General features: G+C 35.2%; 1 protein-coding gene across 1 annotated transcript; it reads right to left on the minus strand.

Annotated features, from left to right (window-relative positions):
• Positions 1 to 23,516: 23,516 nt before the first annotated feature.
• On the minus strand, positions 23,517 to 99,268 carry LOC126977199 (octopamine receptor beta-3R-like; the record flags this gene model as incomplete). The annotated part of the gene is made up of 4 exons (XM_050825912.1): positions 23,517 to 27,283; positions 28,512 to 28,623; positions 44,557 to 45,648; positions 99,127 to 99,268. Coding segments are annotated over 4 exons (1,563 nt in total), but the record flags the coding sequence as incomplete, so codon positions are not given.
• Positions 99,269 to 144,179: the final 44,911 nt, after the last annotated feature.

The following is a 144,179-nucleotide window of genomic DNA, read 5'->3' on the forward strand; positions in this document are numbered from 1 at the left end:
GGCAATACTGAACTGGATATCCCCAACGACTTGTTCTCGACGCAATAAACAGATTAACTGAAACACAAAATAAGAATACTTACTGATTTTATTTTTCGATTGTTGCTAAGAATATTGTATATGAATATTAATTATAACATTGTCATAAAAGAAGCTTAACAAAGAGAGGTTGGATCAAACAAAACTTTATACAATTATTATAATTAAAAACAAGCATGATTTACATATTATTCTAAATTAGCACGCGCTATTTATATTTGCTTAAAAACTGAGTCGATCGATCAAATCTTAAAGCTATTATGTATCTTATGAAGCCTACTAGAATAAGTTACCAGCAATCCCTTATTTCTAGTATTATAATAATGAAAATCCATCCCAGCGGAAACTCCATAGGGAGTGCCGCTTGCGCCTCTCTCTCCCCATGAGAAGGTCGCCTTCGATGAAGGCTTAGAGGGCACCTGCCCAAAGCCAACTGCAGGTGGTGTTTAGTGGGTAGGCACCTAGGTTTCACGTGAGTCCCACATAACCAACGCAGACTTAGGCTGCGTTGGTATGCATGAGCATTCACCACCTCCCTCCCGTCGTTATCCCGGAGGGTAGCCCATTCCCTTGCTTGGGCGCAAAAAAAAAAAAAAAAAAAACTCATTTGATTCAGTCTCGTGCCAGATTTTGGCGAGACAACACGTCCTGAGGATGCCTCGTGTAGAGGCGAAACACGTGTCGAATTGTTTTAAAGACAAATATTGGCGGAATTAACACTAAAGAAAACTTAAATAATTTGTATACCTTTTAAGAATGCTGAGCGCCATCGTAGTGGGCAGGGCAATTTTACTTATCATTAGGTGATCGTCTTGTTACCTCATCATCTCTTATAAAAAATTATAACTTGTACTTATATAGAGGCCATTGGTTACTCCATTCTCAGCTTCATCATCTCCACCGCTGATGCAGGCTGATAAAGACGTCAATGGTTAGATGACGTGGGAATGTAGCGAACTAGGTAAGCCTATATATGTATACCAGCGGGAGACTCCTTTGCAAAGGAAGCCGGCTAGTTTATGGGTACCACAACGGCGCCTATTTCTGCAGTGAAGCAGTAATGTGTACCCTTCTGACCGAAACACAGTAACTTTACTGTGCTTCGGTCTGAAGGGCGCCGTAGTTAGTGAAATTATTGGGCAAATGAGTCTTAACATCTTATGTCTCAAGGTGACGAGCGCAATTGTAGTGCCATTCAGAATTTTTGGTTTTTTCAAGAATCCTGAGCGGCACGGCATTGTAATGGGTAGGGCATATCAATTACCATCAGCTGAACATCCTACTCGTCTCGTCCCTTATTTTATACAAAAAATGTATATTATAAATGTGACTTTCTTCTGAATTTCTTGCGCCCGTTCTTCTCAAGTCTGAGGCTTAAATTTTCGAATGGGTTAGTATATTTTGACATACATAAGTGATCCCTATCCTATTCTTAGTACAAATATTAGAATTAGAATTTCAACCTCTGTAAGGCTGAGATCGAATTAAAATACATAGCCCCGATATTTGCGAAACTGAAGTGGCAGTGGGCAGGGCACATAGTTCGACGGACAGATGGCCGTTGGGGAAGTAAAGTCCTCGAATGGCGACCACGTACCGGAAGACGCGGTGTTGGTAAGGCCCCCACAATATGGACCGAAGATCTGGCCAAGATCGCCGGAATACGTTGGCCTTTGTCCAGTAGCGGTTGTCTTCCAGCTGATGATGATGAAGGCTGAGATCTATACAGCATACTAAGACTTTGCTCAGACTTTAGTCACGTAAGACATAGGTCAGTGTAAGCTTCGCATAAACTTTTGTTTCGTTTTAATAGTCATTTGACAGCTGAAATTATACTGAGCTTAAGCTAAGATATCCGAATACAAAAAACAAATGTGCGTTTCACCAAAATCAGCTAAGTTTTACGTAAGTAAAATCTGAGCAAAGTTTAAACGTCCGAGTTGTATAAACAATTTTTTGTATAAAGAATTTGTGCAAAAAAACAAGCCGTTTTTAGCACAAATTCCCGTTTTTTTTTATTTTTGCACGTTCCTGGCAATTTTAAAGCCCCGACTAAATCGCCTGGCTTATTTTTTGTTATCTTATATCTATAAACGAGCAATTCTTGTATATAAATAATCTGAATCTCGGAAACGGCTCCAACGATTTTAATGAAATTTAGTATACAGGTATTTTCTTGGGCGAGAAATCGATCTAGCTAGGTTTCAATTTTGAAAAATGTAGTCTTATCCGCGTTTTAATGAAAAACAGCTACAATAACATCAGTGTATTCTGATGTTAAGGTAAATTTCGCCGCTATACACACACATACCTATACAGGATTACAATAGCTCAGATGGGACATTGGGTGATCCGGAAAGCAGAAGACCCCGGTTCGAATTCCCCGATAACACCAGGTGTCCCATTAGTTTTTTTTTTGTTCAAGTTTTGTACATCCTTAAATAACCCAGCAAGGCTCGGTCGTCCAGATATTATTCTTTAAACATAGAACTACAACATATAAGAAGAAAAATAAAAATGATATTTTTAAAACTTTAGGAGTTCATTTAACCCCGCTACTCACCTGCCAGGTCTGCAGCTCCGAGTTGGGTATAATACGAGAGGTATGGAACAAGTTTTTAGCTTGCTTCAAATACCTACCCAAAAACTGGTTCCAGCTCTCCTACTATTGCCTGTGTATTCTCATTTCTCTATCTGTTATTACTCTATGTAAAATGACTTGCTATAAACATCTTGGTTTTACTTTTCACAATGAGCGATTTCCTTTTTGTCAGAGTTATTTTGGGTGTTTATATTCTTTCCGGTGGCCTGAATGGTATCGAGTCACATCATTAAAACTTTGTAAGTTCAAGTGCGAGATTTATTCTTAAGCGGTTATATCTAGTTTTTGGTGACGCGACAATCTGTTTGTTTTGTTTATTGTCTGATTTAGATATTGAAAAGGAACTTTTGTGTATTGAATTGAATTCACTGAGTGGTTTTTCCAATAAAGGGTTGAAACAGACAACAAAAATAAGGGTATCACGCTGGGAGTGCCGGCAGAAGTGAAAACTTGAACATTAACGTTGTGTATTTTTGAATATTATTGAATGGTTAGGGAATAATTTCGCAGGAATTGCTTTATTTATCAGTATAAAAGTACTAGCATTATTTATGTGGCTAAATACAATATTCATTGATTGCTCCATGGTAATCAAAAATGATAATCTATATTACATTCAAAAATTTAACTCTCAGAAAAATTGACTTTCATCCAAAACGAACTATGATAATATTTCACCGGAGGCCATTCCCCCCCGTCCTTTCCCCCCCCCCCCCAACAAAATATGAGAGCGGTCCTAAAAAAGAAATTACCCCAGGAGGGTACCGGCTCGTGTAGAGCCGGAGAATCCCTCCCCGAGCATTCGCGCTCGGGCTGCCCCTCGTATTCTGGGGAGGGCACAGTACCGCGTATGTCACAGGACAAACAGGACAGCAACACCACGGCACCCCGCTCCACGCTTAATGTGGACTTTTGTAACATCCGGGGACTTTTGTAATTCACTCCAACTTAAACGCCGTCCACCACCACCTTGAGACGGCGCAGCCGGCCTTGTGTTTCCTTACTGAGACGCAGATATCTCGACCTAGCGATACGTCATATTTAACGTACCCCGGGTACAAAATTGAGCATAATTTCATGCCTCATGCCGGGGTATGTGTGTACGTTAGGGAGGATATCTGCGTCTGTTATGTTCATTTAAATTTATATATTTTTTGTTATAAAAATACATAATATTGCACTTGAATTTATACACTTCTCTACATAAATGACGTGGAATTAAAATGCAGTTATCCGACAAAAAAAAAGGGTGTGCGTGTAATCTTTACGCGCGATTGAAGTAAAACCTAATTATAATTAACTTTAGGAATAATTAACATTAATATATTACATTAAATGAAGCCGTATTACCAACTAAGCACTCACGATTTACTGAAGAGCTAGAAGCATTGTTAGATTTTTTTGTTTTTTTTTTCTCGGAAAAGCTGACGATATAACTTCATCTTTTGAGCAAAGTTGGTATTTTCTCTACCTAAAATAAAAAAATGCCTTTATTAAAATATAATATAATTCATATTATTTTATCAAGTGAGATTTTATATATGAGTAGCTGACCAGACAGACGTTGTTCTGTACATAATAAATAAAATACCGTTTTTGATGAATTTGTCAATAATTTTTCATTGTAACATAATAATATGCTCCTTGTTGTTATAATGAAATTGTTTCACAGCAGAACTGTCAAACCGCGCGTCAAAAATACTCGCACAGAAAATATGTCCAAAATAAAAATAATTATGGGTCCCAAATCGAAATAAAAACTATCCTATCTCTTAAGTTGGACTAAACTGCACTCCATGAAGTAATCCCCATTGAAATCCGTTCATTAGTTTAGGAGTCCATTGAGGACAAACATTGTGACACGAGATTTATATATATTAAGATGAATGATATAATGCTATATTTTGATATTATTATTCATCAGAATATAAACACTTACACTTTTTACAGGTCAGGTCATTATCAGGTTCTTGATTTTCTCTTTTTTTCTTATTTATTGATGAAGGAGTAAAATGTTCCTGGGATTCCGCCATTTTATTCGACTGATTATTATTTTCATTATATATTCTATTTATAATTCAGTTCATTGTCCATACGCACATTTTAAAATTTTCACTGACTAATAAAATAATTGATAGTGAGAAATTGAAGGTTATATTTTTATTAGCACATATAAATATGATGTCGTTATTAAGGAATATGGCTGTATGGGCTCGAGCTCTTGGCCTATCCTAATAATGGAAACGAAAAAAAAACCAAGAACAAATTAACGAATGTCAGAAAATTTCTGAAAACGTATATATTATTTATTGCAATAGAAGTAATAAAGAAACAATAATAACACCTGGAGATCTTAAAAAAATATTACTGAGCACTTTAAAATATTTTTTAAAACCATTTAATTATAACGGCTTAAAAATTATTTCAATTGACTTTTGTACTGATCGTTACTTCCATCAGAAAACAAGAGTTACCCCCAAGTCGTGCCTAAAGAAGAGTTTTACTTCAAAAAGATCAAGATAATTCTTACGCCGAAGTAATTTTTACTCCTGTAGATGAAAATCTTGGCGACTACGTAACGCATAAGATTATTTAGTTTAAAATTTATTGAGAGCGAGCCTTCCCCTTATAAGATATTACTCATAATTTAAATTCGCTTTCGCGCGGAACATTTACGAGCTTACTTATAATGGACTCCTGAGGCTTGGCTGTACAGTTTTCTACAACCTTTTATTTATTATTACTACACTCATTTTCATGATCAATATATTCTCATTCTCACACGTCTCGTGTTTTCTTTTTTTGTAAGTGTTCTGCGGCAATTTTTAAACCGAGCAATCTCTTCCCAGATAACCTCATATACTAGAAAAATAATACCTACTAATTTATCTTAAATCTAAGTAATACAAAATTCAATCTATCATTCTTTACTTAATATCTCTCTTTTTTCTTTTTCTTTTCTTGACTTGCGTTGACACTCTGGCTCCTTCTCATATCCAAGTTACATAAGTTGGTGCTGGGGTTGCTGCTTCGACTGCCGAAGACAGCAAACGTCGCAAATGTGTCGGTCTCAGTGAATCTTACATCTTTGTGTCTGATGATAATTGATACGCCCTGCCCATAACAATACAGCGCCGCTCAAGATTATTGTATAACCCAAAAATTTTGAGCGGCACTACAATTGCGCTCGTCACCTTGAGACATAAGATGTTAAGTCTTATTTGCCCAGTAATTTCACTAGCTACGGCGCAAATCAGTTCGAAACACAGTAATGTTTACACAATTAATTAAACTAATTCTAGTTAGAGTTATTGTTAGTTTTGGAATCGGTGTCCTCCCGCCGCGGCCCCGCTCTCGCCTCCTCACGTTGCGTGTACGACTCAAGCACATCTCACCTAACTATGTAGGTAGTTACAAATTTACATTGGCTGACACCGACTCCAAAAATAGCAATAGCCGTAACTAGAATTAGATTATTTAATTAGATTGTATAAAAATACGCAATTTTTTTATACTTTTTAGTGCATATTACATCTATTGTTTTGGAATAGTGTTATCGGTTGTTTTTATGTTATTTTTTTTTATTTTTTGATTTGAAGGACACTTACTAACAATTTGTCTAAATATGTGTAGATATACTAAATTTTACAATGCAGTAGTTAACGTGAGCGTTTTGCAATTTGATTAAAGACAGTTGGGAATTCTGCCACAGATTGTTCCCTTACTGTAATCCCATTATCAGAAACTAATCAAAATCTCACCAAACTACCTTTGAAGTATATTCTTGACAGTAAAAAAATAATCATTTAAATCAGTTAGCGCGATTTTGAGTTATTCGAAAATTTGTCGCTAAATTTCGCTCGTTAAATTTGCTATACGTATGTATAGCAAATTTAAGACTTTTATGATATTCTCATGGATGACATTGTCAGATCTTGTCCACACGGCAAGTACCAGCTTTCAAATAAAAAAAGAATTATCAAAATCGGTTCACACAGTCGAAAGTTTTGAGGTAACAAACATAAAAAAAACATACCGATGAATTGAGAACCTTCTCCTTTTCTGAAGTCGGTTAAAAAGGAGGACAAACGAGCGTACGGTTAAGTGATCACAGCCGCCCATTCGCTTGCAACACCAGAGGAATCACAGGAGTGTTGCCGGCCTGTAAGGAGGGTGTATGCGCTTTTTTTGAATATAAATTATTTATCCATCCCCGGGTAACATGATTGATTCTAATCTTCGTTAATTCTATCGTTTTTAATAGAATTCTTTATCTTTAATTTTTATTTATTTTATTTTATTTTCTGGGCAAATGAGACTAAGCATCTAATGTCTCAAGGTGACGAGCGCAATTGTACCGCCGCTCAAAATTTTTGGATTATTCAATAATCTTGAGCGGCACTGCGTTGTAATGGGCATGGTGTATTAATTACCATCAGCTGAACGTCCTGCTCGTCTTGTTCCTTATTTTCATGAAAAAAAAAGCAAGAAGGACCCTAACCACTTCATTGTCATCATTAAAAGGGTCCACAACAGAGTATATAAATATGTAATCAAAGTATAAAAGCGAACTATTTGGAAACCTTTCAAAACCTTTTTCGGAATGTTTTTATTTAGGTCAATTTCATCAAAACAAACAATGTAATATCTCAATTATCTTTACGCGAGTCATAAAATACAAGCTCTGAAAACTTTACGTGGGCTTTCCACACGTACGCTCGCGTCTCCGCTATTCTGACAGTAATAATTTGACATAACTTCTATGCGTCCTGAACGTATAATGTTTAGGGCTTAAAAATCATTACTTTTAAAAGGTCTTCCATGTAAAGATAGTGTAATGATGTGATAGGTAGTGGGAGAACTATTAAGTTGTTACCGAGAATTACAAATTAAATTAAGAAGATTAGTAAGTTTTTTTTTAATGAAAATAAGGGACGAGACAAGCAGGACGTCCAGCTGATGGTAATTGATACGCCCTGCTTATTACAATGCAGTACCGCTCAGGATTCTTGAAAAACCCAATAATTCTGAGCGGCACTACAATAGCGCTTGTCACCTTGAGACATAAAATGTTAAGTCTCATTTGCCCAGTAATTTCACTAGCTTATAGGCAAGACAAATAAACCTTATTCAAAGGCTTTAACTTAGCATTTTTGAATTGTCATTATAAATATTAAATTAAAATAACTGAATGAAACATTTGTTCGGAAAAAGTAGAGCTCGAGAGAAGAACATGCAAAAAACTCATCAAGAATATGTCTAATCAAAGACTTTGTATCTACTTATAGTACAAGAAGAAAAGTACCTCTTTTGTTTGATAAAACTAATTTTAAAGGAACCTTTAGGCAGTATGTATTAGTGATTAGCTGCCTATAAAAAAAACGCAAGTACCTGTATTTTCTTATGGAAAATGAAGACGAACGAGTGTACGGGTCACCTGGTGTTAAGTGATCACCGCCGCCCACATTCTCTTGCAACACCAGAGGAATCACAGGAGCGTTGCCGGCCTTTAAGGAACACGCGCTTTTTTTAAAGGTATTTTTTAGAACAGTCCCCGTGATAAGTGCGGTAGAAGACACACAATGAAGCGACATCTCTACGCAACGCCAAGTGATCCAGCCGTTCGCAGAGTACTGGGTCTCCGACAATTCGAGCTGCTCTACGTTGCATGCGGTCAAATAGATGAATCGAGCTGATATTGGGGTGCGCCAGACCAGAGATGACAGCAATACTCCATATGTGACTATTTATAACGCCCCGTAATTAACCCCGACGATTCTTGCTGGATTGTGCTAACATCGTAAGACGGCAGCGTGACTCTCCTACTTCTAAGAAGCCCTTAGTTGCCTCTTACCTCCCTTGGGCCCGGGAATCCCTATTCTTTTTACACCCCGGGGAAGCACAGGGCAAATTGATTTTTGTATATTTAATATTTTGATGTAATTTGCACCTATATGTTTTTTTTTATAAACTGTACTTCATTTTAATGGAAATTATGTGAATAATTGAAAAAAATATGGTTACCAGCTCTCAGTTAGTCGCAACATAAGGGTAGTCGGGTGTAAACAGGTACATTTTTGTTGATAATTTTACAGTCATCTGTTTTTGTTTATTTGAATACAAAATTGAAGTTTTATATTTATTATTTACGATAAGACATGCTTGGGTAAAAAAAATGCAACACGGGAAGCACCGGCTTTCAAATAAAAAAAGAATCATTAAAATCGGTTCACCAAAAACTGTATTTTTGATAACCTCCCATTTTATTTATGAAGTCGGTTAAAAATAGTAAGATATCCTTAAATATGCTTCGCGTATCATACTTTGAATATCACAATAATAATTCAAATGAAATGTGAGTCATACTGGATTTATATTAATGAAACAGATTTACGTGAAATTGTGTTGTGAAAGGTCTTACATGTCATTATCAAATCTGCGGAGTGCTTGTTGCTTTTAGGTTAATTATTATAATGAGCTCATACTTTTGTACTGCTGTTTATTCTTTGTAGTATTTCAACGGAACTTTACGAGAATTAAATTAGATATTTTGTCTAAACAATACTTATCTATATTTCTTTTTTTAAAGCACAATTGAGCTTACGGGTCGCCTTGCAACGGGTTGCAACACCAGAGGAATTAATACATTCTTAGTGTCACATTATCAAAATTGTAAATGTTTTTATTGAAGTGAAACCTTCTTTAACATCGTTAGATTTGAAAGTCGATGCAAAGAAAAAGCGTGACAGTAAAAATAGACAGACACATAAAGTCATAAAATTTGACGTGGGAGAATATGAGATAGAAATCATTATACAGTGTTTTGGTACCAGGCGATCATAGTTGAAGATGACATTTTTGCGAATATACCTTTAATGTATTCAGTCGTCATGCAATCGATGTATTACTACATAGACACCAGGAGAACATAAATATCGTAGCGGTGATACTAATGTCTTTCATAGCGGTTGAAATCATGTGTCATCCTAGCAACATGTACCAGGACTTCATATGCAGTTTAGAGGTTCATGCGCAATGCAGGTTTCACTTCTGATATGTGTACTTTGTACGCACGCAATTTTATTTTTTATTTTCAGTAGCCAGGACCAATAACTTTAGCATGTCTTACTTGTATTTCGAATTGTCAAATTGGTTGTGATGAATTTTCACTTATATAATAAATACACGCAGTTTTTTAATTTAGTTTTCTTTGTGACATGATGTTATAAAACGAGAAATTAACCGATGTCGACAAGTTTTGTCTCTCGCGTCGCGACATATGTCGCGTTGCGCATCTTAGCCCGGCTGATACCAACAATTTCAAGCTTATTAAGTAACAGATCGTGGGAGACTATGTCGAAGGGGTTTGAGATTTTAAAAATAGTCGAGTAGTTAGATTGCTATTCTTGATACTTGTAACTATAGCCTTTTCAAGAGTGAATACCGCTAATGAATTGGACTTATTTTTTTGAAAGCCAAACTGTTCGTTGCTATTTATATGAAATTTTTAGCAATAGTCGGTTAATCTTCTATACATGCACTTTTCATATATCTTAGACAATATGGGTATCAAATTTATTGGACGATAATTATTGATATTACATTTTTCACGATTTTTAAAGAATGGCTTGACTATTGAATATTTCAGGGCGTCAGGAAAAGTGCCCGTATCAAATGTTATATTTATTAAATGTGTTAAGATTGCAGTTAATTGCTTAGCACACTCTTTAATAGTTTTGGTGTTGATTTCATGATAACCTACAGAATTGGAGTTAGTTAAAGACACTAAGAAAACATCATTGACATGGTGTGACATCACATTTCTTTGCAATGGACAAATTTACTTACCATTGGATTCTTTTTCTTCCTTCAAGCAGTTGGTGCAATCATTATTGTATTTTAGCTTGATAGAGCCTCTTGCTGCTAACAACGATGAAAACAGGCCAGGCTACTTTAGTGTGCGTGACAAGCTACGTCTCGCGATTTGTATGTCACTTTATATACCTAAAAGGATCCACTGCATAGGATGACGACAAGATTATGGGTACCACAACGGCGCCTATTTCTGCTGTGAAGCAGTAATGTATAAGAATTACTGTATTTCGGTCTGAAGGGCGCCGTAGCTAGTGAAATTACTGGGCAAATGAGACTTGACATCTTGTCTCAGGGTGAGGAGCGCAGTTGTAGTGCCGCTCAGAATTTTTGGGTATTTCAAGAATCCTGAGCGGCGCTGCATTGTATTGGGCAGGGCGTATCAATTACTATTAGCTGACCCTTATTTTCATAAATAAATAGAGGTTAACTGTCAACCTCAATAATTTTCGATGTTTTCACTACTGTTACTGTCTATGTAGATGTATAAGGGTACGGTGGCTAGTAAAATTACTGTGCTAATGAAATTTAACATCTTATGTTTGAAAAGCGCAATTTTTTTTATGAAAATAAGGGACGAGACGAGCAGGACTTTCAGCTGATGATAATTGATATACCCTGCCCATTACAATGCAGTGCCGCTCCGAATTCTTGATAAACCCAAAAATTCTGAGCGACACTACAATTGCGCTCGCCACCTTGAGACATAAGATGTTTAGTCTCATTTGCCCAGTAATTACACTAGCTACGGCAATTGCAACGTCGATTAGAATGTTTCAAGAATGAAAAATCAAACATTCTTGTTTCCTGATTGTAATTCCAATTCCTGTCTCATAACTTTTTCACATAAAAACAAAACAATGTTATATTTCCAATACCTGGACGATCACACCCCGATCAATCCCGGAGTCACAGGAAATTTACGAGCCAACTTAATAATGGAGTCCGTGAAACGAGTTCGAGCAGTTCTTGACAAATTTTCATTTATTATTACAATATTCCACAAACATTTTCGGAATAAAACTTAAATCCGTCCGATCGGCCTACTAAGTTCCCTTAACTTTGTACAAGCTGTTACCGTAAATTATACCCCATTAATCATACTATATTGGAACACATAATATTATCTTAATTTATTTTAAATTAGAATTTATTGTACGATATAATAAACTCAATTAATAAGCGATGGTTTGGTTATGAAGTTCAAACTCTAACTAATACTTGAATCTCGTACTCCAACAAATTGAATTATCATAATAAAGAGAATAGAAAGTATCTCAAAGAAAAATTTAAAGAAATTAATATTATGACTGTTCGTTGTCAGTACAATTATGAAAATTTAATATATGTTCACAAAAATCGTCACCTTTTTGCTCTAAATAGTGATTTTCATTATTATAACACTAGAAATAACGGATTGCTTTTAACTTATTCTAGTAGGCTTCATAAGATACATAATAGCTTTAATGGTAAATGTATACACTTTTACACTAAAGTCCTAGCCACTGTTCAGGCATTTCTATAAATAAATTTAAATGTTTTTATAAAAAAAAAAATTGTCGTAGATCCTACTACTCCACAGCTGAATATCTAAGTGATCGGACAGCCGGGGACTAGACTATGATTATTTTATAGCAATAGCAATGACAGTACAATATTGTATATTTTTATTAAAAAGAGCGCACAAAATTAATACTGGGAGAGTTTCTTGCGCCCTTTCTTTTCTCTCAAAGCGTCATTTGTTTCCGAAGCGGTAGTAGTATCTAGTATATCTATATATTTTGAGAAAATGCCTTTTATAAATGAATATAAATTTATTGATATGTATTAGATGGATATATATAAGGATTGTGTCATATATATTATAAATCGTATAATCAATAACTTAATTCAAAAATAAATACATTATTATAAAAACATCAATCAAAGGTACAACGAACGACAAGAACTTTAATATTCTGTTACTTGCTGCTACCGAACCTCTCCGAGTTTTTGATCTTAATATTTATAATCAATATTTTTGAGTGACAACCTTATAGCCCAGTGGACTAGTCGGCTTAGGCTAGAAGGCTTATATTCGGCTAGGATTTGACAATTCTGATCACAATAATGTCGTTCCCACACATTTACTGTGTACTAAAGCGCTAACGGCTGTAAAAAGTAAAGTTGGCTAAGTCTGCAGACCTCTGAGCTAAGGGTTTTGGGTTGGAATCCCGGTTCGTGTGATAATTTAATCTGCACCCATGCTTTAAATCCTCTATTAAAGATTCTACAACAGTGAGCTTATTGCCAACATTAAAACACCCAATGTCCTAATAACCATTACATCATCCAAACGAGTGTTGTAATGAAGTTCAGTACAACATCACAACACTCGTTTGGATGATGTTACTAGGACTGACTTTCTTATGTTAGCAGTAAGCTAACTGCTTCAAAATCTTTTATAGACGAATTCATATTAAGGGTGTAGATAAAGTCTTGTATGCAACTGTTGATAATTAGGTATTAAAACACTCATGTGATACTATTATCACCCACATTCGTGTTTTAATACCCCTTAATACACAACATTTGCATAAATAACTATTGTGTGATGAATCTATTCTAGAAAACCAATCTATGTTTCTTTTTGTTTTGAGCTGTTTTCATAAAAAAGGGGCAAATTGGAAAAATCACAAAATCAAAAAAACCCACATGGAAATTCGCGATACCAAAGTTCAAGCGGTACGATTCCAGCCTTGATGATTCTTCGGTGTACACTTACAAACAGGAGACGTGCAATTCCATTCCTACATCTATATTTAACTATATACAAATTAAAACATAAAAATATTTTTAATAATTCTCTCCTTATATATTTTGTATTTTTCGATAAAAATACTATTCGAATTTTATCGCCAGATCCAAGTGTTTTTGTACCAGAAAAGCATTCTAGGGCAATACTGAACTGGATATCCCCAACGACTTGTTTTCGACGCAATAAACAGATTTACTGAAACACAAAATAAGAATACTTACTGATTTTATTTTTCGATTGTTGCTGAGAATATTGTATATGAATATTAATTATAACATTGTCATAAAAGAAGCTTAACAAAGAGAGGTTGGATCAAACAAAACTTTATACAATTATTATAATTAAAAACAAGCATGATTTACATATTATTCTAAATTAGCACGCGCTATTTATATTTGCTTAAAAACTGAGTCGATCGATCAAATCTTAAAGCAAGCATATTATGTATCTTATGAAGCCTACTAGAATTAGTTACCAGCAATCCCTTATTTCTAGTGTTATAATAATGAAAATCACTATTAAGAGCAAAAAGGTGACGATTTTCGTGAACATATATTATATTTTCATAAATGTACTGACAATGAACAGTCATAATATTTATTTCTTTAAATTTTTCTTTGAGAGACTCTCTATAACCAAGCTGATATATAGCACGAACAGCTCTCTTTTGCAGTGCAAACACTATATCAATGTCAGCAGCATGACCCCATAGTAATATACCGTACGTCATGATGCTGTGAAAATAACTAAAGTACACTAATCTAGCGGTCGCAACATTCGTGTACTCTCTAATCTTTCTAACTGCATATGCCGCAGAGCTGAGTATATCTGCTAGATGGGTAATATATGGACCCCACGGCCAAGCAGTTACCGTGAATGGGGCTCTCTATTGCGAGAAGATGACGGACTTCTTGTGGCTAAATTTAGGATATGGACTTGAATTATATGGTTTTAAAAGGATGGTGCCAATTGCCATGCAGCCAAATAAACAATAGCTCTTTTGCGATAGAAATTCAGTAACCATTTTATCTCATGTCGTGGCGATGTTAATTGTCCGCCACGATCATGTTATTTGACATCGTTGGATTCTTTTCTTTGGGGATATTTGAAAGAAAACGTGTCAGAAATAGGTTTCATGATTTCTGGCTTAACGAAGGAGCGACCAGCATGGCATTCTTTTCATGGGAATCTATTGCAATATTATTGTAACTATCTCTTAATCAATGAGTTTGGAAAAAAATAAGATAGCAAGCAAGCTTAAAAGAAGGTGAGTCTTAATATTAATTTATTAAAGAAACTAACATAATTAAAAATATTAAGATAATTCTCTGAAAACTTTTTGTTACTGTTAACATTGTGCGTTTTGGTTGGACCACCCTGTATATTTGTCTATCTTTAAAAATTTCGAGTGTCTCATGAGTCTCAAGACTTTTTCGGTGGCGTTTTGTGAATTAAATATAAAAAATAAACGGTAAACTTTTTTTTCAGTTCAGAGAAAACCTTACCAGGGAGGCTCCTTTGCACAGGAAGCCGGCTAGATTATGGGTACCACAACGGCGCCTATTTCTGCCGTGATACAGTAATGTGTAAGCATTACTGTGTTTCGGTCTGAAGGGCGCCGTAGCTAGTGAAATTACTGGGCAAATGAGACTTAACATCTTATGTCTCAAGGTGACGAGCGCAATTGTAGTGCCGCTCAGAATTTTTGGGTTTTTCAAGAATCCTGAGCGGCACTGCATTGTACTGGGTAGGGCGTATCAATTACCATCAGCTGAACGTCCTGCTCGTCTCGTACCTTAATTTCATAGAAAAAAAATCCTGCTTCGTTCCTGCAAATTTCGAAATAAAATCAGAAAACGGAAGAGTTGTAGTAGAGTAGAGGACGACTATATTACTGCGGTAATATCATAATTACATCACATAAACCGTGTTCAAATTCAATATCCATCTGAGATCGTAATCTGAAACACGTTATTTTTAAAACTCTGGACAATTTGTTTTAAAATTATTACATATTTTTATTGGAATTTAATCTTCAACTATAGATTTTTGAAGTTATACTTCTTTAGGTTGGTTGTTGCAGTGAGGCGCGTGCATCACTGCAACACAAAAGTAACAGGTTGAAGTTGGTTCCTAAAATTTTTTGGCGTTTACGTCATTCGTTTTTTTTTTTTTGCTTTTTCGTCCATTATTAGGACAGGCAAAGGCTTCAAGCTCAGACAGCCGTATTCATTATTTAATACTAAATTGTCAAAGCCATCGTTCCAAGATTTTTACAAAATTGTTATTTCTAAAAACATAGAATAGCACGTGGGATAAATCAATTTAATGATTCTTGCTTCGTTAGGCCGAAGAAGTATCACTTCTTGCTTGCATACATAAGTAGACACACACACTTTTTTAAGTTATTTGTCAGTTCGCGTATAGCGTATAATATTATATTCATATACATAGAAAAACAAGATGGCAGCCGCTTAAAATTATTATTTTACTGAATCATTTAATCTTTATAAAACATTGTACATTGATTCATAATCGCAAGAGCAAAAGACATGCCATTGAGCTCCAACAGCTACTCAACTGTAGTTGTGCCGATTTTACAAAAAGCCTCTTCTGCGCTGGGCCTCGTTTATATAATCACTTACTTTTGGTTATTATAGAAACGGAGGAGATCCCGAATTTAAAAAAAAAGTTAAAATGTTTCTAATAGATAAGACATTGTATACAATCAGTTTATTACGGAAAATTTTTAACTATTATAAATATTGTTTTTGACATCTATTTAGTTTTTTGACATTTAGATTTTCGACATATAATAATTATATTAATGAACATTAGACATTTTAGATGATAAAATATTAAGAACATTATGTAATAGTATAGTAATATGTTTCTTTTAATGTTGCATGCTGTAATTAAGCAGAGTTTGACTGCTCATATATTTTCGTTTATATTCAACACCTGTATATCACCCAAATTCGCAAATAAAGAAAATTGAATTGAATATATATATGTGTTACTATTGGTGTTGCAATAGGCTCGAAATAGGAGATGAAAATTCTTGAAACTCGATCGCATCGAGAGCACACAGTAGCGGCAACAGAGAGTATTATATGCAGTGTGTCCATTGTCACGAGATATATTATGTTTAACAGTCATTTGCGCCTGTTCTTGCTGCCACCTTACAGCGCTTGAAGCGCTGCGATATTGGGGAACTTATTTTGCACGTGTAACTTCATTTAGGTCAAATTTTGCAGGCACTAACTTTGTTAAGTAGAAAGTGCTTGCAGCACCACTTTGCTATAGGGTACATTTAGTTAATTAGTCAAATCAAATCAAAATCACTTTATTCATGTAGGTCACGGAAATGACACTTATGAATGTCAAAAAATTTCTTATTCAATCTACTGCTACTTCGTAAAGGGTTCAGCTAATGAGAAGAGGTCGAAAGAAACTCATTGCCACTCTTTTAAACAGAGATTTACATTTTCATCGTTTTGCAAATCATTTAAATTACAATTTAATATGTAAAGTGATGCAACAAACATACTCAAACGTCAAATAGTCAAGTCAAATGGCAAAAAATGTCTGTATGTCTGTCCGGGTAAGTTATAGCCACTTTTTTCCAAAACTATATGGACTATACAGTTGAAACTTGGTATGTAGATGTATTTTGTGAATCGCATTAAGATTTATACACAAAAATAGAAAAAACACAAAAAATTTTGGGTCTTCCCCATACTTAGTTAACTTATGGGTTTGATGAAAAAAAAGTTTTTGGTTTTAAGTTCAAAGTATGGGGAACCTACTACTTACCAAGTTTCAACAGTACAATTCTTATAGTTTCGGAAAAAAGTGGCTGTAACATATGGACGGACAGACAGACATGACGAATCCATAAGGGTTCCGTTTTTTTGCTATTTGGCTACGGAACCCTAAAAAACTGCTGGATGGATTTTAATAACAGTCTTCTATGTTTTATTCCTTATAGACTTGGCCATTATTAAAAAAAAATCAATTCAGCTCTATAATAATAGATATTAACAACATGTATGCAATTCATGCGTGCTAGAAGTGAAACAAGATGTTCAGCAGTTGTATAATAATTTTAAGATGCTAACTGCATATGAAGCCCTGGTACATGTTTTTGGTTGATGATGATGATTTCAACCGCTATGAAAGACATTACTATCACCGCTACCATATTCATGTTCTGGTGTCTGGTGTACCTGGTGTATATAAAGATTTTTTTTTATATGAGAGGGGGAAACGGGCAAGAGGCTCACGGGATGGGGAGAGGTGAGGCAACCGCCCATGGACATCCGCAACAACAGGTGTGCAAGAAATGCGTTGCCGGCCTTAAAGGTAGGAGTATGCTTTTTTCTTGAAGGTCCCTAAGTCGTATCTGTTCGGGAAGACCGCTGCCGGTAGTTGATTCCACAAAGTGGCTGTGCGAGGCAAGAAATGTCAAACAAAACGCGCTGTTGTGGAATGCCAGACGTCTACGTGATGCGGATGGTACTTTGCACGTAATGTCCGATGGTGGAATTCGGCCGCTGGAATCAACCCGAACAGCTCCTCTGAGCACTCCCCGTGATAAATGCGGTAGAAGATGCAGAGAGAACCATGCATGCGCATCACATCGTCGTGCGCAAGTCGTACGTAAGTACCAGGCGATCATAGCTGAAGAAGAGAATCTTATAAATTTATGTGCCTGTATCTTTTTCTGTATCTTTTTCGTTTCATCGACTTTCAAATCACAACAGCGATGCTAATGAAGTTTTCACAATAATAATATCGTAAGTAATGTAAATTATATCCAAGATCCACAATTATAAATAGAAAACTAGCTGACCCAGCAAACGTTGTATTGCCATATCAAGTAATTAATAAAATTTTAGGGATGCAACCGATTCTTAGACCTACCAAATATAACGTACTACAATTATTATATTCGATTGCCATCTTGCAACCCTATTGCGGATCTGTGGATGAAACAGAATATTATAAAAATCGCGATACGAAAGTAGGTTTTGATCGTAGAGGGTTGAAAACTTAGGGTTGTATGTATTTTTTTATGCTGTATCATAAAAAAATAAAAACAAAAAATTTTGTACATAAAAATAAAATTAAAATTTAGGGGTTTGAAAAATAGATGTTGTCCGATTCTCCACCCTAGCCGATATGCACGCTAAGATTCACGAAAATCGGTCGAGCCGTTTCGGAGGAGTTTAATTACGTACACCGTGACACGAGAATTTTATATGTAAGACTAGCTGACCCAGCAACCGTTGTATTGCCGATATTAAAATCGCGATACAAAAGTAACTGTTGATTGTAGATAGGTGAAAATTTGAAGTTGTATCTATTTTTTAATGTTGACTCATAATTAAACAAATTTAAAAAAATGGCAAAAAAATTAAAAAAAAAATTCGTGTGGACCACCCTTAACATTTAGGGGGATGAAAAATAGATGTTGTCCGATTCTCAGACCTACCCAATATGCACTCAAAATTTAATGAGAATCGGTCTAGCCGTTTCGGAGGAGTTCAAAGTTTAACACCATGACACGAGAATTTTATGTATAAGATATAAATTATATTGCTGCAATAAGAATTGGTTACTAACTGATTGCTATAAATATTATAATAAATAGTACAAAGCATTTTCATACAGATTATCACTAAGCTTTTAGTGACAGACTCTCAGTACTGAACAACAGTAATAAAATTGAAAAACAAAGACCATAGATTTTCCATTCCATTTTACTAAAGAATTTTTCATTCAAATCCCACAACCAGTAATTTATTGTACACCTTTGTACACGCAAAGCTGTCGTTACTTCACCACTAATAGATGACGCAATTTCTCTCCAGGGTACGCCGTTTATAAAAACATCGTTCACCTTATTGCAAAAATCTGTAGGGGTTTAGCCAATCAATTTGATTAATGGCACATTATTTTGTAAGTCGACGAATTGATGAAACTTTTTGTGTTCGTATAATATGTAATAAAAAATAATATTATAATAAGTATAAATGGATGGTAGATTTTTCAATAAGTGATATCATTCCCAATTTGGATGTAATTATGGATTCTGCTGGATAAATGCCTCCGACTAAGATCTCCAGGACGATCGGTCCTGCGCTGCCTTCACGCAACGTATTCCCGCGACCTTGACCAGATCGTCGGTCCATTTTGTGGGGGCCACTACGTCTTCCGGTACGTGGTCGCCATTCAAAGACTTTTCTACCCTACTGGCTACTGCCACTTCAGTTTGACAATCATTTGGGCTACGTCGGTTATTTTGGTTCTCCTACGGATATCTTCATTTCTGATTCGATTTCGCAGGGTAACTCCGAGCATAGCCCTCTGAGCTTTCTCATCAGGCCCATAGTTAGACACCACGTCTGTGTACCGTAAGTCATCACTGGCAACATACACTTGTTGAAAACCTTTGTCTTCAGATATACATATATAGATATAATATATACAACTTTATAATCACGTAAACTGATGTTATGAAAATAACAATTAAAAACTTTCTTCGGGGCATCTTATGTTGAGATAAACTAACTGATTAATAACGTGCAACTGATTGCGTGTACATGACACGTTTAAATACGGCTACCGATTCGCAATTGAATAAAACGATACGAACGCAGACGTTGCGGGTAAGGGGGATATGCTACTCTTTTTCATTACGTCACTTTTTTATCTGTTTAGTGGAAGAATTGAGTCACTATTTGTTTTAATTAAATTTCTTATAATAGCGTTCTGAGGACCAAAAAGAATTGGGTGCAAATAGCATTACAATAACTCCGCTATATATTTTTTTTAATGAAAATAAGGGACGAGACGAGCAGGACGTTCAGTCTGATGGTAATTGATGCCGTACTCATTACAATGCAGGGCCGCTTAGATTTCTTGAAAGATCCAAAAATTCTGAGTGGCACTACAACTACGCTCGTCACCTTGAGACATAAGATGTTAAATCTCATTTCTCCAGTAATTTCTCTAGCTACGGCGCCCTTCAAATCAAAACTAATGCTTCCACATGACAGCTTCACGGCAGTAAAAGGCGCCGTTGTGGTACCCCCAATCTAGCCGGCATCCTTCATGCAAAGGAGCCTCCCACTGCAAATAGTTACAATAATTCCGCTATATTATTTCTTATAGTATTTGTATGCAGTTGTGGCATGATTCAAACCTTTTCATAAATGATTATATTTTAAATGGATTGCTCTTTAATGATGAGCTTTTGCCCACAACCATTCAGCCTTCTTGAGATAAGCATGGACAACATATAGGAATTATTAAAATTAATTTTTTTGGCATCAATAACATAAATGCAACATGTACAAATAGTTTTATTTCAGTGGAAGAGAAACTTAATGTAATCTTTTATTTGTTGCAGGATTTCAAACCATTTCAGAAACGAAGAATTAAAGTTAAGCAATTAATGTAAATTCGCTTATTACCAAATCCAAAACTTATTGAATTGTTATCTCAAGACAGCAGACCCTAAACCCAAAGTTTGCAAGTCCAATATATCTCTGTCAGAGATTTAAAGTTATTTTGATTATGACAAGGTTTAATACGGTTGTTATAAATGAGTTCATATAAAAACTTTTATCCCTGGTTTTAATACACTTTCTGCTTTACAATTTTGATATTTTGATAGGTTGTTTGATACAAAGAATAGAACAGTTTACCTGTTTCGTGGTATATACACATACTCAGAGCAAATTATTCTACATGAAAATAAAAAATTAAACGATAGACCTCAATGCCGATGTGGCGTGCAAAAGGGATTGAATCATGCCTCTTGGGCGTCACGGGCTATCCTGCCGTAAAATTAATGAGATTGTCCGCAGGATATGGACAGGCATTGCTTGCGTCGGCATCGTGTGCCGCTCGGTCTCCTTCCCTCAAATATATTCTAAAAAAGGAACGATGGTTGGTCTATGCGTCAACTTCTGAATGGGTGCTGCTTGTGGTGCCAGGTCGACCTGTTATAGTTAGTAAGTAAGCTAATACGTTAATAATAATGTCATTTTTGTTGGATGCAATTACTAATTATGACAGTAATCACGATCATCATGTTCACGAAGCATCCTTACACAAACAATGAGTTTAGGCTCTAAAGGTTGATGCATCCAATATTCGATAATTTATATTTATACATTTAATTCTTTATTACTTTTCATGAAATAATTTATATTATTTAAACACGACTCACATATTGGATGCAGCACAACTGGTTACGAACATATGGTAAATTCGGTAATTTAAAAGAAATATTTATAGTGACCATTCAGAAGCGCTTAAATTAAGCCTATTTGAATAAAGTTTATTTGACTTTGACTTTGACATATGCTGGTCTTAACACAGCAGCCATTTTGGAGCCAAATGGTATTCCCCGTTGCGATGGCAAGCGTCCTGATGGACTGACCCTAGTAGCTTCGGGACGGGAAAACGCGCTGCTGTGGGATGCGGCTTGCGTCGACACTCTGGCTCCACCTCATGTCCAAATTACATCAGTTGGTGCTGGGACTGCTGCTTTTACGAAGACAGCAAACGTTTCAAATATGTCGGTCTCAGTGAGTCTTTGTGCCGTTTGGTGTCGAGACTCTTGGCCCGTGGGGCCCACACGTGCGGAGAATGTACAAAGTACCATAGAATAATAACGCTTAGAAGGTGAGTAGGCCCAAGCGAAATGAAGCAGTTTCAATGTGGTCGTTTATGACCACATACGCTTAACTCCGCGTCAGTGTCATTCTGTCAACTTACAGGACAATGAGTCGAAATTTGTGCGAAATTTAATTGAAAAATTACTAACCTTGCAGTGAAGAAAATCACATTTCACACCTAAATACTATTTCACAACTTTTAATTTAAGTTAATACATTCGTCAAAACAGCAAAATAATTTAAATAAACAAAACAGACGCCATTTAAAAAAAATATGTTGCCAGCTATGAAAGTACTATAGACCCCGAGTTCCTCCGCTGGGATAGTTTTTTATGTCTACAAACATATGTATAATGTACGTCGCCACATGATGTTATTAGTATTCAAAGTCAAAGTCAAATAATCTTAATTCAATTAGGCTTAAACTAAGCGCTTTGAATGGTCACTATAAATATTTCTTTTAAATTACTGAATTTACCATATGTTTGGAAAAAGTTGTGCTCGTGAGAACATAAACGGCCACTCTTTTTAGCCGACTTCAAAAAAAGAGGAGGTTCTCAATACGTCGGTATGTTTTTGAAGTAAAACTTCTTTATTTACGTATGAGAGAAATTTCATAGCATATCGTCACGATTTTTGGTTACGTGCCATTTTGTTTTTTTTTAAATCCAAGATGGCCGCCGTGCAAATTTATGATTTCAACAATATTGATATCGAATCCGAGGTTCTCGAGGGTGCAGAGAACGCATTTGGCATCATTTTTTAAATCCAAGGTGTCCGCCGCGCTATTTTATGATTTCAACAATATGGATATCTTATCCGAGGTTCTTGATAGTGCACAGAATGAATTTGGGACCATTTTTAACCGACTTCAAAAAGGAAGAGGTTATCAATTCAATCGGTAATTTTTTATGTATGTACACCGATTACTCTGAGATTTACGATCCGATTTACATAATTCTTCATGCAAAATAGATGCCATTTGGTCCCATAAAAATTTTACAAAGTTTGGCCCAGTAGTTTTGATTTTATGAACATTTATTTGAAAATTATCGTCTAATTTTCGACTAGACTTAAAAATATATTGATTTGAAGTGGTCAGTACTGCAGAACGGCTATTTCATAAGTAAAGACCTATTATTAGTCATATTATTATTTTATATACTTATATGGGACCGGTAAAATTTAATCCAAATTAACCTTAAGAAAACAAAAATATGTGAGGTCACCGAAACTCTCTCATTGTCGTATCCCCTCGATTCGCGATCACTCCTATAACTGGCACAGCTGTATTGGCCTACTCGGCGTCCTGGAGATCTTTAGGGAGGCCTTGGTCCATCAGTGGGTGCCTTCCGGCTGATATGATGAGGATGATGATGATGAAGTGTCTTACTCTGATCTTAATAGTTTATCATATTCAAGTAAATTTGATACTGGGATTATCGAAGTCATAAAAACAATTTTATATCTTTTTAAATTTTATTGAAACATTCGTATGTACTACAACGTCTACACAATAACAAGATAAAATAACAACTACCTTACAACTAGAAGCTTTAAGTACACAATTATTGCTTTTATTTTTTTGTAAGGCTTTTTACATTATATACAATATTATAAAATAACTCAACTCTAAGGGTGCTTTCAATTTAAACCCTAAATTGAAAGCGTGTCTGACTGCCGTGCGTATGTATACCAGTTTTTTTAATTATTTAGCTCTGAATTCTATAATTACATCGCACTATTCAACCCCAAAATGAACACGTGTCACGTCGTGCATGCGATGTTGCCGTCTTGTTGTCGAGCGCGTGCATTACCAGCGAAGCGCTGTTGCCGCACCGCTCGATTTGATTGAAAAAAACGATCATCGCATAAATTGAAAGCGCCCTAAATCTGGATTTTGTTTCCTTTCATTATAACCTCATATCGAAATGGAAAATTGATAATAAAGTTTTTTAATTTGTTAGTTTTAAGTTTTTCCTCACTTATTGAATTAAATTGGTAAAATTTGATGCTTACTTTAGCGATGTAAACTGTCGATCTAAATTTTTTTTTTAAATATATGCATGTCTACCTTTTTTGTAAAAATGTGATGCCTTTGATGCCATTAAAAAGTGTCAATAAATATCTCGAAATAATAAGCAAGCCAAAGAAAATACAGCTCCCGTCTTCAAACTTATTTTATTAAGTATTGTTAACATTATTGCGTGCCTATTTATTTTTCTTATAACTGCCTACAAACATATGATCTAAAATCTAACCAGTTGAGATCCACTCAGAAACGGGATATACTGAGTAATAATTTAATTCCCTTTTCCTACCCTTAAATTCTGTAGGTACTATTTTTCCAAGACTTCTTCGATAATCTATTAAGATTTACCTTGAGGTAAATCACTCTCAGAAAAAAAGGGAAATTCACATGCATTGAGGACCTTATCGAGTTTTTAAAACATTAGTGTCTTATTTGTTTATTCAAACATTAAGCATTTCTGTTTGTCGGATAAAAATAGCAAATTGCTACATAAAAAATATATCCACACAGTACAATTTATTGTAATTAACGGTAATTTTCGTATGTACAGCGATGGCTATTACTGAATGATACAAGCGGACAAACTGGCGGTTATTTTAAATTCGATCCATTATTCCAAATTGAAAGCATCTCCATAAATGCACCACAACGTGAACTTTATAATATTTTCTCGACTAATTAATAGTGAAATTATTATTACTTATATCTTTGCATTAAATATATTAATAAATAATTATTATAAACCTTATCATTTCAGTACAATTCTTACGTATGCGTTTTCCCCTTTTTGAATTAATACTTTACAATTTCTTAACTTATGATATTTTTAATCATATAGACGTAAAACTAACTTATTTAAAAAAAATCTAACTTATTGAATTATTTATCCGACATTTCACTGCATGGTTAATTGCCATTTTAGAAACTCCTAAAATTAAATTTTATTCGTGAATTATTATTAACCAATAATTCTTATTGCCAATTTAATTTATTGGATATCTGTGAGGAAAGTAATTGAAAATTAATGTTAAGTATAAAATTGGGTTCTTTTTTATGAAAAAAGGGACGAGACGAGCAGGACGTTCAGCTAATGGTAATTAATACTACCTGCCCATTACAATGCAGTGCCGCTCAGGATTCTTGAAAAACCCAAATATTCTGAGCGGCACTACACCTGCGCTCGTCATCTTGAGACATAAGATGTTAAGTCTCATTTGTCGAGTAATTCAATTTCATTTGCACAGTAATGTTTACACACATTACGTCTTCACGGCAGAAATAGGCGCCGTTGTGGTACCCATAATCTAACCAGCATCCTGTGCAAAGAACCTCCCACTTGTACTATCAAAAACAATAAATATGTACTCTCATTAAATGTTCTTTTCATAGATAACTCATTCGACCATGTTTCACATGGAAGAAAAGAAAAATTGAAACCCTTATACGATATTTTATTAATGATAAAGACATAAAAGTCTATTCAAGAGAATGGGAACATAAAATTTCTGACAGTTTTATCGGTTCCGTCCAGGATAATGGGAGAATAAACAACAGTGGATAATAATGTTGTGAGGCATTAAACACATCTTTATTCAATTTAATGAGTAATATTTTTATTCTAGATGAAATTTTAAGTTAATAAGAGTAAAGAATTTAACCATATCAGAAATTATATTAATTGAAATGAAATTTTATTTAAAAAATACTAAAAATATCAATAACGGCAAATTCTCTGTGGTGAGTGCTTTCAATAAGCTCTCGAAACTTTGGTTTACTTAGTTAAATGGTCATAGCGATTATTACATTGTCTTAAAAAAATAAATATGTGCTGAAATACCCAACCTATTTTGATTCAATTAAAAAAAGCAACTGTGTGATTTTATGAAAGCACGATGTAAGTGAATACTTTTTTTTTTTCACAAATTAACCATAGTATCAGCAAAGAAAAAAGAACAAATTTATATATTATCCTTTACATATTCATAACATAAAAACAAACAAAATAGCGTGGACCACTGGCACAAATGAGTAATTAAAATAAAAAGTTTACACACTACACGGTCAGCTGCTGCGAACTATAGGCGACGCCCGACCATCACGCGACATGCAACACACAGACGAAAAAGTTTGAGACGATGTAATATAAGTTTCACTTTAAAATGAACACACATATAAATTAATGGCCTCCCTTGGATGAACAATATATCAGGCGGAACCCACGCGGTTGATGTATGTTATATAATGGCTAATAAAAAATATAGTTTATCATATATTTATCATAAGATCTAGGATACTCTGAAAATAATGAATAATTTCTTATTCCTTATGATGTCGAATCAAAAGTCCCATCATAAGGCACACAAAACATCATAAATAAACAAGATATGTCAAATAATTGTTTAAATGGTTTTACATAATGATTCTCACCAATATTTAATTCTAAAAAGCTTATAACATCTACGGCACTATTATATTAATACAATTCCTTTTGATTGCTTAGCGATTTGACACTTAAAAGTAATCACAGATAAAAATATCTTAATAGTAAATTTACGTTCACAATGAACACGACTTTATAATTAAGCTATTCGCACATAAAATATCATATTACATTATTTTCATTATCATTAGAAAAGAAATACGTAAATTTGGATATACTAAAAATATACTTTTTTTATTTCAAATAATAAGGGTAAGATCCATCCATCCACTTTAGCTTTTTGTGATATTATATAAACAACAATTTTATAGCTAAATGATTTAAATATACTGAAGGCTAACATCATAAACTTTTGTATTGCTACGACTACTCTCTACCCTTTAAAATAAAAATTAAGAAAAGTTTCCGAGAATCTTAAATCATTATTTTTTCAACTATGTATATAGAATACAAATAAATATCACTGTTATACAAAATCTTCTGCTTATTTTCGAAATATTTTTTATAATATTAAGCGTTTAAATTCCCAGAAATATAAAATACTGTATTATATTATATGCGTGCCTAAGTACGGTGATCAACGCTTTTCCATCACACATAATGCGCACTACTCGTGTCCTTCCAACAATGGAAGCAACAAGGCAGGGCACACATGAGCGTGTTTTTAAACGCGTCTCGGAAATCGCGATTAAAATACGCGTATATGAGTGGATTGAGGGCTGAGTTCAGGTATCCAATCCAAAACAATACGCCGACCACAACATCTGGAGTATCGCATGGCTCACCGCATACATTTGTTGTGACGTACCTGTTAGCAGACAATAATATATTAGTATAACTGCGCAAAATTAATGTATATACTTAAATTAATAACGGGTTGCAATCCGGGAATGGCCGCAGAAGTGTAAACATAAACGTTAACGTTCTGCATTTTTGAAGTTTTTGGAATGGTTAGGGAAAAATTTTGCACGGATTGCTCTATAAAAGTACAAGCATTCATGTGGTTATATGAATATTGTATTCATTTATTGTGCTATCGTACACAAAAATGACAATTTATTGAGCGGAGCGACTCCAGTTGATTTCTGTGTTAAATTGTTTCTCAGTTATTTCTGGAACGATTTAGAAAAAAATGAACTTATAGAAAGCTTTCGATATTTTCTAGGTTATTGTTGAGATAGAATTTTGAATTTCAACTTAATTCAATTATTATATTTTATTAAAGATCTCTCATGTGCAATGCTAGATGCAAAATGTCTCGCATTTGCACGATTTTCTTATAATGTTGATATTGCTCAAAATTTAAAGTATGGCCAGATGTATTTTCAGGCAAAAATCTAGAGTGAATTGACTGCCAGGTTCTCAGTTATTGAATTTGAAAATCAACACAAGTTTCTGCTGTGACCAAATAAGGCGCTAATACATCACGTTTATATATGGTGCCAAATTGCAAAAGATTCTTTTTATTGTTTTTGTTTGTACACAGACTTAGTTTACCTAGCTTTGCTCAAATATACGCCGCAGCGAAGAGGTACGACGAACTGTGGCATCCTAGTATTACATATAAATGTAACATTTCAGAACTAATATAATTATTTAACTTTAAAAACTCAGAATCAGCTTTTATTCATATTTTCAATGATATTCTCACGAATTTGCGGTCAGGCCACGTGATCTAACGCAATTTTAACATTTTGTACCCATCCCAAGAACAGTATACAACGCCGCTAAAGAATTTTTTACTTCAAAAATATTTGACAGTCATGAATATATAGTAGCAATCCTAATCCTTACTATTATTAATTTAAAACGAAAGCGACGATGTAAATTCGTTCCACCATCATTATGAATGTCATATGGTTCTCCCCTCCGGTAAAAACTGCTCGAAAAAAAATATTTCGCGAGATCATCTGGCATAATTATCATGTAAGCCTTAATTCCTAATTGAGCACGTCTTATTTACGAATAAAATTTACTGTATTAGCTTAAATGAGAAACACACTCGTAATATAAATAAAATACAATAATAAACAAACCAAAGAAAAAATGGCAGCCAGCACAACAAAAACGCTCCGACAATAATGCCCAGTGTGCGTGCAGCCTTATGCTCCGCTCTCCACGACTTGCCGGCAGCACGAAGTGATGCACCTATTAACATGATTTATATTTTAAAATGTTGGTACTTAATACAATAACATCTTGTTGACTGTGTATAATTATCAATATATTTTATTATACATACAAGAGTGAGGAAATAATTCTGGTAGGTTCGATATATAAAGAGTATTTTGGGAGTAAGGGTCTGTTTCATAACATACAAGGAAGGCTCTTGCGACGTATTTATCCGACTAATAAGTCGACATAGTAGTCATCAAAGGATTGAAATATATAGGAAGGAGACATTGACATTAGATTACTCAGAATTCAGTATAGGAATTGGGTTACAAAATAAGCCGTGTATAAAGTATAATATTATCTGTTGATGAATAAAAATGATCATAATGTTTATATTACATCATTTTTATTATCCAGTACATAGATACATACTGCAAAATTAATAGTGTAATATTTTTTATCTTGTTTATTCACAAGATAATATCATTTTCTTGGATAAGAACCCTAATTCTTCTCGTTAAAGCTCAACCTATTCCGAATTTGTGGTAATTGATATAACACAAAAAGGTTTCACATTAATAAGTGGCATTTCCTTGAACTAGAAGAATAAAGTGATTTTGATTTGATTTGATTTACTGGGTGTAGGTATCCGCCAGTTTAATACAGTTTTCGCGGACCTTCGCTTGTTAACACTTGCACTGTTTTTCATTACATTGTTTCATGGGTCGTTCTAGTCGTTTTTCTCATTTGGTCCTCGTGGTAAAAAAATAAAATTCGTGGTAATGCGCCTTATAATTATTATTTGTCGGCTCTGTTAGAGGCTGCATGCCAAATATAATATGATCTGTATCGAAAAATAGCCTAACATAATATTGATACAACCTTGATTTCAATATAATAGGCTTGTCACCCCCACTGTTAGAAATGGAAAGTTGCATATTGCGCCTGTAATAATAATGGCCCCACACTCTTTGCCGTATAAATAGATGTTGTTCTTACCACTGTGATAATTATGTGTAATATTTGTTTAAATAGTGACTCAATTCGCCAATAGACAGAGCAACGTTGTATGTATTAATGAAAGACAGCGGCGTCCTCTCCTTGCGTCGTCTGCAAATGTACCAATTGCGAACCTGTCCTCCTAATAAGGCGGGTCACATACGCTGTATCATTTGCTTGCATTTAGGGCCAAAACAAGATTTTGTTACATATTTATTTACTGAAATTTATTATCATAGTAGTACATTAAATATTTGAACTTAATACACAAGTATCCATCCCTACTCTGTCATTATACTTACCAACTGTGCTGTAAAAAGCAATTTTTTGTAACAACTGTTTAATATTTTTTGCGGGTAGACGTCGATATGTGTCATGAATTACGATACGCAGACGTGACCGTTAACTATGGGCCTTATGAGAACGCCCAAGGTCGCTCAGAGGGCAATGGAGAGGGCTATGCTCGGAGTTTCTCTGCGAGATCTAATAAGAAATGAGGAGATCCGTAGGAGAACCAAAGAGCACCGCCATAGCCCAAATGATTGCGAAACTTAAGTGGCAGAGGCCAGGGCACATAGTCCAACGGACAGATGGCCATTGCGGCCGTAAAGTCCTCGAATGACGACCACATACCGGAAGATGCAGTGTTGGTAAGTCCCCCATGGACCGATGACAGGTCAAGATCGCTGGAATAAGTTGGATGAGGGTAGGACAGCTATTTTTACATACATAGTTATACTAGCGGGAGGACACCCACTCCAAAAATAACAATAATTGTAACTACATTATATTGTCGTAATAATTTCATTGACTTCTAGGTAGTCTAATATTTCCAAAAATAAGTTGATTATAAAGTTGTAGAAGCATACTTTATTATTTTTTTACTTTTGTGGCAAACTCGCAACTTGGTGGCCCGTGCCACATTGGGAATTTAGACCTACAGGATCTAACGATGACGATGTGAACACTTTGAAATAGGCAATGACAATACAATGCACGTACGTACCTTGAACTGCTACTAACACTCGATGATTCTCCACCAGCTACAGGGATTCTCACGTGGTCGATAGGATCTTGGAGATGATGCGCGCGCGCGACGGTTTCGTTTCTTACCGTCTTCGTTGACGGCTGTGTCTCCACACGCGGTACCACGTCGGAGTGCGTTCGCTCTGACATACGTCAAGAACGTCGTGCATGACAGCTAGTGTTAGCTGCAGGTTGTCATTGCACTAAATTCAAGTGCCAACTATCATCAGTATCACAAGTGCTAACGGAACAACTTTTTAGTGCATATTGTAATGTTTTGGTATAGTTCTGTGAAGTTGGTTGATTTTTTGTTATTTTGATTTGATTAAACATAACAAATAGTAAGCTAGCTCTGTCGTCTAGTCTCTTACTGTTAGGTATCGCATGACAACTCGCCCACGTTTATAACGTTAGTAGCCGAAAATAGAGGTTAACAGTTCGCCGATATTTTTTCGGCGTTTAAACTGCTGTCCCATGCAACAACAGTGAAATTACAGTAGCGTTAACAAGAGCTTATTAGTTAGCGTTTAGGCTATTAGTTTTGGTTGGCCATGTTAATACGATCACGTATATTTTTGTCATTTATTACCTAGGCAAGCCCCTAGATGTCGCCCTAACGAAATAAATTCTTTTTTACATCGCGGTATTTAACTTTATTGGCAATATATTAGGTTTTTAAATGAATTTAATTTAACTGGTTTTTGACAATGGTCAACAGGTTGAAAAAACTGTTAAAACGTCAACACATTATGAAAAATCGGTTAATGCATATATTAATAAATTACGCTTTTATTCAGTTCATATTTGCTGAATTTAATTTTCATACGTAGTAGCTATTTCTTCAATATAATATCAAGTCAACGTTTTCGTTCGCAAATTCGTCAACTGTTTTGAATTAACCTGTTTTAGCGAGGCATTCAATAATCAATTTACTTGCGTTGTTGTGGCTGAAGTGCAACTGAGAAAAGGATAGGTGCAAAAAGGTCGGAATTATGCTTCATTTATTGCAATTTACGGGCGAAGACGTTAATTGAATTTATTAGCTTATTATGTTCAACAGGTTTTTTCGTTGAAGAAAAACAGTTAATTCGTTAACAAAACTGTTAATAAAAACAGATTATTGATTTAACGACCATCTCTAATGGAGATACGTGGTTGATAAAAAAGGAAAATACTCAGTTTTCGGCACATATAGCTTATTAATTACTTTGGATTCTGTTTAGGGACCTTTCGCCGCGCTGAACATGCCAATAGATACAGATCCCTGAAAACATAAACTTCCACTTTACGTATGTGAATAACTCAACTAGAAACTGCAATTTCAAATATAAAAACTTACTCTGGATCCATTATGGCCACAGATGGAAAAGCCATGTTGCACTTTTCTGTTTTAGTTCGTGAATTCCCAATTGCTCCGATTCTAAATAAATTTCAAACGCTGATGAAACTTCGAGTGGAGTTATTTTTTACTTCCTTGTTATTTAATTTTCTTATCCGTATAAATAGAATATAGTATATATAGAAGAGTAATATAAGGAGACTTATGGCCTTGATTATTGATCCTTTAATTTAAACTTTTATCTCCCTTTTTTTATGGAATAGGAGGACAAACGAGCGTACGGGTCACCTGTTGTTAAGTAATACCCGCCGCCCACAATCTCTTGCAACACCAGAGGAATCACAGGAGCGTTGCCGGCCTTTAAGGAAGGCGTACGCGGTTTTTTTGAAGGTATCCATGTCGTATCGTCCCGGAAACACCGCACAAGGAAGCTCATTCCACAGCTTTGTAGTACGTGGAAGAAAGCTCCTTGAAAACCGCACTGTGGAGGACCGCCACACATTCAGATGGTGGGGATGATATCCTAACTTGTGGCGTGTCGTGCGAAGGTGGAATTCGACGGCAGGAATCAGGTTAAACAGCTCTTCGGAACGCTCCCCGTCATAAAAGCGGTAGAAGACACACAATGAAGCGACGTTATTATATTCCCTTATGAATAAAATATGTCCCTGCAACAGTTCGAATTTACACTGGGACTAGTTACTTTCAATTTATCCAAGAAATAATAAAAAATTAAATTAATAAGTATTGAGTAAGGTCAACTTAACAAAATATAATTCCTTGCGCTCGGTTTATTTATTTCATGACAATAAGGGACTAGACGAGCGGGACGTTCAGCTGATGGTCATTGATATTACAATGAATTGCCACTCAGGACTCTTGTAAAATCAAAAATTCTGTGTTTTTTTTATGAAAATAAGGGACGAGGCGAGCAGGACGGTCAGCTGATGGTAATTGATGCGCCCAACCCATTTCAATGCAGTGCGGTTTAGGATTCTTGAAAAACCCAAAAATTTTGAGTGGCACTACAATTGCGCTCATCACCTTGAGACATAAGATGTCAAGTCTCATTTGCCCAGTAATTTCAATAGCTACGGCGTCCGTCAGACCGTAACACAGTAACGTTTACATATTACTCCTTCACGGCAGATATAGACGCCGTTGTGGAACCCATATTTTAGCCGGATCTTTATTTTCTGATTTACGCTCGTCAACTTGAGACATAAGACGTTATGTTTCATTTGCTCAGTAATTTATCTAGCTACGACACCCTTCAGAACGAAACAAAATAATCCTTACATACAACTACTTCACGACAGAAAAAGGGGCCGTTGTTTTATCCATAATCTAGCCAGCATGCTATGCAATGAAGCCTACTGGTGCCTACTGTAAATGCCCTTAGTCGCCTAATACGACAACCTTGGATCTGGGACTTCCCTATTTTTTTGATCTCCCGGGGAAGCTACCATTAAGTACCATTAGCTGAACATCCCGCTCATCTCGTCCCTTTTTGTCATAAAAAAAATCTCGTATTATTACATATCTATCGCTCAATAAATGAATCAACAAATCAGAGAAAAATATAATGTATAAGTAAGTTGCATGCACCTGTGACTATTTACTACGAGAGTGGAATCGAAGTAGCGAAATCACTTAGGACTATAAGTTTACTTATATTGAATTTGGTTATAACTGACTTGGTGTAACTTAGATACTCAAGTTCTGGTCAAAGTTGATAAGGCTGTAAGAGTTCATAACTTGAATGTTTAATTGTGCTCATTCATGCTTCATTTCAAAAGTATTTTGCCATTAATGAGGGTCAATTTGATATTTGAATCATGAAAATATAGTCCAAAATGTTAGCCGGTTATACTATGACTGTACACGTAATTCTTTTACACAAGCAGTAGATACAATAGATAGTGGAGTCATACAATAAACTACATGTATAATACAAAATTAAAAAAAGAAAATATTTTTCAAATTATTTTTATACTTGCTTTTACCCGCGACTTAGTGCGCAAGCAATAGTTGCTTTTACAGCATTTTTTATTTATAATGTACTCACTTTACAAATAAAGAATAATGTTTTTAAAATTATTAGTGAATATGTTAATAGCGAGCAAACAAGTGTAGAGTTTTTATATTCAGATATAACAAAACATTCATAGATGTCAAAGTGACGCAAGGAAGCGAGGGAAAGGGGAGACTGAGGATAGACTCAAGCGAGATAACACACTAGTGATTAATAATAAAATAATTTTTAATTAAAATTCTTTTTGACCCCACCCGAAACGTTCGGTACTGTTATATTTTTGGATAATTTATATTATTTTACAACAAATTAATGGCCATATTTTGTTAATTGGAGTTTACTCCTTAAGAATTGATTTTCATATAAGGCGCCCGGTATGAGAAAAATATGGAGAGTAAAACCTATTCATCAAACTATTAGGGTGTGCCAAAATATAACTTCATTGATGGACCTTTTAAAATTGGAATTTTAAGTTCCGTTTTAGACAGGAATTGTGTTTGGGCATTTCTTGACATATTTTGAGCGTAAAGGATTTATATGATTTTTATAGCATTTTTGAACAGGAATTTTTTCGGCCAAATTTAAATTCCAGTAAAAATGCCTAAAGAAATCGTTTTTGAGGAATAAACTCCAGTCGTGCGTCGGAGCTGACACACACACTTTTTTTTTTTTTTTAGTACAATGTTACTTTATCGATCAAATCTTATAACTACATACAATACTATGATGGAACAATAAACCTCAAACGAAAAACCTTGAAAAATATAATAAAATAACTAAAATATCATATTATTAATGGAGTCCCTTTAGGCAATATTCAGAAGATACTGGCAGCGTTCCCCCTTTGAATAGCTAGACTAATTCATTGTCCGAGGTAGCTGCCAGCTCTTCGGTCTCCAGTGACCTCGACTTACCTTTTTGCTATTTCCTTAAAAAGCCTTATCGCGCTGAGAACTCACGGTCCAAGGGTCTCGACATCGAATGGGACAAAATCATATTCGGAGCCTAAACGCCTGTGGCAAGAGACCGGCGTATGATGTCGGTAAGTGCGGTAAGTCTCGAGAAGCGACCTACACTTTTTTGGCATGACAGTCCGTCATGTCCTAGCTTGTTGACATCACTGCCACTGGGACATTTTGACCTAGACATGCAATTAAGAAAGCGTTTCTTACTTCTTCCAAGCCAGTAATCTCAAAGTTTGAAGGGGATGCGCTTAAAATATTAATTGTTAAACTTACTGTACTATGGACAGAAGATAGGAAGGCTGGTCATGCTGCACTGGAAATTTTATGAAATTTTGGCCATATTTATAATCGGCTGACTTTGCGAAGTAAGAGATTATTTATGAGAAAATTTACGAGACGCGCAAGACATTCTTCTGATAGTGAGTGATGCGCCCTGTCAATAACAAAGAAGTGCCGCTCAGTATTCTTGAAAACGCTTAGAATCAGTTCAGAAGAGGTTTCTCTGGCATTTATCTTATAGCTGTAAGCTAGCGAAAAAAAATCCTTCTTATACAGGTAGACTGCAGTATTTCCACCTTAACTCACTTAAGTCCCGTAGAACTTTGCTCGACAGTATGTTCCTCTTTAAATTCTTCTTCTTAGTCGGACACTCTTGTCAGAGTGGTCGTGGTTGCGCTGACGAGGTACATGGTGGAGTGTTCGGTGGGTCAACATCCTTTCTGAGGGTAGATCTCCTGGCGATGTGCTTCCATTTCTGACGGTTAGAGGCGTTGCGAGTACACTGGACTATGGTGGACTCAGTAGCCTCTTTAAATTACTACATAATATTATTGATTCTCCTCATCTTATATCGAAACTAAACCTCGCTGTTCCAAAAACTCAACCGAGAGCGTGTAAGAAATATAATCAATTTCTGTGTAATTATGCAGGATCTAATTTAGGCTATTTCTCTCCCTTGAATAGAATTACCAGGGAATATAATAGTCATCACGATGAAGTCGACATATTTGATCATAACTTACATAAATTTAAAAAATATATTAAAACGGTTCTTTCAAGGGAGGGATGACATCAATCGTTATTTTTCGATAATATTTTGTGTAAATTTATATTAAGATTGTATTCATAGATATATAATATATTATAGTTCTTATTTTATTTTGTGGCTTAATTTAATTGAATAGCATGTCATTTTCGCCTATAATTGAGGCATCACTTACCATGTGAATGTTATTATTTTGTATTATACTGTGTTTATATTAGTGTATACCTTGTTGGCGGAATTTTATAAATAAATAAATAAAAAATCTAAAAACCTGAGTGGCACTTCGATTGGCACTTCGATTGATCTCATCACTTGAAAGCAGTTTTACGTCCAGTAATTTCATTTGCTACGAGGCCAACGAAAAAGAATCACGAATTTTATCAACTTAAATCACTGTCTCTCAGGATATAGTAGGACTTCGAATCTTAATTTGCCACGATCTTAATCGATTTCCCTTGCTCTTCCACTCGACAAAACCCTTTGTCACAACTTCTCTTATTATAGGCACACTTTTCTTGCGTTTTATTGGCACAACTCTAATTTAACCGCGGAATCAATGGCTAGGTTAACCTATTCTCTTTAATTTTAGTGGTCAAACTAGTCTTTATTCCCTTCATAACCAATCCACCCCAGCATCCCCTTCTGTATAGCTGTCATATTTTCTTCAACTTCACACATTGTTTGTATAAAAGCCAACGGCCAACATATTTATACATTTTTTTTTAATTGAAAATAAGGAACGAGACGAGAAGGACGTTCACCTGTTGATAATTGATACGTCCTGCCCTCAAGACTATTGAAAAACCCAAAAATTCTGAGCGGCACTACAATTGCGCTCGTCAACTTGAGACATAAGATGTTAAATCTCATTTGCCCAGTAATTTTACTAGCTACGGCGCCCTTCAGACCGAAACACAGTAATGGGCGTCGCTGTGGTACCCATATTCTAGCCGGCATCCAGTGCAAAGGAGCCTCCCACTGGTATTACGTGTTCGCGTTTTCCTTTTGAGTAATGGAACCAATGACGTTCTATACATATAGACGATGCACCTCATACAAAATCAAAGCCGAAATATGGCACATGCCACAAATGACACCATAATAACCTTCGACTGTTATGTCTATACATTTCTGCGTTTACTCCAGTTGTTTAAAATATTATTGGTCAATAGGCAGCAATGTAAACCCTATATTAGTTTCAGCTGCGTATTTCAAATTTAGAACCCGATTTGGACATTGACATCAGTGGAGTAGCAGTTAGGTATTTTTTTAAATCCAGACAAAAATGTCGGTTGCTATAAGTTTTACGTTCGTCAATCTGTCCCATTTTAAGATCAATATCTGTTCAGTCGGAGGTTTTTTACGGTTTTAATCAAAAATAACACTCATATTATAAAGGGGAAAGTTTTTATCTTTATTTATTGGCTTGAGTTTATATTTGTTACTTCTTTACGTTCTTAAGGGATTTGGATTTAATAAGTTAAGGTTTAATGAGAGAAACTAATACTCAAATATAATATTTTTATTTACATAAAATTATTAGTTAAACTGGTTATTTAAATGTTGACTTCCTTGAATTAAATTAAATTTGTCTTTTAGACTTAGATATCTTTTCCAGGGTATATTTTTGGTATATGTAGCGTAAGCGGACATCAACATTTGTTCGTATGACAGCTTTTGTCAAGTTTTAAATGTAGTTAAATCCAAAAAACGTAAATATATGTGATATATAAATATGCTTATTTAGTTTGTAAATTTCTTCACATGTCTCTCTTGCTACCAACTGGCGCCATTTTTTTTATTATCTCGTGTACGGGAAAGCTGAAAAATATTAGCTTTTACATATTTGCGACGTAAATAAGTATGAATTATCACTAGCTAACGATACTTCCGTGATAACGTGTAAATAGCACTAGTATGTAAGCGTTCACGTTCTTGTAAGCCGTTCACATTACACAAAATACAATATTGCTAAACATTGTACACTTGGCCGTTAAAGAAAAAATATTAAATAAACAACCAACTTCAAAAACACTATTCCAAACCAATAGATATAATATACAAAAAAAGATACCAACGAATTGAGAACCTCCACCTTTTTTGAAGTCGGTTAAAAAGAGCGACTGTATTGTTTTCATTTCTGAATGTGTCCTTTCATCTATCTCATTTTGACAAACGGGTCTTGTCTGGTGACATTAATTAATGCCATATTAAATGAAAAAATATTCGTTTTATTAAATTACTTAAGCTTTTTGCATATCAATCTTACATAAATAAAATAACCTTACCTATAATAAGTCACACCATCTTTTTTTTGAGTCGGTAATGTAGTATTTAAGCACTTTTTATAGCACACTTAGGCTTATTGATTGACACACAGTTGACACACGACTAAATAGAAAAGTGTGCTTACATTATCTTATGCACACTTTTGCCGTTCCACTGTCAGACTGCGAATGATATGTCCATACATAGGGTGCACTAAAAGTATCGGGAATGGAATATTTCCACTGTTCCTGTCATATTAAAATCTTTTTAATTGAAAACTCCTTGGTTTTAAAAATCGAATACCATTTATTTATTTATAAAAAGATTCTCGGTCTTGTCACAAGGTCTTGTCAAACTTGTTTAGTCGTTGAGAAAATGGAATTGACTCGAGAAAATTCTAGAGCGATAATTTATTATGACTTTCGAAGTGGTTTAACACAAAAACAGTGTGTTGACCGGATGATTTCTGCATTTGGTGATGAAGCCCCATCCAAAACCACAATTTATCGCTGGTTTGCTGAATTTCAACGTGGACGTGTCAAGCTCAGTGATGATCCCCGTCAAGGTTGTCCATAAACTGCAGTCACCAAAGAAAACGTTGATGCTGTGCGTAAGCTGATAGAGGAAGTTCGACATGTGACATACCGCGAAATTCAGGCAACTTTAGACATTGGCATGAGTCAAATACAAATAATCTTGCATTAACAATTAGGTGTAAAAAAGTTGTTTTCGCGATGGATACCGCATTTGCTCTGTGAAGAGCAAAAAGCGGCTCGCGTTACTTGGTGCGTCAGAATTCTCGAAAGATTTCACACAGGATCCTCAAATGCTGTATATAACATCGTATCAGGTGACGAATCCTGGATATCCGCGTACGAACCCGAAACGAAAAACCAGTCACGAGTTTGGGTGTTCGAAAATGAGTTAAAGTCAACAAAAATTGTTCGTTCACGGAGTGTTGCAAAAAAAATAGTGGCCACGTTTGTCTCCAAAACCGGCCATGTTGCGACTATTCCTCTTCAGGGATAAAGAACGGTTAATGCAGAATGGTATGGTAGCATTTCTTTGCCACAGGTCGTTTCTGAACTCCGTAAAGAGAACTGCAACCGCCGCATCATCCTCCATCACGACAATGCGAGTTCTCACACCGCGCACAGAACAACAAGTTTTTAGAGCAAGAAAACATAGAATTATTAGACCATCTGCCGTACAGCCCCGACCTAAGGCCTAATGATTTCTATACTTTCCCTAAAATAAGGAATAAATTGCGTGGTCAGAGATCTTCATCACCTGAAGGAGCTGTGGACGCCTACAAAACGGCCATTTTGGAGACCCCAACTTCCGAATGGATTGGTTGCTTCAATGATTGGTTCCATCGTATGGAAAAATGTGTCAAATTTCGCGGAAAATACTTCGAAAAGCAATAAATACATTTTTAAATAGTAATGTTGTGTCACTTCCTTGATTCCCGAAATTTTCAGTGCCGCCCTCGTATGTATAGAACGTCATTGAATGGAACTCATTAAAATATCTTAAAATCATACACGATGAATGACGGAATTATTCCATTCAATGTGAACACATTTACAACGTCAAATATGCAGTAGAACATTTTCTAAATCGAATTAAAACTCAAACTGTTCTGAGTTTAGCTCTCAGTTAACATGCAAATTAAAATTTGGCTTTAGTGAGAATTGTAACGTACAATTTAACAACTTTTCTTTCAACTCATTAAAGGATTTTTAATGAAATTATATTTTGTTTTTAATACAGTTCCATGGAAACTTAATATTTGTATTTCATGGAATTAAAACTTTGAACATCATCGCATCCCTAGTATTTTGGTATAAGATGAAAATTTCAGTCATTATTAATTGAAGGTTCATTAATTATTTAAAAGTTCAACATGTAGCCTTAGGTATGAGTCGACTTCAAGACTTTTGATTAGCAACTTTCCTTCTAACAGGTTAGCGCTTAATAACATTTTATAAATTATTATTAAGGAGAAACGTAGATCAAGTTATTTATAAATCCGTTACATATTGTAAAAAACAATCTCTACAAGTAAATCAGCAAAAAAATTCACGTATGAGTTGCTGTTAAAATTATCATTAATTAAAATGTCGGTCAATGGGAGGTTGCCTTACTACGTTCCATTGCGTCAGTTTCATGCCCGTTTATGTAAAAAAATAATCAGCATTTGTAATTTTTTGTAATTAAGACAAACGAAGATTCTAAAGAAAACGGGGCCATACTCTTTTCCACTTACTAAACTAGCTCTGCAGTTACAATGGAATCGTTACCGTTATCGTAAACTACAATTACAGGAAATAAAGTGACATTGAACTTTTCATGCCAGAAGAGTTGAAAAAATTGAGCGAGTAATTCTAAATTTTTGCCCTGTGCTTCACCGGTGCATAAAAATCAAAAGAGAAGTCCCGGGTCTAAGGGTGCCATAAGACGTGACTCAGGGCATTTTTCAGTGGGAGGCTACCATGCACAGGCTATATTATGGGTACCAGAACGGCGCTTTTTTGCGTCGTGAAGCAGTAATGTGTATGCATTATTGTGTTTTGCTCTGAAGGGCGCCGTAGCTAGTGAAATAACTGGGCAAATGAGACGTAACAATCTTATGACTCAGGGTGACAAGCGCAATTGTAGTGCCACCCTGGAATCCTAAGCAGCACTGCATTTTTTTTATGGAATAGGAGGACAAACGAGCGTACGGGTCACCTGGTGTTAAGTGATCACCGCCGCCCACATTCTCCTGCAACACCAGAGCAATCACAAGAGCGTTGCCGGCCTTTAAGGAAGGTGTACGCGCTTTCTTTGAAGGTACCCATGTCGTATTGTCCCGGAAACACCGCACAAGGAAGCTCATTCCATAGCTTTGTAGTACGAGTGAGAAAGCTCCTTAAAAACCGCACTGTGGAGGACCGCCACACATCCAGGTGGTGGGGATGAAATCCTAACTTAAACAAGCACCACAAAAACAGTATAGAAGAATCAGTATTTAGCTGTGAAATGTTTCTATAAATAGATTATTGCTGTAGATAACAACACAATCTATAACAGAACACGACACCATTATATTTTTTTAATAAATATCCCTTAAAACGACAGAACAATTACGATAAAAATACTAAAATTAAATAGCGGTCCAATTTGACAGGATACTAAATTGTTAAAAACGGTGTCACTGTCCACCTATTTCGTCTCTTTCTCACACCTACGTTTTGTGGATGGATAATTATCTGACTCTCACATAGGGTTCGTCTATTACGGCAGTATATTAAGTTTATGATTTAGACGTATAAATCATCTAAGATCTTATTGTTACGGAGAAAGCATTTGTGTTACACAGATGCTGTCATAAAGTTTGTTACAAACCGTTCAATTAAGAGGCGGACTCGAACACGAATAAATTGTTCTTACTAGATAATATGAAGTCATAACACAAATTAAATTTGAAAACAAAATTTATGATCGATGCTGCACTCGAACCAGCGACCCTCACACGTTCTGTGCGAGCGCTCTTCCACTGAGCCACTTTTCGAGTGTCGATGGTTCATAAATCTTGATATCTCTTATTCAACTCTCAGTATGTGGCTTCATTTGATTTCATTTGTGTAATTAATCCCAGAAGTTATTACTTTATCAGTTTAACGTGTTATCACTTTAAAAAAATAACAAATTTTTTATACAATGCTTCGACGTATTTTTAAATGTAATAGACACGTTTTATGGCCGGTGTCCAATTCACCATTATTTTTTTATCATTTGTTGTAATAGCAATAATAATAGAACATACTCTATTAAAATGACATTGTCAATGTCAACAGTCTATGGTGGAGGAGGAAGAATGGTAGAGGAACTAAACCCTAAAAAGCACCATGTTCCTTGCAGCGAACATGTAAAGAAACATTTCGTAAAGGAATTCCTTTGATCAGTTCGTATGTTCAATTCAAATAAATAATTCAGCTAAACTTTTCCATTTCGCAAACAAGCTTCTTATATCCCACAAACTTGTTGTTTGTTAAATATGAAGTTATCATACTTTCCAAATTACTATTCATGATTCGCGATCTAAGAATTGGTTCGAACTTTAGTTGCAAAGTTGCAGAGGCGAGTGGTTTACTAATAACGATACTTTACCGTAACTACGCTCAGCTAGAACTATTTGTATTTTGTTTTGAAAGACAATCAGTATTGGCGAGTCCATAAAGCGGTACTTCAACATGGGCGAGGGCTCCGAAGTACCAATTCGAACCATCGATGATCAAGTCATCTCCGATCAGCTCGATTTTTTAGCGTTACGTATCTCTCTACATCTTCTTTCGTATATGTCACGGGAAATATTTTGAGTAATTACTCAGATTAAAACCAGCAGCCACACCAAGTTTAGGGGCAGAAGAAATAGTCGCCCATGTCATTCTTAGGACATTCATTCAAGAGATGGCGAAATATAGGGCAAAATTTCTCGGAAGGCTAAGGTCATGGGCAACATTAAGGGTCTACTGGACTGCCTGGTAGAATTAGGTTTGAAGGAGTAACACCGTCAACTCATCACGCAATAGGCAGTATATATAAGACGTCGAGTTGTGGAAAATAGCTCGCTTAAACCTATATAATACATCTACCAGCATCCAAATTTTTGGTCTTAACATCACGATATGCGACCGACACGACAACAGATACAGACAGATACAAGCGAGTGGATCAAAAGCAGTTTATCAGATCTAAACGAAATGCGTCTTCTATCGAGTCCTCTCTCGAAAAGGTCGCGGAATACGGTAAATTGAACCTTGTCCAATTTAACCCCCAGAAGACTCAAGTTTGCGCGTTTACCACAAAAAAACCCCCATATGTCGTATCACTGCTCTTCGACAACACTTCCCTTAAAGCCTTGCCTAGTATCGGAATACTGGGTCTCGAAATCTCGAGCGATTGCCAATTCCGTGGCCATCTGGAGGGCACGCCAAATTGGCTTCGAAGAAGCTGGGCTTCATCAATGGAGCACGGAAATACTTCAAGACGGCCCACATTCTAGCGCTCTACAAAGCGCAGGTCCGGCCACACTGGTCTGGCGCACCCCAGTATCAGCTCGATCCAATTGACCGCGTGCAACGCAGAGCAGCTCGAATTGTCGGGGACTCAGTGCTCTGCAAACGGTTGGATCACTTGGCGTTGCGTAGAGACGTCGCTTCATTGTGTGTCTTCTACCGCATTTATCACGGGGAGTTTTCCGAAGAGCTGTTTAACCTGATTCCTGCCGCCGAAGTCCACCTTCGCACGACACGCCACAAGTTAGGATATCATCCTTACCATCTCGATGTGTGGCGGTCCTCCACAGTGCGGTTTTCAAGGAGCTTTCTTCCTGGTACTACGAAGCTGTGGAATGAGCTTCCTTGTGCGGTGTTTCCGGGACGATACGACATGGGTACCTTCAAAAAAAGCGTGTACACCTTCCTTAAAAGCCGGCAACGCTCTCGTGATTCCTCTACTAATATTTTGTCTGCAATCAATCAATTTCTTGAAAGAATTGGCGCATAGCATCAATGATGTGTGGTATGTTTATAGCTTTATTCTTAGTGATTTTATTTAGTATCAGTCCAGTCCTTACTGGAAACTTAAAAAATATAGTATATAGAAAGAAAAAAGTACTAAATATTGTAAATTGTTTTAGTGTAGATAAAAAGAGCTGTGCTAATATAGTAAAGAATAAAAGAGAAAGCCAATATTCTTCCTTTAGCAGTTGAATGGAAATCATACATAAACAGGCTATGAACCTTCGAACTTAGAGCATCCTTTTAGGGTAAAAATTAGTTTGTGAGAAAGTTCCGAGGGTACTGTAGCTGGCTGGGGGAAAATTTTTGTTGTAAATCTAATAGTTATCGATAGTCATATGACAATGATGAATTCGGCTGCCAATCACGGCTCAGTAGAAATATTTAAATAGCGCTTACGTTTCTACGCATTGATGAAGTAATGTAAGGTTGGTCGGCGAAGGCCTTCTTATCTATGGAATTTTGATTGAGTTGTTTATTGCACCAGAAAGCATAAACAGCATAAAAAGACACTTACACAATTAAAACCAATAGTTTCATTGTTTAAGGCTGTGCTATAGGCACTTTATCATAGATATTTCTAATCCATTCTTTCTGGCAATATTGAGTATAATAGTGCATTAATATTGGACAGTCCCTAAACATAAAATATTTGTCTCTAACATCAGCCTTATTTGTAGGGTAAATACATTCAACAATGAAAATTAAATACTTTTGGTTACCTTGTGAATTTAATTCCGTTGCAGCTTTCGCAAGATCTCTATTTACTACAGTCGATGCACAGCTTGGTCGCCACCCATGTGGCTGCCCACTTAATGATCTCTTATTTGAGCCCCCAGAACAGTATCCAGAACTCGCCGTGTCAGAACTGATGTTCACTGACTTTCTTGGACTTGCCTCCTTACTTGGGCAAATATCTCCCAAAGCCAATACTTCTCCGGCTAATTCAGTCTCTTCAGGGCCAACTTCTGTGAAGGTACTATAGTTTGGACTTATATCTGAAGGTCTTCTATCTGGATGTAGATAATGCGAATGATGTGCAGAATGTGATGTATGCTTTATATGAACTGAATTCAGCAGAATATTTGATGATGTTCGGGTTAATGCTTCTCTTTGTCTTATTGCTTCTCTAAATATCTTACAATACATCGAAATCATCACAACACTGGGTATCCAAAATGAAACGCTGGAAGATACTAACGCGTAGATCATATTCGCTTTAAAAATGCATACATCTGGATGAAATTTTCTGTACTGTCTGTGTTGCTCAGTTGTGTACCAACCCATGAAGATGGGCACAAAGCTGATAAAAGCTGGCCAGAGCCAAACATTGGCAAGCATAAAACAGACAGTTCTATGCGTCATTGTAACTGGATATTCCAAAGGTCTTACGATGGCATAGTAACGATCCACGGAGATGCAACATAAATGAAGAATGGATGCACTTGAGAAATAAACATCCAGGGAATTGAATATATCACAGACGAGGGGCCCAAAGAGCCATGTATCTGTCAGTTCAGCGCTGGCATTGAACGTCATAGCACAGAGGGCAACTAAGATATCAGCAACTGCAAGACTGACGACGTAGTAATTAGTAATGACGCGAAGTTTCCTGTGCCGGTGGACAGATATGATGACGAGAGCGTTGCCGAGGAGTGCCCCGAGGATGATGGTGATGAAGACGAGGCCTTTGAGGACGTGGATTAGGGTGTGCCAGTGTTCGGGCGCGGCAGGTGGCAGGGTGGAGTGCAGCTCGGTGAGGGCTGGCTCGGTGCCGCGCCCGCGGCTTTCTACCTCGCCCCGCAGTGCGCCATCTGTGGGAAAAAAGTTGAAGTTAGTGTTTGCTACAGTTAGTTTTATACAAAAGGTTGCCCGCCCCGTACTATATTGAAATGAAACACTTAATGGTACAGGTAACTTTTCCACAATATATCAGGGGCAATAACATCAATCTCAGCTTAGCTTTTTCTGAGGTTATAATGCAAAACAAATTGAAAACAGAGAAATCACAAAAAAATCTCGCAAAAACATATAAGATACATAACAAAAGTTTGTAGGAAATTTATATTATAAGTAATTGTGTGTAGACGTTAAATCTTTATTTATTCAACGTTTAATCTTTATTCGATGTCTTTAACATCTACTTTAAATATACGAACGATAGGTAACTCGAACGATTGGTTCAGTAAAAACACTCACACGGAACGCGAGATGTCACGGCTTCGAGTCCCGCATCGTTTTGAAATTTTATGTGTGTATAATATACTTGCTATTTATGAGAAATAAGTTCTTGTTTTTCTTTAAAAATACTTTTATTATCATCTAAAATTAAGCGATAGCATTTGTATATTCAAATTGTCATGGGACAAGCAAATATCAACAAATATCACATACGAAAGTAGGACCAGTCTACAAATTCAGTAAATGCCGTGTGAAACGCTAACGAAGTCTTATTAAACAGCAATTAACGCCACGCAAAGACTTACTCAAAGAAACAAGATACATGAGGAGACCAAAGATTCTCCACAAACTTTAGAACGACTAATGAGTTAGTTGGGGATACAAACGGAGGTAAGTTGCTTCGAAATACGTCATTAATTTAGCTAAGAGATTAATACGAACTTAGTGATGTCTACAAAAAAAATTGTGTGTGTATTTATATATGCACGCAAGATGTTATACTTCTTTGGCCTAACAAAGCAAAAATCCTTAAAATTATTTATTCCTCGTGCTATTTTACGTTTGTTAACTTACATAATATTCTTATAGTTTTATTATTACGTACATAATATTAAAGGATTTGTTTTGTTGCAACAAAAATTATAAGACACACACTTCCAAATCTCAGCTCGTTGACAGACAAATGACCGGATAATAGAACTATGGAAGTATAATTCCCTTTTATCACTCTTCGGGTACGGAACCCTTAATAGGGTCAAATTTAGGTTCGTTTTTGTAGTGATTCCAGTTCAGTGCTTACTCTTACAAAAAAAAAACATTCTGCTGGAAATAAATTGATTATCTTTTCATTAACCCTACTGAGAATGTGCATAAGTTAAAACTAAGTTCATGAGATCAATGAGAGACTTTCTAAGTGGTACTTTCTACTAGACCGTAAATTCTGCATGTCTTAAATAAATAAATGAAGAATAGTCTGTGAAGAACTGTAAAAATCACTATTGATCCTATACCTACACATTTACTAGTGGGAGGCTCCTTTGCACAGGATGCCGGATAGATTATGGGTACCACAACGGCGCCTATTTCTGGCGTGAAGCAGTAATGTGTACGCATTGTTGTGTTTCGGTCTGAACTGAAATTACTGGGCAAATGAGACTTAACATCTTATGTCTAAAGGCTACGAGCGCAGTTGTAGTGCTCTCAGAATTTATGGGTTAATCCTGAGCGTATCAGTTACCATGAGCTGAACGTCCTGCCTGTCTCGTCCCTTATTGTCATAAAAAAAGTGATACTATGGTTGCCAAAAAACATTGAAAAGAATACAAAACACAAACTTAAACACACACTAATACATCCATGACTCAGACATAAACATTAATTCTCAACATACTTGTTGCCTCCGATTTTGGAACTCGAATGAGGTAGCCATATGATACAATTCAGTCAGATATAATTTAAATAAGAATCATTTATTAAGACTCGTACACATCCCAAAAATAAAATTTACCTACATCTTCAAAACGTCCCCGAAATGTGTTAAATTTCAAGGGACGTCAGTATTCAGGTCGCTGTAATATGGAATAGCTAATACTGATTCGAGCCACGCGTTTAGATTAGAATATGAGCTGAAATTGCTTCTGGTATATATACAAGGTCGCATACTTGGCATGTTTAATAAATGTCTCACAGCGCCACGTGACTTCATTGGGTCGTTCAATGTTCGCTGTCAGTTCTTTTTAGTTGGAGTAAAATTAAAATAAGCTTTTATTTTTTGACCACCTAGATGTGTTTTACTACTCGGTTGTATTGAAGCCCTTCGGAATTTGTTTTGTGCCTACGAATTACAACCTTGTTTGAATTCTCCCCATGTTAAAAAATATACTATTAAAGGTACAGAAGAAGTGCATGTCACTTACTTTTCCATCAAAACATCTATTATGAGAAAAATTAAAGAGCATTAGCAATAGATTCTCATACATTTTTTCTGCTCTCTACATTAATATATTCAACAACTTTTACGTCGGCGTATATTTAGAAATTCAACTTAGCACTTTCGCTCCCAGTTATCTCATCAATATTAAAGCATTGTCCGAGAAGGTTGTAGTATAATTTATATATTTTATAACATATTTTGCATGTCAATTGACGAGACATATCGGATTAGCAATAATATTACGTTAACATCTTATGTACAATGTTTATTGCAAATAAAAATATAAGAAATATTCTTGAAAATCGGTTTTATATTGTAAGGTTTGGAAAGAAGATAAGAAAGACTTATAATTTTTATTTGGTCGGTATAAACGGAGATCAAATAGCTAATCGGCTCAAGGACGTGTGACATATCAATCATCATTCTAAATTCAAACTACTCCACTGACTCTGAGCTTTATTGATATTCAAAGCGAACGTAACGAATATAGAAATTTCACTTGCATTCGAACGCCTTATCAGACGGGATAAGTGGTCAATGTACTAAGTAAGAAAAACTGGGCTATTTCGCAAGTCATTTAATATATATCGTAATGCTTTCAATGATATGCAATAGCAACCACATCACGTTGACATCTGGCATTCCACAACCGCGCATTTTCATTGTCTCGCACAGCCACTTTGTGGAATCAATTACCGGCTGCTGTTTTCCCGAACCGATACGACTTAGGCAACTTTAAGAAAAGAGCATTCAAGGCCGGCAACGCATCTCTTGACACCTGATGTTGCGGATGTCCATGGGCGGTTGCCTCACCTCTCATCCCATGAGCCTCGTGCCAATTTGCCCCGTCTTATGTAAAAAAAGAATATTTTTAGCGCCATTGTACCACTCAGACTATACGAATAGTTTATACAGTTGAAGAACTTTTCATAAGACAGATGTATTAGACCTGTAATATTTTTGTCCAGTTTCACTTAGAGCATCTAAAAGATTCAATCCACTGAATGGTTTGCAGCTTTTTGAAGCATCATGTTCAATTCATTTGTATCTTTGCCCTTGAAGTATACAATAGTTCCGGTGTATTTTCTTTGTCGAACTGTAGAGTTCTAGAGGAAAGTCTATAGAATAAAATACAGAAAGTATATTTCATGAAATGGATTTTCAATCAATTTATTGAAAACTACCAATGTTCCGCGGTTTCACTTGGTAGTGGAAGGTGTACTAAGTCGGCCTATAGACTTATTTTTGTTAATATAGAAGTTTTATTTCCGTCAGTTATTATTTAATTATTGCATTATTTTCTTTAGATGGATATTTTTAAATTCGTTATATCTTTTGAATGGAATGTCTGATTTTCATTATTTAAAAAGTGTTTTACAGGTATTAAAACGGTCTTTAATATATAGTGGGCTGAGGATTAAAACAGAGGTATGAATTATACAGTTTGATTATTATTATATTATACTTTTTTGTATATATTGATACGTTCTATAATACTGTACAGGGATTTTTTGTTGTATCACCAATAGAAATATATATATAATAAATCAATTTTTTACCTTGGGTTAAATAATTGAATTTTTATTAGGGATCCCTATTTTTTTGAGAATGTTACATAGCCTATGTCACTCAGTGAATATGCAGCTTTATAATGGTGCAAGAATTTTTGAAAATGGTCCTGCAGGTTTTGTGTGGAAACATTGCAAACATACATACAAAAACACAAATGTTTCCTCCTTACAATATTAGTTAAGATGAACAGAATTTTCTGATTTATTAAAACTTCGAAATAAGGAGTCTTTGTTAAAATTCAATTTGGACTGTAATGATTTTATGTCCGTTCATCAACAACATTCCGAGATTTACGGATGCAAATACTTAAAGGCGGAATTTTTAAATTATTCTTTAGTGATTAAATAATTTTTATTACATCTATTTGATTCAGGAGTTTTTTAAATATTTCATTATGGCGCAAACTATTTATTTAGACATCGCAATATAAAGTATAGTAATTTGTTTCTCAGTCTCTGTATTTATGTTTGTTTGTTTGAAGCCCAAACGCGGGATCTGACTTTCGTGGATCTTATGTCAATCAAATTATCTAAATTTTGAAGTGGAAACTTTTTTAGCAGCGATGAGCACTTTTGGGTTGGTGTGTTGGGATGCGTATAAAATGTTAAACTCGCGTCAGGACACGTGGCCTGATCGCAAATTCATAAAACAATTATTGAAATTATGGATGAAAGGCTTATACTTCTAACTAATTAAAGTTCGGCTATTTCAACTTTATGATCATACGGTCATTGGACCAGTGGTTGAATCATTGTGATTGCGAAGCCGAAACACCGCGAGGTCGAGGGATCGAATCTCAACCGTGAAATGTTTTCACAGTTATGTTATTATTCACGAAAGTTGATTTTTCTGAAAGCTGATAAACTTTTTAATGCAAAATAATTGTAATAGTTCTGAAGTGTTAAATGTTTTATGTAATATAAATTGTCATTATTGTGTACGATAGCGCAATAAATGAATATTGTATTTAACCACATAAATGCTGGTACTTTAATATTTATAAATAAAGCAATCTTCCCAATAAACGGTGTAATTATGCGAATATTGTATGAAATAAGTAAAGATGTGTACGCAGAGCCAAGACTTTAATATTAGTTTCAACTTATTAAAAATAAAATTTAATAACTAATTAACCAAACTAATAACACAATAACACATAATTGAAGAAAATAAAATAGTATTTATTTCATTTTACAACTTAGTAAATCTACAGCTTGTAATATAATATTTAAGTGGTAAATTATAACATTAAGGAAAATTATATATAAGTTGTCACAAATAAGGTTACATACAATATTATGTACATATCCATAGGGCATTTGCCGCAGATACCATTCTTGAGAAGGTAGTGAACAACACCATCTTCAATAACCTAGAACGGTCAGCAAGACTCGGCGCCGGGTCATCATAATGCTCGGTCTACGCAGTCTTGGTTGGAAACGAACGTTTCGGACTTCATCAGAGCTGAAGACTGGCCGTAGTCTAGTGCCGATCTTAATCCGCTGGATTACGATTTATAGTCAGTTTTAGAGAGTACTTGCTCTAAACGCCATTATAATTTCGAGTCCCTAAAACAATTCGTATGATTGGCAGTGAAGAATTTTCCCATGGAAAAAGTGCGTGCTTCTATTCGACGTTTAAAGGACTATATTGCATCCAATGGAAACCACTTCGAATAAGCTTTTCATAATTTAAATTGTTTTATATTTATGTATTAAACTAACACACTGTAAAAGTAATATATATTATTTGCAATAGAATTTTTTTTCTTTGTTTCAGTATTTATGGCAAGACTAGGTAATTATAAGTTTTGTTTGAATAATTTAGTATTCTAACAAAACAAATCTTATAAATTTAAATTATATTCATGTGTATTTAATATAAATTATATAAACAAATATATAATTTATATTAAATACACGAAGCATTTCAATTCTCTATAGTTTTTATACCTTATTCAGCATTTTAAATAAACCATTCACACAAATTGCAGGAAAAAGCTTCAAAAGTATTTGTAAAACATAATCTCTTCTGCTTGCAGGAATTCCAACGGGTCTTTATAAAAGATTAGTTCCAGTTTTCGTAGCGATTTACTTTTCAGCTTCTTGGAACTAGTTCACAGTAAGCGAGAACGATTAATTTTATATTTAGAAACTTCTAGATGCATTTTCATTTTGAATTATTGCAGTCTGGAACGCAATTAAGATATTGAATAAAACTTAGTAAATTAAAGTGAAAATTTCTTCAATTCAATATTTTTAGCTTTGCAAGTTCTTTTTTACTTATTAATTCCTTATTTGAATATATAACACTATGAAACTTTAACATGGTGCTTTTGAGGTTGGGTTTATACGAGTATATATTGTAACAACGTACGGCGAAAGAATGAATGAATGAATAATGTATTCAACAAAATGGAAGTACTATTGTACCTATTGGTACATTGTACGACCTATTGGTTGAAATACTGTCTGATAAGCCTTATACATTTTACCAGTGTAACTGGTGTTTGAATATTACATTCATTTAAATTAAACAAAAAAAAACAAACAAGTTAGGGTTAAAATGTCAAGTTATTCATTGACTTTATACAAACAAAGCATAAAATAAAAGTAATGATTAAAATGTTATAATAAAAGTCCAAAACCAATTATTTTCAATAGCTTTAAAATATCCTTAACCTTTGAAGACTTTGGATCGTAGGTGATACAGAACCCATAATTAGCGAGGCGATAAAAAGTGAATCGACAACTTTATTTGTCTTTCGTCTGCCGTTGTTAGTTAAATGGAGACCGAACAGATGACGCTTACTTTAAAATGAAAAATTCCGGTAAAAATAATATTTTTATCAAAATTGCTAAAGCCGTTTTTGAGAAACTTTTAAAATATATGAAAATTGCTAGTTTAATATGACATCTAGGTAAACGAGCTCTGTTTGGTGTGAAAACTCGGAAAAATGGATATTTAGTCCCCAAAAACCTCAATTTTGTGAATTTAATTCATTTAGAGCCGATACAATAGAATAGCAAATTTTTTTTATAGAAAAGGAGGACAAACGAGCGTACCTGGTGTTTAGTGATCACCGCCGCCCGAATTCTCTTGCAACACCAGAGGAATCACACGAGCGTTGCCGGCCTTTAAGGAAGGTGTATACGCTTTTGAAGGTACCCATGTCGTATCGTCCCGGAAACACCGCACAAGGAAGCTCATTCCACATCTTTGTAGTACGTGGAAGAAAGCTCCTTGAAAACCGCCACACATCCTTAAATAAATTCGAGATAGATTACGAAAAACAAAATTATAATGTCAAATATTTCATGACTCGCTAAATATAAATGCTCCACAAGAATCTGCAAATTATAAATTGACATGTCCTACACGTAGAACATAAAAGTATATCATGTAGTTGGCAAAGTGCCACTCAGGTGTCTACTGGGGTTCTTCCAAATTAATCTTGATTATCTTGAAACCTGCACTGCAGTAGTTAATCTTGTTCGTTGTATCTTCAAACGCCCTATATTCGTTAGGAATTCATTACGTAGTCGATGTGTTGAAACGTGAGCCATTAGGGCCTTCAGGATAATAGGTTGTAAAAACACTCAGAGGGAGAAGTCAGACGCAGTTAATGAATTAGCATGGGGTTTACTTAATCTTTGCTTACCGTATTAAGCCACTAAATACAGCAGATAATTCTAAATACTAATACTGTGATTCAAAAACTGTTAAAAGAAGAATTTAAACATTTATAAGCAAAAAGTGTTCCTTTACCAATGCTATAAAATTCATAAAATTTGACGCGCACATACTAACAGCAAATTTAAGACTTTTTGTGGTTTTCTCATGGATGCCATTGTCAGATCTGGATCAAATTGCAATGGGCCACACGGAATGCACCAACTTTAAATTAAAAAAAGAAATATCAAAATCAAATCTAAACCCTGTCGAAAGTTCTGAGGTAACAAATATAAAAAAAAAACATACTGACGAATTGAATACCTCCTTTTTTGAAGCCGGTTAAAAATGATAAATATAGAATAATACGGCATATTATGTAATTAGTAGATAGTTAATTGTGTTTTCTTTAAATCGTCAATAATTAGAACAATTGTGCAAACTTATAAGTTAGATGATAATATTTAAATAGTAATTATAGATCTTAGAATTTTGGATGTGGCAGAAGAAAAGTGAATTCAAAGTACATGCGTTAGAAATTTAAGGTGGTGTTAATTTGAAAGACAGATTTATTAACAATGACATAACAAAAAGATGACTTGTAAAGGAAGAGGAAGTGAAAGTTATTGATTAGACAATGATGGGATGGTTTGTTCATGTAGAGGAAGTATGAAAATTTTCAAACAGGGCTAACGGGGATGGAAATATAAAGGTCAAGCTAAGCGTACATTAGACGATCAGTTCGAGATATTTTAGAAAGCGAAAAGTTCCCAAATGCCAAAAATAAGAGAGTATGTATTCCAAAAATAAGAAGCAATTTGAGTGTTACAGGATATGATGCACAAAACCCTTCAGGGAGTATATGGGGGCAGCCATGGTTAGCTATATGTTGAGAGTAGCGACAAAATTGTCTCCTCGGATTTTTTATAACATGTTCGTTAGTGGCTTGTTAATTAAATAAATTGTCTAATGTATGATAATCTTAGCTTTTGATTTTTGTAATGAAAACTTCTTTAACATCGTTTTTATTCCTCATAATGTCACTGTTAAAATTCATAATATCAAAGTTTTTAATTTTATATTCAATAATATAAAGAGTAATATTTTATTATTTGTAACTTCTATAATGTCATTGTTATGAAACAAAAGTAGAATAGGCCCCAGGACACTTCCTTGAGGTACACCACACTGGTTAAATGTATATTCAGATTTGTATGATTGTATTATTTGTATTTTTATCATTTAATCTTATTAGTCCGAGTAATAATAATACTTTGTTTCCTATTTTTTAAATGTGATCGGAACCAATGTCACACAAGCCCCCATATTACATTTGCCATTTGTTTCCGAAGCGATAGTAGTATCTAGTATATTAGAAATGACACCGAAAAGAATTCTAAAGGAATAAATTTTGAGAAAATAAATGCCTTTTATGCCTTTACATATGCCTCTAATTTTTTTAATAATATGTCATGGGACACTCGATCAAAAGCTTTTGACATGTCAATGTACAATATTGTAGTCAATATTTTGAACAATAAAGAATGTATTGCTAGTTACCAATGATTATAAAGGTTAACATTGAATGATAATAAGTTATATTATGTGTATTTAAATTGTATAGATAACGAAACTGTATCATGGTTGTTTTCTTATTGTTATAAAATTTATTTTGTGTTTGTTTTTCTCTGATATTTTTTGTACACGTATAAAAATCAGCCTAGTATCTTTACTCTCAATATAAAAAAATAATATATAACCCAATACATCAATCCAATTGCTTTCGAGTAGAACTTTAAAAATGTTGAAGTTTATTTTGTAGATTGACTTAATTGCTTTACGCTGTCGTTTCATTGTTGATTGATTTCACTAAAAATATCCCGCAATATAGCCTCGTCTATTTATATAAAAAACTTTGGATATTTTTGTTACAATTTCATTAAAGGGACTGAAGGCATTACAAAATATTTTTAATAAAAATTTTTCGGAGTTCGCACATAATATTTTAATGAAAGCGAAATACAATCAAAGGCTATATTTGATACATTTTATTTTGTCGATAAACTTACAGATTTATATTTAACTGCAGGTATTAACAGGTAACTTTTCCCAACAAAAGGTGCGAGTAAAAATTCTCTCTTGAAATGTTTTAGTTAAATACAGAATCAGTCATAATAACGAAATAATGTTAATTTTTACTAAAAATAATATGCGTCATTTTGAGAATTTTTTTTTCCTTGTTTCTGTATTTACCAGTGGGAGGTTATTAAATTGTTTACTTAGTTATTATGCTGTTTTATATATTTTCCTTAAAGTATTTTCATTCGTAATAGACTTTTATTTCCTGTAGATTATTAACTTATGACCTTTTTTTGGTGTTCCGTACCAAGGGAGCCTACTTTGCGCAGGATGCCGGCTAGATTATGGGTACCACAACGGCGCCTATACCTGCCGTGAAGCAGTAATGTTTAAGCATTGCTGTGTTTCGGTCTGAAGGGCGCAGTAGCAAGTGAAATTACTGGGCAAATGAGACTTATCATATTATGTCTAAAGGTGACGAGCGCAATTGTAGTGCCGCTCAAAAATTTTTGGTTTTTCAAGAATCCTGAGCGGCATTGCATTGTTATAGGCACCGAACGTCCTGCTCATCTCGTCCCTTACTGTCATAAAAAACTATGGCAAGACTAGCTGGTATAGATTGTTAATAAAGGCTTAAATTACTAGTATTATTTTTTAAATTATTATTATATCACATGCATATAAATTTGCTTTAACAATTAATACAACGCAAACACTGTGCCCCATCGTCCACATATAAGTAACTCAGTTCATGCAAGTAAATCTAATGAAGGCATACGCCCGGTAGAAAATAAAATGAGGACAAAGGAACCAGAGCATGTCAAGAGGTAAAACAAAAACTTTAAGCTCTCACATCCTTGTACATAACATACGAACCGTGTTTTACTTCGCATGAAATACACCTTCTAGTTTAACAAGTGAAGCTATTATATTAAAATAATTAAATAAAATTGAAAAAAATACATAATATAAGTCTTTATTGCTGTTTTTAACTAAATTAGCAAAACATAATAAAAGTTTAATAGAGGTAACAAAATATCATCGTCTATCGTTGGCATTTGGCTGTTTTTTTTTATGAAAATAAGGGATGACACGAGCAGGTCGTTCAGCTTATTACAGTTAGAGTAATTTACTACTCTAACCGAATGCACATTATACAAGTCGAGCCGACTTTTCCCGAACGAGCTTTAGATATAGCAGAGTGTGACAGCTCACTCTAATTGAATGAATGAATGAAAACTTTATTAATAACAAACATAAACCACACAGAATAATACAACTAAAAAAGACTTAGAGGTAAATAAATAATTAAAAACTTATAGCATAAAAATATACGAATGATAAAAAAAAAACAAATGTATGCATAATATTATAGTGATTATCTTTATTTAAAAGTACTGTCTAACAGTTATTTTATCAAAAGGAAAGCGTAATGCTGCATTGGAATAATACCAACACAGCGCTGATTTTCAGCAGCCCCCAGGTGACCCATTGAGTAACTACTATTGTTAAAAAATTAATTTACATAAATAAAAATACACACATAAATATTAAAATAATAGCAATTTTATAAATATTTGCAGAAACAAACTAAAACTTCGATCCCATTATGTATTATTAATAATATATATCTTATAATGTAGGACTTATGCACACAATTTGGGAGCAGATACTTAATAATTCAAATAGACATAAGGCTGAGATTTTCAACTTTTTTCTGGAAAGTTCACACAGTAATTCGATACACACAAAATAAATTGTTCAGCGTGCCTTAAGAAGTTTTCATTTTAAAAATGTTATATAATTTCGCACATATAGAGCAAAGGTTATTTCTGTAGCGGAGCAAACACTTCCTCAGCCAAAGTTATCGATTGGTTTCGAGAGAAGGTCATTACCAGATCGTCGCAGTAGATATGGCACTGTGCCAAGTCCAATTATACACTTCAGCATCAAATCTTCTTGTATTGACTTACAAGTTCCACATCCCTGCTAATATTAAAAATGTGAATGTAAGTTTGTCTGTTATGCTTTTCCGCCTAAGCCACTGAACCGATTTTAATTAAATTTAGTATAAAGATAGACAAGAGCTTGGGGAAGGACATAGGCTACCTTTTATCGCAAATAAAAGGCTTAGCAGGGTTGAAATTGGGGAAATTTGTAAGAAAGTTCGTCATTAGTTCGTTCTTTCTAGCGTTTTTAAAATTTAGACCTGTGTGGGGATGAAAAAGGGGTTTAAAAGTTCTATAGTTGGTAGCTTATAAAAATGTATTAACCACAGCAGTTTGTTGTGTATTATTAACAAAGTGAGTACCTGTATAAAAACAATTAAATTGTAAGCGCAAAAATCTACTTATTAGATAAAGAGTATTCCGAAGAGCTGTTTAACCTGATTCCTGCCGCCGAATTGCACCTTCGCACGACACGCCACAAGTTAGGATATCATCCTCACCATCTGGATGTGTGGTGGTCCTCCACAGTGTGGTTTTCATGGAGCTTTTATCGCAAATAAAAGGCTTAGCAGGGTTGAAATTGGGGAAATTTGTAAGAAAGTTCGTCATTAGTTCGTTCTTTCTAGCGTTTTTAAAATTTAGACCTGTGTGGGGATGAAAAAGGGGTTTAAAAGTTCTATAGTTGGTAGCTTATAAAAATGTATTAACCACAGCAGTTTGTTGTGTATTATTAACAAAGTGAGTACCTGTATAAAAACAATTAAATTGTAAGCGCAAAAATCTACTTATTAGATAAAGAGTATTCCGAAGAGCTGTTTAACCTGATTCCTGCCGCCGAATTGCACCTTCGCACGACACGCCACAAGTTAGGATATCATCCTCACCATCTGGATGTGTGGTGGTCCTCCACAGTGTGGTTTTCATGGAGCTTTCTTCCACGTACTACAAAGCTGTGGAATGAGCTTCCTTGTGCGGTGTTTCCGGGACGATACGACATGGGTACCTTCAAAAAAAGCGCGTACACCTTCCTTAAAGGCCGGCAACGCTCCTGTGATTCCTCTGGTGTTGCAAGAGATTGTGGGCGGCGGTGATCACTTAACAACAGGTGACCCGTACGCTCGTTTGTCCTCCTATTCCATAAAAAAAAGAGGTAATCATTTAGTGGATCCACCTGGGTTGTTACGTATCACAAAGAATCCTTCTTTGCTAACAGGAGACTTAATAGGAAATGTATACAGTATTCCTGACCCAACTTCAATATCCGATCTTTTATTGAAAACTATTTAAAATCTAGATTTAGTCTCATCTTTCAAACGATAGTATTTTTTTTTAAATGCGTAGTAAATAGTAGAAAAATTGCGTGCGTACAAATTACATGTCAGAAGTGAAACTGCAATGTGCATGAACCTCTAAACTGCATATAAGTCCTGGTACTGGATGACATATGATTTCAATCGCTATGAAATACATTACTATCACCGCTACCATATTTATGTTCTCTTGGTGTCTATCTAGTAATACGTCGTGCGCATGACGTCGGAACATAATATTAAGGCATTATCGCGTCATAAATAAGACAATCTCTTCTTCAACTATGATCGCCTGTTACCAAAACACTGTTTAATGTCACTTTCTTCCACACTAAATCTTATGAATTTATGTGTCTGTCTCTTTTTACTGTCGAATTTTCGATTCATCGACTTTCAAATCACAGAGATGCTAAAACGCATTGAAAAGAACGCAAAAAACGCTTGTCTGTTACATTTACGCTTTGTAGAGCGCTAGAACGTGGGCCGGCTTGAAGTATTGCCGTGCTCTATTGATGACGCCAAGCTTCTTCGAAGCCAATTTGGCTTTGCCCTCCAGATGACCACGGAATTGGCAATCGCTCGAGATTTCGAGACCCAGTATTCCGATACTAGGCGAGGCTTTAAGGGAAGTGTTATCGAAGAGCAGTGATACGACTAATGGGGTTTTTTTAGTGGTAAACGCGCAAACTTGAGTCTTCTGGGGGTTAACTGTTATCTTTTCGAGAGAGAACTCGATAGAAGACACAAGTTTCTCCCGGCACTGGTCGACGTTTTCCCGAGAGAGACCTGCATGGCCCGTGTATACGGCTGTCGTCTGCATAGCAATATATGGAGGTGTCCAACATATCATTGATATGCAGAAGAAACAGCGTGGGAGATATCAAACAGCCTTGGGGCACTCCAGCGTTCACGGGCTTAGGATTCGAGCAAAAACCATCGACAGCGACTTGTATGTTGCGCCCAGTGAGGAAGCTGGAGGTCCACTTGCATAAGCTCTCGGGAAGCCCAAATGATGGAAGTTTTGAGAGGAGCGCTTTGTGCCAAACACGATCAAAGGCCTTCGCTATAACCAGGCTGTCTGCCAGGCCTTCCCCCTTGCTTTCAATAGCCGCCGCCCATCTATGTGTTAGGTACACCAGAAGATCACCTGCCGACCGTCCATGGCGAAAGCCGTACTGTCTGTCGTTGATCAACTGGTAACCCTCTAGGCATACTAAAAGCTGGCGGCTAATTATGCTCTCCATGATTTTGGAGAAGAGGGAGGTAATAGCAACAGACCTGTAGTTAGCCGGATCCGAACTGTCTCCTTTTTTTTTGGATCGGATGGACAAGGGCTGACTTCCATGAGTCAGGGACTATGCCTTTGGAATAAGAGTGCCGGAATAAACGCGTTAGCACCGGCGTCAAATCAGGGGCACACGTTCTGAGCACGATTGGAGAAATGCCATCCGGCCCGCTCGACTTCCTGACGTCCAACGAAAACAGAGCACGCCTAACAGTTTTCTGTCTGAACTGTACTTCAGGCATAGAGCAATTTTATTGCCATTTGTTATTAAAGTATATATTTCAGTAGTTTTGACGGTCAATATGTGAATTTATTTTTTTGAATTCACATATTTTAATTTGTTTAGTTATGCATTAGTGTAATCAACTAATTTGTAAGCGAATCGGCTTTTGTTCACTAGTAGGCCCCAAAAACAAATTTAGACTGTTGAACACAACGCACGAGCCGAGCGTAGCGTGTTGAAAACCGCATTGTGGAGGACCGCCACACATTCAGATGGTGGGGATGAAACCCTGACTTGCGGCATGTCGTGCGAAGGTAAAATTCGGCGGCAGGAATCAGGTGAAACAGCTCTTCGGAACACTCCCCATGATAAATGCGGTAGAGGACACACAATGAAGCGATAAGCGATCTTACAATCATTATAAACATTCCATACTTTTAAATAATATTTAATAATTATAAGGATAGATTTCTTTAATTTTCTTTTTACAACTTTACTTAAGCTTAACACCGAATTTCAGTGCAAAAATATTTGATTTTGGCTTAGAGTGGGCTGCTTAGAATACTTTACCGTAAAGGGTATCTAGAAGCTCCTATGAATATGAATTATACATAAGATATTACGTGAAATATTTTCCGAAACTTTATTCCGTTTGGCCGTGGCTTACAAAGGTCGTTTTACATAATTCGGAATTGGCAAAAATAAACATTTTACTCGTATATTTTTTAAGTTTACTGATTGAGTGTTCGCGGTCTCAAGTTCCGGAGTATATAGCAGAGTTTGTTTCATTTACTCCCTTTAAAACAATATTGAGAGCGTAAGTTATGTTGAGAGTTTTGAGTTTTCCGTTCATTTTTTTTTGTTGGATTATTCTTATTCTTACACGATTTTTCTATATATATCAACTCTTAATAGGAACAAGGTAGAAAATTCAATTAATTTGATTAAAGAAGTTTAAATTTTTTAGGTAAACATTTTTTTTATTTTTACTATCACTTCGTTGTCTTTGTCTCTATCTGCTTAGATTATTTTCCCAAGCATCCCCAATCTATATTAACATATACAATCAAAAAATCCGTCAAATTTTCGAATCTCACGAATGCAATCAATTTGCTAAATAATATCTCAATTAGAGAAATGATTAACATAATGTTCAGATTCATCAGTTCTTTTCCGACAAGAAGAAGCTCATCATCAGCCGGAAGATGTCCACTGCTGGACAAAGGCCTCCCTCAAAGATATCCGGGACGATACCTCCACCGCCACTTTAGTTTCGCAATCATTTGGGCTACATCGGTGACTTTGACCTACGGATATCTTTATTTCTGATTCGATCTCATAGGGAAACTCCGAGCATAGCCATCTCCATTGCCCTATGAGCGAAGAAGAAGAAGAAGCTCACTGAAGCATTCATTCGAGTAAAATTGGCGTATATTTCACCAAAATCGATCCATAAAACCTTAAATATATCAAACATGCGTGTTTCGTGTCAGTTGTTGCTTGATAGCCGATTGCGTGACAGCGTTATGGGGAGGAGAGGACTTGTCTAGTTTTGGAACGTGATCCTCTGACGTTCATAAGTTATTCCCGAATCATCCCTAGATAAACAGGAATCTACTTTTACTACTTGTACTTCTTTTTTTTATGGAAACAAACAAACGATCGTACGGGTCACCTGGTGTTAAGTGATCACCGCCGCCGACATTCTCTTGCAACACCAGAGGAATCACAAGAGCGTTGCCGGCCTAAAGGCCGGCAACGTACGTACACCTTAAAAGGTGTACGCGCTTTTTTTGAAGTTACCCATGTCGTATCGCCCCGGAAACACCGCACAAGGAAGCTCATTCCACAGCTTTGTAGTACGTGAAAGAAAGCTTATTGAAAACCGCTGTGGAGGACCGCCACACATCCAGATAGTGCGAATGATATCCTAATTTGTGGTGTGTCGTGCGAAGGTGGAATTCGGCGGCAAGAATCAGGTGAAACAGCACCTCGGAACACTCCCCGTGATAAATGTGGTAGAAGATACACAATGAAGCGACGTGTCTACGCAACGCCAAGTGATCCAGCCGTTAATAGAGCACTGGGTCATAGAAAGCTCTAATTTGGTTGGTATAATAGCGATACATTTTTTTTATGAAAATAAGGGGCGAGACGAGGAGCACGTTTAGCTGATGGCAATTGAAACGCCCTGCCCATTACAATGCAATGCCGCTCAGGATTCTTAAATAACCCGAAAATTCTGAGCGGCGCTAAAACTGCGCTCATCACGTTGAGACGTAAGATGTAAATCTCATTTGCAAAGTAATTTCACTTCAGACCGAAACACAGTAATGTTTACACATTACTGCTTCACGGTAGAAATAGGCGCCTTTGTGGTACCCATAATATAGCCGGCATCCTCGCACTGGTACTAATATGGTATACTTCATAATATTATATTCTAGTAATTCTCATTTATCATTAACCGTGATAGTTAGGATCCAGCCCTTACTGTACCAACACACCCAAAGCTGTTATTATGAATAGAAATAGAACTTCGTTACGAATTTAGCTTCCGTTTGACCTTCGATAGTAACACCATGTCGGAAGGACGTCGACCTTGCGTGGGTAGGTTGTGATGTAGCGTGTTACTATGATGATAAGGGTTTGTACACACTAAAGATTTGCTAAATAAAAATATAAAATCTATAGCAAAAAGATTAATGGCATTCACACGTGCTCATAGTTTTAGGAATTTGATTCCGATGTGGTGGTAGTCCTTTAGAAAAAATAATTAACTTAACCTTCTCAGAGTGCCGTACGGCACCCTACTCCCTCACCAAGTTCTGACCATTACTTTGTTTATAAGATGGTTTATTTTGTATGGTCTTAAAGCTTGTTCCAATAGCTTTCTGATACATTCACGCAAATCATCCTAATTATAAGCAATCTATTGCTACACGTAAAATAATATGCATTGACAGAACGCTGCGCGCGCGCAAAAATCGCGCCGATCTGAGCCATACTGTGCGATCAGTTTCCCGGAACGGAAAGGTAAGACCAATATCAGAATTTCAGTGCACCGAATTCGTTTTTGTATACATTAACGATATTTATTGGTGGTTTCAGAAAAAATAAGCTTTCAGCGAATACGCTGTCCAAACCCTTTGAGATTTAGCAAATTAATGGTGGAATTGTAATCTTATATAGGTCTACAGAAAAGTCCACGATGGTATATATATCTATCTCTTAAGAGCAACATACTATATCCATTGTTTCATTTTTGACGGCTAAATATACTCTTTGACCGCTAAGCGACCCAGAAACTATGATGAAATTTATAATGACGCAGTGTGTATTATTTGAAGAATAAGCAAATACTTGAGAATAACTCTTGTGTCTCAATAAAGACGATATTACAAAACTGTGTATTGCCTTTTTGTATGTAAAACGATATGAGCTCTCTCTGCCAGCGGCTAACCGTTTATATCCGCAAACAATTTTATTCAAGCGCTTTTGATGTTCAGGCTGCATAATATTCCATCTATTCCGACGCGCGGTTCCATTTGATTCGCGTCGCCAAATTCCAGATTTGAAACTAATCGCCTCAAACTCATACAGTTTTCAACATTGTTGATATTCAGCCACAATACAGAATATTTTCTGTTTATACTTCTACTCATTTTGTTTCTATGTGATTATAACATAGTATATACATATAATAAGTATAAGACGAGACGAGCAGGACGTTGACGAGGGTAATGGTAATTGATATGCCCTGCTCATTACAATGCAGTGCCGCTCAGGATTCTTGAAAAGCCCAACAATTCTGAGTGGCACTGCAATTGCGCTCGTCACCTTGAGACATAAGATGTTAAGTCTCTTTTACCCAGTAATTTCACTTGCTACGGCGTCCTTCAGACCGAAACACAGAAATATATATACATTACTGCTTCACGGCAGAAATAGGCGCCGTTGTGTTACCCATAATCTAGCCGGCATCCTGTGCAAAGGATCCTCCCACTATATATTGACTCATCACGATATCTCTGAAACTATAAGGCGTAGAGACTTGAAATTTGGTAGGAATATTCCTTTTTTTTTCTATTCCAAATGACATTTATTACTTTTATAGATACTCAATTTAAAATACAATAAGTTTATTCGGAGTGGTCTCCGTTGGCTGCAAACAGTCAGTTATCAATAGAAGTACGCACTATTTCCATGGGAAAATTAGTTTTAGGGACTCCAATCTGATGAAGTCCGAAACGTTCGTTTCCAACCAAGACTGCGTAGACCGAGATTTGTGACCCGGCGCTGACTCTTGCTGGAAGGACCATTCTTGTTTAATGAATATGGTGTTAAGGGGCTTCACTACCTTCTCAAGAATGGTATCTTGATACATTTGTGTCGATATTTTGATACCTTTTTCACAAAATTATCAGTCACTCCTTCATAGCTAATTCCCCCCCAAACCATCACTAAAGTCGGATAGAGCCCACGTTGCACTCTGTCGACTAATTGGGAAGCTTCCTTAGAGCTTTGAGCATAAATACATTCATTTTGTTTGGTAAAATGTTCCTCAATTTAAAAAAAAATCTCATCCGTAAACCATATTTTTCTGTGACCTCCCGTTCCGAACCGTTTCATTAGTTGTTTCGATATTACCACCCTATTCTTTTTTAAATTAACAGTTAAGAAATGACCGGTTCGCATGAGAACTACCTATAACAAATACTATCTCGACTCCTGTCAACCGCAGTCCCCCTGAAAACGTGATCTAGAAAATTCACGAAACATCGGGTTAGCTAAAATAATAATAAAAATGTAACTTTTACGCAAAATCTAAAGTAAAAACACAGTTAAAAGTGTTTTATCGAAATGTGTAATACTCGCGTTAATGAAAGAAAATACAAAAGAATACACTTATCTGTTACCAATTTTTCACGTGTTTTGGTTGTAGTGTAAACGATACTTCAAAGTTAACATTAATAAATCCTTTTCAAATAATCTATTTTCATATTCAATTTCTCCTATTATTGCGGTACGTTATGATCACAATACGATTTAGCGTAACTGGTTTCTGAATTTCCATAGTTGATTAAATAGATCCATTGTTAAACAAAAACATTTCATTTCAAACAGACAGGGATTGCTTTGTGAGCCTTTAATTTTGTTGTGATCATGCGAATGCTATACTAAACGGTTCGTTATGCTTAGTAAAATGGCATTGCTTGCGGCTATGTCGTATGCCGGGTCGCCTCCTTCCCTCAAATGTGCGAAGGGAACGATGGCCAGTCCATGCGGCAAGTGCCAGGTCGACCTGTTATTTTTAATAAATCATTGTATTTGTTGGATGCAATTACTAATTGTGACAGTAATCACGACCATCATGTTCACAAAGCATCCTTACGCAAACAATGAATTCAAGTTCTAAAGGTTGATACAACCAATATACGATAATTTATATTTGTACAGTTTCCTTATTATTTTAATGAAATATTTGAAATTTAAAACGGTTTAATCTTAAACCACGATTCATATATTAAATGCAGCACCTTACAAACTAATTTGTTATGTATATTACAGTCATTGTAAAATACTCTATTGATTGAAAAGAAAAACCGTTGGGTTTCTTGTAGGTATGTTCTACTCACGAGCTCTACGTTTTCCGAACATATAGTAGGTTTCAGTAATTCAAATTATAATGACGATTTAAAAGCGCTTAATTTAAGCATAATTGAATAAAGTTTATTTGACTTTGAAAACAAATAAGGAACGAAAACAATTAAACATTTTAGGCTCGAGTTCATCAACTTTTATTAAATGAAAATAAGGGACGAGATGAGCAGGACGTTCAGCTGATGGTAATTGAAACGCCCTGCCCATTACAATGCAGTACCGCTCAGGATTCTTGAAATACCCAAAAATTCTGAGTGGCACTACAGCTCGTCGGCAACTACGTCGCTTGTCACATTGAGACATTAGATCTTAAGTCTCATTTGCCCAGTAATTTCATAGCTACGATGCCCTTCAGACCGAAACACAGTAATGCACATAAGACACATTACTGTTTCATGGGAGAAAAGAAAGACATGTCACACAATTTACCATGTCATGGAGCAAATCAATTGTTAACCTACGTGTGCTACTTCGTTTAAGTAAATCAATCGGTTAAAGTACCTAATCAATGGTTAGTGCATGATGAACACTAAAATATTAACAGATTTGTTATGTCTTAAATTGATAACCCTCACTTCTAGGATTAATACAAAAATAAAATTTGAAAAACAAAATTTTATGTACGATGCGGGACGCGAGCCCACCCTAAGAACGGTTAGCTCAGTTGATTAGAGCACCGGTACGGAACGCCGGAGGTCGTGGGCTCGAGTCCCGCATCGTTCATAAAATTTAGTTTATCAAATTTTATTTGTGTACCAAAATATTAATAAACGGCCGCTTAAATCTTAAACAGTCGTTCATTATTTAAACGACTGTTTGTGAAATCGGCTCTAAATATGAGTTTAGTTGGTTAGAGTGATAAAGTCCCAAATAATCTTTTATCAACAGGGCTCAAAGGAGTTGACCCGTGTTAACTTCAATAAGATATATTGTTGAAACCCACACCTGAATGAGCACAGAATAAAGTCTGTAGCTGAGTATTTACGCAACATAATAGCTTGTTGTTGACGCGTTCAGCCCTGTCTCTACGCTATTCTCTAGGTAAGGACTTGGATAAGAGTACTCTTAAACTCACTTATAAAGGTTTGTAATATACAGAAATTTAAACTTAATCTTAATCTATATATATATATATATATATATATATATATATATATATATATAAATGAATTGCTGTTCGTTGGTCTCGCTAAAACTCGAGAACGGCTGGACCGATTTGACAAATTTAGGTCTTGAATTATTTGTGGAAGTCCAGAGAAGGTTTATAAGGTGAATAAATAGGAAAATGCTGCTAAATTAAATAAAAACAACAAATTTGTTTTTCCTTTGATGTGTCCATACATAATTTCTATGAGAGAATTTATTTACGCACGGTTTCGCAGTTCTGCTGTGAAACAATTTCATTACGACAGCAGGGTGCATATTTTACGAAGTAATTTTTGATGTTATGATATGTTATTGACAAATTCGTATAAAAACATTATTTTATTTATTATATACAGAACAACGTCTGTCGGGTCAGCTAGTTTTATATATAAAATTCTCGTGTCACAATATAAGTTACCTTACTTTTACCAAATAATAGATTTTTACCAATTTTTATATGCATATTCAGTAGGTCTGAGAATCGGCTACTATCTATTTTTCATATCCCTAAGTTATAAGGGTTGTTCACCCTTAACATTTATTTTTTATTTTCGGACAAAATTTTATGTTTTTATTTTATTATGATTCAGCATTGAAAAATACATACAACTTCAAATTTTCGCCCTTCTACGATTTACAACTATTTTGTATCACGATTTTTATTTTATTCTGTTCCAACCACAAATCCGATATAGGGTTAAAAGATGGCAATCGAATACAATAATTGAAGTACGATGTATTTGGTAGATCTGAGAATCGATTGCATCTATTTTTTATACCCCAATTTTTTTTTAAACTTTAATTGGCAATATAGCATTTGCTGGGTCAACTAGTATTATATATAATTCTTCTGACTTCTGTTGACAGTGAACTCCTCCTAAACGGCTGCACCGATTTGAATGATATTTTCTGTGCGTGTTCAAGTGGATTCGTGGATGGTTTAGATTCACAATTGAACTACCACCTAAATGGCTGGACAATGGATTTTGATGACTTTTTAGTGTCCCAGTGAATTTGAGTTTGGTTTAGATTCTCAATACAGTCGACATATAATTCTCCTACGTATGTTAGTGATCTCCTCCTAACGGCTGGACCGATTTTTCAAATTTAACACGTGTGTACAGAACAACGTATGTTGGGTCCGCTAGTTGTAGATATTATTTGACGTATCTAATAAGTAATAAATATTATATTTATTAATACAGAATGGCTCTTGAACTATGGGACAGATTTTAACAATTGATTTACTCTCAATAAATCTTCTCTTCTGATAATAATATGGAAGTTTTTTTCTTAGCCATAAATGTTTATTATTATATTATACAAGCTGACCCGACAGACACGTTTCTGCCAATGGAAAAAAATATGTATGTATTAGAGCATAATGTAATATAAAAACATCAGTAATTTGTAATCAAAGTTGATGAGTTAAAAATAAAACAAAAACGTATTTCTGAATGATTTTATACATTATGTAGCAATAAATTGATAAGGATTAATTTCGTATTTGTGTAAACTGTTTTAACATTACCGCATTCTAATTGCCAATTTCTTAAAGTATTCAAATAGATATACTATGTTATCCGAGATAGACATATTATGTAATCAAAGATTTCCTGTAGACTTATATAAGATACTCAATTCCACCATACATTATTTTGTTATATCGCAAAGGGCGTAGACAGCGTTTTCATTGAAAGCTCCCGGACGGCTTATTATCTCCGACAACTTCGACTAATATTGTTAATCTATACAAATATGTACACAAAAACTTAACAAGTTATAAAAAAAGAGAGAAAGAAATAAAACGAGACAGAGAGACAGACGCGGCGGAGGACTTTGTCTTATAATATGAAGTGATTAATATTTCGTTGTCTTGCAACCCATAGTACAACACGCTATGCTTGGGGCAAGATAATAATATATCTTCAAGGGATTCATTGAGAGAAAAGTTTAGTGAAATAAATATTATGACAGTACACTGCCAGTACATATACGAGAACCTCCTACACGCTCATAAAAATATTAGCCAATTTAAAAAGAATAGTGATGTACACAGTGTCAATACTCGAAAAAAAACTTAAACTCGCAATTCCATCTACTAGGCTCCGTAAAATTGCTAAATCTTTTAAAGTGGATTGTGTTATATTTTATAATAAACTCCCAAATGAAATTAAAATACTAAATATTAAAAATTTAAATGTGTCATAAAAAATAAATTAACATCTAAGGCCTATTATAATGTGAAAGATTATTTGAATGATAAAGATAGTTGGAATTAATGTTCTAAATTTTGTTAATGAATATTGTTATACTCATTTGAATGCTATTGTAACTTTTGTACTTCATCCTGACTTGCACTAAATAACTTATAAAGTTTTACAGTGAATAAAGATTTTTTGACTTTGACTTATGTAAAAAAAGTGTGTGAAATAGTGTACTGTACACACGTAAGTATCTGCAGTAAATGTATACCTTAATCCATTGAAATTTGCAAGTATTAGGTAATTATTATGACTGTGAATCTAGTAGACATTATTTTTATACTATTTTGCAGTTTTAAGTGTGACAATTTCTTTTTTTTTTTTCAGCCATACGTCGATAGAGAAGTTTCACTTCAAAAATGATATGTTGGACACCTCCAATCATTTAGAATTGACAATGTATTTAATAAACTTTAAATGACAGAGTTGTCAGTTGTCAGTGGCACTTAAATCAAAACCAACATGGCGCGGAACCGAAAATCTTGACGATTTGCTATAAAATTTCTCTCATACGTCTTTAAAGGACTTTCACTCCAAAAATGTGTCAATATTATTATAGTGCCTGGGAGATCCCAGGCGCTATAATATAAATTCGAAGAATGCATTAATTTCGCGGAAGCAAATGCAATGCGAACGTTCTAGAAGTATGTTTTTAAATGACACGTCAGACTCGGTTTTATATACGAACGTGTTCTGATCTGCCCGCGAATCAATTCATACTTTTGAATCTCGTGTCATATGTCAAATTAAAGTTTGCTAATTGCCGGTCAACGAAGACAGATCTCGGCGCTTTTAATGAGATCAGCATCGGCAACAGTGAAAGTGAATGAGTGTTAATCTTTTCATTTTTCCTTGAAATTTCCTTTCTCACAACTTCTTTCCAGCACTCATAGATGAAACTGATACTTGTACAAGTAGGAAATAATAATATGTAAGTACTGTAATATATTAAATATATATTTTGTTATATCTATTCATAACGAGATTATCCATAATCGCGTGCTTAGCAAAACAAAGGACATTCTAAATAGATTGTAAAATATGATGGAACTTCGTTTTAACGACGCAATTCATGAAATTGTAAATGTAACTTTAGTCAAACAACTTGGCTATAAATACATTTAATTGCTTTCTGTTACTCAGCCAAAACAAGTTAGTTATAATAATCAGTTTTTTTTAAATAAGGGACGAGACGAACAGGACGTAGTAAATAATGTAGTGCTGTGAACAGGACTGAAGGACTGAAGGACTGAATCCTGAAGGATTCTCGAAAGATCCAAATATTCTGAACAGCACTACAACTGCGCTAGTCACCTTGAGACATAAGATGTTAAGTCTCGTTTGCCGAGTAAATTCACTAGCTACGGCGCCCTTTAGACCGAAACACAGTAATTCTTACACATTACTGCTTCACGGAAGAAAAAGGCGCCGTTGCGGTACCCATATTATAGCCAGCATCCTGTGTAAAGAAACCTTTCACTTATAAAAACAGTTGTATGTACATAAATAAATAATAATGTTACTATAGAGTTTCACGTAAGGAAGAATGCGGTTCGTTTACCTAAATGCCCATTTATTTACAATTTATTTCCTACAAATGCTGACCCGGCAAACGTTATTTTGCCATATTATACTGTAAGTACATTAAAACAAAACAAATCTTATAATTATATTTATCTACACCCATGCCTTAAGTCCTCTGTTAAAGATTCTGAAACAGTTAGCTTATTGCCAACATTAAAACACCCAATGTTCTAATAACCATTACATCATCCAAACGAGTGTTGTAATGTTGTACTGAATTTCATAACGACACTCCTATTTTTTTTTTCAATCCCTTCACGCTCAAAGAGTTTTATCGAACAGCCACATTCTTATTGCTCGATGCGTGGTATCTGTATGAATTTCAAAAAAAGAACATTTTCCTTTACGCGCGTTCCACACTACCAGAACGTCGCGCGCCGTAAAAAAAGAGGAGGTTATTCGAATCCCCGCCATTTTTCTTCGATATTTTTATTGTTTTATTTACAAAAAATGAGCGATTCATTTTAAACGCTGCAAAAGAACATAATATTCAAGTGAATTTTAATTATTGCACTAAACAAAATGTAAATTACTACAAAAATAAATAATTCTTTCTTAATACTTAGTTTATTTGTTTATAATCAGTGATGGATGACATTAGGTTACTACAAGGACTGGCTGTTTTAATGTTAGCAGTATGTTTGAGAATGTTTTAGAGCATTCATAAATAACTATTACAATACATTAAATTAAAACTATCATTACGGGTAAGCGTACCAAGAATACTGGCAGTATTTTCACGTTGGATAGCTAGACTGATCTGTTGACCAAAATAGCTGCCAGCGCTTGGTTTGCCAGTAGCCCTATTGAGGAGAGAAGATAGTACTTTGTACATTCTCCGCGCCTCTAGGCCCCACGGGCCAAGTGTCTCGACGGCACAAAGATGTAAGACTCAGTGAGAACGACATATTTACGACTTTTGCTGTCTTCGGCAACCGAAGCAGAAGCCCCAGCACCAACTGACGTAACTTGGACATGAGAAGGAGCCAGAGTGTCGACGCAAGTCTCGTCCAAGAGCTATGTCGCCCAACTCGGCTACGCCTACATCCGTCGGTGCACTTCAATAGAATAAATAAAATAGATAATAAATAATAATAAATTAAATAAGTACTTTAATAGACAACAGTTAAGAATTGGAAATGCATTCTTATTACAAATTAATTCTTGAATTTTCAAAATTTTCAACTAAAGTAAGTATTAAATGTCATTGACTGAATTACACTGGCCTGCAAAAGTAAGTATCACACTTTTCAAATTAATTTTTTTTCTTAACTATAGAAGGTAGAGACTTAAGAATGAAAACGTTTTGTTGCAAATTTTATAGGCTTTAATTCTTAGAAACTAAAATTATACATTAGTAACATTTTTAACTTAATAAAGATAAAACAATGAAAATAGACATTTTTAGTTTAGTTTAAAAAAATTCAACTAAAATGTATTACATGTTATTTAATTTTTAATAATTGGTATTGCCTCCTCGAGCTCTGATTACAGCTTCGAGCCGGTTTGGCATACTAAACACTAGGTTTCGGAGCCGATGTCGGGGAATATTCTCCTATTCTTCTACCAGGGCCTGCTTTAGTGCCCTGAGGGTAGTAGGTGGTGGTCGGCGATTTCTGACTAGCCTCCCAAGCTCATCCCAGGTGTGTTCAATCGGGTTGAGATCGGGAGAGACTTCTTGATGGCCAAGCCATCACGCTGATACCGACCTCCTGAATATACTCTTGTACGATATGAGCCGTGTGTGGCCGGGCATTATCATGCATCAGCATCGATCCATCACCCATATTTGCTAAATACGGCCCTGCATACTCATTGAGAATCTCTTGAGCATATCTTTGCCCAGTGAGGGTGCCATTTTCTATGGCTACTAGCTCTGTGCGACCTTCTGAAGATATGCCAGCCCATACATGTACACTGCCTCCACCGTATTGGACTCTTTCTGAGATGCAAGCTTGAAGGTATCGCTCACCAAGTCGCCTGTAAACACTTCGCCTTCCATCAGAATTGTAAAGGGAGAATCGAGACTCATCTGCAAACAAAATTCTTGACCATTCTTCTTCATCCCACTGCATGTGTTCACGGGCGTATCGCAGTCTCGTTACTCGATGCTGTCTCTCGAGTTTTGGGCCACTCGCTGGTCTTCGGGCTGTCAAATTTGCTTCAGAAGTCTTCTTCTCACTGTACTATCACTAATGTAGTCCCTCCGGGTCTGAAGTAGCTGTTGCTGGACTTCAACTGCATTTTGGTGGCGATTTCTTAACACAGTGGAAATAATATAACGATCTTCTCGGGCACTGGTACACCTGGGTCTGCCATTACAAGGTCTCCTCAGATGGTGTCCAGTCTCTTCGTACCTTCGCTTTACCTTCTGGACCGTTCGTACCGTCACACCCACCATTCTTGCGGTGCGACGCATACTGATGCCTAGTTCCAGAAAAGCCATGATCCTAGCACATTCTTCAACTGAAAGAGGCATGATAAATAAATGTTATGTGCTTTTTAGCATAAATTTTTAAAACAAGACCCATCGATCTTGAAAAAAATTTAAAACAGAAAGAAAAATGTGAATGGTTAAATTGTAATTCGGATACGTCCACTTTGAAAAAGGAATGGTTTTGTTTTTGAAGTTTTTTTTCAGCCAATTCTTAAAAGAAGGTTACCGACTATAAAGTTTTTATGTATAAAATAAAATTCTCTTTGGAGTCCTTTTTATTTCGAAAGTATATCTTGTAAACTTGAAACGTTATCCCAATTTTAAAAGTGTGATACTTACATTTGAAGGCCAGTGTATTTGAATTGCGAATATACAGTTATGTATTTCTAAATAAAATAAAAAATTTAGGTTCTGGATAAGTAATCATCAACGTATTATATGCTAAAAAGCACGTGCACCTTCCTTACAGGCCGGCAACGCTCCTGTGATTCCTCTGGTGTTGCAAGAGACTGTGGGCGGCGGTGATCACTTAACAACAGGTGACCCGTACGCTCGTTTGTCCTCCTATTCCATAAAAAAAGGCTTCTCCGAAACACGCTGTATCTTATGGTATAATTATTATACCAACCGGTTCAGTAGTTTTCGCAGTATAACTGAACAAAAAAGCAGCTCTACATTTATTAGTATAGATAATATTAATGAGCGGTGTTTTATGTAGTTTATGTGCTCCAATATTTCCGGATCATTCCTTGGTCAGAAATTTAAATGATGTTAAGGAGGGAGTTGTATATTTTACTAAAAAGATGGCAGAAACGAATGCTGGGAGAGTTTCATGCGCCAGTTTTTCTCTCTAAGAGCGCTATTTGTTTCCGAAGCGGTGGTAGTGTTAGAAGTGACATCAAAAATAATTCTGTTAGAATTCTAAAGAAATCAATTTTGAGAAAATAGAAGCTTTTTATGCGGGTCCAACTCGGCTAGCCTGCGTCGGTGCCCGTTCCTCGATATAGTAATGAATGCCTATGCTCCACTTACCTGTATAACTACCACTGGGCAGGCTGTTCTATAATTTTGACGTATAATACGGGTCGCTGCGAAGGAACGTACAATACTCTGAGATATTTTTACATTTTGAATCAATGTAATAGAGTACACAATTTTTTTTTGGTGTCATCACTAGTTTTAGTACCGCAGTCTCTCGCTGCATGGCCAACAGCGCCAAAATGGCGAATATCACACAGGCACAAAAGCACTTTGACAGTCGCTAGTCCAGTGGTAAATAGTAGAGGTCAGTGCAAAGCTCTGTAACTTTCCATAGTTTAATTATTATATCAATGTTTTTTAGTCTTACCATAAACATACATTTATTATTGTGTATTAACATTGCTTTTTAAAAACTTGATTCCCAACGCCCGATACATTACTGGGATCATTCATTGGTACACCTTTCTTAGGGATCGGGTGCACTAAAGCCGCCTTCCATAATTTCGGGACTACGACTGATGAGTAGGAGAGCCGGAAAAGACGGGTAAGGACCGGCGCCAGTTCCGGAGCACATGTCCGCAGCACTATCGGGGGAATGCCATCGGGCCCGCTCGATTTGTGAATGTCCAAGGTGAGAAGCGCCTTAAGCACGGCACCATGCCGGATTTTTACCTCCGGCATATATGAATCGCACCGCGGAATATGCGGTGGTGGTGGCTCTAACACCTTGGTCATCCAGAGTCGAGTTGGACGCGAAGAGGGAGCCCAGGAGATCAGCTTTCTGTTTCGCGTCATGGGCCAGCGAGTCATCATCCCTGTGCAGTGGCGGAATGGCTGGCTGGCAGAAGTTTTCTTGGACAGCCTTGGCGAGCGACTAGAACGCACGAGTTCCCGAGGGAAGGCGTGCAAGTCTCTCGCCAATTCTGCCAATGTGCTTTGACTTCGCGTCAGCAATAACTCTTTTGAAGGACCTGGAGGCATGATTGAAGGGTTTTTTAAGTTCGCTGGAATTCACATCCTTAGATACCACCGCATTGACCCAAGCCTGATAGCACTCCTGCTTTCGGCGAGAGGCCATTTTGCAGGAGCGGTCAAACCATGGTTGGGACCTGCCACCGATAGGCACAGAGGAGGATGGAATGAAGATTTCCATACCTTGCAGTACCACATCAGCAACAGCGTCAGCAGCGGCATCTGGATCTCCCAGCGAAAAACAGATCTGCCTCCACGGGTAGGATGCAAAAAAGCACCGCATCTCGTCCCACTCTGCTGACCCATAGTGCCACACGCGGCGACAGCCTAAGAAGCCGTGCCGTGTTGGGCGCGTGATCGGCACGGTGCTCCGGATCAGGGAGTGGTCCGACGATCCCAGAGGAGGGTCAATGGAAACTAGGTAGCCGTCCGGATGTGAGGTAACAGAAGGTCCAACAGTGAAGATGTATGATCTTGCACATCTGGGATTCGCGTTGGCGCAATAACCAGTTGCGTCAGACCATATGCTAAGGCGAAGTCGTGAACAGATCTCCCTGCATGATCGGTGGTACGTGAGCCTAGCCATTCAGCGGGGTGGGCGTTAAAATCGCCAAGAAACACGATCTCTGCAGTGGGGATCTGCTCCAACACGGAATCTGTAGCCATTTTGATGTGTTCGAGGAGCCGGTCAGTCTCTGCGTTACCGCTATGGGACCTATACAGGCATGCGTAGATTCGCGGATGGTTATCGCAGTCTACACGCAGCCAGATGATGGATAGGTCCTGTCCTTCAAGAAAACTCAGGCGTCGAGAACAGACATCCTCCCTGACGTAAACGCACACGCCAGCCCGTGGTATAAAGGAGTGTTCCAAATTATATCCCGGGTAGGAAAGGTAAGATGAATCAGCCAGGGAGGATATCTGTGTCTCGGTTAAAAAGAGCAGGGCTGGCTTCGCCGTCTCCAGGTGAAAGTGGACGGCATTTAAATTTGAGCGAAGCCCCCTGATGTTGCAAAAGTCTACAGCGAGTGTGGAGGAGGGTGGTTTGAGCCTCCTGCTCTGTCTGCCCCGAGTTAGCGCAGATTTGCCCCCTCCAGAATACGCGGGGCAGCCTGGGCAACCACTGTTAGGTACAGGCCCTAATTATGGACGCCCAGGGACGGATTCTCCAGGGCTGCATAGCCTGGTACCGTCCTGGAGTAGTCTCGTTTTAGTCTGTGCTGCCATTTGTATTTGGGAGGGGGGGTGTAGGCCTCCGGATACCACACTCACCGGACGAAACACAGCGGCATAGCCGCTATTTCACGCCGTTTTCGAGTGGGGGAGTGGTATTTCTCCGGGCGTGCCGGCCCAATTCGGTTGTGTCCGTGAGGACCCAACATGGAACTACCACTCCTAAGCAATTTTTATAGCAAATTTAAGACTTTTATGGTTTTCTCATGGATGCCATTGTCAGATCAGATCATATAGCTTACACACCAAATAACACATAGGCTATTATTTATAAAACTATCGCGTAAATTATACTTTATATGGCAATATAACGTTTGCTGGGTCAGCTAGTATACTATAAAATATTAGGGATATGCCCCTACAAAAACACCCTACTTTTATATCGAAAATGCATTGCAAAATGTAATTTAAATTCATATAAGTAACAACCTCTCAAGTCTTATCTTTACCAGAATACCTTAAGTTCAATATTCAACAAACGCCCCGAAATCGTGAAGATATTAGTATTTGAATATCTCTAAAGATTCTTTACGTCGGTGTGATAAATTTAATGTTAAGTGGGTAGTTTTAAACTGTAAGGCACTTTTACATGAAGCTTAATTGTATTTAAAATATAATATAATAGTCTTGTCTCATATCTCCACGACCATCGGTCCTGCGTTGCCCTCATCCAACGTATTCCGGCGATCTGGACCAGATCATCGGTCCATGTTGTGGGGGCCTACCCACACTGCATCTTCCGTACGTGGTCATCATTCGAAGGCTTTTCTTCCCCACCGGCCATCTGTCCGTCGGACAATGTGCTCTGCCTACTGCCAGTTCAGTTTCGCAATAATTTGGGCTATGTCGGTGAATTTGGTTCACCTACGGATCTCCTCATTTCTAATTCGATCTCGCAGGGAAACTCCGAGCATAGCCCTCTCCATTGCCATCCGAGCGACAATGAGCTTTCACATCAGGCCACCAGCGGCCACGTCTGCGTACCATAAGTCATCATAGTCTTGTGTAATACGATACAATACTTCAATAGGCAACAGTTAAGAATTGTAAATGCATGCAATTAAAAATTGATTTTTTTTTACGGAATAGGAGGACAAATGTGCGTACGGGTCACCTGGTGTTAAATGATCACCGCCGCCCACATTCTCTTGCAACACCACAGGAATCACAAGAGCGTTGCCGGCCTTTAAGGTGTACGCGCTTTTTTTGTAGGTACCCATGTCGTATCGTCCCGGAAACACCGCACAAGGAAGCTCATTACACAGCTTTGTAGTACGGAATTGTCTTGTAGTACTCTGTAGTCTTGGAATTTACAGCTTTAAGAAACTGTCCAAAACTTAGCACAGAACAGTTCCCGGACTCACAATATTATACTACATTATTTACTACATTATTTTGTAGGGTCTATCTATCTCATAGGGTTCAGCCAGCGTTTGCAAATTAGCGCAAAAAAATTGATATTAACGAGATCATATTAGAAACCTCTAAAATTATCAGTGTTTCGTTACTATATTATGCATTTTTTTATGAAAATAAGGGACGAGACGAGCAGGACGTTCAGCTGTTGGTAATTGATATGCCCTACCCGTTACAATGCAGTGCCGCTCAGGATTCTTGGAAAACCCAAATTGTGAGCGGCACTACAATTGCGCTCGTCACCTAGAGACATAAGAAATTAAGCCTCATTTGCCCAGTAATTTTACGAGCTACGGCGCCCTTCAGACCGAAACACATTAATGTTTATACATTACTGCTTCACGGCAGAAATAGGTGCCATTGTGCTACCCATAATCTAGCCGGCTTCCTGTATAAAGGAGCCTCCCTCTGGTGCATGTATTATAAATATAAACCTTCCTCTTGTAACCCCCTATCTACTAAAAAACAGCATCAAAATCCATTGAGTAGTTTTAAAGATCTAAGCATACATAGGAACAGATAACGGGAAGCGACTTTGTTTTATACTATGTAGTGATATAGATAGATATTTTACAATAAAAAAATTTTAATAAAAAAACAACCGACTTCCAATACAATATATATAATAAGCACTAAAGAGTATGAAAATAATTGCGTATTTTATCCAATGTAATGGAATCCGTGTCCTCCTGCCGCGGCCCCGCTCTAGTCTCGCGTGCGTGTGCGACTCAAGAACATCTCACCTATAACTATGTTTCTAATTAGAAACCTAACTCGGGTGACACAGACTCCTTCAAATAAAAAAAGAATTATAAATATCGGTTCACCCAGTCCAAAGTTTTGAGGTTACAAACATAAAAAATAAGATACCTACGAATTGAGAACTTCATCCTATTTTGAAGTTGGTTAAAACAATGTGGGAATTTCTTATATCAAAACGGTAACTTTATGTTTTAACCCCAAATATTACCCGCGTATAAATATATCTTTATTAAGGCATCGTTACTGCTAAATTTGCAAGGTAAATTTTCCAAGTCGTAAACTTTATCATCATTGTATAATACGGGGGAACACTGGTTGCGAATAATTTAGTATTTACAAGAAAAGAAAATTATTTGTGGATTTTCTTTAAAACACACGTTCGTTATTTTCTGAGACAGCCGAGGAGATGGTTTGAATATCAAGGGACGAAGTAAAACGGTTTCTATTTCACTGTTTGATATCTTTGGGATTTGAAAACGTTTTTCCTAACAATGTTTTTGTGTCGGTATTTGATCAAAATGCTATTACTAGTTAATATCTAATTATAAATTCATCTATATTAAAGTAATCTGTTTTTGTTGAATATTGAATCCAAATTTAAAAATCTTTTTATTTCCTGTATATCTGAAGTATAATTCTATTAGTTTAAATTCAAATTCAGATATTTTTATTCAAAATAGAATTAAAAATCACTTATTGAACGTCAAAAACTACCACCCATTCAAAATCGACTGCCAATTTTTTTTAAAAACACGGGTAACAATATAATACCGATTCATTTCCGGTCTTTGGGATCATAAAAATCGTTTATGTTTTAATAACCTTTCCTACACAAACGTTTTTTAACAATTCTTTTAATTTTCGTAACACATTTGCACATTTTCTGGGATCATATTGTAAAAGCATACATAACCCACATCGCCCAATGAAATATAGAATAATATTTTATATTACGTCACCTTAATTACAGAGGATAATAGAAGTTTTTTAGGGCGGCGAATTTACATTGTTATTGTAAAACAATGTAATTTATTTAAAATCATTTCAATTACAATCGTATTTGAATTATTTTTAATAATTAATCGGATTGTAAATTTAATTATAAATAAGAACTTGTAAATACCATTCTGTTTTTAAAAAGAGCAACCTTAGAGTTTCTTGCTCGTTTTTCTCTAAGAAAATCTATCTTCCGAACCAGCTGTATGAAAAAATGACATATTTCAAGTGTAATGCAATTTACCTGCGAAATAAAATATTTTTGAATTGATTTATATACGCACTTTATTTTGATGTAGCTTACTAGGTGGGACATACTGCTTTAAGTGGGGTATCCACACATAACGAATGACTGCCAAAGAAATATTGTGATGGAAAAAGAATAATTTCAAATTTCTTGGAAGGGATATCTTTGGGATTAGTAGTGAAATACAATATGGCCGCTTCGATATATCCTTACTTTTAAGATCCTTACGATTCAGTTCTCATGAACTCTTAAATCATTATAATTTTATAACATTACCTGACAGGAGACAGGAGAAAATTATTCGTAATTTGCTCAACACTCCAGAACTGTTGCAAGATATCAATTTTAGAATACCTACACTTGCTATTGATCGCAAGAACCATTCATAGTTAACAGATGTCGCACAAATGCAGGTTTCCGCGCTCCAATTAATAGACTTATGAATTCATTCAATAACAACTTTAACTCTGTTGATATTGATACAGATTTTAATATTATTAAATTGTAGTTCTTTTTCAGTAATCGTTAGTTAATTAAACTGTCCTTGTCACATTAGAAACTTTAAGTCTTAGTGGGAAATTTCTAAGGAACAATTGTTTTAGCATTAAATATTATAAGCCACTTATTTGTACCAATGTTTTAGATAATTGTTCTGTTTTTCTTTCCAAATAAAAAAAAATACTAATATTATGATTAACATTGTAAGAATATGGATATTATTATTATCGTTTCCAAGGTTCTCAAAAAAACATGCAAGGAATGAATTTGCCATCATTTTTAAATCCAAAATGGCTACCACGGTATCTTATGCAAGAAAACAGAAAAATAGATAATTTGGAACTTTTATTTAATGGGAATCGATCCTGTAAGCTTCTACCTTTGGTTTTACCTAATAAATGGAGCTGTAATCAGCTGATTCTGATTACAATCTGTAATGGTAATCAGAATCGATCACATTGTAATTTGTTGCAATTCAAAAAAAATATTTTGTCATATTACTTAACATCAGATTGACAATAACTATATAAATATAAACCCTATCAGTCTGTTAAAACTAACAAAATAATAATAAATGCTCATGGAATCATAAATAATAGATACAAATTATCATAATCTCCTTTAAAGCATCATTACAACAAAATTTACTAGATTTACTTTTCCAACTCGTAAGGAAAACTTTATTATCATTATGGAACAATGATGAACACCAGTTGGGAAACACTTCAACAGGAAAACCTTCAGTTTTTTGTAGATTTTTCCTCAAAAACTCATGTTCGTAATTTTCCGAGACAGCTGAGGAAATTGTCTTAATACTACAGGGAACATCTTCTACGGTATTTATTACGAATATTATGTTGTTACATTGAAATTCATCTTAACACAACTACTTGTATTGACTGTTTTTTTTCTGCGCACCTATATTTCGGGATCATTCCTCAGTCAGAAATTCAAATAATGTTAAGATGGAAGTTACTATAAGGTATTTATATAGTTAATAAATAATAAGAAGGGAGTTGTATATTTTACTAAAAAGAGGGCAAAAATTATGCTGGGAGAGTTTCTTGTGCCGCTTCTTCTCCATTTTTTTCCGAAGCTCTGGTAGTGTTAGAAGTGACATAAGGAAGAATTCTAAAGAAATTAATTTAGAGTAAATAAATGCCTTTTATGTCTTTTACGCCAGCCCAACTCGATATATTAATGAATGCCTATGCTCTGTAAGTTTCCATTGAATAATAATTATAATAATGTTTTTAGTCTTGTACCAATTACCATAGACATAACATTTATTTTTGTGTATTAACCTTGCTTTTTAAAAACTTGATTTCCAACGCCCGAAACATTACTGGGATCATACATTAATACACACTATATGAATGAATTCTATCAATAAAAAATTAAAACATTGAAACAACCGAGTTCTATAACACTATTCCAAAACAATAGATATAATATCCACTAAAAATATAAAAATAATTGCGAGATTTATATAATCGGCAATTTGCGCGATATTGAGTTATTCGTCCTTTTGTCCCGCACATACTTAAAATAAATTTAAGACTTTTATGGTTTTCTCATAGATGCCATATTTTGTCAGGTCTGGATCAGAGTTGCAATGGAACCGCACAGGAAGCACCACATTTCCAATAACCCCTACTTTTATATAGATCATACATTGCAAAATGTAATTTTAAATTCATATTTATTTAAAAGCACCTAATTTTTATCTCCACCAGAATACCTTGAGCTCTATATTCAGTAAACGCTCCGCAATGATGAAGATATATCTGAATATCTCTAAAGATTCTTTAAGATTTTTTTTTAACTTTGAGTAAAGTTTTTTGCAAAGGTACTGTTTGGGTACTCAATTCATGCATATTATGTCTAAGGAATAAAAAGTTTCATACAAACTGTTATCCTCTATTTATCCCCCTTGGGGGTTGTACTTTACAAAACCTTCCTTAGCCTTCGGATTAGCCTGTGCGTTGATACATCAGTCAATCACTTTGGCCCTTTATATAACTTTATACGTGTATGTATTCCCAAGAACTAAAGATAAATTTCGAGGTATTCGCTTAACGAGCCCTGAAGATGCGGTGAAAGCAAAAATGACATAGAAGAGTTCCCTAAGGAAGAATGGGCCCACTGCTTGTCTCAGTGATTCCATCGAATGCGACGATGAGTAGAGAGGAATGGAGATTACTTCGAAAAACAACAAAAGTATTGGCAATCTTCTACATTAAGCCGTTTTTCATTTTAAAAACATTTTCAGTGTCAAACATACCGACGAATTGAGAACCTCCTCATTTTTTGAAGTTGGTTAAAACAATGTGTGTATTTCAACAAAACAGCGACTTTATGTTTTAACCTCTAATATTACCCGCGTATAAATATATCTTTATCAAGGCATCGTTACTGCTAAATTTGCAAGGAAAAGTTTTCCAAGTCGTAAACTTTATCATCATTGTATAATACGAGGGAACACTGGTTGCGAATAATTTAGTATTTACAGGAAAAGAAAATTATTTGTGGATTTTCTTTAAAACACACGTTCGTTATTTTCTGAGACAGCCAAGGAGATGGTTTGAATATCAAGGGACGAAGTAAAACGGTTTCTATTTCACTGTTTGATATCTTTGGGATTTGAAAACGTTTTTCCTAACAATGTTTTTGTGTCGGTATTTGATCAAAATGTTATTACTAGTTAATATCTAATTATAAATTCATCTATATTAAAGTAATCTGTTTTTGTTGAATATTGAATCCAAATTTAAAAATCTTTTTATTTCCTGTATATCTGAAGTATAATTCTATTAGTTTAAATTCAAATTCAGATATTTTTATTCAAAATAGAATTAAAAATCACTTATTGAACGTCAAAAACTACCACCCATTCAAAATCGACTGCCAATTTTTTTTAAAAACACGGGTAATAATATAATACCGATTCATTCCCAGTCTTCGGCATCATGAAAATCGTTTATGTTTTAATAACCTTTCCTACACAAACGTTTTTTAACAATTCTTTTAATTTTCGTAACACATTTGCACATTTTCTGGGATCATATTGTAAAGGCATACATAGAAAATTTATTGAATTAGGCGTTACTTTGCGGAAATCCATAATTATACAAATGATTTAAGTTTTCTTTAGTGTTGATTCCGCCAATATTTGTTTTTAAATCAATTCGACACGTGTTTCGCCTCTACACGAGGCATCCTCAGGACGTGTCGTCTCGCCAAAATCTCTCTAATCTTGAGTCTCGTGCCAGATTTTGGCTGAGAAGCTTCAAATTTAGAAGACAATTAGCGTTTAGTTTATAAATCAAAGAAAAACTAATATATTTTGCAATTACTTAATAACTTAATACAGAAGGTCCCTTAAAACTTAGACTGACTTCGTATTACATAGATTTTACAACTTTTTACGGTAGAAGAACTGAGTTACAAGACTTGTTTTTTTTTATAAGTTATGTTTTTGATGGAATTAACTATTCTACAGGAAGTGACCTCCAAAAATCTCCAATTGTCTCTATCCTGTGAAACTCTTATCCATAATGATCTGTTGATCCCTTTTACATTTAAGTTTTTGTGCATAACTTATAACAGTAGTTCCTTAATAATGCTTGCTCAATGCTTGTGGCGACTACGTATAGCGGCTAATTTACAAATTAATTCAGTTACGATTGTAATTAAAATAATTGTAAATTTAATTACAAATAATGCAATTTACCTGCGAAATAAAATATTTTTGAATTGATTTATATACGCACTTTATTTTGATGTAGCTTACTAGGTGGGACATACTGCTTTAAGTGGGGTATCCACACATAACGAATGACTGCCAAAGAAATATTGTGATGGAAAAAGAATAATTTCAAATTTCTTGGAAGGGATATCTTTGGGATTAGTAGTGAAATACAATATGGCCGCTTCGATATATCCATACTTTTAAGATCCTTACGATTCAGTTCTCATGAACTCTTAAATCATTATAATTTTATAACATTACCTGACAGGAGACAGGAGAAAATTATTCGTAATTTGCTCAACACTCCAGAACTGTTGCAAGATATCAATTTGAGAATACCTACACTTGCTATTGATCGCAAGAACCATTCATTAGCGCTCCAATTTATAGACTTATGAATTCATTCAATAAAAACTTTAACTCTGTTGATATTGATACAGATTTTAATATTATTAAATTCTAGTTCTTTTTCAGTAATCGTTAGTTAATTAAACTGTCCTTGTCACATTAGAAACTTTAAGTCTTAGTGGGAAATTTCTAAGGAACAATTGTTTTAGCATTAAATATTATAAGCCACTTATTTGTACCTATGTTTTAGACAATTGTTCTGTTTTTCTTTCCACATAAAAAAAAATACTAATATTTTTTGATTAACATTGTAAGAATATGGATATTATTATTATCGTTCCCAAAGTTCTCAAAAAAACATGCAAGGAATGAATTTGCCATCATTTTTAAATCCAAAATGGCTACCACGGTATTTTATACAAGAAAACAGAAAAATAGATAATTTGGAACTTTTATTCAATGGGAATCGATCCTGTAAGCTTCTACCTTTGGTTTTACCTATTAAATGGAGCTGTGGGAGGTAATCAGAATCGATCAAATTGTAATTTGTTGCAATTCAAGTCGATTCAGTCTGTCAAAACTAACAAAAAAATAATAAATGCTCATGGAATCATAAATAATAGATACAAATTTAACATAATCCTCTTTAAAGCATCATTACAACTAAATTTACAAGATTTACTTTTCCAACTCGCTAGGGAAACTTTATTATCATTATGGAACAATGATGAACACCAGTTGGGAAATACTTCAACAGGAAAACCTTCAGTTTTTTGTAGATTTTTCCTCAAAACACATGTTCGTAATTTTCCGAGACAGCTGAGGAAATTGTCTTAATACTACAGGGAACATCTTCTACGGTATTTGTTACGAATATTATGTTGTAACATTGAAATTCATCTTAACACAACTACTTGTATTGACTGTTTTTTTTCTGTTAAAATAATAAACATAAGAGTTTTTCAAGGCTTTCAATGAAAGAAAAACTTTAATTAAAATAAGTAATGCCATTATATACGATCGGCTTCGCAAACACAATGATTCAACTGCTGGTCCAATGACCGTATGATCATTAAGTTGAAATAGCCAAACTATAATTAGTTAGAAGTATAAATCTTTCATCTATAATTTCAATTACATTCTTACGAATTTTCGATCAGGCCACGTGTCCTGACGCGAGTTTAACATTTTATAACCATCCCAAGAAATGTGCTCACTGCCGCTAAAGAAGTTTTCACTTCAAAAACTACTTCAAAAACTAAAAAATATAAAAAAAACATATTAAAGTTTTAATTTAATACACCCTATGCAAACCTAATACCTTTAATATTAATAAAATGCTATTATTTGTATGTGCTACCTGTTAATAGGTTTTATGAGGTGCCGAACTGAGAACCTCCTAATTTTTGAACGATGTGGGACTCAAGCTCGCGACTTCTCGCATTTCGTGCGAGTGAAATTCCGATGAGCCATCGTTGATGAATCTTTTATATGTCTTTTTCAACTCTCAGGTTGTGGCTTCATCTACAATACAAAATATACAATAGGTCGAGTGCCGCATCGTACATATTTTTTTACAAGATTTATTGTTGTAATTAATCTCAGAAGTTAGGGTTATCACATTAAAAAATAAAAAAATTGTTGAGAACCTCCTCCTTTTTAAAATTGGATAAAAAGGGGCACACCTATCAATATTGATCGCTGACTGTTCTTATTGCCGGCGAGGACTCTCTCCACTAGTTAGTAACAGAGACAAGAGCTATTAAAGATAATAAATACTCAATCAGCGATGATTGCATAGCGTTCGGAAACACTCGACAAGCGCCTCGTCGCCTGTTGTTCTCATACTCTCGCTATCTCACTCATTTATAAAACTGTCCCATGTAACTTCTAAAATAAGAGAATGATAAAATTAAAAAAAATATCTGATGTGCATTACCTTGCAAACTTCCACCGACAATTGGTTTGAACAAGATCTAGTTAGTAGTTATTTTTTAAATACGTTATAAATCGTAAACCATTTTTTTCAATGCTACTTGTTGCTACGGAACCCTTCATGGGCGAGTCCGACTCGCATTTGGCCGCTTTTTTTGATCTAGCTATACAACGTTGCACACAATACTTTTTCTACGACTAGGTAATTTTAAGTGGAACAAAAACCACAAGTTTAAATGAAAGTATTGTATACATATACACAAACACTCTGCTGAGTGTTTTTATTTTTATTTCATGGGATGGCAAAAAGGATACACTTATACAGCCAGAATACTTACAGCATCTTGGCAAATAATTTTTAAAAGTCGTTTTCTTAAGTTTATATTAAAAATTTGAAATATTATTCATGTTATAAAGGTTTATTACCTAATTATTATGTGATGAAACCGAGTTCTATTCCATTAATTATTAATATTAAATAAAATTACATAGCAGACGGTAATCACTGGTTGGCTCTGCACACGGTTTCCTAGTGAGTCATACAGAGAAATTTAATTTAAAGGTGCCTCTTTGTTACTGTTTTTGAGACTGAGACTGTAAATTTATATTAGGCATGAAGAACAGTGTATTTAATTAAAATTAATAATAATAATTGAATTTTATACGTAATACCTAATATTACTCGGACTATAGCAAACTTAGATTTTAGTTGTCTATGGCACAAAACAAACTGTGCTTTTTTGGTGACATTTCAGTACAATTAATAGCGCTTTTTTAGGACATAAAGCTTTTTTTGACCATAGATTTTTCAAAGATTAAATAAAGTATGTACTTAGTGATCATGATAAACGACAGATTAAAGTAGGGAAGTAGAAAAATGTATTAATACATTTGTTTAACTAGCTCGTATACTGTTCGTTTATTTCTAGTCTTAATAACTTTACTAAATGGAGCTAATAAAATGATATTATTTCTATAACACCTACGTTTTCCAATTACGTTCCGAAATGATTTGTAACGTTTAAAAATGAAACACTTGGATTCGTCTTGATAATTTTCCGCCCCAGTGAAGCGGACAGGAAAAGTCTGCGAAATATATTTTGTCAAAATTCAATTCAATTGTTCTCAAAAGCGTAATTTATTTGATCGAGATAGTACTTAATTATTAATTCTCGTTCTATTTTTGTGACATAAATGTTTGATGTAGTTACTAATTGAATTTTTAAGATTTATTTTGATCGAAGTTTCTGTGATAAAGTATACTGAATATATTTGAAGTACAAAATTTCTTAATAAGGAAACATTTATTTTAATTACCGTGTTGTCTTAGCCTTATAAACATTCAGCAAATTGTGTACTTTTAAGATATTTGTTTCTTTTTTGTCTAGTCAGCTGTGACTTAAACTTATATAAAATTACATATATGAACTAGTGGACCCGACAGACGTTGTCCTGTACACACGTCTTAAATTTGAAAAATCGGTCCAGCCGTTAGGAGGAGTTCACTATCAAACACATGAGCAGGAGAATTATATTATATGGACGGAATTGAGAATCTAAACCAATCTCAAATTCACTGGAACACACAAATCATCAAAATCGGTCCAGCCGTATAGGAGGTAGTTCAATTGTGAATCTAAACCATTCTCGAATCCACCTGAAGACACACAGAAAGCTTAAAATCGGTCCAGTTGTTTATTAGGAGTAGGAGGAGAAAACGAAATCAAAGATACTAATCTTGAACTCAGCTAAGTTTTACGTGAGTTAAGTCTGAGCAAAGTCTAAGTACGCTTTATAGATCTAAAAATCACGTAGTACTACCTAATATTTCTATAAACCTACCATATCTAACCTAAATTTAGTTGTCTGAGGCACCATTAAGACTATGCTTGTTTGGCAACATTATGGTACGATAAACAATGATTTTTTAGGCCATAGAGTATATACTTTTTCAAAGACACAATAAAGTATGTAATTATGTTACTGATTAAGGCTATATAAATGACAGATAAAAGTAGAGGAGTAGGAAAAGTATTTATGGACTGTGTAAGCTTTTGATTACACATCCAACCTAGCGAAACTCTCTAAGAAAAAAGCGATTCGCTCGATTGTATGAAACGTGCAGTCATTGGTAGTTAACTAATATTATCGTTTTCAATTTTAATTAGATCTATATTGTCATCATTATTAATCACTGTGACAAGAGGTTTATGGTTACAAAAATACGACACGTGAACGTAGGTAGATACATGGTTCACGAATCGTGCCCAAACACAACTCCTGTTAAAAGCAGAACTTAAAATTCCAATTTTAAAAGGTTCATCAAGGAAGTTAAGTGAAGTTAAGCTATCCCGGAGTATACTGTGTATGCTGGCTACACACAAGTATATATATACACACACACAACTGAAAAGTGATAGGTGAAATGATGCGCACAAAAAACGTTACTATCCCATTTGATGAGTAGGTTTTACTCTCCATATTTTTCTCATACCGGGCGCCTTATACACAATGAATAAAGACGTTATATACACAGACTTTTTAATATTGTGCTTCAAAAAGGAAATAAAGAATAAGCATAAAAGGTATTCAATTGATGTCCGTAATATAATATATATTTTGTCCATGAACGGATGTAGGCGTGTAAGTTATAATGGGGACAAATTTGATCTTACTTTCGGTTTATCATTAAAATGGAAATTGATATGGCGCGTTCAGATTAAATATAACAAAAGTATTAATTAAATTGTTGATGTTTTCATCCAATATCAATAAATTTAATTATTGCATTAATAGGATTTTCTTTTTAACGATAGTGCTTTTTATAGGTTACGAGTAAATCAATGATCAGTCGTTGAAAGACGTTCCCAATATTCAGTCTATCTCATACTTGAGATAAAAATCGTAACTGTCGCTGACTTTTCTGTCCCAAAAAACTTATCGAGGGTAACTCACCTTATCCGTACACGCTGTCTGTCAATGGGACGACGTATAGCTTACCAGCGATAAAAGTTTGTGTGCAAATTTCAATTCAAGCCCAATATAAGGCGACAAGAATGACTTATCGGGTATATTGGGACAGCTTCAGATTATTGACAGCTAATTACTGACAGTAGAAGGTAGTAATTTATCTCTATCTGTAGATAGTATATTGGGAACGGTTGTAAGTGGATAGAATACGTTAGTATCCATCCCCACTCTGTGGTTTAAGTGATATTTGTTTTGACAGCTATAAGGCTAATGGCGCGTCTAATATTTTTATAACACAGGTACAACCTTGTGAGCCTTTTTGCTATAATAGGAGGATAAAATAGCTGAGATGTCAGGTTTCATGCGCCGATAGGCGTTCGGTTTATTCAAACGAACGAATATTTTTATTCAAAATAGGATTTTAAAATCACTTATTGAGACATCGAAATCTACCACTTATTCGAAAAACTATGCCTCTGATTTTAGAAGAACGGTTGCAGAAAACTCAGCATGCTTCTCTTTTTTCATAAAATATCTTTACAATGTAAAATCGTACAATACAATTTATTATACAATAGCCTGAAGGCGGTCGTTCCATTCTCAATCTGTGATATCAATGTTGGAAGTGTAAACGAAGCATTAGTGGTTTGTCTATGATGTTGTATTATTTTTACTCCAGTCAAACGTCTATGCTCTCTATGCCTGCGACTGACCATCGACTCGCTGCGTTTTTCTGTGTGCTCCCAAAATATTCAGCCTCAGTACTAGACAAAGCAACCGTTTTTTGCTTCCTACTTTCCCATGATATTGTGGAATTATGTGTTTAACTTAAGATTTTGCTTATGTATTAGGTGAAATATTGTTTGGTCATTATGTATCTATGTTGAATATTGTATTAATGTTTAATGACCATAACATAATATCATGTACACAATGTATATAACTGTAAGTTATTGTGAATGCTTCGTTTAATGCTTTGCAGTGTTGGAAGTGTAAACGAAGCATTACGCAGTAGGTGGTTTGTCTATATTGTTGTATTATCTTTACTCCTGTCAAACGTCTATACTCTCTGCCTGCGACTGACCATCGACTCGCTGCGTTTTTCTGTGTGCTCCCAAAATATTCAAATAAATCAAGTTTGATCCTTTTTCAAATCTTTTCTTTTCACGGCCTACACCCTTCAATCAATTGGTTCAATCCTTTCAAATTCAATTTGTACAGTTATTTAGACTTGTGCGATTTGTTGTTAGAAAGTATAAAATAACTTTTTTCATGGAAAAGGATGACAAAGCGTACGAGTCACCCGGTGTTAAGTGTTCACCGCCGCCCACATCTCTTGAAACACCAGAGGTATCACAGGAGCGTTGCCAGCCTTTAAGAAAGGTGTACTTGCTTTTTTTTGTAGGTACCCATGTTGAATCGTCCCGGAAACACCGCACAAGGAAGCTCATCCCACAGCTTTGCAGTACGTGGAAGAAAGCTCCTTGAAAACTGCACTGTAGAGGACCACTATACATCCAGGTGGTGGGGATGATATACTAATCTATGGAGAGTTGTAAGCAGGATGTTATTTTATTACTTACTACTCCTGGAAGAACTCAACAGTGGAATGCTACAGTCTGACCTATGTCACACGACTTCTAGAATTATGTTATAGATTGTCAACTTACAGGATAACATTTCTTCCTATAAAGTGGTTTATGTTGAAGAAGTGGTAGCTTTATTATAGTTTTGTAATAATTTGCAACTATTCCTAAGAAAATAATTTAAAGAAAACCAAAAATCGCGTTTTTAACCAGCACTTGGCGAGTCAACAGCTCCTGACGATTCCTCGCAAGGAGCCAAACATATCATGTCTGAACTGATTTTGTGATGCTTAGGGGAATCAAAACGATTAAATTATCATTAATACAATATTAAAAATGATGTACCAAAATGTTAAATCAAATAAAACCTTATTTGTATACTTTCAGATAACAGTAAATGAATTGTTTAACTCTGTTTCTCGTTATATGGAAGCCATGCAAAGTTTTATAACAAAATCCCTCGGCCATTCCGAGGTTTATCCCATTCTGTTGAAATCTAATTAATGTTACAATAAAAAGAGCCACTTTCAAATACATGTTTTGAATGAAGCTCTATGAAAGCAATCCCGTTCATTGAATGAAATACGTTGAGCACTATTCACAGAGATTGAAATAGTTTTCTTTGCAATGTTGTTTCCGTGCTGGTTTAAGTGATTAAAAGACGAGAGAGAAGAAAGAGAGTTTAAAAGTTCCTAACAATGACGTACACATATTAGGACATATAATTCGCAGTCTTATAGCGGAACACCAAAAGTATGTATGTAAAATATTATGACTGTTCATTGTCAGTACATTTATGAAAATTTAATAAACGTTCACAAAAACCGTCACCTTTTGCTCTTAATAGTGATTTTCATTATTAGAACACTAGAAATAAGGGATTGCTTGTAACTAATTCTAGTAGGCTTCATAAGATACATAATAGCTTTAAGGGTAAATGTACACACTTCTATAATAAAGTCCCATGGCTCGGTCGTAAATCCTATTACTCCACTGCTGAATATCTAAATGACCGGACAGCCTGGGACTAGATTGTGATTATTTTAAAGCGATAGAAATGACTGTACAATATTGAATATTTTTATTGAAAAGAGAGCAAAAAAGAATGCTGGGATAGTTTCTTGCGCCGCTTCTTCTCTCTCAGAGCGCCATTTGTTTTCGAAGCGGTAGTAGTATCTAGTAGTTATAAGAAATGACATCAAAAATAATTCTAAAAGAATCAATTTTGAGAGAATAAATGCTTTTTTATGCCTTTTATGCTTAAAGACACTGTAAACTCAATTTTAGTAATGTGTGAACTATCACTGTCCGAATCGGGTCTAAGTTCAACAGGTGTAAACTAAACTGAATAAATGTTTTACATTGCTGCTTAATGACCAAGAATATTTTAAACGACTGGAGTAAATGCGGCTATGTATAGCTATCGAAGCTTATTATGATGTTATTTGTGGCATGTTCCGCCAAAGCCGAAATACGGATTGTGGCTTTATTTTACGACGTGATTTATCTATATATGTAGAACGTCAATGGGTCATGTCAGTAATGTTTTTTTTGAAGTGAAAATACCATCGTTGTGCTTTGTCGATGTCAAAGTCAATGAAACGAAAAAGCGGGACAGTAAAAAGAGACAGACATATATAAATTCATAAGATTTAACGTGGGAGAAAATGAGATAGAAAGCATGATACAGTGTTATAGTACCAGGAGCTCATAGTTGAAGAAGAGATTGTCTTATGTATGATGAGAGTATACTTTTATATATTCTGACGTCATGCGCACGACCTATTACAACACCAGGAGAACATAAATATGGTAGCGGTGATAGTAATATCTTACAAAGCGGTTGAAATCATGTGTCATCCTAGCAATATGTACCAGGACTTCATATGCAGCTTAGTTCATGCACAATGCAGGTTTCACTTATGCCATGCATACTTTGTACGCATGCATGTTTTCTTTATATAAGAGGGAACAAACAGGCAAGACAATCGCGTGAAGGATAGTAGTGAAGCAACCGCTTATGAGATGAAAGGATGCGATGCCGGCCTTTAAGGTAGGAGTATGCTCTTGGCTTGAACATCCCTGAGTAGTATCGGTTACTGATACCACAATGTGTCTGTACATGGCTAAAAGTTTCTCGCAAAGTACGCGGTCGTAAATTGCCAGACGCCGTCAACAATTTCTCTGAGCACTCCCCATGACATATGCGATATAATATGAAGAGAAACCCCACGTCTTGTAACGCCTTAGTTTTGACTGATTTGTTTTTTTATATATTACTAGCTGACCTAATAGACTGTTATGTTAATAGAAAAAAAATGTAAGTATTCGGGAATAACATTATATTATATTCCCCATAGCCATCTGAAATGTGTAACAATGTATTTCTGAACGATTTTATAATATATAGTAATAAAATTATAAGGATTAAAATCGTATTAAAAATTGCCATTTTTTTATGTATAAAATGCATATAATATGTAATGCTTAAGATAAAGTCATATGCCATAGTGGACCTTTATGTAGACCTATTTATATAAGATACACAATTCCATCGTGTATTATTTTGTTATATCTCAAAGTTCTTAGAGAGCATTTTCGTTGAAAGGTCTCAGCGGCTTATTTTTACCGACACCTCCAATAAATTTCGTTAAAATATACAAAAACTTAACAAATTATATACTTAAACCTTCCTCGAGAACCACGCTATCCATTGGACTAAAGGACACGAAAATTGGTGCTGTAATTTTTGAGTTTATCGCGGACAGACAGACAGTGAAGGACTTTGTTTGTGAGGATGTCCCCCTAAGAAGAAGAGCGGTCAGTTGTTGGCTAAAAAGTACTTAAGATCCTCGTGAATACTTGTATTAATTGTATGTGCACATAATTTAATGAATGTATTAATTATTACAAAAAAATAACAATTTGTTTTTTTTTAATGATAACCCTTACTTTCGGGATAAATTACATAAATTAAACTTATAAACAAAATTAATGAACGATGTGAGACTCGAACCCGAGTGCTTCTCCACTGAGCCAACCGTTCTAGTGACGTATTTGCAATAAATCTTGTATATGTCTTGTTCAACTCTCAGGTTGTAACTTCATATACAGGATCTACTTTATAGTTGATAACCTGCTCAACCCCATTATTTGCATATTAGGAAAGTGACTTGAGAACTTGCTAAGGCATAGGATAAATATATACACCTAAATACATAAAGTTTTTTATATAATACACAACTAACATTTATTTTGTTGGATATAACATATACAGGGAGACAAAAAATTGTATAGATAAATTATAATTATTAATATGAAACTAGAGTTATTATAATTATTAATCTAGACCTTAATTAGAAGTAAAATGCTAATAAAAGGGAGGTTCGAAGGTTTAATTTAATATAAAGGAAAAGAATGAAACGATTTGCCAAATTTATGGTCAGGCGGCTACAACTTTATTACACAAGGAAAATATACAAGGTCTTGATTGAACTCCTGGTTGTGGCAGTAAAATATATGTACGCGATTCATATGGCAAAAACCAGTCAAGCGTCGGTCTGTTTCACTCACAGATGGTTTAGTAATATTAGTATCAACATATTATGAGACTAGCCGTTCCCGCCCGCTTCGCTGGGCGAATTTTAAAAGGAACGAACGTTGGAATTCGAAAAATAAGTAGCCATAAACTATATAGGATAAGTTTGGCATGGAATGGTGGTAGTTTCATGTCGATACGATTAATGGTTTAGGCGTGTTTGAGCCTCAAACAAAGACCATTTTCATTATATTATCACTAGCCGTTCCCGCCCGCTTCGCTGGGTGAATTTTAAAAACAAAAAAAATATACAATAAAAAACAAGTAAAAATAAACCATCTTAGATAAATTTCGCATCGAATGCTGGTAGTTTTATGTCGATACAATTAGATACGAGTGGTTTAGGCGTGACTGAGCCTCAAACAAAGACCATTTCCATTTTCATTAAAGATATCATTCACAAATATAAATACTACTTTTCATTTCTTTACAGTCACGGCATATAAATTGCTTTGCTTTTTACTTACTAAATTGTCAATGTTAATAACCCCGAAACTAGTGAAAGTTTCGGGGTTGGAGCCTCTGTCTCTTTGTATGTATGTGTGTGTTAAGTTTTTGGTGAGTAAAATATACGACATTTCGTTTCAAAATTTCACTAATGTTTAAGATAGGTGGTCGTTTTCATTTTACCTCTTAATTGTTTACTGTGTAGATAAAATCTAAGTTATAATCTTTCTTATTTATAGAAGTCCCTACTAATATTATAAATGTGAATGTTACGCTTTAACGCCGGAGCTACTGAACCGATTTTGATGAAATTTGGTACAGCGATAGACTAGAGCTTGGGAAAGGTCATACATTCTATCCCGGAAAAATCCATGATTCCCTCGGGATTTGTGAAAAACTGAAATTCACTTCAATAAGCTATAACTATATCAATAATGGGTTTAGCTTGCCATAGCAATCTTCCTCGAAATAAGATTCATACAATATGTTGGGAACGGGAGCGAAAACGGGAACCGGAACCTTCAATTCCAAACTTGCTTGTTATTTTTAAAAACCCTTTATCTACGCGGACAAAGTCACGGGCATCAGCTAGTAATATAAAATCTGAAGTGTTTTTGTTTGTTTTCTCTTACGCTATAATCTCAGTATCTGTTAGTGTATTTTTGTATATTTGTGTATGTTTTATCTTCTCCTTGATTAATGTTTTAGGGGCAAATGTATTCCACCTCACAGTTTTCGCCAGCACTATCCGTTACAGATCAGTCAAGTCACTCATGCATGGCCCATAGCAGAATAGATTTGGTCGGTGCATCCTGTAGGTAACCTTCCGAACGATCTACAATCCACTTTACTACACGACAAGACGTTCTATGTACTGGATGTTCCGTCTCGATACCTGTCCTAAAAGAGTTAACATGCGGGACTGCACTGTGACAGATAAAAGCTGTTTGATATCTAGCTCCTGTAGTATCGAGACTAAAGAAACCATATGGCTACGACAGGTGATGACGTCACCTGTCAACGAACAGGTCATTTTAAATTGAATTGAAACCTACACTTTGAATGTAAAAGATATGAATCAAGGTTAATATTTTCATGTATTGAAAACTCACACTTCCAATTGGACGTAATTCCAGAAAAACGTTGCAAACCACAATCATGTCGAAATTGAGTTAAGAACAAAACTGGCCACGTGATTCATATTAATGGACAGACAAAAAAATGGCAGCCCTACTGTCAGTCTTTAAATTACATCATGACTTAGTAGCCCAACCGACATACATATGGAATACACTAATATTAATTATTAAACTTTAAACAAGAATTCCCTAAAAACGTGATTATTGTGACTTGGAACGTTTTACAAGAACTACGTCCAAATTTTTTTTTTGTGTGACTCCTTTCGCAATATCAGCTTGAGCAACAAAAGCACAAAGATCGCGGCTCTATAGGGAGTCAAGACTCCTTTTTCTTAGATCCTTTAAAAATAACATTTTAAGACTATTAATGTACTAGTAATGATAAATTATTAAGCTTATGTTCGCGACTTGGCCTGTGTGGAATTTCGCATTGGGCCCACGAAAATGTGAAATGCATGTACAAAAATACAACTACTCTCATAAGCTAAGTCAAAATTTTAAGTGATAGTTTCCAAAATTGGATTTTAATTAAAAAGCATTTAGTCTGCCACCAATTATAATCTTTCCACATTTGAATTAGTAATAAAGTTTTAAACTACTATAGACATACAAAAGGACAGAAAACAATTCAAAAGTAACGGTATTGTGTTCAGGTACACTTCTTTAGACTTGCTCTGCTTTCTATTATTCTTTTATCACTGTACAGAGACAAAAAATTCTAAACAATTTGTAACTCTTAAAGTGATAACCCTTCCTTCTGGGATTAATTACACAAATAAAATTTGAAAACAAAATTAATGGATGATGCGGGTCTCGAAACCGCGTGAGAATAACTGACAATAATGTGTAATTAATCCCATTAAGTGAGGGTTGTCACTTTAAAAACATAACATATTGTTTCTAGATTTACAAGAGCGACATCTCAAGTCAATTTCCTAATATGCAAATAAGGTTATCCTGCTCAACACCAATCACAGCAGTTGATAACAACTGTTAGGTAGATCCTGTAGGTGAAGCCACAACCTGACACTATAACAAGATAATATATCATGATTTATGAACCTTACGTCACTCGAATGGTTGGCTCAGTTGGAAGAGCGCTCGGACGGAACGCGAGAGGTCACGGTTTTAAGTCCATTTTGTTTTCAAATTTAAGTTGAGCATTTCCTATTATTCTTTTTTCACTGTGCGAAGACAACAACTCTGTTATATAACTATAAAGAGTCTTAGGTGTAAGAAATGTGTATATGACAAACAATGTCTGTGTTTAATTATAAGTTTGGGTTGAAATATTCTTTTATCTGGAATTGATCCGCGCCTTATATTGTTATGTCTCACGTAAGGTCACGTAAACCTGTAGTGAGTTGTGAGGTGACACTTCCTCAGCGGGATCTGCCCCCATGGATTATACAGTTATCAGTTTATTTAATAGGCTTTGCCCTTTAGACAATCTTCATCAATGATAAATTAATAATATTTCTTTTAAATTTTGAATCTACCATATGTTCGGAAAAAGTAGAGCTCTTGAGAAAAACATAGAAGAAACTCAATCATGTTTAAATAATACGAAATATTTCATAAAAGTTCATGCAGAATAAATTGTATAAATATAAATTATTGTTTGTGTAAGGATGCTTCGTGAACATGATATAGCATCCAACAAATAAACTGATTTATTAACCAGGTCGACCTGGCACCACCCGTTCACGAGTTGACCCAAGGATAAGCCATCGCTCCCTTCCCACATATTTGAGGGAAGGAGACGAACCGGCACACGAAACTGCCGCAGACAATGCTATTTACATTACATATCTATTTATAGTTTTATATCGGCTTAAATTTTTCATGATTTTGTACTGTTAAATACTAAACGTACTATTAACCACTATAGAGGCCAGCAATAAGAATGAGGAGTCTACCACTCTGAGCGTCATCCAGCCTATCTAGACCTCTCCATCCAGACAAAAATCCTGGTGACTTGATTGAGCCACAATCCAGCACCTGCAGAACACAGAGAACGATTCTATCTTCTTCATCATAATCAGCCGGAAGATGTCCACTGCTGGACAAAGGTTGACAGCAATTTCAGAACCGAACACCCTTTGTGTCATATTCTATTGTTCCTTTCGATAACTGACAAAGGGATTCGAAAACAAACATTCACCAGATCATTGGAAGACGTTGAAGTAATCTAATATTGCGTTGTCTAATCTCTGCTAAGGGTCTTCTGGGTGAATATAGGGATATTATTTTAAACTAGCCGTTCACGCCGATATGTCAAGCAGTTCACTCTATATATTATTTATACTAATTGTAATCATCATTAACATCATTTCAGCCGGAAGACGTCCACGGCTGGACAAAAGCCTCTACCAAATATTTCCACAATGATCGGTCCTGAGCTGCCCACATCCAACGTATTCCGGCGATCTTGACAAGATCGTCGGTCCATCTTGTGGGATACCTACCAACACTGCCTCTTCCGGTACGTGGTCACCATTCGAGGGCTATTCTGTCCCACCGGTCATCTATCCGACGAACTATATGCCCTACTCACTGCCACTTCAATTTCGCATTATTTGGGCTATGTCTCTTCTCTTAATCTCCTCTTTTCTGATTCGATCTCGCTGGGATCGTTACCATCTCCCATAATTAATATCACAGTAGGAAGACGAAAGAGCCCTGAGGACGGTCTCCAATCATGAACGGCCATGGGGAGAAATATTATATAACAATATATATCTATTGAAAGTTTTAAAGCGACATGTAAAACAGTACTTTTGGTGATTGTCACAAACAAACAAATAAAAACAGAAAGACGGACAGAGAAAAATTTAATAAACCTAATTTGTGTTCTATTATAGTTCTTTAATCATCCCTATTGTTTATTATAACGCTTTTTTCATTGTATATAGACAACGTATTCTGCTGTTCAATCATATGCATTAAGTAAATTAAAACCAGATACAATTTTAAAATAATTTTTCAAACAACTATTAGCACTTGTCGAATTAAATTTTTAAAAAAATATTGCGCTTATTCCAATACATACCTACAAAATATAAGTGGATTTTTGATGCAACCAAGACAGAGAAGCAAAAAAGCTATACGAACCCTCCAAACCGTAGAGCGAGCTCCCATTTATCCTCACTATTATATTGTACGTCTGTCTATCCACGAATAACTTATCCACTTTTCTTTTAATTACAACCCGTATACTAAAACTCTCGGCATAGTATGCATTGCGTAGAAAATCACCGCGTCGCTATGTAGTGCTACGCGTTACAGCTACACAGCTACTGCCGTAGCGGGCTACGGCTTCGAATGCTACAAGATTCGCTATCCCGCTTGTACGTAGTGTTTTATATTGCGTCTCGTTTCTGAAGAGGTTTTAAAGGCTTAGGCGGGTTTGCGAGTGATTTGTGATAGGAGGGATGTAGGAAACTAATAAAGTTTGTGTAACAGATATTCGGTGCGAAGTTTCCGTTCCAGCAATTTCGAATGTTAGTAGTCGAATTATATTGAGTTAACTATTTTATTTACTCAAACTGGATAATTTATTATTTTATAACTATTCTGAATGAAATATTATTATTACACGTTTTAAGGTTGTAACAATGTTATTGAACTCAATTTTGGAATTGCGAAAATTTTGAATTTGCGCTCGTCACCTTGAGACATAAGATGTTAAATCTCATTTGCCCAGTAATTTCACTAGCTACGGCGCCATTCAGACCGAAACACAGTAATGCCTACACATTACAGCTTGACGGCAAAAATAGGCACCGTTGTGGTACCCATAATCTAGCCGGCATCCCGTAAAGCCTGTCTAAGGTCTTGTTGTGAAACCTTTTAGCAATACACTTCTTTAAATGCACATCGCTATTTCTACCTCTGGAAATAAACGTTTCAGACTTCATAAAAACCGAAGACTAGTCTACCCTAGATCTTGGACTTCAAATTATGGTCAGTTTTCGAACACATGACCTGCACTAAGAGACTCGTCGACATTGAGTCGTTTCAGTAATCTCATTTGAGTATTTCGTTGTCTTTCCAGGTCGACCTTTTCAGGGGTGATTGAGGTTGACAAGATTCAAAAAAAACATTGTTACATCTGTTAATAAGTGAGTGGTGAGTGGCGGTGATCACTTAAGATCAGGTGACCCGTACGTCCGTTTGTCCTCCTTTACATTAAAGAGATTGAATGACACTTATTTAAATTTTGTAGACGTCCTTTTCGTCCTCATAACTCTGTTTTTAACTTACACATTCATCAAAATTGTTTTTTTCTTACGATAAGTGTTAGAGTTCAGTCTTGAGTTGACAAAATTTGTCAACTCAAATTTTTCAAAAAATAACTCAAAAATTCAAAATTTGGCATTTAATGTCGAAGAGCCTGTAAATACATGCTTGCTATTTTTAATATAAGGCTAGCTATTTTTATATATTAGTAATGCAATTTAATTTATAATATTTACTTTATTTCTTGATTTTGATATTGATATAAATAATATAGATGTGTCCCCTTATTATATAGAACAATACATTTGCCATGGCACTTGTAAATAGATTACAATTTTATATTACACGAAATAGATGGACTGATTTTAAATTTAACATCCAACATTGCTTAGGTATATAACATATGAAATAGCGTAGGTTTTTGATGTGAAACTTCTTTAGAATCGTTGTGATTTGAAGCTCGATGAAATGAAAAATCGAGACGATGAGGCGATTTAAAAAATAATAATTTCATTTTATACATATTATTACTATTTTATTTAACATATCACATTTTAAATTTAATTTTAAAATTTAAAACTATTATTTTAGCCGCAGTGCCAAATTATGATTTCAACAATATGGATATCGTATCCGAGGTTCTCGAGTGTGCAGAAGGGATTTGGGATCATTTGTGAAATTCAAGATGGCCGCCGCGCAAAAATTTTTCTGGGGTTATATTATGATAACCCTAATGGCAAACAATTTAACGGCATCTTTCGGAAGTTGTTGTGCCACATGGAACTAAAATCGTTGAAATCGACGAACTATGTGCTATAATTATTAAAATTGGTGAAAAATATGAAACCTTACATTTATTCTGATACTCTATATCGATCTCAATCTCTCGTAGCCTAATCCTGATTAAAAATACTCATTGAAAGTTATGAAAATGATGAAATATGAATTGTTTTCAATAATCCTAATTCTTTTTATGCTCTCTAGCTAACACTCAAAATGTTTAGAAAATGAAAAACGGCTTAATGTAGAAAGTTGCCAATACTTTTATTATTTTTCGAAGTAATCTCCATTCCTCTCTACACGTCGTCGCATTCGATGGAACCACTGAGAAAAGCAGTGGGCCCATTCCTCCTTTAAACTTATCTAACATTTGGCGACATTGTTAAAATATGGGGAATCCATACAAAGTTTCCTGACGCCTAAATGTTCTTATAATATTTTTTTCAACTAGACTCATACCAATGCCTAGGCTTGCCCGTATCTGCTGATAGGTCACTCTCTTATCTTCCTCTATCATGCACAGCACTGATGTTATCATTATAAATATTAATTTCTCGCGTTAGGTTCATTTTCACGTGTAACAAGAGTTTTAGATTTGCCGCCAATTCACAAAAACAAATGACAAATGAATGCGATATACTACATTAGGTTACCAAAGAGTCCTAAAATTGAAATTCAAAATAAGTTTTCATTAGCAATGTTTCTAACTGGCCAGTTATTATAAATATACAGTTTACATGAAGCGACTGTTTATTGTTTCAAAACTTTTCAGAAGTTTCACTTCTACCATGTATGACTAAAAGACACACATTTTTTTTATTGATTTTAGAAAACAAATTAAGAACTTATCAATAATTAACCAATTCATTGTTATTTATGACATGTAAATGAAATAGACAATGTTTATTCTTTATAAATGAGACAATAGAAAAGATAAACACACTTGTTATAACTAGGTTTCCAAACTTTTCATATTCAACTGTTATTGATAATATTGAAATAGCGAAATTTCAATTATTTCTCAATACCCCCGGATTAGTTCGCTGATCCGACAAATATTTTGTATAGCTATTTTATCATTTCATGTACAATATGGTTTTATTTTGTTAGTATCTATTGATTGGTTTTAGAAACAATTTTGTTTAACATCTTATGTCTCAAGGAGACGAGCGCAATTATAGTGCCACTCAGAATTTTTGGATTTTTCAAGAATACTGAGTGACAATACATTGTAATGGGTAGGTCGTATCAATTACCGTCAGTTGAACGTCCTGCTCGTCTCGTCCCTTATTTTCATAAAAAAAAATTACTAAAAAATATATATTCTTAATCAAAGAGTACGTCATGCGAATAATATGCTAAGTAATGATAAATTTTGTAGTTGTGATTTTGTAGATGCTGGTTCGAATTTTGTTAAACGCATTATTAGAATTTTTAATTTACTCTTAACAAAATGTTATTTCACTTTAGAAATTGTTCTATAACTAAGTATCTATTTGTCTGTACAGTGGGAGGCTCAGACGCAGGCGCTTTGCACAGGATGCCACAACTGTATGGGTACCACAACGGCACCTATTTCTACCGAGAAGCAGTAATGTGTAAACATTACTGTGTTTCGGTCTGAAGGGGGCCGTAGCTAGTGAAGTTACTATGCACTTAACATCTTATGTCTCAAGGGGACGAGCGTAATTGTAGTGCCTGTGTTTTTCAAGAATTCTGAGTGGCACTGCATTGTAATGGGCAGGGCGTATCAATTACCATCAGCTGAACGTCCTGTTCGTCTCGTCCCTTATTGTCATAAAAAAAAACATTAAAATGACGGTACAGTCATGTACAATGTGTACGTACATTCTTGTAACGAAAACTAGTGTTGCAGTTGTTATATTTGGTATAAATTTAGTGTGTGCAACTATTTAGTTAGTTTTAGTAACTATCCACTCAAACGTGCGACTTATTTCTTTAGGTAACAAATATTTAGTTTAATTGATTTAATTATCTTAGAAAAATGAAAATTGTGAACATAATATTATTTGGTTCAGTTCGTTAGATATTATTATCTAAACTAAACGAAAGCTTACGCGGGAGACCTCGTAGAACGTTCGTCGACCAAATTGGGGACGTATTGAAAAAAGGAAATGGTCTAAAGCATGTGGTGAGCGTGTTAGAAAAGAGTAATGAATGAAGAGAAAGCGCGTGAGGTTTGTAAGCATAGAAGCAAGTGGCATTCTGTTGTCTCTGCGTACCCCGTCGGGAAAAGGGGAATAATGACGTCTTATTGACTTATTTGCGGACGGATGAAAGGAGGTTCAGTAAGACACTTTGACTACATTTACGATGTTACAAATAGGAATTATTATTATCATTTTATTATTATTTTCTGCTATTATTATTATTAAGAATTGTTTTATTAACCTTATCCATTATGTTATTTTTTAAGACGACGATTGACAACGGTTGAGACGACTTTGATTCGTGTATTATTTGTGTTTTATTATCAACATCTCTGTTTATTTAAATTTTTCTTATTTGTTTTGACATTGTTTAAATTTTATGTTATTTTAATTTTATTTGTAAACAATATTATATTCTGTGTTATTAAGTGAAATTGGTAATAGGCCGTTCTTGTTAACACTAAATAAATAAATAATATTGTGTGTGTGTGTGTGTGTGAGTGTGTGTAAAATATTCGCGTGGTGGTTCGTTCAGTTTTTGAAAATATCGTGAGAGTACTGATGGCTATTCAAAGCGTCTTATACTTTGAACTGGTGCTTTTTGTAGTAGCTGTTCAATCCCTCCCCGACTAACAGATATGGATATAGATCGTTAGTGATCTTCTCTCCATCCAGCCGGCGGTCCGAGGTTCGAGTCTCCTTCCGAGACGCCCCGCGCCTGTGAGCAACACTTTCGGCCTCCAAGGCCCCCGCCCGGCTTTGCTGTAAAAGCCTTCAGGGCTATCAGCACAGAGGAGGTTTTTAGTCGGTAGGGGGTGTTTACACCCGAGCCCGACATATGGGCCCCGTTTCGGGGTCTTCAATACGTAAATATATTGTACTCCTCTCAAAAAAAAAAATGTTCAATCCTCTCACTTCGTTCGATTTTGTAATAAAATTAATTTATAATACGTACATACTTCTATAATCTTGTTCCACTTGTTCTTTCCATTGTTGTATCTTCTATATTGATAGAGTTTTAAGTACTGAATACTTTTTTTTTAAATACTGAAGCTAACTTATTTGTTAAATCTTAATATATATAAATCCAGTGTCCTGATGTTTGTTTCGAATAAACTCCTAAACAAATGAACAGATTTTAATGGGGATTGCTTCATGGAGTGCAGTTTAGTTCAACTTGAGAGATATGATGGTTATATTTCGATTTGGGACCCATAATATAATATGTTTTGTATGGACATATTTTCTATGAGAGAATTAATTTGACGCACGCTTTGACAGTTCTGTTGTGAAACAATTTCATTATAACAACAGGGAGCATATTTTACGAAATCATTCTTAATGTTATGAAATATTATTGGAAAATTCATAAAAAAAACACTATTTAATTTATTATGTACAGAACGTCTTTCTGGTCAGCTAGTATTAAGATAATTGTTTAAGTATTAAATTAATTTTATAAAAAGTCGAAATAGGATTCTTATCATTTATTCACATTAAAACTCTTTACTAAATTACAAAATGTATGATATTGATATTAATAAATCACATTTTTAAACTTAATTACTAACATATTATTTTAAATTTGACTTGGTCATTGCTTCCTTGGTTTTAAGTAACTTTGTTACCAACACAATTTTATGATCCTTTATTGATCGAAATAAAGAATTTACTATTACAGTGAAACTTTTATTAGATTGTCTCTAACTTTTTCGTCTGTGTATTTTGTTTGCATGTCGCGTGACGGTCGGGCGGCGCCTATAGTTCACAGCAGCTGACCGTGTAGTGTATAGACTATAACTCATTTAATTGGAGACTTAGTCTACTTTTATTATTTCCCATTATCGTTCCAATTTTCCAAGAATAAAATTAAGATTGAAAAAGCGATTTTTACACCCTTAATGGAATATTATTCCAAAAATTTTTAGTTAAATGTCTAAAATAATGTGAAAAAAAGATTCACTTTTACCGTGCTTTCATAAAACCACACAATCCTTTTTATCGTTGCGGCGATACAAATAAATTTTACATTAATATAATTTTAGTTATATTTCACTAAAGAAACAACAATGAATCACAATAATGATAAATTTATTCACGTCCATGATACGTCCGTTCAAAAATTAATTGAAATAAATCGTTCACAAACGTGTGAATGTTATTACTGCGGAAGTAGAGTGCTGTATGTGATTTCGTTAAATCAACGTCATGTTTTTAAACCGATGATTGAACATGGAAAATCTATATGTCAGAAGTTTGATTGAAACGCATATTCATGTGAGTATTCATTACCAATAATTCGATTTGTTTGTTGGAGTTCTGTTGACACAATTATGTCCATTACTGTTTCAGTTTTAATATAAGCACTTTAACATAAAATTACGCAATGTTTGAGTTATTTTGTAAGCTATATTTTTTAGTAATTATCTTTTTAAGCTTCGCCTATATATTGATATATCTTTGTATGTTACGGAATTAATGACTTACGTACAGATTTCAAGATATTTATTTCTCACATGCTGACCCGACAGACGTTGTTCTGTATATAATAAATAAAATAATGTTTTAGTATGAATTTGTCAATAATATATCATAACATCAAAAATTACTTGGTAAAATATGCACCCTGCTGTCGTAATGGGATTGTTGATCAGCAGAACTGTCAAACCGTGCGTCAATAAATTCTCTCATAGAAATTATGTATGGACACATCAAAGGAAAAACACATTTTTTGTTTTTATTTAATTTAGCAGCATTTTCCTATTTATTAACCTTTTAAACCTTCTCTGGACTTCCACAAATAATTCAAGACCAAAATTAGCCAAATCGGTCCATCCGTTGTCGAGTTTTAGCGAGACTAACGAACAGCAATTCATTTTTATATATATAGATTAAAATGTTAAAGTCACTTACATGAGAAAAAAATAATTGTAGAACATTAATTAACATTATAGTCAATAAGGCATAAAAGGCATTTAATTTCTCAAAATTCCTTTAGAATTCTTTTGATGTCATTTCTAATATACTTAACACTACTATCGGAAACAAATGGCGCTCTGAAAGAGAAGAAGCGGCGCTAGAAACTCTCCCAGCATTCTTTTTTTTGCGCTTTTTTAATTAAATATACAATATTGTACTGTCATTGCTACTGCTATAAAATAATCATAATCTAGTCCCAGCCTGTCGGACACATTCAGCTGTGGAGTAGTAGGATTTACGAGAAAGCTATTTTTTAATAAAACATTTAAATTTATTTATAGACAATGACTGAACAGTGGCTAGAACTTTATTTTAAAAGTGTATACATTTACCCTTAAAGCTATTATGTATCTTATGAAGCCTACTAGAAATAGTTACCAGCAATCCCTTATTTCTAGTATTATAATAATAAAAATCACTATTAAGAGCAAAAAGGTGACTATTTTTGTAAACGTATATTAAATTTCATAGCGTACTGACAATGAAAGTAGTTTTAACATAAAATTAATATTAAAATTTTATTTGACTGTCTGAAAATGAAATGTTTCTTGAATATTCTTATTAAATTAACCATAGAAAATACAAGATTTATCAGTCCTAATAATTAATTAATTGATATGTTATCACCAAAAAACTATGCGATTTTATCTAATATCAAGAACCATGAGATCTTATTTAATACAATAACGTGGTTGAGAATGACATTAGCCCCTTTTAAGATAATAGATAGTGATGGGAAACTCAATTATCAGATCCATTGAGAATATATCGACATTTTCTACTTGGCTAACTATAAGTTAGTTGTCACTAGGAGATAATTCACTTAATATCAGATCACTAACAGCCGTTCCCAATATACTATCTACAGATAGAGATAAATTACTACCTTCTACTGTCAGTAATTAGCTGTCAATAGTCTGAAGCTGTCCCAATATACCCGATAAGTCATTCTTATCGCCTTATATTGGGACGCGTGAATAGCAATTTCCATACAAACTTCCATCGCTAGTTAGCTATTCGTCATCCCATTGACAGACAGCGTGTACGGATAAGGTGAGTTACCGTTGATAAGTTTATTAGGACAGAAAAGTCAACGATAGTTACGATTTTTATCTCAAGTAAGAGATATATTTGGAACTGCCGTAAAACATCAAACGATTAACTTGTGTAAGACAGTCACTAACACATAACTTGAAACTATTATGAGTGTAAAGCTTTTATGACTGCAACACATTTGTTTTTGTTCAAATAAAATCAATTTATTTTCAAGCTAAGATTCTCATATTTTTTTTTTGTACATTTAAAATTCTACTGTACTGACCTTATTTTGTACATTACAATTTCATACCAAATCAAACATACCAAGATACTTATCCCATATATTTTGGAATAAGTTAAATTTGTGTGCAACTTAAAATGAGTTTTGGACGTTCAATAAGAGATTTTAAATCCTAATTTAAAAAAAATTAATTTGTATACCGGTATTGAAGTAAAAATTTATTGAAGTATTGAATCTCAAAATTGATCTTCCAATTGCCTGAATCGTTTAAAAAAAAGCGGCCAAGTGCGAGTCGGACTCGCCTCTGAAGGGTTCCGTAGCAGCATAATATAAAAGTTCATGTAGTTGGTTGTTACGATTTATGACGTATTAAAGAAAGTACTAACTAGATTTCTTACAAACCACTTTTCAGTGGAAGTTTGTATGGTAATATTCATAACATTTTTTTTAGTTTTATCATTCTCTTATTTTAGATGTTACCGGGGGGGTCATACATTTTATCACTTTGGAAGTAAACTTAGTTTAGAAAAAAATCTCATTGAAGACCTATCCTTAGATACCCTACACGCTTGGGTTTGATGGGAAAAAATCGCCGTTGACGTACTCATAATCTAGCCGGTATCTTGTGCAAAGGAGCTTCCCACTGCTAAAAGTTAGTCCTACTATAGTGAAGTTGAAGACGCCACCAAAGCGAAATTTTAATGCAATTCAAAAATATATAGTTTTTCACATATCAGTGGATCTCAGATAGTCGGAAAAAACATGTCATTTCAGTGAAAACACAGCACATAACAAGCTATGTCACATTAGACATGTGTCTCGGAACAAAGTTAACAACAGGATTACTAAAGTGGCTATATCAATGTTTATTACACATCTCACTGCGTCTTTGGGTTAGAATTTCAAAAACATAGAGTTAAGAAAAAATAGAGGTAGCTGGGATGGATTATTTTATCAAGTTTTAAACAACTAAACATAAACAATCTTATGTGCAAATATGTATTATTATAATGTTTAATTATTAAATTTCAAGCAGTGAGTGGGACACTGCTAAAATGCAAATTACATAATTTTTATTTTACCTGAAATAGATCAGCTTCTTATTGTTATAATTTTAAAGGATTGAGACGTAACCTATTTTTTACTAATAATATGTAAAGCAGTTTTGAAAAATAATGACAGTTTTCTTTCAGAAACCACTTTATATTTTCAGTTTTTACAATTAAAACTATTAACTTTCAAATATATAGGTATTCTTGTTATTATTTAACAACAGAACAATTAATTTAATCCCGAGCAAGACATTTAAAAACCCTTCGCCACCCATCTCCATTCCTCATCCCCTCTCCTGTACTCGCCTCACACTTCACACCGCCACACTAGCGCCACCCGCTCCTTACTTCACTTTACTCGTTATTAATAGTTGTGAGGCAACATAACAGTAAATTGCAGTATAATTTTTATATTATTTGTATCCTACTATTATTTTAAGCTTATAAAGCCCTATAATGTTGCTATTCAGGGAGTCATTATCAACGCTTACTTCATCTTCTATCAGTGCCTTTTAGTCATAATGGATGGCTTGTGAATCAATACCAATCACAGGTGAAACTGAACATCTAGGCAATAAGCCAAGATAAGTTATCTTGCGTTTCTTGCTAAAAAAAATTAATAAAAATTAAGCAATCTATTTCCATGACTGCAAAAGTAATAAATACACTTAAACATAAAAATACTTATCTTAAATAGGTAAACATGTTCATAGCCCCTTTTCGATGTCGGCTATGCCCAGTTTTCTTTTTTTCTGTTGCAATCCAGTCTCAAGTGTTTGGTCCACCCTTCACTCTTTTACTCCAGATCCTTTCCACTTTTACAACACTTTTTTTTTTCATTATTTTCAATTGATGATTTCCTACAAATTCGCCGATTTAAGTTGTCCTTCCAGTGCAACATGTGTTACTGAGGTTGACAGCAGTTAATGTAGTGTGCACTCATTGTTTCGGAAGTGGTTTTAGCTAATGGCTAAGCTGAGTAACATTATCGTCTTCATTTTGAGTATGTGTTTAATATTAAACAGATGAATATCAATAAACAAGCATGGGTAAGAATACTTACTATCAAGTGTCTCTTTACAAACTCGTTTACACCGTACACTCAAAGTGCGTAACCAATACCTTATATATATGTCAATGTATGTTTAATATTTAGGTTTAACATTCAAAATATTAAGTAGCTAATGCCAAGCGTGGCTGAGTGTTTACGATTTGTCAATCAAAGTCGGTTACAGTATCAATATATTCACATTAAAACGCGTGTATTTGTAACTGTGTATTGACATTAGATTTTACGTAAAAATGACATTTTTTTTTCTCCTTTATTAAAGGTCGCTTAGAACAACAAGGTTATCAGCGACCACGAACACAATTTTCATTAACTCGACGTCTTAAGGCCTTTCAGATCTCGATTTCAGCGGAACTGCGGATGAAATTAGTCAAGATAGTTTTTCTCATCCTTGTCATTATGAAGTTTAGCGACATTTATTGCTTCGAAGGTGGTAGTTGCTGTAGACTGTCTTATAATAATCCTTTAAAAAGTGTTTTATTTAAAAGTTACAGATTTTCTTCACTCTTGTACGCTCTGTTCGTCTATACGCTGCTATTGCAGCTTCGTCTATGTTTTTCTTTAACTCTTAGATCTAAGATCACAAATGAAACCCCAACAACCCTCGTCATGGGAGACATCCTCTCTGTCAGCATCCGAAGAGGGACACCTCAAACTATTCTTATTCAGATTTTATTAATAGCTCCGGAAGGGTTTCGGGTTCTCAGCATCAATCTATTGGGTATTTACTCGGATGGTTTTGCGATGTCGATGCTGCGTAATCATAAGTAGTGATATAATATGAAATCTCTTTTGGTTTATATTTTAACTAAATCACCAGTGGGAGGCTCCTTTAACAGTGGGAGGCTCCTTTGCACCGGATGCCGGCTTGATTATGGGTTCCACAACGGCGCCTATTTCTGCCGTGAAGCAGTAATGTCTAAGTTTTACTGTGTTTCAGTCTGAATGGCGCCGTAGCTAGTGAAATTACTGGGCAAATAAGACTTGACGTCTTATGTGTCAAGGTGACGAACGCTGTTGTAGGGCCGCCCAAAAATTTTGAGTTTTTCAATAATCTTGAGCGGCACTGCCTTGTAATAGGCGTATCAAGTACCATCAGCTGAACGTCCTGCTCGTCTCGTCCCTCATTTTCATAAAAAAAAATTTATCTATCTACAGAAATGGAGGTGGGTAGGGCACTTGATGCAAAAGGAAAATGGAGCCAGGCAGTGACGGAATGGTATCCAAGGGATGTCAAGCGAAACCGAGGTAATATAAAGAAATAAAAAAAATAAAAAAAATCGGAATAACTGACAGGGTTACCATTACACCAGGAACAGACATAAACTTATGATGCCTACTACTCGGCTAAGTCGAGTTAGTAAGACTTTTGTGGGGCGATGTATATGCTTTTACAACAAGATCCCAGAAAATGTTCAAAACAAAAGTATAACGTTATTCAAAAGAATTGTTAAAAAACGTTTGTGTGGAAAAGGTTACTATAACATAAATGACTTTCTTAATGATACCACAGATTGGGAATGGAGTGACCGCCCTCAGGCTATTAAATAATAAGTTTAATTGTATAATATAACTTTGCAAACATATTTATTCGATGAAAAAAAAAGCCCGCTGAGTTTGTTGCGCCCATTCTTCTCAGGTCTGAGGCATTACATTTTGGAATGGGTGGTAGTTTTTTGACTTTCAATAAGTGATATCACATCCTATTTTGAATAAAAATATTTGAATTTGAACACTATAATGGTCAGTCTTAAGAATGGAAATTGTTTTTACTGTGGGAATCTAGTGGTATCTAACATAATATACTTCCTATATTCGATCTCTAATATTTTTAATCAGCCTTTTCCTTGTGGCCATGTTTTTGTTATATTTTACAAAATTGTCTTTAGCTAAACGTCGGTAGCGCAATGGCCATGACGGCTGCCTCTAATCCGAAGTACGCCGGTATTGTCCACGAATTTCACGTACGTTTATTCGACACTTTTACATTGTTAGGTCTATGTGTATTGTTTGGTAGTTTTCCGTGCCAGACTTCGTAGTACACTCTAAAATGTCATCTATTTTACCAAATGCCATCTTAGTTAAACGTATAAAAAGGCTTTTAGCATTTGAACTTTCACATTTTATCCAATACGCTCCATTCATGACAACATTGGTACTAAAATAAAATGAAAAGAAAATGTTATTTTGTTCTAATAACATTTTCTTTTCAAACACATTCTCGCTCTCTACAAAGCTCAGGTCCAGCCACACTTGGAGTATTGCTGTCATCTCTGGTTTGGCGCACCCCAGTATCAGCTCGATCCAATTGACCACGTGCAACGCAGAGCAGCTCGAATTGCTCTGTGAACGGCTGGATCACTTGGCGTTGCGTAGAGACGTCGCTTCATTGTGTGTCTTCTACCGCATTTATCACGGGGAGTGTTCTGAAGAGCTATTCAACCTGATTTCTGCTCCCGAATCCCACTTTCGCACGACACGCCACAAATTAGGATATCATCCCCCCCATATGGATGAATGGTGGTCCTTCAAGGAGCTTTCTTCCACGTACTACAAAACTGTGGAATAAGCTTCCTTGTGGGGTGTTTCCGGAGCGATACGACATGATTACCTTAAAAAAAGCACGTGCATCTTCCTTAAAGGCTGGCAACGCTCCTGCAATTCCTCTAGTGTTGCAAGAGAATGTGGGCGGCGATGGTCACTTAAAACCAGGTGGCCCTCCGCTCGTTTGTACTCTGTTTCCATAAAAAACAAATATCACCTTACAATCGTGCATATATTCGTAGTGACATTTCATCCTTTTATCACATATCAGATTTGATTATGTGATTACATATCAATAAAAATTGTCAGCATAATTCTTCATTTTGTATTTTTTTTAGCTTATAGTAGGTAATAATCAATTCACTCTATTCATCATCTACGTAAAGTTTTGTGAAGGTCGCATCAATTTTATATTGCAATCGATACACAAGTCGTCAAGGCTCTAGCATTGAACTTAATAATAGCTAAAGTAGCTGACGAGGTCACTGGTGGTGCGATGGGTGCCTTGAAACCAAGGGGTTGTAATATATTCAAATATATTTTTTTACCCATAGGACACAAAGTGATACTTGGGTATGCCGATAACAAAAAAAGCTAAACTTAAATCTAATTATAAAGTAATTACGTGTATTACAGTTCATTACAAAGCTATTGTCTACTGGGAAAAGAACTGCAAAGAAAATCTCAGAATAACATTGATACAATTTAATTTTACGTTTACGCTATAAATTATTTTTTATTGTGGTTCGAATACCCTATATATATGTTTTGTTGGGAATAACTGGGGACAATACGGCGCCTATTTCAGCCGTGAAACAGTAATGTGTGAGCATTATTTTGTTTCGATGTGAAGGGCGCCGTAGCTATTAAAATTACTGGGCAAATGATATCATGTCTCAAGGTGACGAGCGCAATTGTTGTGCCTTTCAGAATTTTTGAATTTTTCAAGAATCCTTAGCGTAATGGGCAGGCCATATCAGTTACCATCACCAACGTCCTGCTCGTATCGTCCCTTATTATCATAAAAAAGTACTTCAAGTTAGTCTACATTTTAACAATCCAGAAAGCGCAAGTTAAGCCACATATAGAGTATTATATACCCAAGTATAAGGTCAAACTATTTGATACCATGCAATGTAAAGCTGCTCAAGTCAGACATTTAGTACTTTGAGAAACACTTGATGGCTTAGCGCTGCGTCGAGCCGTTTGACCTGATTTCTGCTGCTGGATTCCACGTCCGTATGTCACGCCACAAACTTGGTTCAACCAAATACAAACTTGAAACTATCTTCACTGGCTGAATCTGGCTGCATACTCACTGATCTGCACCTTTGGCGTTCCTCTTCCATTTTTCAAATAACTTTCTTCCACATACAACCAAGCTATGCTATATCTAAAAGCCTGGAACCATCCCTGACATTTCTCTGGTGTTGCAATTAAGTATGTGGAGCGATTATTAATTTTCTTTAAAAAAATCATGCATTATTAGTTATTAGCATTTACTTTATCAAATCACGATCTTCAATATCTGTGAGATCTTTTTATTATATTTGATAAACTTAAAATAAAATATTGACACGGGAGTGGGTCAGGGATTGGAATTAATACTCCGCTTATAGGAACGAGTCTTTATTTGCGTTCACTTTTTCTGAACTTGCGCTTTGCCGGTCTGCCGCTCTTCCTTCCTCTTGTGGGCGGCGGTACCTTCAACGCGTCACACCGCACCGAACACTAAGTCTCTTCTATCTTCTTCTTCTTGGAACACTTCCACTTTTCACTGCTTCTTCTTTTCTTCTTCTTCTTCTTCTTTACACTTTCGAGTCAGAACTAGAACTGCCGTAGGCCACGCTTAGTACGGCTTATATACCCCCGGATCCGTTCTATTTTCAAAATGATTCTCCCATTCCATCTTTAAATTTAAATTGTACTAGAAAATTCTTTTAACTATTTTTATCCTGCTTACACATTTTCCATCCCTTTTTTTCTGTTCGATTTGATCCTGAACTTACTAGAAATTTCCTTTAACTTTACAAAACCCAAAAAAATCCATACACTGGTAGGTGTATCGAACCCGGGTCTACAGCGACTAAAGTAAACACTTTTCTGCTGAGCTACGAGTATTGCTGACGGAGCTGTTGAAATTTACAATGTCTTGAAGTTTGACAACTCTCGTCATATACTTCGAAGGGTTGCTACGCAACAATCGGAGAACTAGTGTAATGAGAATAATAGGCAAAGTTCAAAACACGTCGTAAGTAAGAGTAACAAACAAAAACAACAATTAATTATAAAATCTCTTTGGAATATTGGAGTCTATAATATATGAATAACGTCTAAGTTATTTTAAGCTATAGACTAGAAGCTGGTCGTAAAACCGCAAGTAGGTCACAAACGATGCTTAAATTGCAAATGGTGGGGCCAGATAGGCCAGGAGATGGAATCCAACCTATATATCTAATGAATATTTAATTTAGCCTTACAAACTTCTCAAGGAATCTTTATATTATAAAAAGTTTCTGCGTCTGTACATTATGATATAAGAATAAAACTTTACAGCACACCACCTAAGCGCACACCTAGGCTGACTTTTTCCAGTACTCCTATCTATATTAACTTTATAGAGTAATTCTAATTTCATCAATCTTTTCAACATGATTCAATCAAAGTCGCTTTTAACTTTTAATAAACACAAATGAAATTTGCAACATTAAGTTATTATTTGTACAGTTGCCGTCCATGTTCCTTCGAGACAGTTACAGACTGACACAACGTCTATTTTTGCTGCAAAAAGGTAGGCACTTGTACTGTTTTTTGATCAATGTCATATATTCGGCATTAAGTTACTCGTTAGGTAATGTAATTTGTTCTATATTAAATCATATTGTTACTGTTAATTCTTAGCATCAAGTAAACTATATTCAAGGTAACTTACTTTCGTAATAAAATTACATCCGTCGCTCGGACTATAATATCCCAAGTAACTTTTGTTTGCTCCAGTAAGCTTTCAAAGCCTGACCACATGACGACGCGGTGAAAGTCAACCAAAGGGTTTTCGTTTGATTTGTTGTTTCTGTCCTCTAAATGATTACACCACAATCTTATTTCGGATCACGTAATGTCACTTATTCCATTACTTAAAGATATATTGCTGTACTGGAGTAATAAATTTTGTATATTCAGTTTTATAAAAGTACTCTTTCAAAAAGAAATCGAATGTGTGTTATTTTTTTTACGATCTCTACATTTTTACATTCTTGATAATGTAATGTATGTTCATAGGCACATAAGTGAATTTGCTAGAAACTGTCATAACCATAATGTTAACACCAGGAACAGAAATTAACTTAAAATGCTTAGTACTCGGCTAAGTCGAGTAAGTAAGTCTTTTGTGGGGCGATGTACATGCTTTTACCACAAGATTCCACAAAATTTACATGTTAAAAAACGTTTGTGTGGTAAAAGTTACTATAACATAAATGACTTTCTTAATGATACCACAGATTGGGAATGGAGCAACCGCCCTCAGACTATTGAATAATATGTTTAATTGTACAATATTACTTTGTAAACATATTTTTTCGACGAAAAAAAATCCCGCTGAGTGTGTTGCGCCCGTTCTTCTCAGGTCTCAGGCATTCGTTTTGAAATGGGTGGTAGTTTTTGACTTTCAATAAGTGATGTCACATCCTGTTTTGAATAAAAATATTTGAATTTGAATGGCAAGACTAATTAGGCTACATACAGCTACAGATGATGGGATGGCTTAGATGGTTGCGAAACTGAAGTGGCAGTGGGCAAGGCACATAGCTCGACGGACAGATGGCCGTTCGGGCAGTAAAGTCCTCAAATGGCAACAACCTACTGGAACACGCAGTTTTGGTAGGCCTCCCACGATCTGGTCAAGATTGCCGGAATACGATGGATGAGGGAAGCGCAGGACCGATCATCATGGCGATCTTTGGGGGAGGCTTTTGTCCAGCAGTGGATGTCTTCCGGCTCAAATGATGACGATGATGATGAGGCTACAAAGTAGGCACTACATTTGATGAAAAATATGAATGACAAGAATTGACGATAATTTCAACATTGATAGAACTGAGCATATAGGTTGTTTGTTATATGATGATTAATTTGGGTGTGTTCACATTACTGTCGGCGCCAACAATCAGTTGAGCAACGATGTTGCGCCTGGGCGATATTTATTCGATTACTCAAAGAACTTCGTTCAAAAACTTGATCGGCTGTGCACATTTTTTTATAAAAATAAGGGACGAGACGAGCAGGACGTTCAGCTGATGGTAATTGATACGCCCTGCCCATTACAATGCAGTGCCGCTAAGGATTCTTGAAAAACCCAAAAATTCAGAGTGACACTGCAATTGCGCTCGTTACCTTGAGACATAAGATGTAAACTCTCATTGGCCAGTAATTTCGCTACCTACATCGCCTTTCAGGCAGAAACATGTGTAAACATTACTGCTTTACGGCAGAAATAGGCGCCATTGTGGTACCCATCATCTAGCCGGCATCCTGTGCAAAGCCCACTGGCACTATGATGATATACGGTGATCACCTACCATGAAGACAGCCCCATGCTCGTCCTTATTTATCTTATAAATGAATAAAAAGCAAAATTTTTCACATTATAATACCAGCCGCTTGTTAAAACTATTTTAACTGTCGAATTATTTTGTTGTCCTTTTTTGACAAGTTTAAGTGACGATTAGTTTGTGTCTGTATTTTTATTTTAAAAGAGTATGCTCTCTAGATTATACCATACCACAGAACAGGTAATAGACATCTTTTTAAACTCTTCAACAAACAATCGTACGGTTTACTTGGTGTTAAGTGATCACCGCTGCAAACATTCTCAGCACCAGAGGAATCATAGGCGCGTTGTCGGTATAGTAACATCGTAAACTTAGTATACTACCGTCTCAGTAAACTAATTTTATGTCCAGACAGTCTCTTTTTTTTTCTATGAATATAAAGGACGAGACAGGCAGGACGTTCAGCTGATGGTGATTGATACGCCCTGCCTATTACAATGCAGAGCCGCTCAGGATTATTGAAAAAACCCAAAAATTCTAAGCGACACTACAATTGCGCCCGTCACCTTGAGACATTAGATTTTAAGTCTGATTTGCCCAGTAATTTCACTAGCTACGGCGCCCTTCAGACCGAAACACAGTTATGCTTACACATTACTGCTTCACGGCAGAAATAGGCGCCGTTATGGTACCCATTATCTAGCCGGCATCCTGTGCAAAGGAGACTGTCACTGGTTGCTTGCTGTTAGACAACCGATAAAAACAGGCCAAGAATATTAGTTTAGTGGGTGACAAGCTACACTTTGTGTAAGTGTGCGTGAATTGCTCAAAATAGAGGTTACTTCTAAAGTCTATTTTGTCAACGTTTTCATAGCTGTCATAGTCTATCAAGACATATAAATAATATAAGACTACCGTTATAGACGAATCCTGTGTGAAAGTGAGATAACTGTCCTTAAATAAAAACCTAGATGTGAGAAATAAATGGAATAGATGAATACCATGAAACTATCCATTAGTCTCCTGTAAAATTGGACCGCGTTTGAATTTTTGTGTTTTTTATCGTTTTTGTTCTGTGTTTTAGCGGATATTAATTAAAAAATATAATGGTGTCGTGTTCTGTATAAGATTGTGTTGTTACATATATTAACAATCCAAATAAAGAAATATTTTAAAGGTAAATTTGTTTGTAAGGTTGATTTCTCAATAAGTACTACTTTCGTGATGTTAATTTTAGTAGAACATATTATGCGCGGAGAATGTTCAAAATACTATCTTCGCACCTCATTAAGGCTACTGGAAACCCAAGCGCTGTCAGCTATCTCGGTCAACATAAGTATAAATTAAATATAATATTCCAATATTGACAATCAAATATTTGTATCCCGATATATTGGCGAATTGTGCTGTACACCAATTCATTGTTAACAACTATGCTACCACGATTCATACAAATAAATCATTTCATTTCATTTCAACGGCCTTGGTATCCAACGCGGTAATGCTGCCAGTATTCTTGGTACGTAATGGTAGTTTTAATTTTATGTAGTCGTAGTATTGTAAATATAGTTATAAGATTTGTTTTGTTTGAATAATAAAATATATATTATGCACTAAAATACTAAATATTGCATTTTATATACGGAGTAAACAAGTTATTATGTTAAGATAATAATAATTTAAGAAAATACGTGTTAGAAAATTAAAAATGGTATACGTGAATATGACGCCGTTTATCAATATTTGTCATAGGGATTTATATTTCATTTCAATCGTTATTTATGCAACTGTTGTGTAATAAGGGGTATTAAAACACGAATGTGGATTTATTATATAGTATCACATGAGTGTTTTAATACCTAATTATCAACAGTTGCATACAAGATTTTATCTACACCCAGAATCCTCTAAAAGATTCTGAAACAGTTAGCTTACTGCTAACATTAAAACAGCCAGTCCTAGTAGTAACCTAATATCATCCATTACTGAGTATATACAAGTAAACTAAGTATTAATGAAAGAATTATTTATTTTAGTAGTAATTTACATTTTGTATAGTGCAATAATTAAAATTCACTTGAATATTATGTTCTTTTGCAGGGTTTAAAATGAATCGCTCATTTTTTGTAAACAAAACAATAAAAATATCGAAGAAAAATGGCGGGGATTCAAATAAAGAAAATGTTATTTTTTTGAAATTCATACAGATACCACGCATCGAGCAATAAGAATGTGGCTGTCTGTTATGAAGGGATTGAAAAAAAAAATAGGATTGTTGTTATGAAATTCAGTACAACATTACAGCATTCGTTTGGATGATGTAATGGTTAATAGAACATTGGGTGTTTTAATGTTGGCAATAAGCTAACTGTTTCAGAATCTTTAATAGAGGATTTAAAGCATGGGTGTAGATAAAATACTATACACTTCACTGACTCACTAACACATCTGTAAAACTAGCACACATGAACATTTTAAATTAGTCTCGCCGTAATGAGAGTGTTTGTCTATTACGCTACCGTCAATACGAAGTTTATGATTAAAATGCAGATTAAGTAACGAATGACATTAAATCTGGATTCTAAATAACCCTCAATTATACATACATACAGTCAGTGAATGCACACATTTATATTACACATTGCAATAAAATACTACGTACTAAAATACAATCATCCCCACCATCTGGATGTGTGGCGTTCCTCCACAGTGCGGTTTTCAAGGAGCTTTCTTCCACGTACAATGAAACTGTGGAATGAGTTATTTAACTAAATTATGCGGTATAATAATATTTTCATTGGTTATTTTTAATACCTTTTTTTATAACAATAAAGTTTTTTCTACTAACGTAAAATGGAATAATAATGTTTTAAAGGATTTTTGTTTTATAACGCCAAAGCCAAATAACTATTTACGTGCTTTACATAAGTTCACACACACTTATTTTTTATTTGTGAGTTATCTCACTTCTATTTAATATCCAAATTCAAATAATATATAACCGCAAACGGAGACTTGTACAGACATACCATGATTTATAAAAAAGCTGATATTTCGGAAGGTTTTCTACACAAGTTCAAATACAAAATTAAAACAACAATGATTGGAGCAACTTCTAAGATATACAAAAAACGCCTATATTTAAAAATGAGAAGCGAAACTGTATAATGAAATATCATTTTTCTACTATTTACAACTTTACAGAAATTGGTTTAATTGAAATTAAATTTATTCTGTTTATTATATTAAGTCTTTTTATTTTATCATTTTTCAAACGAACATATTATTCTTTACACCATTAAACTGAACAAAAAACTTAGACAAAAAAAAACAACATGGCACGTAGCCGAAAATCGTGGCGACATTGCTATAAAATTTCTATCATACGTTGATAATGTTTTTGAAGTAAAACTTCTTTACGCGAAACTACAAGGTAACTGGACGACAATGCAACGGAACCGGAAGTCCGTTACGGCAAGATGGCGTCACGTTTCTGTACTATCCGGTTATTGGTTTCTTCTTCGATTATTAGGACAGGCAAAGGGTTCGAGACCATACAGCCATATTGATATGTGATAATTAATAATCTTACCTTCAATTTCTTAGTTTCAATCATTTTATTTAATGAGTGAAAATTTTAAAACGTGCAAGTGGTATTAATGAATTATAAATACAATATAAAATGAAAAAAAAATCAGTTAAAAGAAATGGCGGAATTCCAGCATCATTTTACTCTTTTATCAATTCATAAGAATAAAAGAGAAAATCAAGAACCTGATAATGACTTGATGTGTAGAAAAGTGTAAGTGTTTATTTTCTAATGAATAATATCAGTATAACTCTATATCATTCTTTGTAAAATAAATAAAATGTCACTTGTTAATATAACGTAAGTTTAATGATATTTTTTTTATTTTAGGTAGAGAATGAGATGCCAACTTTGTTCAAAAGATGAGGTTGTATAGTTAGCGTTTCCTTGAAAATAAATTACAAAATCTTACAATGCTCCTAGCTCTTCAGCAATACGTGAGTGCTTAGTTGGTAACACAGCTTCAATTAATGTTAATAAGTTAAGTTTTACTTCAGTCGCGGTTTTGTTTGAATCTTAACCAGCTGATGGAAACTTTACACTTATTTCGCCAAAGAGTTAATACAACATCAATTTGAATTGCGTTCGTTAACATCAACTCTTTTGTAAGGTCTTAGCGTTGTCATGTTTCGCTCAATATTAACAATCACCTAATGACTTCACTTTTTTTCTCTATAACGCTTACAGCGTTTCACTCCATCTATTATATCTTAGTCTATGGCTTTGAATAATAAATTGTGCCAAGAACGAATCGAGCGATAAATCCAGCTTAGATAAATGAGGGTGAAATAAGGATTGAGTTTTTAATATTATCAAAAGATTTAAAATTCTTTCCGTTGAGCTTGCTTTATTTTATTTTAACAATAAGTTTCAATTTGTTCTAAATTATGTTTGATGATCAAGTTCTTCAGACGGTTTATTATGAAGTACTAACAACTTGTTACAACTATCTTATTGATAATGACACCAAAAGCATAGTAAACTAAACCATATCGAATTGTTTTGTCGCTTTCTATGAAACGTTACTTTTTTTTAATGAAAATAAGGAATGAGATGAGCAGCACATTCAGCTGATGGTACGCCTGGCCCATTACAATGCAGTGCCGCTCAAGATTATTGAAAAACCCAAAAATTCTGAGCGGCGCTACAACTGCGCTCGTCACCTTGAGTCATAAGATGTCAAGTCTCATTTGCCCAGTAATTTCACTAGCTACGGCGCCCTTCAGACCGAAACACAGTAAGTAACACATCCGGTGAAAGGAGCCTGCCACTGGTAGGATGAGAGTAGGTACTTGAAGGAAAGGGACAAAACAATTCGAGGCTTAGCTGTTTTTACGATCGAAAAGAGTTATTATAGGGCGACGGTGATCATTAACGACCCCTCTACGCTCGTTTGACCCCCTTTCCCATAAAAAACGAGGATAAAGACCGTTCCAGTTGGTTGGCAGTCAAACCTTGGTATTCGACTTTATTTCCGTATATTTGAAACTGAAACATAAGAAAGTGCGTATCAATTTAAAATAGCCTTCGTCTACTGCACACATCCGCAACACTAGGGGTCAAGAATGCGATACGGGCCTTTGAAGTGGGAGTATGCTCTTTTCTTGAAGGTCTCTAAGCCATATTGGTTCGGGAAAACAGCAGCCGGTAGTTGATTCCACAAAGTGGCTGTGCGAGGCAAGAACTTTCTTCCAAAACGCGCGGTTGTGGAATACCTGACGTCAACGTGATGTGGGTACCTTGCACGTAATGTCCGATGGTGGAATTCAGCTGCTGGAATTAATCCGAACATCTACTCAGTGCTGAGGCGATCAGAGAGAACATCTCTACGCAACGCCATAGAATCAAACCGATCTGAGATGACTTGATCGTCGATGATTTGAGCCACTCTTCGTTGCATGCGGTCAAATGGAAGAAGCTAGCACTGGGGAGCGCCGACCCAGAGGTGAGAACAGTACTCCATGTGATGCTGAAATTGCGCCTTATATAGTTGCGGTAGCTTATAGTGAAGTACTGTCTCGTCTAACTGAGAACACCAAGCTTTTAGGAGGCCAGTTTGGGCTTCTCTACCAAGTGACGACGGAACTGAACGTCGCTCGATATATCAACTCTAAGTATACAGGCTGTGGCAATTAGAGGAGTGCTATCGATTCGAGGGGATACGACAAAGGAAGACTTTTTAGCGGTGAAAACTTCAACTTGTGTCTTCTTAAAAGTTGTGTCAAACATAAGTTTAAATGGGAACAAATTTTGTCGACCCCATCCCGAGACTTTACAAATTTCAGAAAAACTTCAGACACAAGTTTGCTCCGGTTCTTGTCAACGCTATTCCGGAACATCTTGGATCGGCCGGTGAAGGTAGCATACCCTGTGCTGTCTGCATAGCAATGAATACGGCTGATTTGAAGCATATCATTGATATACAGTATGGGCTTAAAGTCGGAGCATAAACCGTTGATAACAACCTTGATGCTCCGATCCGCCAGAAAGCTAGTGACCCATTTGCCTAACCTCTTAGGAAGCCTATAAGATAGCAGTTTCGCTATAAGTGCTTTATGCCTCACCCAATCGAAGGTCTTCATAATGTCCAAACTCACCGCCAACGCCTCTCCCTTTGACTCAACCGCTTGCTCCATTTATGGGTGAGGTATGCAAAAAGATCACCAGCTGAGCGACCCTGACGGAAACCGTACTGGCAGTCGCTGATTAGCTAGTGCTCCTCTAGGTTTCCCAAGAGCTGGCGATTGGTACTTTGGAGGTAATGGCAATGGGGCGGTTGTTGGGCGGATCTGAACGTACACCGTTCTTATAAATGGGGTGCACGAAAGCCGCATTTCGGGACTACACCTGATGAGCAGAAGAGCCGGAAAAGACGGGTAAGGATCGGAACTAACTCCGGAACACATGTCCGCAGCACAATTGGGGAATGCCATTAGGCCCACTCAATTCATGAATGTCAAAGGTGAATCTCCGCCATGTGTGATTACTCGCACCGCGGAATATGCGGTGTGGTGCACCTTGGACGTCCAGAGTAGAGTTGAATGCAAAAAAGGAGCCCAGGAGATTTTTCTTTTGAGTCATGTGCCAGCTAGTCGTCGTCTCTATGCAGTGGCGGAATAGCTGGTTGGCAGAAGTTTCCTTGGACAGCTTTGGCGAGTGACCAGTACGCACGAGTTCCCGATTGAAGGCGTCTCTCAAATCTCTCGCCAATTCTGCGAATGTTTTAATTCTCTAAAAAATGTTTTCATTTAAGTATTATTAATGAAAATATTATCATTACTATCGAACATCTCACATCAAAGTGGTCATTTCTTCCTAGGAAAAACACATGGTGTATGTGTTTAAAAAACTCCTTTTGTGATTCCTTTCGTATTGCAGTCAGCATAAGTAGCAATTAATATTTTATCTATTATATAAAATTATTATATTATTATTAATTGAAATTGTCAAATAATTCCTGAGATAATAATATTATGAGTTAAACATCTAAATCCGTAATCCTGTTGAGTTGATAGCAATTTCAGGAGCGATTACTCTTTGTGTAATATTCTATTGTTCCTGACGCTAGCTGACAAAAGGGTTCGAAAACAAACGTTTTCAGATCATTAAGAAACGGTGGAGCTACCTAATATGCCACTGTAAAATCTCTATTAAGTGAGCTCTTGTTAAATTAATGGTATAATATTGTGGATGTATCCCGCGCCTTGGTTCGCGCGGAAATTTTGGTGTGTTGACCAAAAACCTTATTACCCATGCACTGTGAATAACAAAATGAATCTATCCCACGGGAATCTTATATTTACTTGGTATCAAAAGTAGCAAGCTTACTTACGCAAGCTTTTAAGTTTAAGCGGCAACTGGCACCACATATCCTCTGTAGGCGGATGGAAAATTGTCAACATTTATTTATGTATTTATTTAGACACTTCAACAGAATATATATTAATACATTTACAAATACAGATTTAGCATTATTTACAATTCTTATGTAACCTATAAGAGAAATGCACAGAATTGACTAATAATAATTTAAAGTAAGTGTGTTATACCTAAGTACAAATGTGGAAATTAATTTAAGTTTAAATGAATGTTAGTATTTTATTTTTAAGTAAGTGAATATAACTACATTTGAGTGTTTCCTAACAAGCATATTATATTTTTCATCAGCTCTGATAATTGGAGAGGATTAGGAGTTCATTCCTCATTTTATAAGGGGTCTGCTAGATGTATTATGAATACTTTTACCCATAACATAAATTACTATTGACCGGAAAGGCAAAAGATAAGTCAGAAAATCAACCAAACTGTGGACTGATGGCGTAGAGAGTGCAGTGCAGGTCCAGTCCATACTGGATGCAAAAAAAAATGGAATGCTGTGGAAAACTAGAGGAGGCCTTTACTTAAACGAAATCCAGCGTTTCGACATTAATATGAGCATCTAACCCTACACGTTAAATATTATTTTACTATATATATTCTATACGCAATTTAGGTACAAAAGCCTTCATAGCAAGATTAATTCACAGTAAATTTTTATTAATGTTATTAATTAATTTAATATACGCTTCCAAGAGAAAAGCGAGAATCATTGGTCTTGTAATAAGCAGATAGAGCTCTGCAGCCTTCCATTATAGAATGTGTGTAATTCTTTATTAAAAAAAAATATGATATCTTTGATTAAAATTCAGGTGTAAATCTTTTCAAGTAATTTGTTATTTTTTTAAAGCGATAACACTTACTTCTGGGTTTATTACACAAATTAAATTTGAAAACAAAAGTTATGAACCATGCGGGACTCAAACCCACGACCTCTCGCGTTTAGTGCGAGTGCTCTTCCAACTGAGCCAACCGTTCGAGTGACGCCACGTTCATAAATCTTGATGTCTTAGGTTGTCAGAGGTCGCGGGTTCGAGTTCCGTATTGTTCATATGTTTTGTTTTCAAACTTTTCGAGTAAATCAAACATTTTTTTTAAATTTAACTGTTAAATTCAAAGTAACTTAATTAACAACTCCTAGAAGTTGAGTATCAATAGAACTGGTCAGAAATTCACAGATTCCAATTAAATATTTATTAGACGCTTATAAAATTGAATGTACGCAAAATGCTGCAATCAATGCACTGTATTACAAAGACTAAAACTTAAGGGGCCAGTTAATGTCTTAGATTAAGGATTGCCGCTGCGCTCCAACTAGATATCGCAGGCGTAGTCGCAAAGGGCGGCAACTTACTACGCCCAAGTACTCGAGCTAAAATTCCGGGTTCCGAAGTAAGACTTTGTAAAAAAAATGTTTTCTTACAATTTCTGAGTTTGTGGTTTTGTATCGGGCGATCATAGTTGAAGAAAAGATAGTATTATGTATGAGTATACCTTAATATATTCTGACGTCATGCGCACCACGTACTACTACATAGACACCAGAGAGAGACAGAGAACATAAATATGAAAGCGGTGATTGTAATGTCTTTCATAGCGGTTGAAATCATGTGTCATTCTAGCAACATGTACCAGGACTTCATATGAAGCTTAGAGGTTCCTGCACAATGCAAGTTTCACTTCTGACATGTGTACTTTGATACACACTAAATTTTTTTTAAGATTGAGCCACAGCGACATGGTTTTAAGTGGAAGCGTGAAAGTAGCTACACTGAATGGTAGCTAAGTTAAGCTAGCTGTTATTTCCATTATTAAGTTTGATAGCGCGATCTATCAGATTGCTTTAGTCTACACGTGTACTATAAAATATGATTGTTGTGACGTCACGCCGTTTGTTTTATTGTACAACACGGCTTCTGAACGCAATCACTCATACTGTAACGTTTGTGAGACAGCTATGAATCTGACTTACTCACTGTGCATATATTTAATATTATTCTATGTCAAAATTAATCTATTTTGAAAGAAATCTCACATAAAATAAAAATAACATAATAAAAGGATTAAAAATAAGTATTGACATAAAATAAATGTTTGGTATGAGCTTTGAAAATTGTACTCTATTTTGCTAGCCAAAATATAAAAAATGAAAGCTTAAAATGTGGGAAGACAAAATAAAATCCATGACCAGATAAACATAGATCTTAGAGAGACTTTAAATCCGAAATTATGAAATAATATTATTATATATTATTTATTATTATTTACAAAATATAAATATATAGTAGGGTAGTACGTATTTAATCAAATATATAAAATTCTCATGTCGCGGTGTTTGTAGTTAAACTCCTTCGAAAAGACTTGACCGATTCTCATGAAATTTTGAGTGCATACTGGGTAGGTTTGAGAATCGGACAACATCTATTTTTCATCCCCCTAAATGTTAAGGGTGGTTCACGCCGAATTTTTTTTTTGGACATTTTTTTTTAACTTGTTTGATTATCAAATTTTCACCCATCTACGATCAACAGTTACTTTTGTATCGCGATTTTAATATCGGCAATACAACGTTTGTTGGGTCACCTAGTTATTCAATACAATGGTTGTTACTCGACTACTACTATATTTAGAATGCTGGTTTATTTACTGGCTCATCATGAGAGGACTTTTCCCCCGATGCCATGTTGTCGTTACATTTTAGGAGACCTGTATGAAATATCATTGACCTGTCGCAGGGAAATGATGATAACAGAGATTTGGTCAATTCCATAAGTGATTTGATCAAATCACGGAGTATGTTTAAAGAACAACATGATTTTATCATTTCTCTAAACAAATGTAGTGATTTGATCAAATGCCAGGGTTGGTTCCGTGAAATGACAATGAGTGACGCGACTTGAATTATTTATTTATTTTATTTATGCAGTATTTGTTTTTGATAAAATTAATTAAAAAAAAAGCAAACGGGAAGTGAGTAAAATTTAACTTGCAAGATTTATTACAGACAGACAACGGGACAGGTGAAATTAAATAAAAATGCTTGTCATAATAATAAAAATTAAAAAACGTGATAAAAAAATAAAGAAATTAGAAAAAAACAAGACGTACCCCAGGCTCGAACCTGAGACCTTCTGCACGAAAAGACATAGAAATATCTATATAGATCTAGTAAGTAAGTGTTAGGTTATTTTCGTTACGGAATTTCTGGATTCGGTCTCCACGCTCAAGAGCCGCGATAGAAGCTATGCAATAGCTTAAAATAATCAAACTTTTAAATATGTAAGACACTTATTATTGCTTGTTGTTTCATTTCAGCCAGCGAACCAAACTAGGTTCACAACGCGAAAATGTTCCTTATTCTCAGAACATTTGCATATAGTAGAACTTTTAAGCATCACGGGTTTTAATTAATTTATAAAACCTAAATGAATAAGTAATATCTCTCAATATATTCTTGATAATGTAATGTATGTTCATAGGCACATAAGTGAATTTGCCAAAAACTGTCATAACCATAATGTTAACACCAGGAACAGACATAAGCTTATAATGCCAACTACTCGACTAAGTCGAGGTAGCAAGTATTTTGTGGGGCAAATGTTCAAAGGGAAAATGTTCAAAGCAAAAGTATTACGTTATTCAAAAGAATTGTTAAAAAACGATTGTGTGGTAAAGGTTACTATAACATAAATGACTTTCTTAGTGATACCACAGATTGGGAATGGAGCGACCGCCCTCAGGCTATTAAATAATAAGTATAATTGTACAATGTCACTTTGTTACTTTAATGGTAAAACATATTTTTGATGAAAAAAAAACCCGCTGAGTTTGTTGCGCTCATTCTTCTCAGGCCTGAGGCATTCATTTTGGAATGGGTGGTAGTTTTTTGACTTTCAATAAGTGATTTCACATCCTATTTTGAATAAAAATACTTGAATTTGAATTTGAATGTTCACTTACCATCAGGTAAATATATTGGTTAGACTCTTATGCTGGTATATCCACCCATTCAATAAAATAACCATCATTAACATTCAATTTATCAAACTTAAGCCTTAATATCAATTTGCACAGTGAGTAAGTCAGTAAAAATAGAGCTTTATGAATAATGAGAATAGGGATTGTTTTGATGTTACAATTTCAATTTTCCTCACTTTTCAGGGTGACAGTTGTTCATGTGAACTTGAATTATTCACAGGGCTTGAGTTGGCTATTATACTTCGTATATACCGTGTCATGTATAAATCGAATTCGCTTAAATGGGGGCGCTAGTATCGTTTCAATCTGTTGTATTTCCGCCATAATATCTTATTTGCGTAAAACAATAACGTAAAATATTGTGTGGTTTTACGAAACCACAGTAAAAGTGAAACTTACTTTTTTTTTTCAAGTTTTTCACATAATAGACATTTAACTAAAAATCTTTGGAATAATATTCCATTATGGGTATAAAATCGTTTTTTCTATCTTAATTTTATACTTGGAAAATTGGAATGATAATGGGAAATAATAAAAGTAGACTAAGTCTCCAACTTATATTTTTATTGAACTCTGTGCTCTCTTAGCCCTGGTTAAAAATATTGATTGAAAAGGATTAAAAATGATGACATTTGAATACTTTCAATTCTTTTTCTTGTATATAGTTTATATATAGTTATAGTTATATATAGTTTACATGGGGTGACTGATTCCCAATACTTTTCAATCAATATTTTTAATCAGGGAGAGTACGACGTACATAATACTTAACAATTATTTAGATTATATACACATATTAAAAATCTAAAAACAATATTTTATAAGGGTTTCATTCAATAGTCTATAACAATACACGGTCAGCTGCTACGAACTATAGGCGCCGCCCGACCGTCACGCGACATGCAACACACAGACGAAAAAGTTTGAGACGATGTAATAAAAGTTTCACTTTAAAAAACTTCACCAAAATACCTTAGATCTATTAAGTAAAAACCTTTTCTCATACTATTTATAATTTATTATAATTAACACTTAGTTCGTTTGCTTGCCACACGATAACATATAATGGACATAGTAAACAATGCTAAAATCGATCGATTTGATAGAAATTAGGGCGACCTTTATAGACATATAAATCCGCGTGTGTCTTCATCGATACCTGTTGACCTTAAATAGTATTTCTTCATCGATTACTGTACTATTTTTATCAGAATAACTGCAACTGTTGTGTTCGTAAAAGGTCTTATTGCCACTCGATAGGTTTCACTTTTGTGTGCATTCGATAAGATTCTAGTCTTTTAAATTATTAGTCAATTAAAATATTGGTAAGATTTACCAGTAGGAGGCTCCTTTGCACAGGAAGCCGGCTAGATTATGGGTACGACAACGGCACCTATTTCTGCCGTGAAGCAGTAATGTGTAAGCATTACTGTGTTTTGGTCTGAAGGGTGCCGTATCTAGTGAAATTAATAATAATAATGATAATAACTTTATTTCCCAAAAATTACAATAATTAATAATAGTTAGTAGTTACAAGTTACAAATAGTTCTAAATTATATTATTAATTATTTACATACAAAACAGGGAGCAAAGACAGCTAAACTAGTATGAACTGTTTTTCAACTGTCAGAGACTTCTCGGTACAAGATATTATTACCTATATAGTCAATTAAATTATCAAAATCAGATAAAATTAAATAAAAGTATAACTTCTAAGAATGTGTGTCTATGTGTTTGTGTGTGTGTGTTTAGATATGTTATTATGATTTGTTTATATTTATTAAGTTGTTTTATTGTGTAAAATTCTCGGTCTCATGGAAATTCAGCCCATGGAGCCAGTTTTTCGTTGTCTTTTTGCATTGTAATAAAGTCTGTGTTGTTTAGTCTTGCGTTGGCTGCATTATATAACTGGTTACTGTAAATATAGAATTGTCGTCTTGCCAAATTTGTTTTATGTGGGGGAATTTGACATACTTCACTTTTATTTCGTTTCAGAATAGGTCCGAACGTTAAATGTTTATGCTTCTTTAAGATAGTCATTTGCAGGTAAAGTTGGCGGACCGTAAGTACACATGATTCTAAATAGACGCAATTAGTGTTATATCTGAGAGTTTTTCTGAGTAGGATTTTTAGAATTCCTCTGTTTCCGCGTTCTAGCTGCATAAGTGTACTAATACCGACACCTCCCCATACTGTCACACAATATTTTAATAGGCTTTAAGCTAGAGCTTAGTAAACGTAGTTAGTGTTTCAAGATCAGCTCCATTTCTAAGCCTACGCAAAATGGGAATTAGTTTCCTCAGGCGTAGAGTAAGGTTTTGAATATGTTCTTTCCAATTGAGAAAACGATCTACAGTGAGCCCCAGGTATTTAATGCACGTTACTGAATGTAGAGATTGGCAATTACAAATATTAGTACTATCAGTGCATGTATGCAATTTTGTACTATCATTTTGTTTTGGTAGAGTGTTTTGACGATGACTAAACGTAATAAATTTTGTTTTTTCTACATTTAACGTGAGTTTACAGTCATTTAACCAGCACATGACTTCTCTCAAAGCATTTTCAGAATGTGTACGGGTCTCGTTCCAATTTCTTCCATGTAAAAGCAATACTGTGTCATCAGCATATGAAGTGATATCACAAGAGGTAATTTTTTGACTGCACAATCCAAATATATGTATAAGGAAGAGTGTTGGCCTTAGTACACTCCCTTGCTGAACTCCATGGTAAATGTTTGTCTCTTGATTTAATAAGTTGCCAATCTTTACACATTGTGTACGTTCAGAAAAATAACTTTGAAACATCTCTAGCACTATTCCACGAACACCAACTCCTTCTAATCTTGATAATAGAATTGGAACGGAGACAGTATCAAAGGCTTTAGCAAGGTCTAAAAATATACCAAGTACTTTTTGCTTATTTTTAAGGTGTCTGGCAATCGATTCAGTCAGAAGGAGACAAGCATCTTCTGTACGTTTACCCTTAACAAAGCCAAATTAATTTTCAGAAAGTATCTTATTCTTATGGAAAAACTTTGTAAGTCTATTATTAATATTTTTTACTAAAATCTTAGATAAAGATGGTAGTAACGATATCGGCCTGTAGTTAACGAAACTGTTTCGGTCACCATTTTTATATACTGGACAAACTAGTTCTTTTTTAAATGCTTTCGGAAAGGTACCACTTTGCAGGTATATATTAAAAATATGAGTCGGTGGGGGTACTAGGGCATCTTTGCATTTTTAATGACTAGTATCGGAATGTTATCAAGGCCAGCAGCAGAATCATTCTTCAAGTCCAGTATTTGACTCTCTACTTCTTTGAAGTCAGTAACAAATAGTGCCATTGATTCATTTGGTGCAAAATTAGTAGTTGTGGTGGTACTAGACGTGAAACCGTTCGTAGTGGGTATATTTTGACATAATTTCGAACCTACATTTGCAAAGTATTCATTAACTGCATCAATAGCTATCTTGCATAGTTTGAAGAAGTTCATACGGAGGTGGTTGCTTTTGATTAAACATTGATATCTCATTAATCGTTCTCCACATAGCTTTTGTATTCTGGGCAAATAAGACTTAACATCTTATGTCTCAAGGTAACGAGCATAATTGTGGTGCTGCTAAGAATTTTTGGGTTTTTCAAGAATCCTGAGCGGCACTGCATGTAATGGGTAGGGCGTATCAATTCCTATCAGCTGAATATCCTACTCGTCTCGTCCCTTATTTTCATAAAAAAAAATGTTTGCTTCTTTTTCGGCATATCAGTACAGTGACGCTTGAAAATCAAAAATTATGTTGCTTATTGCTTATTTATATAAGTACTCAGAGTTTATGACAAAAAAATGGGAAACAATATTATGGCATTATTATTGAGATCCCAGAAACATATCGAGTTATCCTCATTAGCCGGAAGACGCCCACTGCTGGACAAAGGCTTCACGTCAAGATCACCACGACTATCTGGTCCTGCGTTGCCCTCGTCCAACCTATTCCGGCAATCTTGACCAGATCATCGGTCCATCTTGTGAGGGCCAACCAACACACGTGGTCGCCATTCGAGGAGTTTGCTGTCCGTCAAGCTATGTACCCTGCCCACTGAAACTTATCGTGTGACCTAAATAAATAGCTGAATATGTAGCAGAATTCATCTCAGTCAACAAAAACAAATAAAATACAGAAATATTAGATACACAAAATAGTTATCTATTTAATACGTAACTCACGAACCTCTTACGACCCTCGTTAGGATAAAAGTCTGATTGGTTAGAGCATCACTCGACACTTAAGCTCAGGGAGTATCAGCTAAATACTCCGTTAGACTAATGGGTCAAGTATTGGGTTAGCCAGTTCACAAGGGGTCACTTCAACACAGACTTTCTATCTTTATATTTTTGAAGTTATACTTCTTTAGGCGCGTTATGAAAAAATTATGAGAGCGAAATTTTAAGATGCGCGCATCACTGTATCACACAAGTAGCAAGGTTGGTTCTTAAAATTTTCTGACGTTTGCGACATTCGTTATTTTGTTTTTGTTTTTGGTTATTAGGATAGGCAAAGTGTTCAAGCCCATACAGCCGTATTCGTTATTTAATAATGAATTGTCTAAACCATCGTTGCAAGATTTTTACAATATTGTTCTTTCTATAAACGTAGAATAGCACGAGGAATAAATAATTTTAAGGATTTTTGCTTTGTTAGGCCAAACAAGTATAACTTCTTGCGTGCATACGTAAGTACAGACACACTTTTTTATACTGTATCTTAATCATATTAATCCTTTGCCAACACGTCCCGCGCGTCCGTAGAAGCTGCCTGCTGTGCTGTTTTGGCGCCGAACCTGGCGCCGGCCACTTGAGACGCTGTAACCACTTGTGTTTGCAATAGTCGAATTATCATTTTGTGATTTATGTTACGGGTTGCTAGATAAAGCAACAAGCTTGGTGTCAAAAAACGTGATTTATGATTCTACGAGAAATTGTGACTATTTTTCTAAATGCGTCGGGATCAAATAAATTATTTGTATTATTTTTACTATTATTACACGTTATCATATAATCGTATCGATTTCTTTCAAAACAAAAATGGCCGCCGCTAGATAATGCCAATAAAAAACTAATATATTTTATCTTCAAAAGCGTTACACTTTGTTTTATGGCTCTTAGAACCAAGAGCAATTAATAATACACCCGGTAAAAAAATCTCTCTGGTGTTTTTCTAGGGTTACGTAGATATTGACGGTTTTTGACGCCTGTATTATCGTGTCCACGGAGACACGGTAGGACCATAAAAACACTTATGCACTGGAACGTAGAGGTAACTTCATTTCTACACAATTTCTACATATAAAATATAAATTATTTCTCAAGTATTGTATGGACTTATGTATAAGTAAGATATACCAGGTACAAGGAATAGATAACGCACTATACACTATTTATTTATTTATTATTACAAGGAAACATAACAAACACATCACAAGAACGGAACAACATAGGAAAGAGATACAAAATATAAATGTAGATGCGTCCTAACACATGTTTCACAAATACAATAATAACAAAAAGAAAAATCAAGGGTATACAGTCACAAACGCAAACATTCACAGAAGTAACTAATTTAAAAGATGTAGATAAATGAAATTAATTAAAACTAAACTTGGGGCAACGATAAGAACGATTTTAATTTTAATTCTAAACTGTGTCTGAACACAGCAGGGGAGCACGAAAATATGTCGATGTCGAGAAAACTATTGTTGTAAGATTTACACATTCTGTGTAATGGCGCGCGAAACCCAATGTTTGTTCTTGGGGACGATAGCTCAAAAGTAATGCATGTGCGGAGAGACCTGGCTGGGACGTGAAAGCCTACTAGACTGAGGAGCTCAGAAGATGTCAGCTCACCAGTACATATTTTCTTTAAAGTTACACAGTCTGTTATAGTGCGGCGCTGACATAGCTGAAGAAAGTTGTATTCACGCAACAAATCATTATAGTGGGCTCGATTTCCTTTTACACGATAATTTAATGTGCGTAAGAACTTTTTTTGAACACTCTCGACTCTTTTTTCGTGGATCGAGTAAAAAGGATTCCATATTGGGCTTGCATATTCTAGTTGGGGTCGCACGAGGGACTTATAAAGATATGTGTAAGTACACTTGTCCTTAAATTGCTTGGACACACGTGTAATAAAGCCTAGCATGCGAAGAGAGCTATTTAGAATATGGTCTATATGGGTGCCGAGGGTTAGTGTGCAGTCTAAATGAATACCCAGATCTTTGATGGTAGAAACTGACGTCAGCTGTTGATTGCCGAGCTGAAAATGAGTCGTAATAATATTTTTATTTCTGGTGAACACGATATGTTTACACTTTTTGTATGCCAAGTATAGTTTATTACGTGTGCAGTATGCATCAAGTCTGTTAAGATCCTCCTGAATACGGACAGCGTCAGATGGACAAGTAACTGTTTTGTACAGCTTTAAATCATCAGCGTAAAGTAAATAATGACAATGTGAAAAGCACTGAAATATGTCATTGATAAAAATAGTGAAGAGCAAGGGTGCAAGAATAGAGCCCTGCGGTACACCGGATGTCACGCGAACTGGAGAGGAACGATATCCATTAACAATTACCGACTGAATGCGGTCCTGCAGATAGGCCGCAAACCACCTCAAGAGGTTACCTTTAATGCCATTGAAAGAAAGCTTCTGTAAGAGTAATACATGGTCAATCTTATCGAAAGCCTTCTGGAAGTCTGTGTATATTGTGTCTATTTGTGTTTTACAATCTAAGCCGGTGAAAATGAAGTTGGTAAATACGAGAAGATTGGTGAGAGTTGATCTGCCGGCAACAAAACCGTGTTGTTGATCAATAATAACATTTTTTAAGCTGGAGAGGTGACATGACGGTGCAATAGCCTTTCAGTACTTTGGGAATTGTAGAGAGGATAGAAATGGGACGATAGTTTTCCATGTCATTTCTTGCTCCAGATTTAAAAATGGGTGTAATGTAGGCCGATTTCCAGAGTCTGGGGAAACAGCCTGTTGACAGGCACTTGTTAAAAATAATTTCTAGTGGCACACAAATTGACTCGTGTGTGTGTTTAAGAAATATTGGACTGATATTATCTGGTCCAGGGCCTTTATTGCGGTCGAGTGTACGCAGTTCTCTGCTTATTTCCTACTACACTATATACTATATCTAATCGGTCCATTCGTACCAATCCAAGTAGGAAAACAGTCATTTTACGTTGTGCCTTTCTTTTAAAATACTATGTTACTTAAGAAGAGTTATTAGTTTTTGGCTATTCTTTCGATTGGCATTATAAAAGTAGGGGTATATTTTTTTACATTTCAGTCGGTTCGATTCCCAGACGAGGCAAGTATTTTTTTAGAAAATCTTTGAATGCAGAAGTACTAACTTTTAAAAATAACATAAAGTCTTCTTTCAGTAAAATAGCCTATCTTCGATATTTAAGGTACTTTGTCCCATAACTTTAGGACATCCTGTAAACTGCCATAAATAGTAAGTTTATTACAAAGTAAAGATGGCAGCGTGAGACGTCGAGCGTTCTGATACGCCATTGTTTTTTTCATTCGCAATTTGCAAAACAATTATATTTAAATAAAACATTTATAAAGGCTTAAAACGCGTGTAATTGTAACTGTGTTTTTACATTATTCAGTGCCCCTGAAAACGAGATCTGGAAAGGTCTTGAAACGTCGGGTTAACTAAACTAAAAATGTAACTTTTACGCAAAAATCTAATGTAAAAACACAGATACAATTACACGCGTTTTAATCCTTTAAAAGTGTTTTATTTAAATGTGTAATACTCGCGATAATCAAAGAAAATATTATAAAACAATTGTAGTAAACATGGGACGAGTATTCAATTTTCCACCTAAAATTGTTGACGAAATAGTAGTGAACTAGGGCCGCTTAGGTTCTGGTTCGTTTTGAATAACAGTTTTAATTTGTTATTGGGACCTACTACTGACAAGAGCCGGTTCTGGCACTCAACGGGCGCTGCCGCGGCACGCTACGCTCGGCTCGTGCGTTGTGGTCAACAGTCTAAATTTGTTTTGGGGCCTACTAGTGAACAAAAGCGGATTCGCTTACAAATTAGTTGATTACACTAACGCATAACCAAACAAATTAAAATATGTGAATTAAAAAAAAGATTAAAATTCACATATTGACCGTCAAAACTACTGAAATATATACTTTAATAACAAATGGCAATAAAATGATGATGAATTATCTTGATGTAGATACTTACTTTAATTTCTCTGATGAAGAACTAGTAACAGGCGTTCGATTGATAAATCTTATGAATTCCGGTTCCATTGTATGACAGAGTGAGCAACTCTGAGTGTTGTGGCTCGTGTATTTGCCCGTACATAAGCACTTGCTTTTCTTAACGTGGCAAACAAAAAAGAAAGCATTTATTCACCTAGGTTCATAAATTACACTTATGAATGTCAAATATGTGTGTTCTAGAATAATCTAGAATAGCTTCTCAACGTTTCAAGCTTTAATAAGGATAAGTGACAAGAAACTCATTACCTTTATTCAAAACAATATTTACATTTTAATAAGCTTAGATGGAGTCCTAATTGGTCTGTCGTCACTAGAACTTAGCAAAGGTCACTCCAGAACTTTGTATAATTGGTCAAGTATTGGATTGCTCAATTTGTGAGTAAAGGAGCAACATATGTTTACAGGAATCCTATTACTTATGTGTGGTATTTATCGTGTACCACAAATGTTTGCGCGTGCTTGGGGGTGTGGCAATTACCACGTAATGGCTGAGTGGTTTTGTGCTAAGGGAGTTAAAGGGCAGGCAAATATAAGAACCACCTACCTGGTTTTCCTCTGTTCTCCTCTTCTAAGCGGTGTTGGATTGGATTGTATTTTGGAGTACGGCACACACTGTATTGTCGAATTTCTTGCGGCGTATTTCACTCGAGCGGTAGGTATATTCACTAGGTAGTGAACAAGTGGGTATTAGCGGTGTCTTCTTCGTGTGTCAACGCAGACAGACTGGCGATGTATTCACTCGCGTGGTGCCATGGACGAACTTTCCTTGTGCTTGCAGCGGAGGCTCTTCTCTGGTCAGCCTTCCACTGGATGAAATAGGTCGTGTAGACGGATAATACCTAAGTATGAGAAGTATGGATATTTAAAAAATAAGGTATGGCGCGGGCAACTTTCAATAATTTTTTTTATTTCAGAGAAATCTTCATATCCGTAAAAGTATTGTAAAATACTTATAATGCAAATTATTGAGTGTTAAAAAGCTATGGAGATGGATATTCAATAACTTTACGATTGAGGTTTCATAAAAATATGTTAATTTAATAGCCACCCTGAACAAATCAATGAAACAGCTTTTTAGGACAACCCCGTAAATTTTACATAACAGAACAATAAAACTACGGAGAGAGCTATATCCGAAATCTTACCAGTTGCAAGGTTAGCGTGCCAAGGTTCGAGAAGGTTGGCATCTCGTCAAGGTTGACAGACGAGTTGGCGCCAACGACAGGGGATGAGTTACTTTCAGGATCCGGGGCAGATTGAGGTCATTCACCGTCATATTGATTTTAATACGGCGTCTGTTGTAAGAAAGGGGATTGGCCTAGTTTCTTAGCGAACATGTCCTATCGTAATTACTAACGTAAAGTGGGAAGTTGTGTTTACTTATAAGGCTTAAATGGGCGTATTTTTTGATTAGGCTGATTTAATAGCTTGGTTTTTTAACAATCTCGTTAAATATTAGTATTTCACGACAACCCACCGAGTGCGGGTCAAACTTGCACAAATTCAAATTCAAATTCACAAACGAGTTTCGTACCATCATACAAGATATAAAATAATGTTCTATAAAGGGTTCCGTAGCCAAATGGAAGAAAACGGAACCCATAAAATTTTGTCATTTCTGTCTGTCTGTCCGTCCGTAATTCACAGCCACTTTTTTTCCGAAACTATTAGAACTACACTGTTGAAACTTTGTAAGTAGATGTATTCTGTGAATCGCATTAATATTTTCACACAAAAAAAGAAAAACAAAAACAAACAACAAATTTTGGGGGTTCCCCATACTTAGAACAGAAACTCGAAAATTATTTTTCATCAAACCCATCTTTGATATTGGTATATTGGTCGTCAAAAACGATATTGAGGTTTCTAATATCATTCTTTTCTAAACTGAATAGTTTACGCGCGAGAAACTTCCAGAGTGGTACAATGTGCCCCCCGCCCCCTGTTACTTCTAAAATAAGAGAATGATAAAACTACTATCAGGTAGCGGACCCTTTCGGCCGTTCCCAATATACTATCTAGAGATAAATTACTACATTTTACTGTCAATAATCTAAAGCTGTCCCATTGACAGATAACGTGTAGGGATAAGATGAGTTACCGTCGATAAGTTTATTGGGACAGAAAAGTCAACGATAGTTAAGATTTTTTATCTCAAGTAGGCCACAACCGGAGATAGACTGAATATTGGGAATGGCCGTTAAAAGATTAACATTATTTGTTATGCAAGAGTTTTTTGTTTTTTTTTAAGAGATACAGATTCCCAATAATTCTTATAACGTTCTACATCACTAATTTAAAATATGAGGGCAATGAAGTGTGGGATCGAACATCTCGAACAGTTGTAGAATTTTTCCGGGTGATGCTAAAGATGTGAGAGATCAACAATTGTTAATATTTATGACATATGATTATTACATATTAAGCGAGAGCCAGTGTAAGACCTCACTATCAACGTATCCTAAATCTTGATACTTGCAAGGTCAGTCTGCCAAGGTTCGGAAAGTTTGGCATCTCCTCAAGGTTGGACATGCCGGCGTCAGCTTCCATGGGCTCAGTGAAGCTGGGACGCAACGCGGTCGTTCACCGTTGTATTGATTTTGCATCTGTTGAACATAGATTAAAAAACAGATATTGCACGCGTTCTAATTTATATTTTTATAAGGGATGACTTAATAAACCAAGGTCGACAGTATAGGATTTTTTTTAAAAGTGAACTTCTTTAGAATCGTTGTGATTACAAACCGGATGCAACGGAAAAAACGACAGGTACGAAACACAAATACAAAAATGTGTAGGATGAAGCCGGCAAAGAATGAGACTGAAATATGCATACTTTATCATCGTTGTGATTTGAAAGTCGATAAAACGAAAAAGCGACAGTAAAAAGAGCAGTCACATCAATTCATAATATTTAACATGAGAGATAATGAGATACGAAGCATAATACAATGTTTTGGTACCAGGCGATCATAGTTAAAGAAGAGATTGTCTTAAGTATGGCGCGAATATACCTTAATATATTCTGACTCCAAGTACTCCACGACGTATTACTACATAGACACCAGCAGAACATATTATTATATATATTAGTAGTGGTAGGAATGTCTTTCATAGCGGTTGAAATCATGTGTCATCCTAGCAACACGTACCAGGAATTCATATGCAGTATAGAGGTTCATGCACCATGCTGGTTTCACTTCTGACATGTGTAATTTGTACGTACGCAATGTTTTTTTTTTATTTGTATAAGAGGGGGCAAATGGGCAAGAGGCTCACGAATGGTGAGGCAACCGCCCATGGACTTTTTTTATGGAAAAGGAGGACAAACAAGCGAACGAACAAGTTACCTGGTGTTAAGTGATCACCAACGACCAAATTCTTTTGCAACACTAGAGGAATCACAGGAGCGCATTCCTTTTTTTAAGGATACCTAAGAAGCGCGAAGATATGTATATATCGTATCATCCCCGACACATGGCACAAGGAAGCTTATTCTACAGTTTTGTGGTATGTGGAAGAAAGTTCCTTGAAAACCGCAACAACGGGTATCAAGAGATGCGTTGCCGGCTATAAAGATGGGGGAATGCTCTTTTCTTGAAGTTGGTCCCTACGTCGTATCGGTTCGGGAAAACAGCAGCCGGTAATTACTAGTTACAAATTTTTTTCAAACGAGTAATGATTTAATTGTGCCTATTTTTCTATAACCAGATTGCGATTCAGTATCTTTCACAGATACTCGTAGTAAGTCTTAGTCTCGAAAATAAATTAACTGTGACCATATCAAGGGCAGTAATTAAATTTTAGAAAAACCTAAAATAAAGTAAAACCCAAAGTTTAGTTGGTTAAGTGGGTGTAACTTTTTAACAGCCAATTTCAATTTCCTTCTAATTACATTTCATAGCCGATTCACTAAATCTTCTTTTGACACGCCGCTCAGCTGATGCTAGTTCTACGTCATTGGACTGCATACAGGGCCATTAGTACAGCCACAATACCTTAATTTACTGATAGAATAAATAAGTCAGTGGTTCCAAAGATTTTTGAAACCATTTAATATGTATGAATGAACCACATCAATGTAGATGTGGCGTTCAGGTAGATGCTCTTGGACGCCACGGGTTATCCTGCCTAAAATCGGCAGGCCGTTACGCCAGCCGTTACGCCAGCATTAATGAAGTCATCCGCAGGGCATTTGCCGCTCTTAATATACCAGCTGTTTTAGAGCCAAATGGTATTACCCGCTGAGATGGCAAGCATCCTGATGGAATGACGCTGGTGGCTTGAGCACGGGGAAGGGCGCTGGTGTGGGACGCTACTTGCGTCGACACTCTGGCTCCTTCTCATGTCCAAGTTACGTCAGTTGGTGCTGGGGCTGCTGCTTCGACTGCCGAAGACAGCAAGCGTCGCTAATATGTTGGTCTCAGTGAGTCTTACATCTTTGTGCCGTTTGGTGTCGAGACACTTGGCCCGTGGGGCCCAGAGGTGCGGAGAATGTTCAAAATACTATCTTCGCGCCTCAATAAAGCTACTGGAAACCCAAGCGCTGGCAGCTATTTCGGTCAACGGATCAGCCTTGCTATCCAACGCGGTGATGCTGCCAGTATGCTTGGTACGCTTCCACGTAATGATAGTTTTAATTTTATGTAGTCGTAGTATTGTAAATATAGTTATAAGATTTGTTTTGTTTGAATAATAAATATTCTGTAATTTTATATGCATTGTTCTTTTTACTGTAGCATTTAATCTAAAGGGTTTTGATTTTATATTTTAGTGTCTCCGCATTCTACTTTATATTCGTATCAATTATGCTACATGGTTTTTTTTAACACAGTGTATACTAACCGTCACCATATTAAGGGCAGTAATTAAATGTTAGAAAAACTTTTAATAATATTTAACTCAAAGTTAAGTTGGATAAAGGAGTCGGTGTAACTTTTTCTAACAGCCAATTTCTATTTCCTTCTGTTGGCATTTTATAGCCGATATACTAAACATTTTTTTCAATCCAACTACGTGATGACGTATCTGTATGAATGTGTCAGGTAAGACCTTTCAATATTATAAAGAGATTTGGAGCTAGATATATTCATATGCTTGTAAAGCCTGGGCCCTTACCCAAAAACAACTAAGTAAGTTAAAACTTTGCCAAAATTCAATACATCGAAGTTGGTCGGGGTAAAGCGCCAAGACAAAGTGCGATTGGATCATATCAAAGGAAAAACTAAGTTCAAAAGCATAGAGAAAACAATACGCACTCTGAAATGGAGATGGGTAGGCCACTTTATGACGGATGAAACACCAAAATGGACTAGAGCAATAACTGAATGGTACCCCAGAGGAGATAAGTTACCATACTTTAATTAATAATTCACCAAGAAAATAGACTCAACACCCCTTTGTTTATAACATTCATTAACCAAAATAACATCAAGCTGTTTTTATTTTATTTATTGGGGTAAATAAACAATGAAACATTAGATCTTACCAACTAAAGTATATAAGGTAATACTAAATGTGGCATCAGCACTGTTATCCACAGATTAATTACATTGAGACAAAAAAAGAGGGTGAAAAACGTACAAAAAATTATAAATTTTAAACAATATAAAAGGTTATTAGTTATAAGATTTAGTTTGTTTATCTTGTGGCCAAATAATCCCTTCAATACGTTGCGTAAGCCTTTTTGTTGATGCCAACGCAGATAAGTCTGCGTTGGTATGCATGAGCATTCACCACCTCCCTCCCGTCGTTATCCCGGAGGGTAGCCCTTTCCCTTGTTTGGGCGCAAAAAAAAAGTAATAAATGTTTTCGCTCAGTGAACAATTGTTTTTATTTGCGAGTGCATTAGTTGGGAAGTGTACACCGTGACTTCGTTTGTGTAAAGCCCACTTTTTAAGGCAGAGTTTAATAGTATACACTCGACGTTGCCTAATTTATAAGCAAATTCCATCAAGCCAATCAATTCATTCAATTCAGATGGGTTTGGAAATGAATTTTGTATAATTAAATCTGAAATGTAAATAGTCTTAAACAAACAAACAAAAATATTTTTATTTCGTAGGTTAATTGCATTACACTTGAAATATGTAAATTTTTTCGTACAGCTCGTTCGGAAAGCAGATTTCCTTAGAGAAGAACGAGCAAGAAACTGTAAGGTTGCTCTTATCAATACTGAATGATATTACAGATTCTTATTTTCAAATTAATTTTACAAATCATTTCAATTACAATATATGCAAAGTGATGCAACAAAATACACAAACGTCACGACGAGTAAGTCAAAAAATGTAAATAAATAAGTAAAAACATAGTTTTCTTATGAAAACAAGAGACGAGACGAGCAGGACGTTCAGCTAATGGTAATTGATACGCCCTAACCATTACAATACAGTGCCGCTCTGGATTCTTGAAAAACCCAAAAATTCTGAGCGGCACTACATTGCGCTCGTCACCTTGAGACATAAGATGTTAAGTCTCATTTGCCCAGTAATTTCACTAGCTACGACGACCTTCAGACCGAAACGAAAGAAAGACGAAAATTAATGTGGTAATTATGACGATACTCACTAAAATGCCTTAGGTATTATAGTATATTGAAAGCGGCCACTAGGTGACAGCTCTGTTATATTAATCTTTGAATGACCTACTTGAAGCCCTGTTGATCACGGATTAAGTGTACGCCTGCTTTGACATTGCATCTCTATTCATGTAAATAATTCTATAGACAACAACATATTATGAGTGATTATGTATCAGTACTGTTACATACTACATTAGATTAAATTTAGTTAAGTATACATATTTGTTTATAACGTAGCTAAGTAAAATCTATATCAAATGAATAGTGCTCTGAGAGAGGATAAATGCAAGATAATCTCTTTTTAAAATAATTAATATTGATTATGTATATGTCTCAAGACAACCAATTGCTTAGATATTTTGTATTTAATTAATATATAATATACCGGCAGAAATATTTTGGAGTTTGAAACGCTTCCATATATTCCTGGGCCCAGGTGATAACAAGATGAAAGTAGCACCATTTAAAAGCTTACCTTTAAATAATTCATAATTGAAAATTTAGCAAGATTTGTCAATCCAAGAGCTGAGTAATCGAAGATATAAAAATGAGGTTATGTCGTAAACTATATTTTTTGGCTTTTTATTTTGTTAATTACTTTTTCAATACAAACTATACACGAAACACACCCACAACATATAACACAACACAAAACACTCACGCTACCTTCCAAACACCAACTGTTTTATCACATTTAAATATTCACTTCACCTGTTATATCTCTCATAAATACTTAACCGAACTAGTAAATTTAAGTAAATTACATATTATATATTATACTACATCTGGACTATCTTGGCAAACGTTCAGTATGGATATTTTTCAAAATCTTATGATTGGAAACCATGACAATGGCTAATTCGGAAATTCTTAGAGAACTCGATACGCCCGATGACTTTTGCCATATTGCACATAGTCCTGACTGTTGTAGAACTCTTGTTAACACTAAATTTGATATTAAAATTCTTACCTTTAATATCAGAAGTATCCAACGTAATTTCGATAGCTTTTTGGTGACCCTGTCTAGATTTAGTATGCTCTTTGACGTTATAGTATTGACCGAATGCTGGATACATGAGGACTCTACCATACCCCAAATAGAGGGATACAATTTTTTTAGAACTAATAAATACATAAATAGAGCAGGAGG

The sequence above is a fragment of the Leptidea sinapis genome, chromosome 44 (assembly GCF_905404315.1).
Source record: "Leptidea sinapis chromosome 44, ilLepSina1.1, whole genome shotgun sequence".
Lineage (NCBI taxonomy): Eukaryota > Metazoa > Arthropoda > Insecta > Lepidoptera > Pieridae > Leptidea > Leptidea sinapis.